Genomic DNA, 144,179 nt, shown 5'->3' with positions numbered 1-144,179 from the left:
CTTGCTGTGTGACTCCAGGCTTTTTGCTTCCCCTCTCTGAATCTCATAGATAAGAGAGATGTACTCTGAGGATCAATGGGCCATCAGTGAATGTCCATTGCTATACTCTTACAGAGAAACAAGGGGAGATGCCTCTGTGGGCAGAAACAGCACTGAGAATAACTCCTGCACAGTTATTGCCTTTGTGGTTCAAAGCTCTCTCGCATAAGTACTGTCCTTCTGAGTCCACCAAAGACCACGCGAAGGCAGGAATTGTAACCTCCGTTGTGGCAGGTAGGGACACTGAGGCTTAGAGACGTGTGCTCGCCTGAGTTACAGCTTGTAAGGGGCACATGAGCACCAAGTCTTGTCTTTGGATGCCAGTCACATGTTCTGCTAGAGTAGAGGGGGCATAGATGACAGGGCAGACAGAGCTGACAGGGAGTCTGAGGTTGGACAAGTTTCTAGAACTTTCTATGTCCTTTCTAACTAGAAAAACTGCTTTGTATTTATTGATACAATTAGGGAAAATTTATTTAAAGTGTCGAGGCTGGGCCTTGTCTGAGGAGGGCACTTGACTACCACCTCGGATGGTATGATGACTGCCCTGCCCCCTTGGCCTCCAGCCCATCTTCATCTCAACCACCTAGGCTGGCTACGGCCAAGGGAGGCCCCTGGCTGCTCTGACGATCAGAGCACTTATCTGGTGTGATGGTGAAGTTTAGGTGTCAACTTGACTGGATTGTGGGAGGCCCAGAAAACTGGCAGAGCAGTTTCTGGGCATGTCTATGTGGTTGTTGCCAGGAGATGCCGCCTTTTGAGTCAGTGGACTGAGTAAAGATTTGCACTCAATGTGGGTGGGCACCAACCAATTCTCTGAGGGCCCAGATAGAACAAGACAGAGGAAAGGTGAATTATCTCTTTCTTTCTCCTGGACCTGAGACACCCTTCTTCTCCTGCTCTTGGACCTCAGAACCCAGATTCTCTGGACTTTGGCTTCCAGGAGTTGCCGAGTGGTCCATCAGTTTTTCTGACCTTTGGCCTCCCACTGAGGGCTACACCATCAGCTTCTCTGGCTCTGAGGCTTCCGGACTCAGACTGAGCCACATTCCCAGCCTCCTTGGCCTCCAGCTTGCAGATGGCCTGTTGCGGGACTTCTCAGCCTCCATTATAATAAATCTTTCCCCCGCTTCTCCCCCGCCCCATAAATCCTATTGTTGTGTCTGCCTGGAGAACTCTCATGAATACACCTGATCCTCCCAGCCTGAGCAGAGGGCTGACGGTGATGGACAGCATGTCCTGGGACCCCCACCTCCACACAGCTCACCCAAAGCAAGCCCTTGGCTAGATGTTGTCCTCGAAGTTCCCTGATGTGTGAGTTTCATGGCTCTTGTAGCAAAATACCACAAAATATATAAACCATGAGGATGTAAGGGCATAAGAATGACACAATAGAGTTTGGGAACTTGGGGGAAAGGGTGGAAAGGGGGTGAGGGATAAAAGACTACTAATGAGATTCAGTGTATACTGCTCGGTTGGTGGGTACGCCAAAATCTGACAAATCACCACTAAAGAACCTACTCATGTAACCAAATACCACCTGTTCCCCAAAAAACCTGTAGAAATAAAACAAAATTAATGTTGGCTTAAAATAACACAAATGCATTCTCTTGTAGATCTGGAGGTCAGAAGTCTGAAATCAAAGAGTCAGCCGACTGGTGTTCCTTCTGGGGGCTGTAAGAAAGACTCAGTTTCTTCCTTTCTTCCTTCCTTTCACTTATTTTCTTTCTTTTTCTTTTTTTTTCTTTTTGCCTTTCCCTGCTTCTGGTTGGACAATGATATTCCTTGGTTCCTGGCCCCTTCCTCAGCTTCAAAGATCATCACTTCAACCTCAGCGTCTGTTCCCACACCTCCTTCCTCCTTTCACCCCTTTCCTCCCTCTTACAAGGATGCTTATGACTACAGTTAGGGCCGAGCCAAATAATCCAGAAGCATCTCCCCATCTCAAAACCCTGCACCTAATCACACCTTCAAGGCCCCTTTGCCATGTAAATGAACATGTATAGAGACTGGGGATTACTAGGGGGATATTTTGGGGGTCATTCCTCAGCCTACCTCACCCAGCATCCTCCAGTGGCCCACACGGCCATCCTTCAACCAGTCCCTGTCAGGGCACGCATGGCCTCTGCTAACTCCATCTCCAGCTACGGTGATGCCTGCTGGAATCAGCAGGACCTCCCCCAGGCCCTGGCCCAGGGCACTTGTCAAGAGCCAACATGACCTCTCCCTCAAGGTCGTCATCACAGAGTGCTGAAGGCAGCACTGGCTTTGGCGGTGAGCCACCCAGGGTATGTTGCTGGCCGCCGTCTAAGGGAGGCAGCAGCCTGTGCCCCACAGTTTGGGCTGCCCAAGCAAGGCACAGGCGTGTGAGGGAGAAGAAGCCTCTGCAGCAGGAGGCCGTTGAGAAAATCAGCAGCAATGAAGGTGCTCTGCTTATTCAGGAATTACATAAAAAAGAAGAAAAAGAAACAAAACACTGGAGGAAGGCAAAGGAACTTGACAGAAAAAAAAAAAAAAAAACAGACTTTTATCCCATTAATATGTTAACCGGGTGACAATGACTTCTCTTCTGTCCACCACTCTTGCCTCCCTGATGCCTAGATAGGGTCGACAGATGTAGCAAATGTACATGGTGGACACCCTGATCTCTTTAGATATCAGATGAATAAGAACTTCTTTAGTGTAAGTACATCCCATGAAATATTTGGGACATACTTATACTAAAAATAATTTATTGAGTATCTAAAATTCAAATTTAACTGGGTGTCTGTATTTCATCTGGCAACCTTAAGCTAGCACAAAGCTTGGCACAATAATCACTGCTGAAGGAAGAAAGAAAAGCAGCATTGTCACATACCTGCATCAGATTCTGGGCTAAGTGCTTAGCTTACTGATAAGGAAAGGGGGCAGGGAAGTGCTGGGTAGAGGAAGGCGGGTCCCTGGGTAGGGTTTCTTCCTCAGGCCTGTGCCCATGGACCTAGGTGAGGACAGGCACTCCTGCCTTCGTGCCCAAATGTTGCATTTTCCAAGACCACCCTGGGCTGCCACACCCCCAACCTGTCTATGAAAACCCCAAGACCCAGCTGGGTGCAGTGGCTCATGCCTGTAATCCCAACACTTTGGGAGGCTGAGGCGGGTGGATCATCTGAGGGCAGGAGTTTGAGATCACCTTGGCCAACATGGTGAAACCCCGTCTCTACTAAATATGCAAAAATTAGCTGGGCATGATGGCACCTGCCTGTAATCCTAGCTACTCGGGAGGCTGAGGCAGGAGAATCACTTGAACTCGGGAGGCAGTGGTTGCAGTGAGCTGCGATTGTGCCATTGCACTCCAGCCTAGGCGACAAGAGCAAAACTCCATCTGGGAAAAAAAAAAAAACCCTGAGACCCTAGCAGACAGGGACAGAAGCTGGCTGGAGGCCATGAGGAACACATCAGCAGAAGAACACACAAGCAGCTGGACATCAAGAGGAAGTCGAGAGGAGCACACCGGCAGCCCCGGCAGGCCAGCAGGCCATCAACTGGTGGAAAAACGTGGAGTTTGGCTGGGGTGGTCAGAGAGCCCAGGACACTGAGCGGCTCAACTCCAGGGGAAAAGCATCTCCCTTCTGGCTCCCCCATCTGCTGAGAGCTACTTCCACTCAATAAAACCTTCACTCATTCTCCAAGCCCACGTGTGATCTGATTCTTGCAGTGCACCAAGACAAGAACCCGAGATACAGAAAGTCCTCTGTCTTTGTGACAAGGTAGAGGGTGTAGTTGAGTTGGACAACACAAGCCGTCCGTAGACAGCAAAACTAAAAGAGTGCATGGTAGCACACACTCACTGAGGCTTCAGAAGCTGTAAACCTCCAGCCCTAGACACTACCATGGTCAGAGCCCCACCACCTGCCCATCTGTATGCTCCCCTAGAGGTTTGAGCAGCTGGGCACTGAAGAAGCAAGCCATTTCTGCATTGCACACCCTGCGAGGGAAACAAGGGAACCTTTTTTGTTTCAATATGTTCTTCAATTTAATTCTGAAAATGACATTCTGAGGCTACCATAACTGTACCTAATTTACAGATCCAGCCACTTAATGTTAGAGAGACATTGTTCAAGGACACCCAGTCATTGTCTGATTCATTTCTGTGGGACTTCCACAAGTTCGAGAAGGGAAATAACTATTCCTGAAGAGAATTCCCACTGACTCTGACAACACGTTGGCTTTGGCATTGGTGGAACACATCTGAGGCTCCCCAACCTGTGAGGCTCTCTATGCTTGTGGTGCCCCTTCCTGCTCCCCCAATACAGGAGAGGAGCCTTCTAAGCCTGCACTGCTTGAGCTCAGCCCTTCCCAGGGGGCCTTCAAAACATGAAACCTGGGAGAGCAGGTGAGACCCCAGATCCGAGATCAGCCACTGGCATTAAAAATTTGTTCCAGGCAGAAACTAGGGCTGCCCCAGACACCCTCCACTGCTTCGTCCAAGCTGCCGGTAGCCACAGTTACATGGGGTTGGAGGACTGGCCTGGATCTGACCCTCAGCAGAGCTTCCTCTTTCTCTGGATTGACAGAAGAAGCCAGGAAATTGTGAGACCCCTGCACACACTCACCAGGAGGATTTGGGAGGCGGATGGAGCTGGATTCATCAGGGCACCATGATTTACTACTGGAATGATGTTCAGCAAGTTACTTTATTTGCTTCAGAGACTCAGGCTTGCCTCTGGTAAATGGGCAAGGTATCTTTTGAGTTTATATAAGAAATTACTGAAAAGATAACTGTAAATTACCTGGCACAAAATAGGTCTTTAGCACGTGTTAGCAAACCAACACCGTGTTTAAGTTTGAAAGATGAAATGTTCATTTATCTATCTTAAAAAGGAAAAAGGAGGAGAGAAGGGGAGAAGAGTGGAGGAGGGAGGAGAGGGAAGTGGAAGGAGAAAAGAAAGAAAATGAGCTTCTGAAGAGTCTGAGGTTGTAATGGGCACAGACAGAGGAAGGAAAGCAGAAATGCCAGGCTATTTTAGTTTCGAGGATACCTAAATTTGTAGCATCTGCATTGTTCTCCAACTCCTGATGCCTTTCCCTGGTCTCTTTCTGATTATTTCCAGAGAGGAGCAGAGCAGACCCCGAGTCTAGCTCTGGGGGTGGCCAACCCAGTCTTCCCAGGACTTCTCTCTGCTTCTCTGTGCCCCATTGGGAAGGAAATCCCAGCTTTCAACTTCCCAAGGTCAGAGTAATTGAAATTCTCTGTCTGTATCCCAATTTTCCAGCTGAGGACTCTTACAGTTGTCAAGACATAAAGAACCAAAATGGGCACTTTTCAAGATGACCATGAGTGTATAATTAGTCGATTAAAATTGTCAAGATGTTACTTTTGGTTAGTTAAACGATGTATCAAAATCATTCTGTTGTTTAAGGGTAGGCTCTGTGTGTGTGTGCACTCAAACACACTAAAAAGTGGATTCAGCAGGGATGAGTGACTGACATAGCAACTTGGTCACAAAGAAACATCTTTACTAGAGACCCAACTGGCAGAACAGCGATGCTGGGCATAGCCTGGAATGATAGAAGGTGGACAAAGCTGCCCACTGGACCCTGAGGGCCCCTGGCCCTCTCCTAATCCATCTGAGGGCCCTGCCTCCTGCAGGAAACCCATTCTGCATGGGTCTGAGCCGTGCACCAGCCTCTTCCTTCTATCCTTAATTCAGACAAGTCCCTCCATTTATCTACTGGGGAAACTGGGTGTTTGATTTAGCCTGGGTTTGCCCATCCAGGAGTTACAAATCATACTGACTACCACATGGATTTGTTCTGAAAATTAATAGGCTCCAGCGGAAAAGAAACTATCACTTTAGTGAGGGCATGAACCACGGGACAGATAGGTCATGCCTCTTCCTTGCTTCCTTCTCAGCCCTTTTTTGTGAAATGATGTTGAGAGAGTAGAAGAAGCTACATCTGGGATCTTGGGACATTTACTGCAAAGCACACAGAATTCAGCAACCTTACTATTGTTACCACACATCATAGGAGAGGGGAATAGAAATGACAAAGAAGGCTTGGTGGCCAACTGGACCTGAGTTTTAGTTTTATCTCAGCCTTAATAGATGTAAGACATGGGGTAGGTTGCTCTCTAAGCCTCAGTTTTCTCTTTTGTAAAATTGAACTAATAATACAAACATGAAAGACTATTGTGAGGCTTAGGTGCCAAAAGGGATTCACTCTTGGAGCCTGCAGAGGGAACCAACCCAATGACAACTTGATTTAGCCCCCAGAGTCTCATTTAGGAATTCTGACCTCTAGGTCGGAATTATTAAGAGAATACATTTGTGATGTTTTAAGCCACTAAGGTTGTGGTTAAGTTGTTAACAGCAGGCATAGGAAACTAATACCCTTTAGAAAACTACAGAAGGCCTCCTTCTCACTGTGGATTTCCATCATGCTTACCTGGTGACTGGTGATTTTGTTGAGAGCACCCAAGCGCCCATAAACATCTTCTTAGAACCATGGTTCCCACTCAATGCCATTTGGGCAGCAGGGAGGTTGACCTTGATACATTGAATCACCTGGGTCAGAGTTAACTGCAATGATCTCTTGTCAGCTGTCATGTGAATAAAAGTGGGTTACAGCCCTGTCAGCATTGGGGTGGTCACACAATGGCTCAGAGATGCACAGAGAGGACTGGAGACCCCCACACAGCCTACAGCTTCTCTGCTCAGGGAGGGGGCTCAAGGTAAGTGACTGGGCATGAAATTGTAGGGTTTTCATCCTAATCCGGTACCATAAAGTTATTCCTGCAAGTTAACAACTGCTGATGGGTCTATGACGGGCATCTATTGAGATGTTGAACCTCCTCAGAACCCACTAGCATTTCTGTTTTTCTAAGGAAGAAAGCAAGTGTCAGAGAAGTCTCGGTGACTTATCTAAAAGCATATAGGTGAGATTTGTACCAAAGCCCTCTGATAATAATCCACCCCTTTCTGTACAGGTGACATGATATTGTCTCTAGATGCAGACTCCCAGGGTTAGAATTCCTGTTCACCTTCTGTACAAGGCACTTTTGTTATTCAAGCCTCAATTGTGTCTCCTCTAAAACAGAGGATAGCCAGAGTGAGCCCCAAATTGACTAGTCCGTATCACAGCCAAGCATGGTATGGAGCTTGTATTAAGTGCCAGATAAACATTAGCTTTTATGAGAAAGTTACTTATTTAGGGATTAATATATATATTCCATCTCACTCCAAAAACTGATTTTAGGGAATTTTTGGAAATTGTTACCCATGATAAATTGTTTTGAAGACCCTGCAAGAACTCATGTTAGTTCTTCTCTCTCAGTAGAATCCACACTATCTTTCAATCAAATCAAGCCTTATTCTTGATTTGTCTAGCATCTAGAAATCTAGATTTCTAGATCGTCTAGAAATTGTCTTTTCCCTGTCTTGTTCTATCGCACCTGGCTCATGCCTCTGTTTAACACTCCCATCAACCCTTCTACACTCCATTGGGATTCAGGTCCATCCTTTCCATTTGGTTTCAAACTCCTTTAGATGACCAAATGGATCTTGTTCAGATTTCTGTGTTTATTTGGGAGTTGTATCATTCAACAAATGTATCATTGAGGGTTCAGAAAAGAAAACGAAAACCACACTGCGTATTTCAAATAGACAGGATTTAACATGAGAATTTGACAAACTAAAAGAGCAAACAGGAAATCAATATTACCCAGAGATAATAACCAAATCATTCACACAACAAGCAGTCACTACTGGGAGATCAGAGAACAAGAGAGAAGTGAGGATACCAGAGCTGAGACTCAAAAGAGGGCAGAGCCCTGCGAAGAAGGTCTCATCAGCTGCTGTTTGTGGGTCTAAGACGCTGTGAGAAGTCTGGTTCTGGGAATGGAGAAAGAAGGTAGAGATAGAGTCAATTGCTGCTGCTGCTGGAGCAACACTGAAAAGGAATAAGAGATACCAAGAATAAAGTTCTTTTTACTCCTCCTAACTTCCTGTCTCCTTCCTGTGACTTCCATTGGCACAACTCAACAGGAAGCCAAGGATACAGCAGCCTGGGAAATGGATTTCATAAAGGGCAACTCCAGCAACAGATAACAGAGCAGAGAAGTGTTTCCTTGGGGCTGGGAGCCAGTAAGTATGTAACCACCATAATACGATTGTACTGAACTCTTACTCTGGGCTGAGTTCTCTGCTCAACATCATGTTCATTGCCACAGGTCCTTTACCCAATATTTTCATCGATTTTATTTTTTAAACAAGGGAGTGTATCTTCCTTTTCATATTGAAAACCTGGTAGTATGTAGGGGTTGCACAGTATACTAAATGGTCAGTTTGGGCCTCCATTATACCTCGGTTCTGATTGCATCTCTGCTACGTATTAGTTGGCCAACCAAATCTAGTAATGAGACATCTCTGAGCTGCTGTCTCCTCTTGTACAAATAAAGCATTATATTCCCTCCATCACAAGTTCTCTGTGAGGAATAAATGAGCTAACCTATTGGATTTGATAAATGGCCGTGTTTTACATGGTTTTAGCTCAAGAGACTAGACAACCAGGCCCCAAAAATGATTTTAAATGGCATTCAAGTTCCATTTGGAATGAATGATCTGGCTAGAAACATCTAGCAGGTGGCAAAAAAAATAAGACTTAAGCATCTGCTGGTACTGTGTGTGGGCTTGTGGACTATCAAGGAGCCCAGGGCATCAAAGTAAAACATAACACTCTCCACTCTGAGAACAATTGCCAATAGTGTGTTTCTCCCCTGAAAGGAGAACACCAAGAGAAATAGACAAAAGCATGGTTTCCAAGTTGGCTGAGTTAGACTTGCTTTACTGGCCACACAGAGCTAAGGACTCTGAGGCAGAAACATTTACTCTGATAATCCAGAAACCACAAGATTGCAATGAAACCTACTGCCTTCTGAGAGGACCCCAGTCTGTAAACTGCCATATTTCAGATTTCCCATGTTGCCCCCAGACAGGCATTCTGCTTTTGGTTCCCAAGATTGCTGAAGATAAAATGTCATACAACAGCAATAGATAATTCCTGTTGAATAAAAGAGAACGCAAAGAGACAACCAGGTTTTTGTTGTTGTTGTTGTTGTTGTTGTTTGTTTTGTTTTGTTTTGTTTTGATGGAGTCTCGCTCTGTCACCCAGGCTGGAGTGCAGTGGCGCAGTCTCAGCTCACTGCAACCTCCGCCTCCCAGGTTCAAGTGATTCTCCTGCCTCAGCCTACCAAGTAGCTGGGACTATAGGCATGTGAAACCACGCCTGGCTAATTTTTTGTGTTTTTAGTAAAGATGGGGTTTCACCATGTTAGCCAGGATTGTCTCGATCTTCTGACCTCGTGATCCACCCTCCTTGGCCTCCCAAAGTGCTGGGATTACAGGGGTGAGCCACCGCGCCTGGCTGACAACCAGATATTTTTATGGTCTACACAGTCACCTGAAATCTGTCGTAACCATGTCATTTTGTGCCCCTGCATAAAATTTTATGCTACCTGCAGCAGATAAATGAAAATAAGGAAGTTAAAATAAAACAAACAGGCATATGGAACAGTGCCAACCAGAGTATACCAGCACCCTTACATATATTATTTTAATTAGTTCTTACAACAACGCTGTGAGGTCAATACCACCATCCCCATTTCCCAGAAGAGAAAACAGAAGTCTAGAGATGTGAAATTTTCTCCCTAAGATTCCATCTCCCTTTCAGTACCCAGATCCAGCTGAGAACTACAAGACAGATAACATTTTGTTCTAGTCTTGTCCTATACAGAAAGCAACATGTGACCCCATAGAAGTCCCTAACTTATTGGACCCTCAGTTATCTCTTTTGGGAAGTGATGACCTCTAAGGGCATTGCCATGTCAACAAGCCATCAAATCTGTGCTGATCATTGAAAATACAGGGGACCAAAAAAAATGCAGAAATGTAAATGGCATGAACACTGCTAGTGTAACCAACACGCAAAGCTTGCAAGCAGAAACATGTTTTATTTTGTCTCTTTTCCCAAGTTATAGAAACCCTTGCATATGGTTGTCTTTACTTTAATGTGCATGAATAAAATATATTCTTGTGAACTGATGTAGTCCACAGGCTTTTGAGATCAAACAGTTTTCTACTCCAGGTGAAATGTGGGAATGACAGATAATGTTGTCAATATGCTATATTTTTGTTAGGTTGAACAAACATGGCCATAGCCATTATTTTCATCATATATATGCATGTGCATTTGTGTGTGTGTATGGGAGGTGTCTTTAAAGAATAAGATTTAAGGAAAAAAATCAATAAATGCAAAATTTTCCATAAAACCTTCAGTGAGAAATATCCCTCCCTCCTCCTCATGTATATTAAAGTGAGCAGAATTTGCTGACTTGCATAATGCAATACACAGTGATTACTGGGAGGTATCAGAGGTGATTAAATAACCACAGAATTTGAGAGACCTGGAAATAAATATCCTCATTCAAAAGCCCAGGCAGAGTCAGTAACACGCCATGGAGGGGGTCTTTGGGTATTGGAAACTCCATCTCATTCCTTCCTAGTAGCAGAGATTTGTGGGTTGTTAACAATGGGTTACACATAGTATGTGAATAACATACGAAATACAAAATGTATTTATGTATAATGAGGTACCATTAGTGGAGTCAGTGCGAACACTGGAGTCAGATAGATGTTGCATTTGAATTTGGTCTTGGCTTTAGGTAAATAACCCAACTCTTATAAGCCTAAATATTCTTATCTATGTAATGGGAGTAAGCATTGTCAGCAGACTGAATATTCTTTAAATTATGGCTATTATTAATAAGTTAGTGTGACAATAACAACAATGTGTCCTTTATTGAGTGACCATAATAGAAAATCTTCTAAATTCATCAATTACTTTAATTCTCAGAACAACTCGGTGTTAGCAATTTTTCCATTTTGCAGAGACTGAAATCGAAATTCAGAAAGGGAAGATTCTGGACGTTATCAAGTTTAAGGTGAAATCCTTTGTAAGATGCATCCTTACCTTACGTACCACAAAGAGAAAAAAGTATGCCAACAATTCTAATTGTAGGATGTCATCAATTGTAAGATGCATTTCATTTCAGAGGTTAAAATATTTCTTACAATATCACCTTAGGGTCAATAAACTGTGGTAAATTGCCTAACATCACACATCTGCTAACTGGTAGAACTTGGGTGCAAACATAGGATTTTACAACAAAAAGCTGGGGGATTGTTCCCAAGCTAGGACAGTACCTAGCATAGAATGGAAGTCCTGTAAATATATACTAAGCATCAGAATATGTGTCCTATACATATACATTTTGTATTGCATATTATAGCATATGATGTCCCAAACCACACACCACATATATGCGTGTGTATGTATAATTTGCTTTCCAGGTCAATTTCTATTTTGGGACTTCTCTAAAATAATCCTGAAGCAAGAAATAGTTATTTACATATTTTTGACAAAATAAATTCTAGGAATAATTTTGTTAATGAAAGGTAGAGATAAAAGCAAATTAAGTTGTGGTAGTTGCTCTTCCTGGAAAGATTATTTTCAGCACCGAGGCTGTGAAATGTACCAGTCCTCGCATCCTGGAGGTGACCAAGCCTGATCAATGCCACCCATGCCAAGGGACTCCATTGCCTAGATTGTTATGGGCTAATATTTCCGTTCTTTAAAACGCATACAGGAATAACTTCAAGCAAAATAAAAATATCAGTTTGTAATGGCCAAATTCTCTGAGGTTTATAAAATGTTGGGACTGATTTGCTGAGTTATAGTAAAACTAAAGTAGACCATGAAAGGCACTCAAGTTGACATAAAACTTGAACAGTTTAACTAGTAAGAGAAAGACTAACAAATTAGGTTGACTAGATAATTTATATTTGGAACAAATAGCATTTTTAAAAGAACTGTTTTTGCGAGAACCCACTGTGTGTGCTGGTAATGAGGAAAGTGCCGGCCCTGCCTTCAAATATTCTCAAAGCCCCTGTGCCAGGCAGGAGCCCCAAAGGTGCTGTGCTAATTCCCTGGTTGTTAAATCTGTGCCCACTTTACTCGTCGTCACTGATACTCACTTTACCTACATTGTAGAGAGCTTTAGGGATTACCAAACACTCCCACACTGAGTCATCTTGGAGCATCCTAGAAACTTCTAGGTGGATGGCATTTGATCTTCCTATTATAGATGGAAAAAAGGCACCTGAGAGAGGTCAGCGGCTCCTCCAAAGACCCAGAAACACTGGGGAAGCAGTTACTTATTTTTCAGCCAAATTTCAGAAAATCAAGATAAAGAAAATGTCCATTTTGGTGCTTTCAAAATTACCAAAGTTATCAATAACTATACTAATTATATTCCGGAAGCACACAGAGATGAGAGTGAAGGCTGTACAGTTTGCAAACTACATTCACATGCATGGGTTTATTTTATCTTTCACACCGCACTCAGAGGTCAGTAGACAGGGATGCCTCTCCCCCTTCTCATTTTAGCATAATGGGAACTGAGGCCCAGCGGGGTAATCAACATATTAGGAGGCGCAAGGCCAGGAGACCAACACTCCTTTGCAGGCCAGGTGTCTTTCCCCACCTCCTCACACACACTCCCACTCTCAGATGCGAGAGCATGTTACCATAGCCTCGGTAATCCTCAAATCCGGCTTTGTTTGATAGGGATGAGAATAAGGATTCGGGAGATTTGACCAGCTATCTTTCACTTTAGTACCACTTGAGCTAAGAGGGAGACTTTGGGGATGACAGAAAATATGATCTCAAGTGGAATTTAACCAGAGCACATGAACTGAGAGCTCCTTAGGAGAGGAGGGGACTGTAAGGAATGTTTGTGGGAAGTCGCTCTGCACCAGGACAATTTATAAATGCCTCATGCCGCATCACCAGGAAGCAGCTGTGGTTACAGGAGCTTAAATGCCTGACCCAAAGTCATCAGCCATGCAGGGCTGAGCTACTGCTTTCAAGTTGAAGTGCTGGCCATTTACCACTCTTTATTTCATGTCAGGCTGTTCCCAAGGAGCCACCTCTCTCTAGCTGCACTTCTGGGATCCAGGGGGAGGCAGAAGTCTCTGGCTTTCTCCCCCACACTCTAATGGAGCCTCCAAGGAAGGATCTGATGGGATCTGTTCCCCAGGCCACCTGGATTTAGGCCCCAGTGTCCCTAAAGACACCCTTGAAATGTTTCAGCTTCCCTGGCCTCTCACTAAATCTTAGGTAGGAGTTTAAGGGAAAGAGAGACTTCTGGATGTGCTTGACAGAGACAATTGGCAAAACCAGCCTAAGCCAGTGAAGGGACTTCAGCCTCTGCCTCCCCATCACTAGAAAGCTTTATTTTAAAAATAACATGTTAAGTCTGTAAAGTCTGTAAAAATGGCATTTCTCTCTCTCTTTTTTCTATTCTAAAAGTGATGCTCAACAAATAAAATAGGGAGCATAAATAAAAGGAAGAGGGAAAGAAATTGGTTCCACCGCCCAGTCATACTCAGAACTCACCAGGAACAGCAACAGTAGTAAACATTCCATTTCTACCCCAGTCCAGGAGACCAGGAACCCCGGGAAAGACCGCTTGGACTGCCCAGCTCCTGGTGCCCTGAAATTCTATCTTCATGAGCCCAAGTAGACATATTCTCTGGAAGAAAAGACGAGGCAGGCCCGATCTGCCAGTGGTCAGCTGCATTCTTCCCCTGTCCTTTCTCTCCCTCTTTTCTTTGCCTTTCTCTCTCTCTCATTCTCTATTTCTGAAAACTACCTATTAAGTGGAGACCTGATTTCAGGGGCACAGCAAATATCAGGGAGCCCTTTCCAGAGGTCCTATTCAATAAGCCTGGGCAGAATTTCAACACAGCTCCTGGGTCCCACTCGTTCCTCCGTAATAACAGAATGCCAATTCAGATGCTGCCTGAAATCGGCAGGACATGGTTATACCACCCAATCTGAAGCCAGACCACAAACGCTCAGTTGAAATCATTTTGATTCCATTATGGAAGTGGTCACTGTCTCAAGGTCTCTTTCCTAATGAGTAAAAAAGAAAAAATTCTTTCATTTTGTGACATGGCCCCATTTGGCTTTTGTCCCTCAAATATAGAGAGACATGTTTGTCTTGCTGTCATCACAGAGAAATTAAATTAAGATGGGCCTGTAAATGTGGTCAGTTCTCTTCTTATTTCCTAGTCTAAAAGTTGTGCTTAACAAAATGTGGCACAGAAATAAGAAATAGAAAATAACTAGGTCTCACAACTCAATAACCCCACATTTTACTCTGTGGTTGCATTTGTCCATATTTTTTCTGAACATCAAGTCATTTGTTTATAATTCATGAATAAGTTTGTTTGTTTAAGCTGCAAGGTTTCATCCTGAATTTATTTTTTATTCTTGATGTTAAAGGCAATGCATGCTTGATGCAGAAATTGGTGAAAACAAAAGAAAACATAACGAAGAAAACTCCCAAATCACTGCCATTTTTACCACATAGTTAACCCTTGCGAAGTAATGTTCTGATACTCATTCTTCCCTTTATAAAATTCTTGGGTATAAATTAATTTGCATCAATGAACTAACTCATTGAAAACATGAGTTTTGGAGGAAGACGAGAATGTGAATCTCACCTCTGTAGCTGTGTGTCCAGGAGTGACAGACTTCCCTCTCTGAGCCTCTCTGTTTTCATGCATCAAACGGGGATGTGATCACCTACTTCCTAGATTTGGTTGAGAACTAAATGAAATTAATTCATGAAAGACTATATTCAATGAGAGCTATTATTGTTGTTGTTATTATTTTTATTTCTATAATGTTATATATAATGCCACTGGGATTATAAATATATAGTTATGTACAATTTTCCATGTATGATTACATGGAGAGAATTTCCACGTGACTAAAACATCTTTGTAATAAAAAAGTCTTTGAAAAACTAATGTTAAATTCTGCATACTCTTCCAAGAACTGGCTACACTAACAATATATTCAGCTGCTTCTATGTTCAGCTAAGTGGTTGCTGATCTTTTCCACCCTTAAATAAAAATGTGATAGGCCTGTGTATGCCCTTTCCCCTCCTCTCAGATATTTACATGGTCTCTAGACTACATCGATTCGTAGAGCAGAGGTGGGATCTTTATGTCAGACAGTATGGAGAATTTCAAGTTAGGAATATGTATTGCCGTTTCACCTTCATGAACATATTCCACCCCTACAACAGTGAGCGAGTGATTTGTTTCTCTGTAGAGCCCCCATCCATAGCTGTCCCTCTCAACCTGGAGATTGTATTCACTTTGAATCCAGAAGCTGGTCTCTCTGGGGCATCTGGAGTGACTGATTTTACCCAGTTACAGCCAATCTCTTTGTTTAGCTTAACTGGTCACATTAATCAAAATAGCAGCTCTGGTTCCATAGGCAGTCCTCCTCTGAAAGGCTCTTCCTCTCTTACATCCATAACCATCAATGGGTCCCCAATGGTAAGTTAATGCAAAAGTCAACATTGCCTAAAAACACAGTCTGCCAAGAACAGCACATCTCTGAAGGGCTCAACCATAAGCCTGCAAATGCACTATTTGCAATTGTTCTGTTTGTCAATTTTTCTTTGAATTCTCAGCCTCTCGACAATGGAAAAACATGGTAGAACTAACACTATGTGTTCACCAGACCATTCCATTTTCTTCCCTGGGCCTGCAGGAAGGCCATGCTTCTCAACCTTCTTTCTGATTACATCCAGGCTGTGTATCGAGAGTCTCACCATTCGGAATGTGAACAGAAGTGACCTTGCCTCTTATGGTCTGAGGAAGTTAGGAGCAAGTATCCATTCTTCACCTCTCTATCTCTTTCTCTCCCACATACAGAACCAAAGAATTGAGATTGGTGATTTGTCTCTTGCAGCATCTAGAGTGACTTGCCCCACTATAAACGAAATGAGAAAAAGGAGACACAAAGTCATGAAAGGAGCACAGACTCCATAGGCATCTTATAGTGAAAATATTTGTGCTTTTCAGTTTATTATTTTTTATTTTTAATTTTTGTGGGTACATTGTAAGTTTGTATATTTATGAATATTTGTATTTAAAACAGGAGTTTCTGGCTGACCCTAAAATGCAGCCAAAGACAGTTTCTCAAAAAAACTAAAAATAGAATTACCGTATAATTCAGCAATTCTATTTCTGGGTATATACCCAAAAGAATTAAAATCAGGGTCTGGAAGTGGTGTCTGTATAACCATGTCCATAGCAGCGTTATTCACAACAACTAAAGCATGGAAACCAACCAAGTGTCCATTGATAAATGAACGGATAAGCAAAATGTGATACATACATATAATAGAATTCTACTTAGCCTTTAAAAGGAAAGAAATGTTGACAAGTGCTGCAACGTGGGTAAAACTTGAGGACGTTATGCTAAGTTAAATAAGCCAGAAAAGGCAAATACTGTATGATACCACTTACATGTGGTACTTAGAGAGGTCAAATTCACACAGCTACAAAGTAGGATGGTGGTTATTGGGGTCTGGGGAGAGAGGGAAATGAGGAGTTTCTGTTCATGGGGACACACTTTCAGTTTTATAAGATGAAAAGACTTCTGTGGATGGATGGTGGTGATGGTCGCACAACAGAGTGAATGTATTTAATACCCCCGATCTGCATGCTTATGAATGATTAAGATGGCAGGGCATGCTGGCTCACGCCTGTAATCCCAACCCTTTGGGAGGGTGAGTTGGTTGGATCACCTGAGGTCAGGTGTTCAAGACCAGCCTGGCCAACATGGCAAAACCTGTCTCTACTAAAAATACAAAAATTAGTCAGGCATGGTGGCACATGCCTGTAGTCCCAGCTTCTTGAGGGGCTGAGGTGCTGAGGCAGGAGAATTGCTTATAAACCGGGAGATGGAGGTTGCAGTGAGCCGAGATTGCGCCATTGCACTCCAGCCTGGGGGATAGTGTGAGACTCTGTCTCAAAAAAAAAAAAAAAAAAAGATTAAGATGATAAATGTTATGTGCACTTTAACACAATTTAAAAAATGGGAACGAGAACAGCCAAAGAGAGACACACATGGGCTCATTCTCCCACACCCTCCCACCCACCCCTCCTGCCACAGGCATGGACATGAGTACTTACTTACTTAGGGTGAGGAATGAGGGTCTCCTCATCTCATCTCACCCACACAATGTCCTCTGTGAAGAAAGACCTCGGTTCTATTGAAGGACTATTCTGAGAAGGCACATGGATTCCATCTGCCATTTTTCTTGTGGGTCCATTGAGAGTCATCAAGGAAGAATGACAGTCCTCAGCCATGGGCTTTCTGCTGCTGAGATTGAAGCCTTCCACTGACTCCTAATTTAAAGCTCAAAAAAGTGAAGGGGGGGGACACCACAACGTCACCCACTTTATTTACCTAGACTTGGCCAGAGGTCTAGGTAAGGATAGACTGAAATGCAATGAGCATACTGAGGAACTTCCCACCGCTCCTCTCCTTCACAAGAGCAGGGTGCAAGTTCTTCTGTGGCTTCAATGCAGGAGCTAAAGAGAAGGATCCTGCTCACATGGCACACAGTGAGATGTGGCCATGGGCTGGCCCCGCTGCTCTTCTCCACTGGCCCAAGGTGTTTCTTGGAAATGCAGCAGGAGTGGGAGCCTCACAGAACAGTGGCCACGTTCATAGCACGTGGTCTCAGCAGCTGTGCATGGTCTGTGATTTGAACTGTCCCTCAGTGGACCAGAGCAGCTCCGGGCATGTTTTCTGCCCCAGAGATGATTAGGCATTAGTGAAGTGGAATATAAAAGCCAGTGGTTCTCAGACCTGAGCATGTGTATAATAATCTCGAGGGCTTATTTAAACACGGGTAACCGGACCCCACTTCAGAGTTTCTGATTCACTAGGTCTGGAAGGGGCCCAATAATTTTCATCTCTAAAAGTTCCCAGGTGCTGCTGGTCCTGCTGGCTCTGGGACATTACTTTCAGAACCATTGATACGGGGGACCTGACCATAAGAAGCAGTATGTCTATAAATGGCTGTGGGATTTGACCAGGTAACTTCTTCCTGTCTAGTTTAACATTTCTTTAATATTACATATAATTACAAATTTGCATGGATCAGATCAGTTCTGTTTGTTTTTTGTTTGTTTGTTTGTTTGTTTGTTTTCTTTCCATCTGTATCTGCCAGAGTCATGCACAAGTGCAGGAGGTGGCTTTGGGATCAACGACCAAACGAGTGAGGCTCTGGCTTCAACCCTGCTCTAGTGGAAGCATCACCTTCTCTATTTCATACATTGAAATAATGTAAGAATTGATGTGAAGGAAAAGTCCATCCACATATAAACAAATGAACAAACCAAAACACTTCGGAAATTGTTGGTGCAAATAATAACTAAGAGAATTTTGGCTTCAAAGATGCATGATCCATCCTTCAATAGGATGAATATCTTTCTTACCACCTTCAGAAAGAAGTCTAAGTGCCGAGGAGCTGCAATCTGTGAGGTGGTCCTTGTGATGTGGTTCTGAGGGTCATGGAGCAGACAGGTGAGGGATTGGGTGCCTCTGGACACAGCCAGCTTTATGGGCACATGACCTGGGCTGTCCCACAGGGTCCTGTGCTCCGACGGGCCTGCATTTGGGCACTTGGTTTCATGGTCTCTTGTCATTGTCTTCAGAGTCACAGCAATTTGATCTTTGAACTTATGTTTTGCAGGTGAAATCCGATGGTACACTGGAGCGTGTCCATGAGCAGAGGAGGGAAGTGCAATGGGTGTGTTCACCTTTCCTTGCTGCCCATTAATGCAGCATGTTCACGATGCCCCAGATGCCCCATGAACGTGGAATTGTGAGGGACCCGCCAGCATGGGAGTTCAGAGAGGCTCAAAGTGAGTCCAAGGTAAGTCATATTTTCTATCCAAACCAGGATTTGCATCAAATGAAGAAAGAAGGCACCAGCATTCTAACAGACACCAGGGCAAGGGACCCCCTCACATCCTTCCTTACTCGTGTTGCTTCCCTGCATTGGCCAACCATGCCCACTGAAAATGGTGTTTAGGAGGAAAGGGGAGGGCAGGGCCCAGATTTCCCGTTCCTCTCAGTCCCCCTCATTCCCTGTGAGAGGAAGGTAAAGAGTGCAGATGAAACGTGCACGTATCAAGAAGTGAAAGGAAAACAGGCGAGCTTGTTTCGTGCAGCATTTCCAGTGTCCTGGTAAGAACTAAATTCATGGACACATAGGAACTGCAACATATAAATGGTGAAATTTGGGTAATTTTATGTAAGAGTTAATTGCTACTATAGCCAAATTTAAAATTGTCATGGCACAACATAAACAGTAAAATCCACGCTAATAATTTAAAGCATATTTTTTAGTTAGAAAAACATGAAAAATACAAATAAAAAACACTACAAAACGAGAGAATCTGCTAAAAAAATGAAAACGGCTTATGCTTTAGTACCTTTAATAATACTTTTTTCCTGTTTTCAAGTAAGGGGTTCACAGTTTTATCTTGCACCAGGAACTAAATTATACAGTTGGTTCTGCCATTGGGTTTACAGAGGTAGCTACACACCTTCAAGAGCTACAGAGATAAGAAATGTTTGCTATTCATTCCTCAAACATCCCCTCAAGAAGTCAATTCTCCATCATGACCTCAGCCCTCAGCCTTCTCCAGTTCCTGAGATCAGCTTGGAGAATGTAGAATTGGAACTGGCCTATCACTGGGATTAGCAAGTCATCATTCCTACCAATAAGTAGGGACCAGAATTGTGGTAGCATGAATTCCAAGGAGGATCATCATATACAGTTGTGCAGGTTATGCACTGCACCACGCCAAGCACAACATGAACATTCTTATCCCTGGAATTATGCACTCACACAGCTGTACATACTGGCCCTGGAAGTTGGCTTTCCTGAATGGACCCCTAGGACTGGCCTGCTCACCAAATCCCTTCCGTCCTTCATGCCACCTTATCTGAAGTTAGGAGACTGGGCCTCAGTTTCCCTGCACAACACGCTGGTTCTATGCTAGGACTATATTCCATCCCTTTCCCTTAGGTTGATCAGACAGGTCCAAAAGAGCAGAGTTTCTACTATGAATGAACTACTTAGAACCAGCGTCTAAGGTCAGCAGAGACTAGAATGCACTCTTCATCCAGTAGCCTCCATAACCTGGGTCTGTCACCACCACCCCCATCAGTACATAACCTGGGAAGTGGATCTCATCTCCATGAGACCTTGATACCTCTAACTTCTGAACAGGCCCTGTCCCTGGGCCTCTCCACTGCAGCTTACTCATCGTCACCCACAGGAGCTGTTAGCTCCAGAATCTTTACTAAAGGCCCGCATCCTGAACACAGCCTACTACACGAGGCTGCGGCTGAGCACTCAGGACAATCGCTCAGGACAAATAACCCTCCCATTGCCCTTAAACATCCCTGGTTCCCTTTGTTCCAATCCCATCCTTGTGGGATTCTGACCTCTTGGCTCTCTCATCCAACTGGTTACCCTCCCCTTGACTCCTTTGATTTTACTTTTTGTGGGCTCTCTTCCAACTATGTGAACTCAGATCCCTCTGTGAGAGTGAGTTGCACATCTGATTCACCTGTGGGGTTGTTAAAGGTCCATGTGCCTGGCTCTCACCCTAGACTATTCTAACTCAGAGTGCCCCCCAGGGAAACAATGTAAGGTAGCAGTTAAGGACATTGACTCTGGCATCACAAGTTTGAGTCTATCCTGTCTCTGCCACTCATAATCTATGTGATCTTTGGGGATGCCTTTCCCTTTCTCTGAATCAGTTTCTCTGTCTCTAAAATGGGAATGAGAGTGTTAGTACATACCCCCCAGGATGGGCAGAAAAATTGAATAAGCTAATGCATGCAGAGGATTCGAATACGGCCTGGCACATGGCATGTGTTCAATAACAAGTTAACTGCATTGCTATTATTGTTATCCAAAAAGTGACAGATTTTACTTTGTCCTCCATGTTTGGTTCTCGGTGCCTGGTTTTGCTTACTTAAGAGTCCCTTTACCTTGGTCTCGGCCAAGCAAGACCAGCCCCGCCCCTGACTCATGGGTTTGAACATCTAGATCAGATCTAGCCACTCATCACCACCCGGGCACCCATGGCTTTAGTTTTCTACTGCCTCCTCTCCTACCAGTGCCAGGCAAACCTTTGCTTGTGATTCAAAACCCAACTGGAATGCTTGGTCTTTTCCTAAGTCTTCCTCAATGTTCCTCTGTATTCATGTGCTCCTAGAATTCTTTATTCAGCACATTTTATCCTAATTACTGGTTACTTGTCTGGCTCTTGCTTAGGCACAAAACCTGCAATTTAACTTTCCTCTAACATGGGACCTTAACATGATGCATATAATAGGTGCTCAATAAATGATGTTTCTTCCAATAAATATCTATTTCATCCCTTGGAGTCTGATTTCAAACTTACAGGGAAAATTCTGATTTGGCTTTGTTCACCAGGGACATGATTCTAACCCCTTTTTACCACAATCCCCATTTGTTCTCCTGCCCCTGGTTTTCATGTGAAATGAAAAGTGAGTGTAAAATGTGGCATGGAATGAAAGCCAAGCCAGAACTTGAGCCCCATGGATGAACTTCAAACAGGGACTTTAAACATGCAAAATAAGAACCAGCTTCTCCAGGACAGAGTAGAAGCAGCTAGGCACTTGGTGACTCTCTCAGATGTTCTGGAAATACATTTTGATTTCATATATTTTGAATTAAATTGATTGAAATTCAAAGCTAAAGCCAGCATACCACATTTCCTTTGGTCAGAAGTGAAGTGTGAAAATAATGTTTTGAATTCTCGGTTGGATGCACAGCTCCGGGTTTGAAGTGTGACAGACTGTGGCGGTTTTGGGTTACTGGAAATTTCAACATTCCATTGGCCCAGTCTTCCAAAGGAATTGGAGAAATTGAAAACAAGGAATTGTAGGGTACAGAAGTATCAGTAGAGCATCGATGAGGATTCCCCTAAGCTCTGCAAATTGTGGTAGAGTCAGAGTCATTCCCATTGTGGTTGCCGCGGAATGTTGGTAAAGTTGCCCATGAAACAGACAGCACAGTCTTTGTAACTCTTGTGCTATAAGACTTCCAGTCAGCAGAGACTAGAATGCACTCTTTTCTCACCACCGATAGAAATAAAATTAGGAATCCATGCAGGTTTATACTAACAACGTACTTAGAGTTGGATGTGATTGATAAAACGGATACCCCCTAGAGCAAGAAAATGTATCTGCTTTTTAAGGGTCCACCTTTGAAATGTATTATATCACAAAATTTCTGAATTTTTATGTTTGTAAGTATATAGCCATTAATTCTTATATTCAATATCTGCTTTGTTTTTAACAATACACTTGGAGCCTTATTTCATACAAAGGTAAGAAGCCACCTCCCTCCTCCTACTAAGAAATCACAAACACAAGATCGAGCATAACAAATAAAAGGTAAAAGTGCATAGCTTAGTTCGAAGGAAGAGAACGTTCTAGGTTTTAGAAATGAAGTGGGAACATAGAGCCAATTATAAGGTGGAGCTGAAGTTTTGGTGACTTACAAGGGCTGAACCTGCCTATAGGCCTTAGAGGCTGGACGTTTAATGCCCACATTGGGGCAAGATGTAAAGCCATAGCCTTATAAGAGATGTCAAAACATTCTTAAAATAAGGGTGTTTGAAAATATTAGAGTCACGGAAAAACTAAAGCTATGAGAAAACAATGGAGACTTGCGATAAAACAATAATATTAGAAGGTAACCATATAGGACTTACAGAAATAAAAATTTTAGTTTCTGAAGCTAGAAATCAAAACAGCTATGTTTTGGCTTTCAGTAATGGTGGAATAGCCTGATTGAGCTCTCACAATAACAATGATAAAATCTGTAAGAGAAAGAATAAGTAACCCATTTGAAGCCCCTGGAGAGCAACCAATAGCAAGCAAAAACTAGAAAGACGTCTCTTCTTGAAAGATAGAAACCGAATTGGGTGAGGTTAGTATGCTTGTGGCTTTTTGCCTGGGAAAATTCTCCAGTCTGTGAAGCACAGTCCAGGAGAAATCCATTGTCTTGCTGGCTTCATGTGTAAGAGTAAAGGCTTTAGGACTGCCAGCATGGCTTATAAATAATAAGGGGGAAAATCCTGAAAAGCAGGGAGACTGCTCAATCCTTGGCCAACTCCTGAACTGTTTATGCACATTTGAGAGTGATTCCAGGAGGTCTGGCTAAAGCAGCAGTTGAAATACAAAAGAATTGAAGGGGACATTTTAGATGCTAATCACTACGGGAAAAAAGGATTGAGAGTTTTATTCCAGCCAAATTAACTACCTGCTAGAAATGAAACTACTGCTTCTTATAAGAACATAATTAAATCTAGTGTCTCTACAATGCATCACTAAAATATCTAGGATACAATCAAAGATTACTAGATACACCAAGAGATAGGATAATGTAATTGTACTCAAGAAAAAATAAAGCAGTAAATATAAGCTGCCTCAGAAATGGCCCAGATTATCGAATCGATGAATAAGCACTTTAAACATTGATACAAAATTTGGGTCTATTAGGTGACATTTTACTTTTTAAATTGCTATTCTGAAAAGTTGTATCAGTTTGGAAAAACTGATATCATATGGCTTTTATTATCTTAGAAACCCTCTATAAAACAAAGCATTCTGAAATATTTTCATCCAATAAAACCCACTCTATCTTGCAATTAGCACAAGAGTTCATTGAAATCATTTATAAATTTAAAATATATGACAGAACATTACAGGTTCTATTTTTTATATATCTAAAGTATTTGGCTCTTCCATGGTCCTGATGGTTATTTTGTCATTATTTATCAATTATTTCCAACTATACCAATAAAGCCTAAAAAATAAGAAAATGGAAAAAAATGAGGGACTAGTATGGAAGAAGAATAGTGAAATTAATTATCACCATTCCAGACCCCTTTAGTATCAATAATTGCATTAAATAGAAATATGCTAAATACTCTGCATAAAAGAGATATCTAGACTGGACCTAAAAGCATAACTAAACTATGTGATGGCTACAAGAGATGAACTTTGAATACAAAGATAATTAGGTTGAAAGTAAAAGAACGAAAAAATAAACACCATGTAAACTCTAGCCATAAGAAAGAAGAAATGGTTATGCTAATAACAAACAAAATACACTTCAAAACAATGAACATTATCTGAGAAAAGATGAGCATTTTATATTAACAGTCAATTTATTAGGAAAACCGAAAATGCATAGGGACTTTATGAGAGAAATGCAAAATTTAAGAACTTACAAAGTAACTAGATAAAAATAACAGTAAGATATAGGAGATTTTAACAAACAAATCAACCACATTGAGCTTATTGACATTTGTAAAATATAAAACTCCCAAACTACAGAAATCATGTATTTTAAGTTCAAGGGAACCATTCACCAAAATAGATCATATACTAGGGCATTATTTCCTGAGTATAGTGAAGCTCAATTGGAGATTAATTATTATAAGATATCCAGAAAAGTCCCTAATATTTGGAAATTAAGTAACACATTTCTAAATACCTGACCAAGTAAAAAAGGAATTATAAGGAAAATTTAAAAATATTTGGAACTGAGTGATAATGAAATCATAATTTAACAAAATCTGTAGACTGCAACTTGAGCAGTGCACAGAAAGGAATGTCTAGCTATACATGCTTATATCACAGAAGAAGAAAGGTCTAAAAATTATCTGAATTTTTATTATAAGAAGTTTGAAAAAGAAGAGCAAACTAAAGTCAAAATAAGCAAAAAATGAAATAAAGAGCAGTAATTGATAAAGTATAAGACAAACATCAAATAAGGTGAACAAATACAAAAATACTTTCTTTAAAATTATTAGTGAAATCACCTTTTTATGGCTGCATAGTATTCCATGGTGTATATATGCCACATTATCTTTATCCAGTCTATCATTGATGGACATTTGGGTTGGTTCCAAATCTTTGCTGTTGTGAATAGTGCCGCAATAAACATATAAGTGCATGTGTGTTTATAGTAGACACATGCACTTATATGTTTTATAATCCTTTGGGTATATGCCCAGAAATGGGATTGCTGGGTCAAATGGTATTTCTGGTTCTAGATCCTTGAGGAATCTCCACACAGTCTTCCACAGTGGTTGAACTAATTTACACTCCTACCAACTGTGTAAAAATGTTCCTATTTCTCCACATCCTCTCCAGCATCTGTTGTTTACTAACTTTTTAATGGTCGCAATTCTAATTGGCGTGAAATGGTATCTCATTGTGGTTTTGATTTGCATGTCTCTAATGACCAATGATGATGAGCTTTTTTTCATGTTTGTTGGATGCACACATGTCTTCTTTTGAGAAGTGTCTGTTCATATCCTTTGCCCTCTTTTTGATGGGGTTGTTTTTTTCTTCTAAATTTGTTTAAGTTCCTTGTGGATTCTGGATATTAGCCCTTTGTGAGATGGATCGATTGCAGAAATGTTCTCCCATTCTGTAGGTTGCCTGTTCACTCTGGCGATAGTTTCTTTTGCTGTGCAGAAGCTTTTTAGTTTAATTAGACCCCATATGTCAATTTTGGCTTTTGTTGCCATTGCTTTTAGTGTTTTCATCCGGAAGTCTTTGCCCATGCCTATGTCCTGAATGATATTGCCTAGGTTTTCTTTTGGGGTTTTTATGGTTTTAGGTCTTATATTTAAATCTTTAGTCCATCTTGAGTTAATTTTTGTATAAGGTGTAATGAAGGGGTTCAGTTTCAGTTTTCCGCATATGGCTAGTCAGTTTTCTCAACAACATTCATTAAATAGAGAATATTTTCCTCATTGCTTGTTTTTCTCAGGTTTGTCAGTAAAGTCTTAGGAAAGTTAATTTAAAAACTAAAAAAAGAGGAAAACAAAACCAAGAACGAGTGAGAGGATAGCCTTAGAGATCATACAGACTTTGAAAGGATAATAAGAGAATATTATGGACAATCTAAATAAAATGAACAAAGTACTTAGAAAACTGACATAAGACAAAATTAAAAATCTAAATATTTATGGTGTTGACCCTTGAACAACATGAGTTTGAACTGCAGAGGTACACTTATATGGGAATTTTTTCCAATAAATATATTGGGAAATTTTTTAAGATTTGCAACAATTTGGAAAAACTGGCATAACCACACAGCCTAGGAATATCAAAAAGAAAAGAAAAAAAAAAGAAAAAGGTATGCCATGAATGCATAAAATTTATGGAGATACTAGTCTAATTTATCATTTATTACCATGAAATACACACAAATCTATTACAAAAAGTTAAAATTTATCAAAACCTATGTACACAAACACTTAGAGACCTTACATGGTGCCATTTGCAGTCAAGAGAAATGTAAAGAAATGTAAAGATGCAGTATTAAATCATAGCTGCATAAAATTAACTGTAGTACACACTGTATCACTGTAATAATTTTTTAGCCACCTCCTGTTGCTACTGAGGTAAGCACAAGTGTTCCGAGCATCCACTTACAATATCATGTAATGCTAATCATCTCCGCTTGAGCAGTTCATCTCTACAGTAAATTGCAGATAGCAGTAAAAAGTGATCTCTCTCAGTTCTCGCATATTTTTCATCTTGTTTCATGCAATACCGTAAACCTTGAATAACACGACGGGACCCATACAAAGTTCCACTAGTGATTTTGGAAATTCTCCCAAGAAGCAGAGAAAAGTCATGACATTACAAGAAAGTTGAATTGCTTGATGTGTACTTTGAGGTCTGCAGCTGTGGTTGCCCACAATTTCAAACATTGGATTCATCTTGTAAGCAGACAACATAACTTATGGTGTCAATAAATACAGTACAGTATTGTAAATGTATTTTCTTTTCCTTATAATTTTCTTAATAACATTTTCTTTTCTTTTCTAACTTACAATATTTATTGTAAAAATATAGAGTATCATACATCAAACATACAAAATATGTGTTAATAGACTGTTTTTGTTATCCGTAAGGCTTCTGGTCAACAGTAGGCTATTAGTAGTTAAGTTTTGGGGGAGTCAAAAGTTATACACACATTTTTGATTGCATATGGAGCTAGCACTCCTAACTACCACATCATTCAAAGGTCAAATATATATATATATATTTATTTATTTATTTATTTATTTATTTATTTATATGTGTGTATATGTATATTTATATGTGTGTGTATATATATATGCACATATACATACACACATATATGTGTGTGTGTGTATGTATGTATGTGTGTGTATGTATATATTCTTTGTCTTTCTTATATATAGCAAATACAAGAAGTCCAAGCCCAGATGGTTTCGCTATTGAATTATATAAAATATTTGATGACTAAATAATGTCAGACTTACACTGACTCTTTCAGAAAATAGAGGAAATCCAATCCACTTCCCAGCTTGTTTTATGAGACCAGAAAACCCTGTTACCTAAACTTTATAACAATATTAAACTATTTATAAAGTAATATTCTTTATTAATATGAATTTTAAGATTATTAACAAAAGACCAGCATTTTTAATCCAGTTACATATAAAAAATTATAAATATTATTACCAAATGAGCTTTGTCTGAGGAACAAAATGTTTAAGATCTAAAAATCAATCATAGATAGAGAAAATGCATCTGACAAAACTGTGCATCTATTCATGATTTTTAAAATATATAAATAAAACTTTTAGCAAAATAAAAATAGAATAAAACTTCTCCCATCTGATACAGGGATTGTATGAAAAACCTACTGCTGACATCATGGAGATATCAGCAATATGGAGAAACACTAAATTATTGTTTCTCTTTAACATTATGAACAAGACAAAGATGATCCTGGTCAAAAAAAAACCAAAGCAAGAAAAATGAATACAAACATAAATATTGAAAGGAAATAAGTAACACTGTCCCTTTTTTTTTCAGACAACAAGATTTTCTATTTAGAAAATACTCTGTGACCCACCAAATAAACAAATAAATAAACCAACACTTAGAACTAATATTCTCAGGATGCAAGATGAGTATACAAGATTAAATTTTATATATACTGGAAAATAAAATTCTTGAAATTTATTTAAAATAACAAAATGCTTTATGCATTTAACAAAAGCTGTATGAGAGATATAAACTAATAGCTACTATAATTGCTAAACTATAATAATTTAGGTTATTCATTAGGAAGACTTAAACGAATAGAAAGATATACCATGTTCATAGATTGAAGTCTCAGTATTATTAAGATATCAATTCTACTCAAACAGATTTATAGATTCAATGATTTCAGTTATAATTCTAGCTGGCTTTTAAAAAAGATATTGACAAATTAATTATATGGAAATGCAAAGAACCTAAAATAGCCTAAGCAATCTTGACTAATAAAACTATGTTGAAGAAATTACCAAGTCTTACTATACAGTTACATTTAATAAGGCAGCGTGGCATTTACATAAGGCTGGAGAAATAAATCAATAAAAATGAACAGAAAATATGGAAGACCCACATTTATATGGTTAACAGCTTTTCAACAAATATATCGAAGCAATTACATGAAAAAAGCAAAGTATTTTCAGTAAACCAGGTATTCTTCTGGGAACCAAATGAACCTCAACCTTTATCTGACATCATACACAAAATTCAAGTTTAATTTAAATAAAAGCTAAAACTATAAAGCTTTTAGAAAAAAATAAGATAATTTGCTCGGCTTGGGGGTAAAATTTGCTTGAACAAGACACAGAAAACAATAACCATAAAAGAAAAAATAATGTTAGAATTTCCTAAATGTATTTTAAAACCTGCTTATCCGAAAACACATTCAAGAAAATAATTGAGAAAGTCTCAAACTGGGAGAAATATTTGTAAAATATATATCTAACTAAAGACTTTTATTCAGAGTATATAACGAATTCTTATACCTCAATCTAAAAAAGAAAAAAAAAAAGTTAATTTGAAAAATAAGCAAAATAGGGGCAAGGCCAAGATGGCTGACTAGAAACAGCAGCAATCAGAGGCTCCCATCAAAAAGAACCATAATTAGCATGCTAATCCTTCACTGGCAACCAAGGTATCCAGGTTCTCTCATCAGAACTGACTAGGCAACTGACATAATCCATGGAGAGGAAGGAGAAGCAGTGTGGTTCAGTGGCCCACCTGAAAGCCACATAGGGCGGGGGAGCCCCCACCCTCCAGCAAAAGGAGGTGGTGAATGAGCATGCTACCCAGCCGAGGAAACCATGCTTTGTCCACGGAACTGTGCAACCCACAGGTCAGAAGTTCTCACTCACAAAACCATACCACTGGGGCCTAGGGTCCCAACTCTAGAGCCGCACAGATTCTCAACAGCCTCTCAGCTGGAATCTGCCTAAGCCTGCCAAGCTACTGAAGAGAGGGGCAACTAGCACCACAGCTGGGGGTGCCTGCTCTCTAAGCCGTTTGAGCTCCTTGAGAGAGAGCCAGCAGGCAGCACTGGGACTCATAACTGCCTAATACATTAAGCTCCCTGGGCGGGAGGAGGGTGACATCCAACTCTATAGCTCCAGCTCATGCTTTTCCCCTGCTGGAGCCAGGGAGGCTGGACGGCTTGGTCCCAGGAGGTGTCCCCACAGCTCAACACACCAGCTGTGGCAGACTGTGGTCGAAATGAAAGAAAAAAATGTTAACGGCAGCCAGAGAGGAATGCCAGGTCGCCTACAAAGGGAAGCCCATCAGACTAATAACAGACCTCTCAGAAGAAACTCTACAAGCCAGAAGAGATTGGGGGCCAATATTCAACATTCTTAAAGAAAAGAATTTTCAATCCAGAATTTCATATCCAGCTAAACTAGGTTTCATAAGTGATGGGGAAATAAAATCCTTTCCAGAGAATCAAATGCTGAGGGATTTCATTACCACTAGGCCTGCCTTGTAAGAGCTCCTGAGAGAAGCACTAAATATGGAAATGAAAAACGGGTACCAGCCAATGCAAAAACACACCAAAATGTAAAGACCACTGATACTATGAAGAAACTGCATCAACTAGTGTGCAAAATAACCAGCTAGCATCATGATGACAGGATTAAATTTACATATAACAATACTAACCTTAAATGTAAATGGGCTAAACGCCCCAGTTAAAAGACACAGACTGGCAAATTGGATAAAGAGTCAAGACCCATTGGTGTGCTTTATTCAGGAGACCGATTTCACGTGCAAAGACACACATAGGCTCAAAATAAAGGGAAGGAGGAAAATTTACCAAGCAAATTGAAAGCAAAAAAAGAAAAAAGGAGAGGTTGCAATCCTAGTCTCTGACAAAACACATTTTAAACGAACAAAGATCAAAAAAGACTAAGAAGGACATTACATAATTGTCAAAGCAACAATTCAACTAGAAGATCTAACTATTCTAAATATATATACGCACCCAATACAGGAGCACCCAGACTCATAAAGCAAGTTCCTAAAGACCTACAAAGAGACTTAGACTCCCACACAATAATAGTAGGAGACTTTAACACCCCACTGTCAATATTAGACAGATCAATGAGACAGAAAATTAACAAGGATATTCAGGACTTGAACTCAGCTCTGGATCAAATGGAACTAATAGACATCTGCACAACTCTCCACCACAAATCAACAGAATACACATTCTTCTCAGTGCCACATCACACTTATTCTAAAATTGACCACATAATTGGAAGTAAAACATTCCTCAGCAAATGCAAAAGAATGGAAATCATAACAGTCTCTCAGACCACAATGCAATCAAATTAGAACTCAGGATTAAGAAACTCACTCAAAACCACACAACTACATGGAAACTGAACAATCTGCTCCTGAATGACTCCTGGGTAAGTAATGAAATCAAGGCGGAAATCAAGAAGTTCTTTGAAACCCATGAGAACAAAGAGACAATATACAAAATCTCGGGGACACAGCTAAAACAGTGTTAAGACAGAAATACATAGCACTAAATACCCACATCAGAAAATTAGAAAGATCTCAAATCAATACCCTAACATCACAATTAAAAGCACTAGAAAAGCAAGAGAAAACTAATCCAAAAACTAGCAGAAGACAAGAAATAACTAAGATTAGAACAAAATTGAAGGAGATAGAGACACAGAAAAAACTCTCCAAAAAATCAATAAATCCAGGAGCTGGTTTCTTGAAAAAGTTAACAAAAGAGATAAACTGCTAGCTAGACTAATAAAGAAGAAAAGAGAGAAGAATCAAATAGACACAATAAAATAATGATAAAGGGGATATTACCACTGACCCCACAGAAATACAAACTACCATCAGAAAATACTATAAACACTTCCACACAAATAAACCAGAAAATCTGGAAGAAATTGATAAATTCCTGGACACATACACCCTCCCAAGACTAAACCAGGAAGAACTCAAATCCCTGAGTAGACCAATAACAAGTTCTGTAATTGAGGCAGTGATTAATAGCCTACCAACCAATAAATGCATAGGACCAGATAGATTCACAGCCAAATTATACCAGAGATACAAAGAGGAGCTGATACCATTCATTCTGAAACTATTTCAAACAATTGAAAAGGAGAGATGCCTCCCTAACTCATTTCATGAAGACAGCATCATTCTGGTACCAAAACGGGACAGAGACACAACAAAAAAAGAAAACTGCAGGCCAATATTCATGGTGAACATCAATTTGAAAATCTTCAATAAAATACTGGTAAACAGAATCCAGCACCACATCAAAAAGTTTATCCAACACGATGAAGTCAGCTTCATCCTTGGGATGCAAGGCTGGTTCAACATACACAAATCAATAAATGTAATCCATCACATAAACAGAACCAAAGACAAAAACCACATGATTATCTCAATCAATGCAGAAAAGGCCTTCGATATAATTCAACAACCCTTCATGTTAAAAACTCTCAGTAAACTAGGTATTGATGGAACATACCTCAAAATAATAAGAGCTATTTATGACAAACTCGCAGCCCATATCATATTGAATGGGCAAAAGCTGGAAGCATTCCCTTTGAAAGCTGTTACAAGACAAGGATGTCCTCTCTCACCACTCCTATTCAACATAGTATTGGAAGTTCTGGCTAGGGCAATCAGGGAAGAGAAAGAAATAAAGCTTATTCAAATAGGAAGAGAGTAAGTCAAATTGTCTCTTTTTGTAGACAACTTCATTTCATATTTAGAAAACCTCATCATCTCAGCCCAAAAACTCCTTAAGCTGATAAGCAACTTCAGCAAAGTCTCAGGATAAAAAAATCACTGTGCAAATATCACAAGCATTCCTTTAAACCAACAATAGACAAGCAGAGAGCCAAATAATGAATGATCTCCCATTGACAATCACTAGAAAGGGAAAAAAATACCTAGGAATACAGTTAACAAGGGATGTGAAGGACCTTTTCAAGTAGAACTACAAACCACTGCTCAAGAAAGTAAGAGAGGACACAAACAAATAGAAAAACATTCCATCCTCATGGATAGGAAGAATCAATATCGTGAAAATAGCTATACTGCCCAAAGTAATGTATAGATTCAGTGCTATTCCCATCAAACTACCATTGACATTCTTTATTGAATTAGAAAAAAACGACTTTAAATTGCAAATGGAATCAAAGAAGACTCCGTATAGCCAAGACAATCCTAAGCAAAAGAACAAAGCTGGAGGCATCACACTACCTGACTTCGAACTGTGCTACAGGGCTACCGTAACCAAAACAACGTGGTAGTGATATCAAAACAGACAACCAAAACAGCATGGTACTGGTACCAAAACAGATACATAGACCAATGTAACAGAAAAGAGACCTCAGAAATAACACAACACATCTACAATCATCTGATCTTCGACAAACCTGACATAAACAGGCAATGGGGAAAGGATCTCCTATTCAATAAATGGTGCTGGGAAAACTGGCTAGCCATATGCAGAAAACTAATACTGGACCCCTTCCTTACACCGTATACAAAAATTAACTCAAGATGGATTAAAGACTTAAATGTAAAACCCGAAACCATACAAACCCTAGAAGAAAACGTAGGCAATACCATTCAGGATACAGACACGGGCAAAGACTTAATGACAAAAATGCCAAAAGAAATTGCAACAAAAGCCAAAATTGACAAATGGGATCTAATTAAACTAAAGAGCTTCTGCACAGCAAAAGAAACTATCATTAGAGTGAACAGGCAACATACGGTATGGGAGAAAATTTTTGCAATCTACGCATCTGACAAAGGTCTAATATCCAGAATTTACAAGTAACTTAAACAAATTTACAAGAAAACAAACAACCCCATCAAAAAGTGAGTAAAGGATATGAACAGGCTCTTCTCAAAAGAAGACATTTATGCAACCAACAAACATGTAAAAAAAAATTCAACATCACTGATCATTAGAGGAACGAAAATCAAAACCACAATGAGATACTATCTCATGCCAGTCCGAATGGCAATTATTAAAAAGTCAAGAAACAATAGATGCTGATGAGGCTCTGGAGAAATAGGAACACTTTTACACATTGGTGGGAATATAAATTAGTTCAACCACTATGAAAGACAGCATGGCAATTTCTCAAGGATCTAGAACCAGAAATACAATTTGACCCAGCAATCTCATTACTGGGTATATACCCAAAGGAATATAAATCATTCTACAATAAAGACACATGCACATGTATGTTTATTGCAGCACTATTTACAATAGCAAAGTCTTGGAACCAACCCAAATGCCCATCAATGATGGACTGGGTAAAGAAAATGTGGTATATATACACCATGGAATACTAAGCAGCCATAAGAATGAATGAGATTATGTCGTTTGCAGGGACATGGATGAAGCTGGAAGCCATCATCCTCAGCAAACTAACACAGGAACAGAAAACCAAACACCACATGTTGTCACTCATAAGTGGAGCTTGAAAAATGAGAACACATGGACACTGGGAGGGGAACAACACACACCAGGGCCTGTTGGAATGTGGGGGATGAGGGAAGGGAACATAGAGGAAGGGTCAACAGCTGCAGCAAACCACCATGACACACGAATATCTATGTAACAAACCTGCACGTTCTGCACATATATCCCAGAACCTAAAGTAAAATTTTTTTAAAAAAGCAAAAACTAAGCAAAATATATGAACAAATATTTCACAAAGGAAGACATGAAAATGGCCAATAAGTACCTGAAAATTTCTCTGCATCATTGGTCATCAGAGAAACACAATTAAAACCACAATGAAATGCCACTACATACACACTAGAAAGGATAAAGTATCTGTTAAAGTAAAACGGTGTGATGATGTGGAACATATATCTCTCTTATGTTGCTAGTGGGAAAGAAAAATGGCATAACTTCTTTGAGAAAGTTTGGCAGTTTGTATTTTTAATTATAGACCTATCTTTGACCTCATAATTCCAATTCAAGGAATTTGCTCAGTGGAAATAAAAACACATATCTTTACACAAATTTGTACCAAAATGTTTATGACAACTTTACTTATAACAGCTAAAACCTGAAACAACTCAAATGTCCATCAACAGGAAAACAGATATGAAAAGTATAATATAATAAAATATTACTTAGCAATCAAATTGAGTGAAATATTGATATATGCAACTGCATAAGCCACACAAACATGCTAAGAAGCTGTACAAAAAACAAGGCAGATTATTTTATTGATGTGAAATTCTAAAACAGACAAAACGATGGTGAAAAATTAGAACAGTGGATGCCTCCGGTTGGAAGCAAGGAAGGGAGATTAACTGGGGACTACTGCAAGGAACTTTCTGGGGCGATGGGTACGTTTGTATCTCAACAGCGGTGTGGTTTACAGGGGTTTGCTCATTTGTCAAAACTCATTGGATTGTACACTAAAGATTCTCCATTTCCAAGTATGTAAATTGCATGTAAATAATTGTAAATAAATATCAAACTTTAGTTAGTAGATTTGATTTTTCCAGTGGTATGGGTTAGCAATTCTGAAATTGCTTTCTATGTATTCTAGACTAGAGTAAATGAGTAAATATATTGAGGATAATAGAATACAGATTTCTCTCACTATTGTGAAAGGAGTTTCAAATATGAAAAGGAAGAAACAAGATTCTAACCTGTAGTGTTGTGCTTGGTTGGAATCAGAGAATTAAATCAGTGATTTTTTAAATAAAGATAAATAAAAAGAAATACATATTTTTATACATGTCATAGGTGAATATACATATCACTATAATACATACATGTATACACCAAAATCCCTCTAAATATATAATTCAAAACACAGATTAGACATAGCTGAAAAAGAATGGATAAAAGGAGAGACTGTTGGGAGGCCATGGCGGGTGGATCACAAGGTCAGGAGATCAAGACCATCCTGGCCAACATGGTGAAACCTCATCTCTACCAAAACACAAAAAATTAGCGGGGCATGGTGGTGTGCTCCTGTAGTCCCAGCTACTAGGGAGGGAGCCTGAGGCAGGGGAATCGCTGGAACCCAGGAGGCAGAGAGTGCAGTGAGCTGAGATCGTGTCACTGCACTCCAGCCTGGTGACAGAGCGAGACTCCATCTAAAAAAAAAAACAGGAAAGACTGACCAGAGAGTATTACCATATTACTGTAAATGCATCACAGTGTGAAAAAATAAATATTATGAAAGAAGTAGAATTAGAATGTCCAACATATATTTAACAAAATTTCCAGAGGAAGAAAACAGAATTACCAAAAAGATAATAGATGAAAATAACTGCAAATTAATAAAATATCCTGTTTGATGGAACACATGGAATTTGTTACGATGAGTAACAAATCTATACCGAGACAACTTTGCAAGAGAATAATATATGGATTCTGTATGAGGAATATCAACTAGTTTGGACTGGAAGAAGAAGGAGGAAGAAGGAGAAGAATCCTTCAAAGCTGTGAGAAAATGAAACTGTCTAACAGAATTCTATACTCAACCAAATTATTTTTCAGTATTGTTAAATTAATAATAATAATTGCAGCAGACTAAACTAGTATTCTGTTCATAGATCATTTTTTGAAAGAATCTAGAAAAAAATTAATAAATGTAAGTATACTGAAAATAAAGACTTCGGTGATTTAAAAAATACTGTAGACAAACTTACAAGATGAACTATAGATTGATATATGTATTTGCAAAGCATATAACCAAAAGGATTGGATAGGTAGATAGACAGATAGATAAAGGTAGATAGACAGATATAGGTAGATGGACAGATAAGCAATTAGATAAAATATATAATTTCATCAAGAATATAGAAGTAGAAATACATAATACAAAATTGGCAATTAATTTAAAAGACAATTCATAAAGAAGAAAATTCAAAGGCTAATAAGTATGGGAAAGATATTTCCACTAACTAGTCATCAGGGAAATGCAAATTAAAACAATGTAATACCTTTAAAGAATGTGTTGCTACAACATTAAGAAGCTTTAATTTAAAAAAAATCTAATAATATCAAGTGTTAGTGAGAAAATAAAGAAAAGAGAAATCTCCTATACACTAATAGATATGTAAGCTGTTATGACCACTTTGAAGAACAATTTTGCAAAATCTGGTAACTTTGAGATGTGTTTACTCAGTGACCTACCATTCCCCTTTGGATGTATTCACACCCGAATTAAATACTGACAGAAATATGCAAGAAGACATGTGTAAGGATGTTTGTTATAGTGTTGTTTGTAATAGGAAAAATAAAATAAGACAACTATGTACGTGTCCGTCACAATAAGAATGAACAAATAAATGATATGTTAAATCAAAGTTAAGATGAATAAAGTGTCATCTATCAACATGGACGATTCTAAAAGTTAATTTAAACAAAAAGGCAACTAAGGAATAGATTGATACAGAGCTAGAGGTAAGAATACCAGGTATATAAATCTTAAAGAACACATCACACACTATTCTGTATAACTTAAGGCTACTTTAATATGGTACAAGCATAAAACAGAAAAGAATCACAGTTATTCTTGTGTTAATCTTAGAAAAGATTCTCTTAGAAAAAGGAAAAAGGAATAAAATTGTATGGGGAGTAGGAGGTGGTATGCTAGGGGATGGTCCATTAGCCAAATCCGTAATGTTTGTTTGTGTTTTTGTTTCTGTTTTGAAATGGAGTCTTGTTCTGTTGCCCAGGCTGGAGTGCAGTGGCACAATCTCGGCTCACTGCATCCTCCACCTCCCAGGTTCAAGTGATTCTCCTGCCTCAGCCTCCCAAGTAGCTGGGATTACAGGCACCCGCCACCACTCCTGGCTAATTTTTTTGTTTTTAGTAGAGATGGGGTTTCACCATGTTGGCCAGGCTTGTCTCGAACGCCTGACCTCAGGTGATATGCCCACCTTGGCCTCCCAAAGTGTTGGGATTAGTGGTTTTTTTAAAAAAAAAAAAATCTGAAGAAAGTAAAACAGTATTTGCACATGTCAATTTTGTGTTACTTAAATATGTGTGTCTATTATACTATCTGTACATTTTTATATCTGACAAATTTTGTAAATATAGATCACTTTAAAAGTTTTTTTGGAAATTAGTATCATGCCAGTTAATTCTACAGCTAGGCTACAAAGTGTTGTAGACAAATGCCTGCATAACAAAAGTATAAAATATAAAAGAGAAGGGTGCAGATCAATTATAAAATCCTGGAGATTTCTGGAGATGGAAAAAGAGAAACAGGGTCACAAAAGAATATAAGGGATTTTGACTCCCTCCAGAGTGATTAATTTAAAAAATCAAAGTGAAAAGTAGCAAAAGGTTTACATTTGTGAATTCTAGATATTGGGTAAATATGGTAATTATGTTTTGTCATAACATTTTTGTGTCTGTTAGTTTGACTTACAATTTATTAAAATTATTTTTAAGTGAGTCAGAAAAAAACTTCCCAAAAGTTTCCCAAAATTTTAGCACACGTTTTTAATTCCTGGTGACTTGGGTTCCTTGCTTTGCAAACTTTTTGTTTAATTAGATGTGTAGTGAAAAAAGAGGGGGAATTCAACATCTCCATAGGAGCGTAATGGCATGCACACACATAGCAACACAGAGTTGTAGCAGAAAGGAATTGAGAGTGTATAAGCACAGAACCTGTTAAAAAGAACTCACTATATATTAAGTGTAATTAAACACACACACACATAGACATTATATATATATATATATATATATATATAATTTGAGCTTCAGTTTGCTCAACTCTAAAATGAATGGATGATGTTGATCATGACAACGATGACGATAGAGTTTTAGGATGTTAATGTCTGACTTTAGCTCAAGAGCTGAGAGTATGGTGTGGTACCCAGTAATCATTTATGAATACTTGTACTTTACTTGTATCTATTTCTTTCATTAAGCAACAGTGCCTATGCTGTACAATGTCAAATCATTTCTTCTGGGGGCCATTTTAAACACCCTAAAATGTATAATATATTGGAATTATATAGTCAAGGCACTTGGCTATGGCTGCCCTGGCTGCCCCTGGTCCCCAGGTATCACCCAGGAGTACCACACACCAGATAGTGGTTGCCATGACTACTCCTAGCTCAGCCACTCACTTTTTGTACAGCCTTGAGTGAGTCTTGTCTTCTTCCTAAGTCTCAGCTTTCTCTACTGTAAAAGGAAGACGGTACAGTTAACTACTAAACAACAGGGGTTTGAACTGTGCAGGTGCACTTATACGCAAATTTTTTTTCAATAAACACATTGGAACATTTCTTTAGAGATTTGAGACAGTTTGAAAAACCTCAGACAAACACATGGCCTAGAAATATTTTTAAAAGGAGGAAACAGGTATGTCATGGATGCATAAAATATACCTAAATATCAGCCTATCTATGTGTTAATCAACTGTTTATGTTACCAGTAAGGCTTCTGGTTAGCAGTAGCCTGTTAGTGTTTTTGGTTTTGGAGAGTCAAAAGTCGTATGTGGAATTTTGACAACACAACGAATTGGGGCCCCTAACCTCCACATTGTATAAGGATCAACTGTAATTCCTACCTGATTGTGTGAAGTTTAGGGACACCCAAATAAGAAGAGCCATATGAATGTTCCTAATGATCTCCTGAGAACTGCAGGCCTATTCCTCATCAGTATTATGGAGTAAGGCAGATCTCTAAAGAAGCATGCCACAGTTGTGTTCAAGTTTTCAGAATTTTGTAAACCTTGCAGCAAGCCTGTGGTTCAGTTCTAAGACCCTGAGCTACGGGGCCTCCAGCATTTTTTAATAGAATGACTGCCTTGTTTAGGAAGAATCTAATTCTTATGATTTAAAGTGCTGTTGGCAGCTGACACATTGAGAAAATTATCAAAATATAATTTAACTGCCATTTTGGTAGGGAAAAACACACTTGCTGTTCATAAGAGTAACACAAAGAAACGTTTTTCATCTGAAAAAAACAACACTGAGAAATTGTGCTTTATCTCAAGACCTTTACTCTGTGAATGTGTGTAATGCTTCCTAATTATCAACTTACATTAGGTGAAAAATGACAAGAGTACAAGAATTCCTAACAAAGTATCACCCTGATAAGATCCTCACCAAATATGAGAAGGTTCTGGTTTGATCTGTTTGGAGGGCAGACAGGAGCACACCAATCTCACATTCCCCTACCTCCTGGACAGTTCCCCTAGGATGTCACCTCAGGCTTCACCTATCACTGCTCCACCTGCGTGTCACCTGCCCTCCCCAAACAAACCCTCCCTCTTGACTTCTCAACTCCTCGCCCGTCTCAGAGGCACTACACTTGAAACAGTATTGTTTCTCACTACTTCCTCTCAGGCTGAACCAGAGGCACGCAGATGAATGGACCAGAATCCATAAAGGGCCGGCTGCCTCTAGCTGTGCTACCTTGGGAGAGTCACTTGACAGAGCCTTCAACCCAACCAAACACTGCAGACCTTGTAGTTGCCTCTTGCTTTACTGAAATGTGGGCCTCAGGTCCACCGTGATAGAAAGTAGGTGTTTGACCAAAAGTTGTGGACTGCATGCTGAAAATGACAGTAGCCAGGTGGTCTTTGCAGATGCCTGCCAGAAGCCTGGGGGAGGGGATGCTATTAAGCTGGTGTTACGAGTTAAACTGTGTTCCTCCCAAACTCATATGTTGAAGTCCTAATCCTCAGTACCTCACAATGTAACCTTGTTTGGAAATGGGGTCACTGCAGATGTAATTAGTGAAGATGAGGTTATTAGGGTGGACCCTAATTCAATACTAGTGTCCTTATGAAAAGGGAATTTGAACACAGAGACAAGCACACACGGAGGACACCCCATGAGTAGAAAGACAGAGGTCAGGGTGATGCTTCTACAAGCCAAGGAATGCTAGAGATTTCAGCAACCCCAGAAGCCAGGACACAGGCATGGAACAGATCCTCTCAAATCCCTCAAAGGAACCAGTTCTACGGACTCCTTCATCTTGGACTTCTAGCCTTCTGAACTGTGACACAATACATTTCTGCTGTTTAAGCCACCCAGTATGTGGTACTCTGTTATGAAAGCCCTAACAGACCAGTCCAACTAGAGGGTGGGATAAGAGACACCCAGCTTCAGCTAATGGTCACTGCTGGACAGCTGGCTGTTGGACTTTCAGACTTTTCAAGAGATGTTAAAAGTTTCCCACTATGTGAAGTATTCCAGTTCAAAATGGGCAAGTAAGTCAAAAATTTGAAACAATGCTACTAACCCTCCACAACACAAATGTAAACAAAAAAACTTGATTTATGGACTAAATGACCTTAAATTCTTCTTGATAACATACTGGGAAACTGCGACTTTCAAACTTCTTACCTGGGAACATTCTTAAATCAATAAATCCCAAATCATATGGATGACAGTGTGGCAATTCCTCAAGGATCTAGAACTAGAAATACCATTTGACCCAGCAATCCCATTACTGGGTATATACCCAAAGGATTATAAATCATTCTACTATAAAGACACATGCACACATATATTTATTGTAGCACTGTTCACAATAGCAAAGTCTTGGAACCAACCCAAATGCCCATCAACGATAGACTGGATAAATAAAATGTGGCACATATACACCATGAAATACTATGCAGCCATAAAAAAGGATGAGTTCATGTCCTTTTCAGGGACATGGATGGAACTGGAAACCATCATTCTCAGCAAAGTAATACAAGAAGAGAAAACCAACCACTGCATGTTCTCACTCATAAGTGGGAGTTGAACAATGAGAACACATGGATACAGGGAGGGGAATGTCACACACCAGGGCCTGTTGCGGGGTGGAGGGCTGGGGGAGGGATAGCATCAGGAGAAATACCTAATGTAAATGATGAGTTGATGGGTGCAGCAAACCAACATGGCATATATATTACTTATGTAACAAACCTGCACATTGTGCACATATACCACAGAACTTAAAGATTATGCTTATAATAAAAAATAAAAATTAAAAAAAAATCTCAAATCAAAGAGGTTTAGCCAGAGGTCCAGGTTACATGCAAAAGGAAAAATATAGGTGAATAAATATGTATGAACACTTTGTATTGCCATAAATGATTATATGCATTTTACACATAAATTCTCACATAATCTTTATAATAATGCTAAATGGTAGCCATTGTTTATCTCTTTGTAGAGATGAGAAACTGTGATTCCAAAAAGGGAATTACAACAAAAAAATCAACATCACCTTGCTGTTTCCTAGAAAACCATCTTGTCTGGCTCCAAAACTTCTGCCTGTGTTACGCTACCAGGTGCCTCCAAGGGTGTGTGGAGGCGGCAACTGAAATCACTGACGGCACCCAGGTCTTCTCAGCTTTTTGGGAAGATTGTTAGAGCTCACAGCTGACAAGCAGCAGGGACTGCTGGAGCCCTGTGCACTCTTCCTGCAGGAAGTCCTGGGAGCAACTCATAGATGTGCACACCTTCCTTTCTGCTTTTCTGGATGCAAGCTCCTTACCTCCTCCCTCAGCACAAGCTCCTTAAGTCATTCCTCTGCTGCTTGGTGTGGTCATTGCCTGGACGACCCTCTGCCCATCAGTGACCTCTGGATAGGCCTTCCTGTATGTGGTTCTTTCCTCTTTCCATTTTCTCCATCCACCATTGCTACTTGCATTCCTCAAATCCCACCAATTCCTCAAAAGACCACCAATGTGCAGGAGCTGAAATCCAAAGCTCTTTTCTGGATGGCCAAGGCCTGCCCACCACTAGGCTCCCCACCCCTACCTTGGAGTCTTCCTGCCAGGCCTCATTTTGTGATTTTCCTTGCATCTCATCTGCTGACTCCTGCTCCTGGATTTTTTTTCTCAGATATTCTACCTACATTTTAACCTCCTTGCTTTCTATTCAGATCTTCTCTACACCAAAAATATCATCTTAGAAAATCTGCTTGGAAAATCCTCGATCTAAAGTAACTAACTGATTTAGCACTTTTGGTGTATGCTGATGCATTTGCTTTTCATTGTCAAAAGAAGAAAAAAGGCCACTGCTGTTAGGAAGCTGGACTCCTGGACCAGTTCTTGCATGTACTCAGGGTGTGATCTTGGGTGCATGACTTGGCTTTGTTGGACACAGATTCACTGTCTATGGAATAAGCATAGTGAATTCAAATCAATCTCTCCAATATTTTACAGCCTCTAAGATGCCTTGACTCTACATATTTATTTTAAGCTCTCCCCATACTCAGCCCATTCAATCATTCACAAAGGCATTAATTCAGCAAATAGCCCCAGTGGGCTACACCACTTTCCAGATGCAATTTCATTTTAACAGGAACAGAGACGTAAACCAAAAAAAAAGTGCATCATTTCCACTAGTGTAGAGTGAAGCTTATTTGAGGAAAGTAAACTAAAGAGTAAGCAAGTAGGGGGCTGGGCACGGTAGCTCACACCTGTAATCCCAGCACTCTGGAAGGCTGAGACGGGCGGATCGCGAGATCAAGAGATCGAGACCATCCTGGCCAACATGGTGAAGCCTCGTCTCTACTAAAAATACAAAAATTAGCTGGGTGTGGTGGCATGTGCCTGTAGTCCCAGCTACTCAGGAGGCTGAGACCAAGAGAATCGCTTGAACCCAGGAGGCAGAGGTTGCAGTGGGCCGACATCGCGCCACTGCACTCCAGCCTGGCAACAGAGCGAGACTCCGTCAAAAAAAAAAAAAAGTAAGCAAGTGGGTAAATACGGTAATTTTCTTCTTGAAAGGCACTATGAAGAAATAAAATGATACAGTGACTCAGACAGTGGCTGAGGGGAAAAGAAACATATTAGATAGAAAGCTCCAGAAATCCTGGTTGATTTGACACAAAGACCTACAGAACAGGTAGGAGCCAGCCCTGCACAGATCTGGGAAAAGAGCAGTCCAGGAAGAGGGAACAGCAGTTGCAAAGCCTCTAAGTCAGGACAAGTTTGCAGAAGTTCAAGGAGTAAAGCAAATGCCAGTTTGACTGGGGAAGAGAGAGTGAGTGGACAGAACTGTAAGATGAGCTGGGGCCAAGTGCACAGGCCGCAACATATCTGGCTCTGCTGGTAAGAAGGAGGAGTTCAAATCTTATTTCAGATGTAATGGGGAACTATTGGAGAATCACCTTTATGTCAAGAATGCAACAGCTCCCCTACAACTTCCTGGCAAGGATTTTAGGGTACAGTGTCAACTACACTGAAAACCATTTGAAAACAAAATCCAGCCCCTGATTCCATAGTAGAAGTGCCATCTGTGTAGACCTGACTTAGCTCCAGGGCACAACTTTACCCAAAGACTACAGAAGCCGTGTTCTTTCCATGACTGACTATACAAACTCAGAATGTCTGCCCATGGAAGAAAAGACTTCAGGGACACACAGTAATGCTCACAGATTCCAGAAGGGCACTTTTGGGAAGGGAAGACCAGAGAAGGGCTTTTGAGACCACTTAGGTTCAGAGGGGCCTAGAGGGGTTCCAGAGAAAGACACTTATCTATGAGAGACAATTTTCCAACAGCCAGAGTGTGTCAGGTTCTAAGAGAAAGGAATTCCCAAGAGCAGAGGCTTCTGTGTCTTGGGAGTGATGGAGTGATGACCCAGGGAAAGTGGCAGGGTTGCAGGCCAGGTGGGGAGTTGGGCTGGAGGCTCTTCCAACCCCAGCATTTCATTATTCTTTTGTTTTCTGTCACTGGGAACTGAAAATTGGTGCCAGGGTTTTACCTACAGAGAAATTTTGAATTATAGTTAAAAATTAACTTTTCAAATAAAATCATACAAATCTTCTTAAATAAAGCCTATCAGATTTTAAGAAGAGTTTGTCTTCATCAGATTTCAACTGATGAAGGAAGAAAGAAAAAAAGGAAAACTTCAGTGAGAGTAAAAATGTAGAATCTGCCCTTTGACTGATTGATCTGATCAACAGCAATGTGTCGTTTAGAGTTCCTCAGAGAATTATTAGCACTGGCTAGAGTCAGCCTGACCAATCACACACACACACACATGCTGATGGAAAGCAGTGGGGCTGGAGGTAACACTTACCAAAAGCATAAAGTTAAGCCTTTCCATAAGCAATATCTCCACTGGCTTTTTTATATACTGCCTGCAACTCAAGATTGAAGAACTGGAGATTTTCATTCCTGTTCTTCCTCTTTCGACGGGCAATGTTGAAGCCCATGGGTTTTGGAAGAAATCTGGCTTTATTTCCCAGCTCCTCCAGGTAGCATCTAATCATGCTGGGCAAGAATTCAATTTCTCTGAACTTTAATTTTCATCAGGCAAAGAAAAAGATATAGAAGTAGCAATTGTTTTCCGGGGAAAATGTAAACATTAAATGGAATGACATACATAAACTGCTTAGTTAGAGCACATAGTGCTCTGACATTTTAGCTGGAAATAATATGCAGCATTTATTGAGTGCATGTATTGTATTTGCCATGCACACTCTTTAAGTGTTTTGCAGTGGTTTTCTTTTGTATTTAAAATTCATGTCGGCCAGGTGCGGTGGCTTACGCCTGTAATCCCAGCACTTCAGGAGGCCGAGGTGGGCAGGTCAGGGGTCCAAGACCAGCCTGGCCAACATGGGGAAACCTCGTCTCTACTAAAAATACAAAAATTAGCTGGGCGTCGTGGTGGGCGCCTGTAATCCCAGCTACTCAGGAGGTTGAGGCAGGAGAATCGCTTGAACCCAGGAGGCGGGGTTGCAGTGAGCCAAGATCGCACCAGTGCACTCCAGCCTGGACAACAGAGCAAGACTTCGTCTCAAAAAAAAATAATAGTTCATGTAATCCTCACAGTATCTATATTGGCAATAAACATTATTGCCATTCACATTTTATAAATAGGGTCACTGAGGCACAGCGAGTGTAACTGCCTTGTTCCCGATTCCACAGTTGGTCCATGACAGAGCTGAGATCAGAACCCAGAGTCCTAACTCTTGACCATTGCAGGCAGTGTCCTTTGCTGCCGCAGTGAATTCAGTAATGCATGCACAGTACTGAGAAGCATTATCTGCCCTTATGCTTTCTAACTTCTTTTCTTCTTCCCACCATTGCAGTGGATCCATCCTGCTGCAAATGGTCATTTTTTTTTCCAGAGCACAATCTAAACATACATGGTTCTCTACTTAGAATCCTAAAGCTCTCCCACGGCCGGCAAAAGGAAACTTAAACTCCTCAGAGTGGCTCACAACCTGACCTCTTGTTCTGCCAGCTTCATTTCCTGTTGCTCTATCTCTGAACTAAACACCCAGTCACTTCAGACTTCTCCCCAAGCAATGCTGTTTCCTCATGCCCGTGTGCTGGGGTGCCCACCGCCCTCCCGGCTAGAATACTCCTCTTAATTCCCTCTCCTTGGCAAAACTGCACTTTCTACTCTCTTCTGGGCATGCTCCGTCCTGCTGACCTGGTCCTAATCTGTTTACTCTCACACCAGTTCTGTAGGGCAGACGCTGTTGGTTTTCAAACGGGGAAGCCAATTCGGAGAAAATGGTGTTCAAATCATACCGCAGGAAAGTGACTAAGCTAAGATTTAAGTCCACACTTTTTAGTTTCAAGACTCTTTCACCTCCCTTGCACAATCTCCCAAGAAGAACTGGGGGCATTATTTTCTAGCTTCAGAGAGACCTGGGAAAGCTGGTGTTTCTCTTGATGGGGCATAACGTATCTCTGGGAGTGCCTGAAATTCCCTCTGGCTGGTCATCCTCACTCCTGGACTGTGTCTCCTTCCGCCACATTCAATGACCTCTGGGCCCATGGAGTCCAGGACACCCACAGGCAGATGTAGCCACAGCTCGAGGAAGGTCTCTCTGTCTCTCTCCCTCTGTCTGTCTCCCTCTGTCTTGCTGACTAGGAAAGGCACAGGCCAATGTAAGAAGCAAGCCTGGCTTGGGATGCAAAATAAAATGGAATAACGGGGCATGTGCATTTTATCAGAACCAAACAAATTGTGGCTATAAACATTCCGTCGCCAGTGAAATTGCAGCCTTCTTTGAAGATCAGTGTCTGTTTTTTAATGTATCTATATTAAAAAAAAAAAAAAAACTGGACCAAATTTCCATTCAACCAGTATGGGGAGGGAGCAGGGGGTGGGAATGGGGACTGAGCCCTGGGAAATGAAACAAGGGAGGGAGAGAAAGGAGACCTTATGTCCTGGATTAGCACATTGATTAAAAGCAAGTTTCTTTCTCTTGAGCAACCTGCCCCCCACAGCCCATCCGCAGCCCCACAAGCCACTAACCACAGTTATTCCACGGGGTCTCTCTTTGCCTTACTTATTTGATATCCTCAGACTCAACTGTTGTGGTTCAGACAGTTTGTCTTAGGGGTCCTGGGAGAGGGAGAAAAAAGGCAGCCTCCTAATTGTCTGCAATCGACTGTTGACATCTGGAAAGTACTCTGGCTTCTAACCCTCTCTGTGGATGGTGCATGAGTGCCCCCCACCCACTGCCCACCTCATCCACCTGGGCTTGGCAAGCGGGGCAGCTGCCACCACCATGCACAGCTGGGACTCCTGCCCTGAGCTCTGGCACCCTCCAACACACTGGGGTCACCTTGCTCCCTGTCCATTCCCCAGACCATCTTGTCCAACCTGTGGCTTCAATTACTCTCTGAAAACTGACAATACCCAAAGCCCTGCTTCCAGCTTTAATCAATCTTTGTTGCTCCAGAACCACATTTGCAACAGTATAACAGACACTCTAGTTACTTCCATTTCTTTCTGGGTAAGATAAAAGAAAAAGACAAATCCTGGACATCTCATTCTAAGTAACTGCTCCTAAAGCAAGAATCTCAACTCTGACATGATTAAATGTAGCCCCACAGCAGAACTCACACATGTCTCCTGGAGCCAAGATCCCTCCTTTGATTTTTCACCCATGCATTCTTCTGTCCTTTTGTTCTTCCAGACATTTCCACTTCTGTATGAGTTTTGAGTAAACACTCTAAACTTAAAATTTCTAAAACTGAACTCTTTCTTCTACAGTCTAGAATTACTTATATTTATTTATCAGTAATACTCCAAGACTTGATATTTCCAAGTCTTCTCTGATTACGTTCCTCTAATGCAGTACAAATTATAGTCAGCATAACACATAACAATAGCAGTCACCGATGTTTTCTAGTAACACTGTTACTATCACAATTACAGCCCCACTACTTCTTGCCAAGTGTATTCACTCATAGAATGAGTTTTTCTTCCCAGCTTACTTCCAGGAATTCAATGTCACTTTCAATCAGAAAACTAGATGCAGTTAAAATAGAAAATTAGGGAAAAAAAATGAACCCCTTCCCAAAGAAACTGGATGATACGTTTCCTTAAATTTTTATAGATTTGTATTTTTATAAATTGTGCACTTTTCTATAGGTATGCTGAACTTCAATGCAAAGTTTACTTAAAAAAAATGGAATAAAAATGCCAAGATCCCTCATAAGGCTCTGGGTGCTCCCTCTGTTGGGAACCTCACTTCCCCTGTAATTTTCCCACTATGCCTGGCTCTGATTTCTGGATGTATTGAAGGTCTGGTTCAAATCCTGCCTCCTAAATGTAGCTTTCTCATATTTTCCTCAATCAAGGTTTGTCTCTGCACTATTGAACACCCCTCCCCATCCTAATTGGCTCGATTTATTGTCTTTCCCACAAACGTGGTCTGGTTCTGTCTTCAACAGCACCACAGTCCATCCAGAGCTCCAGCCATAAACCTGGAAGATGCCTGTGATGCCACACTGCTCATATGAAATCAATCACCAGCTCCTATGGCCTTTATATCTCTACATCACTCAAGTCATCTATTTTTCTCCCTTTCTTCAGCTAATATCCTAGTTCAAGCTGCCATCATGTCTGGATTAATGTGAGGTGCTCGCAGTGAGTCTCCCACACACCGTGGCCCTCTTTCAATCAATTCTCCACATGGCAGCAAGGTGACATTGTTAAAATGGATGTTCCCTGACAGTCCTGTTGTCTGTTCCATTCTGCCCCTTCTTAAACCTCTCAGTGTCTTCCCTTCATCCTTACAATAAAGGCCAAAACCCTCACCATGGCCATGCCTCCTCACTAGCGTCAACTTGTGCAGTATCTTCCTGGATTTTTTCACTCCAGCCACACTGACTGGCCTTCATTTTTTCCTTCAAGAGTCTTCACCCTAGCATTTCCTGCTGCCTTAAACTGCTCCTTCTGCTTAATCTCCACTCACCCTCAGAAAGCAAAGGATTGGCTTTCCAAAGAAGTTTTTCTGACTCTTTCATATTAACACAGGCTCTTCCTCTGCAATGGACCGAATGTTTCTGTCCCCATCCCCCAAAGTTCATATGTTGAGATCCTAGACTCCAAAGTAATGATTTTAGGAAGTGGGTCCTTTGGGAGCATGTGGATCTCAGACTTCCAGCCTCCAGAAATATTAGGTTTCAGCTCTGAGGGAAAAAAAAGTTGAAAACATTTTACTTGTTGATTTAAAATTATATTACAAAGCTATACTAAACAAAAAAGTATGGTACTGGCATAGAAACAAACCCATAGACCAAAGGAATAGAATACAGAGCCCAGAAATACACCCAAACATATATAGTCAACTAATTTTTGACAAAGGCACCAAGAGGACATAATGAGAAAATAATAGTCTCTTCAATAAATTGTGCTGGGAAAAACTGTATTTTCATATTCAAAAGAATAAAATTAGACCCTTAGTTTACACCATGGATGAAAGGCCCAAAAGTAAAATCAGAAACTATAAAATTTCTAGAATAGAACATAAAGGGAAAGCTCCTAGACATTGGCCTTGGCAATGATTTTTTGGATATCACACCAAAAGCTCAGGCCGTAAAAGCAAAAATAAATAAATGAGACTATAACAGACTAAAAGCTTCTGCACAGAAAAAAAAAAAATGAAATGGCAAACTACATGTCAAAAAATAATATTTGCAAACCATATATCTGATAAGAGGTTAATATCATACAACTCAATAATAGAAAGCCAAATAACCCAATTTTTAAAAAAAATGTGCAAAAGACCTAAATAGACATTTCTCTAAAGAAGGTATAAAAATGAACAATAGATAAATTAAGAAGTGCTAAACATCATTAATCATCAGGGAAATGTAAATAAAAGCCACTATGAGATACAACTTCATGTGCATTAGGATTATTGACTGTTATCAAGATTTCAAAAGATAACAAATGTTGGAGAAAGTGTGAGAGAAAAGGAAACAAATTCTTGTAGACTGTTGGTGAAAGTGTAGATAAGTTTAGCCATTATGGAAAACAGTATGGAGGTTTCTAATGAAATTAAAAATCGAACTGCCATATGATCCAGCTACTACTCTTCCAGGCATAAAGCAAAATGTTACAAAATGACCACCTTCCAAAGGTAAAGAGACCTGCACTCCCATGTTTATTGTAGCTTTATTAACAATAGCCAAGCTATGGAAACAACCTAAGTGTTTGTCAACAGAGGAATGGATAAAGAAACTATATATATATATATATATATATATATATATATATACACACACACACACACACAAACACACATTTATATGTGTGTGTGCACATATAAAATGGAATACTATTCAGTCTTAAAAACAAATAAATAACAGAAATGAGATCTTGCCATTTTCCCCAACATACATCAGCCTGGAGGACATTATTCTAAATGAGATAAGACAGACATTGAAAAAAAAAAAAAAAAACAGAAGAAGAATGCATGATCTCACTTATATGTGAAATCTAAAAAAAAAAAAAAAATCAAAGATACAGAGACGGAGAACAAAACAGTGGTTACCAAGAGTGGGGGTGGGAGGGGATGATGGGGAGGAAATGGAGAGATGTAGATCAGAAGATACAAAGTAGCAGATGTGTAAGATGAACATATGTAGATATCTAATGTACAACATAAGGACTATAGGTAATAAAATTGTGCTTTTTTGCGAATTCATGCTAAATGAGTAGATTTTAACTGCTTTTGCCACTAAAACAAAAGAAAATGGTAATGGTGAGATGATGGATATATTAACTTGTTTCACTATAGTAACCTTTTTACTATCCATGTGTATTCTATAACATCATGTTGTATACCTTAAATACACACAATAAAATTTATTTTAAAATAAGTTTTTAAAAAAAGATTTCATGGAGCTTTACTTACTAGGTTTTAGATTTCTTTGAAACCCACCACTTTTTTTTTTTTTTCTATTTCTCCCTTTTGGAATGAAAATGTCTGTCTACACCTGTTTACCATCGTATTTTGCAAGCACATAACTTGTTTAATTTCACTGGTTCACAGATGGAGATAAATTTTACCTCAGGATAAATTGTACCTGGAGTCTCACCCATATCTTATTTAGACAATATTTTGATGAGACTGGACTTCAGACTTTGAGTTGACAAGAGAATGAATTAAGAATTTTAGGGCTATTAGGATGGAATGAAAGTATTTTACCTATGAGAGGAATATGAAGTTGGGAGACCCAGGGGCAGAATGCAATGGACTGAATATTTTCATGTCTCTAAAATCAGTATATTGAAATCTCAACCTCCACTGTGAAGTATGAGGAGGTGGGGCTTTTGGTAGAGAATTAGGACTTGAGGTTGAAGCCCTAATGAGTAGGATAAATGCCCTTATGAAAGGGACTGCAGAGAGCTCTCTTCTGCCATGTGAAGATACAGTGAGAAGCTGGCTGTCTGCAACCTGGAGGAGCTCCCTCAACCAGAACCCAATCCTGCTGGCACTCTGACCTCAGACTTCTAATTTCCAAATTGTGAGACATAAATGTCTGTTGTTTATAAGCCATCCAGTCTCTGATACTTTGTTTCAGCAAAGTCTCTTCTAAGAATTCAGATTTGTCACAGTAAAATGCTAGCTTTGAAGTTCCAAGATTAAACAGGAAGAAAAACTGCAGAGAAACTATCCAAGAGGTAAGTAAACCCAATTTGTTTGTCTTGTCTCCATTCGAGATCATTGACTCAGAGAAATCTTGGATTAGCCTCCACCCCACCAGGCATGCATTAAGCCACCCTGTTCTCTGACCCACAGTGTCCTGTACTTCCCAATAACATTGTGTCTCATGCTTCTATTTCTAGTTCAACTCTAACCTCTGTGAAGACATGGCTTGTGCTTACTCTGCATCTATAGTGTGTAGCATTCAAATATATTTGTAGAAGAAAGAAAGGAGAGGAGAAAAAGTGAGATCTCCTGGCCTCTCCTCAGGTGGGTGGGATGGGAGTCAACTAATAGTGAAAGACAGAAAAAGGCAATATCTGAGAGAAAAGAGAAAGTGTGAAAGCAGTTCAGGGGCCCATCAGCAGAGAGGGAAAGGGCACTCCCTGGCCATATGTGAATATTTTCATAGGCTTTTGAATTGGAGATCATGACCCTAGAGATTACAAAGTGTGTAAGATTTGGGAAAATGTGAAATGCATATATGCAATCATTTTGCAACTCTCGCAGATGGTCTACCTGTTTGTGTTCACATTGCTACTTATTAGAGATAACTCAGTGTATTAAAATCTATCTAGACACTGTATATCATGATGTTATCATTCATAGTGTCCCTTTATGATGTCTAAAATTTGATTTTCATGTTTATATGTCTTCAATCAAGTCCTCCAACAAGGGAACAAGGGGGATGCAGTTGGATGGAACAAAATAGATGGTTGTCTTCCTGGATTAGTATTATTTCTTTAACCAATATATTTTGGATACGAAAATTCAATCATCTGAAATCCACTTATCTTTATTGTATATTTCACAACTTTGATGATAAAGAGAAAAATCAAATTATTACAAAAGGAAAACATAAAATGTATTACCTATCAAAAAATAAAATTTGACAACCATGAATAGAAATGACAGAGAACCGGGAAACAAGGTCTTCCAAGTGTTTTGTAGAAATAACTCAAGTGTGAAGATATAATAATGCCTTTTTACCTTTGGTTTATTTTTTCTTTTTACTTTCAAAGACACAAAATTTTACCTCCCAAATCCCCCATCTCAGAAAGTTTCTGGAAAACACACTGTAACCAAATAAGTGAATCATAGAGAGAAAAAAAAAAGAGAAAATGTAGAAGAGAAAAAGGATCCGCTCCAGGGTACCATTGTACAAAAATACAAATCAAGATGGTAGCTCTATAGCATGTCCAACTGAGTCTAGGAGGAAATCAGAGAGCCTGAAGAATATATGTAAGGAGATGTTTTATAACAAAGTAAGTATATAAGTATATGTATTGGTTTTAACTTGTAAAGTCAACCAAAAAAAAAAAAAAAACAAGAAAGAGATATGTGAGGTGAAAGAACAGAAAGCCAGTGGGATCCACCTGATAAAATTATAGGGATATTACAAACAACAGAAAAGTGGAGGCAAGAGTAGGGGTAGATGGGGGAAGATGACAGGAAAGCACTGCTAAATTTATAAAATAGGAATACATGATAAATATTTCATTAAAATGACACTGGTACTCCTAGAATTAATAAGTAATTACAGCAAAGTTGTAGGATATCAAGTTAATTTACAAAAATCAATTACTTCCCTATATGCCAGCAATGAACAGTTGAAATTTGAAATTTAAAGCATAATAACATTTACATTAGCACTTCCCAAATGAAATACTTAGATAGCTAACAAAATATGTACAAGATCTATGAGAAAAATATATAAAATCTAATGAAAGAAATCAAATAACTGAATAAATGGAGAGAGAGTTCATGTTCGTAGGTAAGAAGACTCAATATTGTCAAGATGTCAGTTTTTCACAACTTGATCTATACTTTTAAAAAATATCTATAAAAATCCCAGCAAGTTGGTTGGGGACAGTGGCTCACGCCTGTAATCCCAGCACTTTGGGAGGCCGAGGTGGGCAGATCACCTGAGGTCTGCCTGACCAGATTTCAAGACGAGCCTGACCAATATGGTGAAACCCCGTTTCTACGAAAAATACAGAAAATTAGCTGGGCATGGTGCTGTGTGCCTGTAATCCCAGTTAGTCAGGAGGCTGAGGCAGGAGAATCACTTGAACCCGGGAGGCAGATGTTGCAGTGAGCCAAGATCGCGCCATTGCACTCTAGCGCTGGCAACAAGAGCAAAACTCCACCTCAAAAAAAAACAGCAAGTTATTTTGTGAATGTTGACAAACTGATTCTGAAGTGTATATAGTGAGGCAAAAGACACAGTAGAGTAAACACAGTATTGAAGAAAAATAAATTTGCAAGACTGACATTACCTAACTTCAAGACATGCTGTAATGATACAGTAATCAAACCAGTGTGGTATTAGTGGAAGAATAGTCAAATAGATTGATGAAACAGAATAGAAAGCCCAAAACTAGACATGTACAATTATAGTCAACTGATCTATAACAGAGAAGCAAAGGAAATGCAATGGAGAGGAGATAGTTTTTCAACACATGGTCCTGGAAAAACTGAACATCTATTTGCCAAAAATATGTACATATATATGAGACATAGTTCTTGCACTCTTCACAGAAATCAACTCAAAATGCACCTAAAATATTTATCTAAATATAAAACATGAAATTGTGGAACTACTAGAGGAAAACATAGGAGAAAATGTGGATTACCTCCAGTTTGAAGATGACTCTTCAGATACAACATCAAAGGCATAATCCATAGAAAGAATAACTGATACATTGATCTTTATTACATTAAAAACTTGTTATCTGCAAAAGATATTATCAACATAATGAGAAGACAAGCCGTAGATTAGAGGAAAATATTTAGAAAATACTTATCTGATAAAATATGTTGTCCAAAATATCCAAAGAGCTCTTAAAAGTCAACAATCAGAAAATGAACAACCACATTAGAAGACAGGCAAAAGACCTAAACAGGTACTTTATCCAAAAAAAATTCAAATAGCAAATAAGCATATGAAAAGATTTTTCACATGTTATGTCATCGGGAAAACGCATATTAAAACAACAAGGAGATAACATAGCACACCTATTAAAATGGCCAAAATCCATAACACACTAACAACACTGAATGCTGGTGAGGATGTGAAGCAACAGGAACTCTCATTCATTGCTGATAGAATTGCAAAGAAGTGCAACCACTTTGGAAGACAGTTTGGCAGTTTCTGACAAAATGAAACATACTCCTAACATATTAATAATAGCCAGCAGCTGTATTCTTAGATATTTACCCAAATGAGTTGAAAACTAAAAGCCACACAAAAATGTACACATGAATATTTTTAGTAGCTTTATTTATAAGTTGGAAACAACCCAGATGTCTTTCAATAGAAAAAGGCAAACAAGTAACTAAATTGTAGTATATCCAGGCAATGGAATATGATTCAGTACTGAAAAGAAATGAGAGATGAAACTATGCAAAGACATTAAGGATTTAAGTGCATTTTACTTAAAAAGCCAATTTGAGACAATATGTACTGTTTAATTCTAACTATATGACATTCTGGAAAAGGCAAAACTACATAAATAATAAAAAGATTGGTTGCCATCAGGAGTTAGAGAAAGAGAAGGGTGACTAGGCAGAGTCAAGGATTTTTTCTTCTTCTTTTTTTTTTTTTTTAGACGGAGTCTTGGTCTGTTGCCCATGCTGGAGTGCAGTGGCGTGATCCCGGCTCACTGCAACCTCCGCCTCCCTGGTTCAAGCGATTCTCCTGCCTCAGCCTCCTGAGTAGTTGAGATTACAGGCATGTGCCACCATGCCCGGCTAATTTTTGTATTTTTAATAGAGACCGGGTTTCACCATGTTGGCCAGGCTGGTCTCGAACACCTGACCTTGTGATTCGCCTGCCTCAATCTCCCAAAGTGCTGTGATTACAGGTGGTGAGCAACCACACCCGGCCAAGCAGAGGATTTTTAGGACAGTGAAACTATTATGTATAACACTGTAATGATGGGTCAATGTCATTCTTCATACCTTTATCAAAATTCATTGAATTTACAACACAAAGAAGGAACCCTAATGTTCACTCCTACGAACTTTGGGTGATAATGGTATGTCATTCAGGTTCATTGGTTGTTAACGGACGTACCATTCTGTGGGGATGTTGATAGTGGGGCAGACAGTGCATGTGTTGGGACAGGGGCTATGAAGGAGCACTCTGTATTTTTTGCACATATTTGTTGTGAACCTAAAACTTCTCTAAAAAAAAAAAACAGAGTCCACTTTAAAAAATTACAATGGGAAACAATAGATAAGCTAAAATAGTAAAATAAAATTAACCAATAAAATTAACTGAGTTAAAATCATTGAGTTTTAAAACAATGTAATGTAATATGTAATGTAATGTAATGTAAGTACATTGGAACTAATGTAAGTGACCTAAATTGTGTTTTATTGTGGTATGAAATCAATAAATATCTGATATTGGTAAAGTGAGAAATAAGAGTATAATAATCCCATTACTTTAACAATTCAACAATAAAAAGCAGTAAAAGTGATTTATTTAGAGGATTAGGGTACGAGTAGAGCCTGGAGACTGATGATTTGTATCATAAATTCTTATATTCTTTGACTTTTTAAGCACATGTAAGGAATAGTTTTACTCGACACATTTTAAGGGAAAAAGCTATTATAAATATCTGAGCCTATTAGAGAGCTACTTATGCAGCTTTCTTGTTTCTTTCTCTCTCTCTCTCTCTCCCTCTCTCTCTCTGTCTCTCTCTCTCCCTTGCTCTCTCTTTCTCCCTCTTTCTTCTTTCTGATAGGACCTCACTCTGTCACCTAGCCTAAAGTGCAGTGGCATGATCATGGCTCACTGCAGCCTTGACCTCCTGGGCTCAGGTGATCCTCCCACCTCAGCCTCCTGAGTAGTTGAGACTACAGGTGTGCAGCACCATGCCTGGCTAATTTTTGTATTTTGTTTTTGTAAAGACGGGATTTAATCGTATTGCCCAGGCTGTTCTCAAACTCCTAGGCTCAAGCGATTCACCCACTTCAGCCCCCAAAAGTGCTGGGATTACAGGCTTGAGCCAACATGCCCAGCCATTTCTTGTTTCTTTAAACACTGATCAACTCTATTTTTTGTTGCAATTATCTGTAATTGAGTAGCCAGATTTCTATTTTTTAGACCACAGCTTTACGCTTATTCTTTTCTGCCTAGGAGTTGAAAATGAAATTATACACATTCTTTTTATGGAATTGTTTGAAATGGTTAAATTTCAAAAATGTATTTTAAAATGCAGAAAAATTTTATGCTGATCCCTAGAAGCATTCTGGCAGCATTGTGGATCATGCTTTTTCTTCACTTACTGAGAGTCAGCACCTCCTGGCCCATCTATCTTGAATTTGCATTGCTGAAGTTACTTTGAGCTTTATAGGTATTGGATATTCCAGATATAGCAATCATGATAGTAGCAATAATACTAAATAATTGTTTATGTTAATCAAATGACTCTATGGGCAATATATTGTTCTAAGAAGTTTTAAGCATCATATTATTTTAGCCAGACACCAGTCCTGTGGGGGCAGCTACTAAAAACAATGGTGCAGTTGAGTGTAGACTACAAGACCTATTACCGGGATTTCAAACCAAGCTCAGACACATTCTATTTTTTACCTGTAGGACACTTACTTTTAATGTCGATTGTGACTCAGCTTCCTTATGTGTAAAATGGGAATAATAATCACACTATGTACTTCCTAGAGTTTTGGTGAGGAGTAAATGAGTCAGAACACGTAAGCACTTAGAACAGCACCTGACACATGACAGGCAATGCAGCGTAATGGTGATGTCATCCCAATTTTATAGATAGGAACTGAGTCACAGAGAGAGTAAATGGTGGAGCTAGGATCCAACCTGGAGGTATGACTCATTCATTAGTCTTTTTACCACTGGGTCCCAACTTTGAGCTAAGAGTCCCACCTTATGTTTGCTTTATTAACCTATTGGGGGAAGACACAGGCTTTGAAGACAGATACACTTGAGTTCTAAACCCAGCTATATCCCCTTCCTTAGCTCCATGGCTTTGGTCAAGTTTGAAACTTTTCTGATTTTGTTTTCTCCTTAGTTGGGGGTATGAAAACCTCCCTTGCTCGGTGGTTCAGAGGGTGAGCTAAGTTAATGTGTAGAAAGTACCCAGAATCTCATTTGAACACAGCTGTGATGAAAGAACTCTATCATCTTCCTTTCCTGATAAATCATGTCCAGAAATGTCTCTGCCTTCCAGAACCTTGTAGTCTGAAGGGACATTTAGATTAATAAATGTTCAGATTCAACTTTCCTTGCTATTTCTTAAGCACCCACTATGCCCCCAACATTGCTTGGCAATTCCACATAAATTACATCACTTAAATTACAAAGGATACTGTTTCCTTTTAACAGGTAAAAGAGATGAAAGTTTTGAGCCATGATGAAGCTTAAGTATGAAAGATACTAGCACATAATACAAAGCCCTTTGACTGAAAAGCAAAAAGAAAAAAATGCATAGAAACAGGCTGATAGTTGCTTCTCTGTTGTCTACTGACTTCCCTTTGCTTGTGAATTACTAAATTCCTCATAAGAAGGTGAACTTACACTTCAAGAGAGTGCTCTGTGGTCTCAGCCTTTACCAATCATGTTTGCCAATTATTTGGTTTGAAAATAGTGAGTATAGAGATGTGTGATTAGAAACAGGGTCCTCACAGCCCACCCTGATGGCACTGAGGCCCCACAAAAAGGCAGCAAAGAGGGTCATATGGTGGATGTTAGCAGACCAGGAGACCATGGCTCCACAGAGACAAAGATGCTTCCCACACCCTATTCTGCCTGTCTGCAGAGTCTATTTCTGGAACCCTAGGGATACCTGCCACAGATGCTGTTGGAGCCCAGGTCAGGACACACATGTGCCCAGTGTGTGTCACAGCCACTCACATGACATGATGAAAGAACCATCACTCTGCTCCTTATATAAGGGGCTTCTGATAATAAGCAGCCTCAGAGATCTAATTATTTATCTGGAGGGAAAAAGTGATTGTGTTGGTTTTGCCTAAATGCTCAAAGTTTCATGGGGAAAATATTAACAAGGACCTGCTTCCGGGTTGCGGCATCTCACGGGGGTTGACAATCCTTCCCCCAAACTGCGGAGGGGAGGCAACAGGAAGGACCTGGGCATCCACTGGGAATAATCACATTTTGGGCCACTGTTTATGCATGTTGTCAGCAGAGAGAAGAGAAAAGCAACAAAATCTGCTTTTCATGGGCAGAAAGCAAATCTAATGTTCCGGTATTTACAACTTCAATATTGATAGAGTCTCTTGCCTCTGTAGAACTGAATCACAGGAAAACATGTAATCTTTCCTGGCCCTTGTTTGTATAGGGCAGAGATAAATTAAAAAGTTACTTTTTCCTCCCTTTACATCAAGCAGTACAACTTATTTCTGTAATCAACATCAGTGAGATTCACCTTTCGGGAAATCAGAATTTTCTCTTCAGCCACAAATCCATTTTAGGTAAACATCATTGACCACCCACATGTAGAGACGCTTTGTTGGGAAAATCACTTTCCCTTTTTTCCTTTTCTTTGTGATTTTGTAGCAATGTATGGGAGGGTGCATTCCACTAAGAAAGTCTATTGTTCTCTAGACTTATTCCACGTAGGACAATGGAATCGAGGTTTGTTTTGCTGAACATACATTATAATTTCCATAAATACAATTACATTCCAGTGGAAAATATTCTGCAATAGAAGTGCAGTCGCCTGCATAACTGTAGTGTTGGACATAGAAAATGAAGACCGTATCATTCCCTGAGACGATCAAACGATTACTAAATTTTTTCAAGTTTTCATATTGAGGGGATACTCAGTCATTTGTTTAATAACTGCTCACCAAGTGGCTGTTACATGACAGTCATCGTTCTAAGTACTAAAGGTACAAAGGAGACATCACTCCTGCCTGCGTAAGGTTTTCTGTCTGCAGAAGGAAATCAGATTTGGACTCATAGCTCTCACACCTGATTAGCACTATGAATATCATGTAGGTGGGATTTGGAATGCATAGGGATCAAAGGAATGTGATTTAATCTTTACAATCACCTGGAGAGGGTTGCAATATTACTCACATTTTATAGTTTTATGGCTGAGAAAGGAAATGCTTAGAGAGGTCAAGCAGCAGCCCAAGGCTACAGCTAGAAAGTAGCAGATTCTGAACCTATATCTGTGTGCTTAGAGCCTAGGTACTTTCTTCCTTCAGGAGGACAAAAACAAGGATTGCTATGGTGTTTGCAGCTGTCCCTAAAATTGTCTTCATATAATACAATTTTGATGTTGGTGATACCAAGACTGGGTTTGAGTATTTGTAAATGTACTGGGGTAGGTTAACCACAATCTCCTGTTATTCTTAATGGTATGAACATGTGTCTATTCAAAATCATTACCATTTGGAAACAACAGAAATATCCAATGCAGAGCAAAGAGTAGGTAAATCATGTATCATCCATATAAAATCATAATATGCAGATATCTGAAATATTATTACAAAAGTATACAAAGTTTTTAAATGAATATCAAACAATGAAATGGAATTGAAAGGTACAAAATTGTGTGTGTGTGTGTGTGCATTCACAATCCTTTGTAAAATGACTGTATGAAAAGAAATGAGAAGAAAAATACCTAAAATATTAACATGAGAAGTACATTTTAAAATTCATTTTATTTTTCCAAATGTTATCCAATATATATTCATTGAAGTAATAAATTAAAATACAAGTCATTTTATCAAAGCCATCTGTACTCACTAAGAATAGTCAATAAATCAGAGCATTTTTAGACCTAATATCAGTCAAGAAGAGTCACTGTCAGCTTTTCTCCTTCTTGGTTTCCCCCTCAGGTGGTCTACAACTGATATTTTATGTCATATAAACACACTGAATTTTGCAATGAAAGAAATGTGTAGAATTGCAGTTGCATTGGAATATGATGGAGAGATGTATTTTTAAATATATCAATGTTTATCTCTCTCTATCTAGCTATCTTTGTCCTGTCTATCTATCTATCAATCATTTCTCTTTTTCTTAATTTCAAGGAACAAATAATTTACACTTCCTGAGCACTAACAGTGTCCCCAGCACTGAACTTGAATTATTGCACTGAATCCTCCTGACAGCCCTATGAGGAAATTATTATAGACGCCCCCATCTAATGTGACATATGCAAGCCCACATTGTCAGCAAGGGGCAGAGCCAGGATGTGCATCCGGGCAGCCTCTGTCCACCCCTCCCCTCGCAGTCCCCATCAGTTGGTTTTGTTACTGTGCCTTTCTCTTGAACGCAGCCCTTGGCGCTGTCCCTGGCTCGTGGCAGACACTCAACACTCAGCCATGGTTGTTGCTGCTACTATTACTATTCACTTCTTATTTATTCTTACATCACCTTTTGCGGGTTGTTATACCCAGTGCTTTTTCTCCTGTTTATACCTGTTTGAAAAAATATAAAGAATCATTCAATTTGAAGATTTTTGGTTTATCAAATGCAGAAGAAGGAAGAGGATATTTATATAAGTTTTTCAAGAGGAATCTTTTAGAAAACCTACAAATCAAATAATCATTCCAGCTAGGGCAATAGAAAATATCTATACTGTTCTACAGTGAACTTCCCTTTTCTCCAGGAATGTCTGCTATGGAATGGGACCATCACTGGCAACTTCTACAGGAGGGCCTGCTTAACAACCTTTACCAAGGTCCAGCCCACACTCTTTAAACTGGCCTAGAAGGTCCTTCCTACTCTGCCCCTAACTTCCCTTCCAGCCTCTCTTCCTGCCCTAACCCGTTCTTAATCCATCATTTCCCCCATACAGCCAAACCAAGCCATGCTCACTGACTCGTGCCTTCCTATTTCGCACCTCTGGGTCTGCACAGATTCTTTGAGCTGACAGTGGACACATCCTCTAAGACGCAGTGGAAGCATGACGTCTGGGAGGGGCCTCCAGACTCTGGCCCAGCTCAAGATTCACTCTTCTCTTCCTAGAGGTCTTCCAGGAGAGTATCCTTTCCCCATATGCTAACTAATGTCCCTGAACAGCATCACCTTCTCTAGACTAGGAAGCTTTGGGAGAAAGATCTGAGTTCTGGGCATTCTCAGTGCCCAGCATGCCAGTGGCATATGGGTGGGGATTAATGAGGACTTGTTAGGGTAGAACTTTGGTGGTCAGGTCAATGAAGCAGCATTGATAACTCCACTTAGATAAATGAAGCAAAAAGGGACGTTTATCCTGAAGAAAATGAGACGTCACAGGGAGCTTAAGAAAGGAACACTGGTAGTCTTCACGAATGGATAGAAAAAAAGATCCTCATGTCAGGCGCTTTCAGGCCCTCTCAGCTTTTGTCCATGTCCCTTATTTCCTCTCCCTCTCTCTCTCTCTCCTTCCCTCCCACCATCCTTTCATGCGCCCTTCCCTCTCTCCTTTTGTTTTTCATGTCTACTTGATAAGAAATGTGGTAGCCAACACTTCAGCCAAAGTCTTCAAATATCCCTTCTCTCTTCCAGACTTCCTCAACAAAACTGTACCCCATTTCCCAGTTTCTGTCTCAAAATTTCCTAGATAAGCCTTAGATTGGCTTATTTGGGGTTGGATGACCAACACGAGACCAATAAAACAGCCAGGGGACAGAGTAACATTCTACCACTAAAGTGGATTTTAAAATAACAGTAAAGATATGGACAGTCAAGATGGGCAGTTACTAGAAAAAACATGATGACAAGCAAATTATAAAGATGTCCTGTGCAGGTGTGCATGCACACACACACACACACACACACACACTACCCAAAACATAGTAGGCCTGCCAAAATATTTGTTGAATTACTAATTGTATATGTACATACACCTATTTATTAATACAGATTTCATTATTGAGGAATACATATTCATAATGGTGGCTTTAGTCCTGGAAAAATTCTCTGCTTCCTGTACCCTCAGAGAAGGAAAATGAATTTTCACTGCAGTTCAAATGCTTGCTGGGGTCAAAACACTCTGTTATCTTGAACATATGTCTAATGATATTTGCTTTAATGAAGAGCCACGGCTTACCTCCTTCTCCACAGCACTTGATCTTGCATTTGGGGTGTGGAAGGTCACCCAGCGTGTTCTTGCCCTCGGCTTTGGCTCACCCTGCTGGTGACGAGACCGCAGAAGGATAATAAAGAATGGGACCCAGCCTTCCATTAATAGTTTGGCTGGGTTTCCATTGCTGCCCTCTCTCGGCTTGTGGTCCTGCAATGAGTTTCAGTCAAAAGCAAAAGGGAAGTGGTTAGTTTTAAAAGGAGTATCTGCACTTTAACAGCCACTGGAGTCTCTGCAGTTTGCCCATTGAGTTGCAGTGGGGTAGAAACAAAGAGCACAGACAGGCACCAGGGCATCGCAGTTACAACGACAAGCTGCAGAGCCAACCCGGCTGGGTTCATTTCTGCCTTTTTTCACTTATTAACTTGGTCCATTTTCTTCATCTCTCTGTGTCTCTGTTTACTGTAAAATAGGCATAACAACAGTACCATGCCTACAGGTTCATTCTAGGGCATAAATGAATGACTGAGAGGGTTGACATTGTGCCTGGAACATAGCAGCATGCTCAGGTCTCATAAGCATGGAGTCATAAACTCACTCCCGAGCTGTCCTTGTGCCATCTTCCGTCATATCCCCATGTTAATAACCTAAATCTTCATGCCACAGGATTCACTGAAACCCATCCTTCTGCCTTCTCAGACACTCTGGTTGTTTGCCTCTCTCATACCTTGACCTCGAGGTTGGAGAGGCTTGACCTTCTCCATCCTTCTTCCCTGGTTCTCTTGTGACTTCTCTGTACTACCATGGCCATCTCCCACTCACTTCAATGTTCACACACATGTACACATTCACAGACTGGGCTCTGCTCCTTCCCTCATGGGTCTGCTGTGGTTGCAGATCCCACTGAGGGAGTGGGAAGGGTAGAATGAATTTACAACCCAAAGAGGAAGCACCTCAACCTCAATAGTGACTTAGCACTGTTCTTTCTACCCAGAAACCTCCTGCCCTCACAAAGGTCCCTATGCTCCTCCTCCTTCATTCTCAGCCTACCATGGCCTGGGGAGCTGTGGTCATCTCCCTGTGAAGAGCCAGCTATGCCCTGATGCCAAGCCTCAGCCAGACCCCACGTGGTCCTTAGAGACCTAGGAAGGCAGACTTTCACTTCACTCAGTAGATGTTAAACATCCTAGTGGGAACATTAAGCACTCGAATAATTTCATAGATTCTGGATTTTTCCCAAGGTTACATGTCTTCCCCCATACACAACTTTGGTAGATATTCACCTTATGCAATGCATGTTTAACTGGATCTCCAGTGTGACTTCACCTGGAACAAACACTCTCCACCCAAAAGAAATATATGCTTCCATGTTTCAGATCCCCGAAATTCAGAAATATTGGGGCCCTGCCTCAGAGCACCCCACTACAGCAATATGCTATATATGGAATGTCCTTAGAAAAAGGAGGCTAGGATCAGTTGAGCTCACAGCACTGGTCATAAGCTTCATATAAGCCACTCCATTTATTTAAGTCTTCCAACAATGCTGCTGAGCAGACATTTCATTTATTAGGGACTGAGACTGAGCAGGAAGTGATGACCTGAACAGTGAAGCCAGCCTCTGAGGGTTAGAATCCACTTCTGTGGCATTCCAGCCTCCCTGCTTTTTCCCAGACACCTCCCTGCTTTTTCCCAGACACCTCACCTGCCTTCACAACTCCAGGGTTAATGGTTGCTCCATCGTGCCTGGTGTTTGCCCAACCCAATCTCCTCCTAGACCACAGACATGAGTGGAAAGTCCTACTGTACAGGAACTCAATTCTGTCTGAGAGCTCTGGGCTGGTGACAGGAGGCTCATTCTGCTGTACACTGGCTGTGCACTCTTGGTTAGGGTTTCAACACCAGTGTTTTCACACTATGGTCATGACCTGCTGGAGTTTCATGAAATCAGCTGAGTACAACTGGCATTTTAAAACAACAAAACAGAATATTATAAAATAGAAAATATCAGATTTAAACACCCACATTTGGAAGGAATGTTGTTTTGGGCAACTTTTGTTTAGTTTATCTGTCACATAGCTAGCTAGCTGTAAATATGTTTTGTAAAACTTCTGTTTCTCACTTTGCCTATATATGTATCTGGCTATTTCTCTATCTGTTTATGCGTCTGTATCTAGTTTGTCTGTCTGTCTATCATTCCATGCATATATTTGGACTGGATTGTAGTTAAATGCATATCTTACTATGCATTGAGGTTGAAAAAGTTTAAATTCACTTCTCTGAATCTCTCTGAAAGTTTAGGTTTCTTTCTATCTTTTCTTTCTATAAAAAAGGTTATATAAAGATATAACCTAATGGGTTGTTGTGAGGTTCAAGTGAGATGTATATTAAAGGACTTTGTAAAGTCTGATTTCTCACAAACAGGCTGTTTACTACCAAGAAAAGATTGGCATCGCATGCCACTCAGAGTTCCAGATTTGAACCCCTACTTCTCTGTTCCTCAGAGAAGGCCTCCATTTCCTCATGACTGTCTGATAAACATGGAGCTGCTCTGGGGAGATGCAATTGTGAGGAAATGGATACAAGGCAGAAAACAAATTCCAAGGCTGTTGGAGACCCCAGTGCTAAGGACTGGAGTGAGATCCACTCAATGGGGTAACACTGAGACCCACGACTGTGGAAATGTAATAAGATGACTCAGCAGAATGCAGGCTGACATCTCCATGGACAAATCATACATTTTCTTATAAGTTGGGCCTTCAGAAGTAATATTCTTTTCAAAAAGTTAATAATAAGCGAGGCTCTTCTATTCTAGCCAGAATCCAGTGTGAATATTTGAAACAAATGACTTTCACAGATATATAGAGGGAAGAAAGAATTCAAAGCTAGCATCTTATCTTGGAGATGAAAAAAGTGGGGGTGGGAGGAGAGAGCCACTGTCACACAATGGCTCTGTGAGAGCAGTTAGATTAGAATCCAGGTCTATCCCAGGACTGGAAAAAATACACACTCAGTGGTTCTCACTGGTGATGGATTTATGGGTAACTGATTTTCTTCTTTGTTTTTTCAAATTTCAAAAGGGAATGTAAATTATTTTTACAGTCTGATTTTTTTTAAATTTTCAAGTCATTAAAAAATAGAATGCATCAGAGGAGAGTAACCAGGATGAAAGGGGAATTCCAAACTGTTTTACACAAGAAATAGTTAAGAAAATTGGAATATTTATTATGGAGATGTAAACTCTTACCAGAGTGTAAACAGGAAGAGGCATTCACAATCACTCACTGTCTGCAAAAGCAAAAGATCTCTGAAAGCAAAGGGGCTGGGTTTTTCTTCTTTGTGGCTCCAGGGACAGAATCAAAGAGCCTAAGCCGGTTTCAGAGAGATCTTTTCCATATCTAGAAAGAATTTCTTACAGGTAAAGCTGAACTTAGGAAACCTGGGGATTGTCATCACTGGAGGAGCTTGGCAGAGACTGAAGAACAAATGGCGGTGGAGTTTTCAGAGGGATTTTCATGGGTTGGTGCTTGAAGGAAAAGATCTGAGTGTATTCTAATTTAGGACACCCTATGAGGATGCAGGAAGCTCTTACAGTGCCCTGTGGCTCCACATCTCTCTTAGATGTGGCTTAAATTATTGTAGCGAACATGTTTCATGTTCCACCATCATCTTCTTAGCCATGGCTTTAGGACATGCTTTTATGGCGGCATCTTCTGGACCTTCCTTCGTAATAGACTCAGTAATGACCCCCAAAGATGCTCACATTCTAATGACTGGAACCTGTGAATACGTCACCTTACCTGGCAAAAGATAATTTTGCATATGTTATTAGATTAAGGGTCTTGGGATGGGAGATTATCCTGGATTATCTGAATGAGCCCAGTGTAATCACAAGGGTCCTTATAAGAGGAAAGCAGGAGGGTCAGAGTCAGAGAAGAAGACGTGACCACAGAAGCAGAGGATGAAGTGATGTACTTTGAAGATAAAGGAAGTGGCCATGAGCCAAGGAATGCAAGCAGCCTCTAGAAGGTAGAAAAGAGAAGGAAACAATCTCTCCTCTAGAGCTTCCAGAAGGAACGCCAGCCTGTTGGCATCCTGATTTGGGGCTTCTAACTTCCAGACTGCAAGATCATAAATTTGTGTTATTTTAAGCTTCTAAGTTCGTGCTAACTTGTTACAGCAGCAATGGGAAACAAATCATGGAGCCAATTAAATAAACACAGGGAGGGAAAGAAAGATGATCTAACTTATTGTGAGGCCTGATACACCTGGGGCAGACTACACACTTTGCTTTATGTGCTTATCACTTGAACCTTAGATGTGGGTATCAGAAACCCTATTTTATAGGTGAGGAATCTAAAGCTTTATAGACATTAAGTCAGTTGCATAAGAGAATTTTTACAGTCTGAGAAATCAAGCTGGAATCTAGACCAAGAGCTGCCTAGCTTTTCCCACTGAACTTTGCTGCTTCCTAGCAGGTCTCCCAGGAACCAGATCTAATCACTGCTGCCCTGTGCCTTCCCTTTCTATCCACCGTCTGAACTCTAAGCCCTGCAGTTCCAGGAGGCCTGGGCATGGGGAGGCCCTCTCCCCACAGGAGCATGCGCATGGTTGGCTGTGAATATTCAACACCCTGATATTCGGTAAGGCTCCCACTGTGGTCAGAGCCCAGGTGGTAGGGGAGGGGATAACTAATGTGGTTTCAGATGCCGGAGATGTGTTGAAACAAGGCTGGACCAAGAGAGGTCACCTGAACAACCCGATAAAGGGTTGTTGATCTCCGGTCTGAAACCAGAGCTGACATCGGCTGCTTTTTCTCGTGGGTAAATTTTTAGAAAGATCACTTCCCTTCTGAGATGGAAACTCGACCCATTTCTGCAAATGCCTGTAACTCTATCTTTGCAGCATCATAGAGTGCCCATACTGGGCATGCCGCACAGGTAGTCCTTTCAGTTGTTTTCGTTTTTTAAGTTAGTACTTTCTTGTTCCTGTAAGTTACTTCACTAAACCTCGGGTTTTTTTGTTTTTTTTTTAATGTGATAGACTAGAATAACAATACAGAATTCAGGAGGCTGCTATGAGGGTCACAGGAAAGAAAATTATGCCTGCACAAGCACCTTGAAACTGCAATATGCTGTGCAAATTTCATATACTAATTAATTAATTGATAAGTTCATAGCCTGCATTGTTTACAAAAACAACTTGATTTAAAATGAAAATAACAAATTATAAGTAAGCATACACACACATCTGTTGAAAGGAACAATGATAAAAAAAAAGATAAGATAGAACAAGGAAGAATTAAATGATAAAAGGGCTTACCATGAGGGGAGGTATCTAAATTTGTCGTCTATTTACCCCCTGTATCTGAATCACCTGCTGTCTGGCCAAAACGTAGATTCTTAGCCCCTTTCTAGACCTGCTAAATGGCCATAGTTGAGGGCAGATATGCAAACAGCATATTTTAATGTTTCAATTTCCAGACAATTTACACTATGGTTTGAGAAACATTGTCCAAAGTTTTAGAAAATTACTAAAAGAAAACTGCAAATTTAACCTGTGGCCTTCTCAGGGGCCCAAACAAGCATAATCAGTTAAATAAGAGTTTACCAGCTAAGAACAGACTAAATCAGGAAAAGCAGATACTTTTTTTCTCTTTTTGAGACCTGAGAGAAATCCCTCTTAGGAGCAACCTCTGAAAATCAGGTAGACATCGACAAAGTTACTGGTCTACAGATGGATGCATAGCCAGGGCCACAGCAAATGGCCAGGCAGGCTGGACGCTCTGCATCTTCAGGGGCCTGACTTTGCAGGACTGTGATGAAACTGAGCCACTCAAGTTGCACAGTGTGCAACCTGCGTGCAGATTCACAGCAGCCTGTTCGAGATCTGCCAGGAATCTCTCTGTAATGTGATTAAGAAGAAAAGTTACTCAGGAGACCTGGTCACACAGGATGGATCATATGAAGACTTTGGCCACTGTGAGTCATCCCAGAAGCAGCAAATAATCTATGGCAAGCCTTCTGGTCTATGTACCTGGCACCATCAACCTTCAGATGTCCTGGAGACCTGGGCACCTCTGCAAATATTTCCTTTTCCTTTTTCTCAACACCCCTTTTATATTTAGGTAGGCATTGCCATTGCTTCTGCTACAATTTCTCTAATATGTCTTAATTTAGCGATGAGTAATTTTTTAAAAGATTTATTAACATATAATTTATTTACCACATAACTCGTCTTATTTAAAGCACGCAATTCAGTGTTTTTTTAGTATGTTCACAAGTTTGTGTAATCATTGCCACAGTCTAATTTTAGAATGTTTTCCCCTACTAAAAGAAGTACTCCCAAATGTATTAGCCGTCAATTCTCATTTCCCCCATTTCTCCACCCTCACCCCAGCCCTACACACCACTGTTCTACCTTCTAGCTCTATAAATTTGCCAATTCTGATCATTTCACATAAACAGAATCACGAGATATGTAGCTTCTTTTACTTAGCGTGATGTTTTCAAAGTTCATCCATATCATATCATATTTCATTCCTTTTTATTGCCAAATAATTTTCCACTTGGTTGACTATATAACATTTAATATATCCATTTATTAGTTAATGGATATTTGTGTTGTTTCCATTTGGGGGCTATTATGGGTAATGCTGCTATGAACATTCTCATATAAGATTTTCTGTGGACATTTGTTTTTACTTATCTTGGGAATACCTAGGAGTGGAGTTGCAGACTCATGGTAACTCTATGTTTACCTGTTTGAGGAACTGCCAAACTATGTCCTAAAGTAGCCGTGACATTTTGCATTCGCACCAGCAATGTCTGCATACTCTTGCCAACACAGGTTACTGTCTTTTTTATTCTAGCCATCCTAATGGGTGCGAAGTGGTATTTATGGTTTTAATTTGCGTTTTCCTAAAGACTAGTGGTGTTGAACAGCTTTTCTGTGCTTATTGGCTATTGATCGATCTCCTTAGGAGAAATATCTATTTAAATATTCTGCCCACTTTTTTAAACTGGGGTATTTGTCTGTCTTTCTATTGTTGACTTGTAAGAGTTCTTTATATATTGTGGATGTAAGACCCTTGTCAATATCTTCAAGTATCTCTTAGCAAATAGTTTCTCTCATTCTGTGGGTTAATCTTTCACTTTTTTCATCTTCACTTAGTGGCACAAAAGTTTTCCATTTGAATGAGACCAGTTTATCTTTTTTTTCTTTGCTCACTTGTGCTTTCCATACCATGTTGACGGCACTGTTGCCCTATGTATGGTCATGAGGAACTATGCTTATGTTTTCTTCTAAGCGTTTTATAGTGTTACTCATCCATTTATGTTTATTTCCATTTTGAGTTAATATTTGTGTAAAACATGTGACTGAGTCCAACTTCATTCTTTTGCATGCAGATGGCCCATTGTCCCAGCACTATTTGTTAAAAAGAGTATTCTTTCCCCATTGGCTGGTCTTGATGCCAATAATCAATTGACCACAAATGCAAGGGTCCATTTCTGGATTTTCATCTCAGTTCTATGGATCTCTATGCCTACCTTCATGCTGGTGCTTAATAAATTCTTCACATGCCTACTAACTCTGTTTAGACCAAGGGTTGGTGAATTGCAGCCCTGGGAATCCAGAGGCAGATGAGTTCTCTGGGTCTACTTAGGCAAGTAGTAGTCTTTTTCACAACAACAGAAGAGTACCCAGGGAGCAACTTCCAAATCGTGTACATCTTGATGTCTGTCATTCCTCGTTAAAAATACTTAACAAATTTTCCTTTTATCCTGAATGAAAATCCAAACTTTAGTAGACTTCATAAATCTTCTCATAATATGGTTGTGGATTGCTTCTCCAGGCTTACTCCCCAAAGAAGATTGCATAAAGATGGCCGTTCTGCATGGAATGGAATTCTCTGCAGAAGACACACAGAAAATATGGGCACACAGCCAATATTTTCTACTTGGAACCTGGGATACTTGCTTTGCCCAGTACAATGTAGCAAAACTTGGTGCTGGACAGATTCTGAGTTCTGACCTCAAAAAAAAACATATAGGCTCTGATTTCTCTTTTACAACCCTGATAAGTCAGAAAATAAAAAAGCCTGAGATAAACTGCTGGATGATTGGTTGCCATGTTGAGAAGATAAGAGGCACTGCATCTGACAGCAGCCAGTTTCCAGAAAACCTAGCACCTGTCTTCAGATGCATGAGTGAGGCCCAGCCAAGATCAGCTAAGTCTGGCTTAAATTAGCAGAACTACCCATTCCAAATCTGAGCTCATCTCAGGTTGCTGACCTGCAAAACTGTGATCCAAGTAAGTGGTTTTTGTTTTTTACATCATAAGTGTCGGGTGACTTGTTACTCAGCAAAAGCTAACTGATATATCCTCTTAACCTCACACCATTTTTTTTCTCACTGTTAAACTTTTGCACATAGTGTCTTCTTTTCTTAGAAGACCTTTTCCAATCTCCTTATCTTTCTACTCATCCTTTAAGCCTCTTCTCTGAGGAGTCTTTCGTGGTGCCCATACCTGGGTAAATCACCCTTTCCCTGAGCTCCCAAAGCTCCCTAGGATCCTTCTAGCACTGCCTTGTTACCCTGTGTTTGACCTTCTCATTTACTGGTCATAACTCCTCCCCTGCAGACAGTAGAATGTACCAGCATGCATAGCTGAACTTCATTACTGCAGGCCAAGTGTCGAGATTCATACTTGAATATCATAGGAAGGTAGATGTAGACATATCACTGAAGCTTGAGAGGTCAGGGTAAACAGCCTGGAGGATATTACCTCTGGAGAAATGTTGAAGTTGGTACAACCAAGTGTTTTCCAGGTAAAAAGGCCCATGTGAAGAGCTTCAGGAAGGAGAGAGAGAATGCCATATTTGAGGACTGGAATGCATTCAGGTTTTTGTCTGATGGGGTAGAGCACAGGTAAAGGCCAGGAATCGTCAGGAGTCACCGGCAGACTAGGATCAGCCACCTGGATCAAGTCAGCCAAACCTCTCCTTCCTTTCAGTTCTGTCTATTTTCTTTATGCTCGTTCTTTGGACAGAATACAGTTGTTTTGAAAACCTCAGTCTGATTCCACTAGGCTAGGAAGAACTAAAAAGTGGATTCAGTTTTCAAGTGGCTTCAGCAAGTTCTTCCTTTCCTGGTATCCAGGCCAGTGGCAAAGATTTTCTTCCCAGATTAACAGCAGGGAGAGGAGAGGTGTGGCCCAGAAGTGTGTAAATAGAGCACTAAGGCTAACAAAACCTGGGGAGCTGACTCTCTGCATTTGCTCCGGTGTCTGGTGGGGCGCAGGCTCCTCTCCAGGTGGTACTAATAAAATGAGGCTGGGATAATGGGATAAAAGCCCAGAAACATAAAAGCTGCCTGGAGGGGAAAGGGAAGAAGCAGTGGGGGGATACTTTCCTCCCAATGTTAACTGTTCCCGCATTAATCAGATTCAGGTATCACAAATTGGTCTTGTCTGCTCTTCCAGGAACATTAAGGGAAGCTGCAACTCCAGAGTTATGGGTCTTTAAAGCAGGAACAACCCCTTTAATCAAGTGGCCTAGCCTCTCCTGAGAGAGGCAGAAAATGTAAGGCTCAGAGAGGGGCAGTGCCTTGGGACAGTTTGCACAGTGAACAGATGCCCTTTGCTTTCCTTAACTAGACTATAAGACGGCTGAGGGCAGGGACCTGATTTCTGGACTAACTTCATATCACCATGCCTCACACACTAGTGGTGTAGATGGAAATACAATCCAACAAAATGGCAAATGACAAGGTCATCTCATGGGAAGGTAAGGGTTGTAAATGAAAAGAGTGAGAGCACTGTGAAGGTGACTGGACAGGGAAGCACATTGTGTGGTGTTTAGAATGGGAAGGACAGGGTAGGGTCAAGCTTAAAGGATGAATGGGAGCTCAGGGAATTCTTAGGTCTTACCAGCAGGAAAGGAGAACCCTAATACCACATCAGAGGAGCCAGTGTTAAGCTCTGGGGAGTGGGGGTTGGAGCCAAAACAAGAAGAGAAACCAGGAGGAAATGGCTGCTCAGAAGTGTGACGAGCTAGTAGACCAGATGGACCAGACATCTCAGCTGGGAAAGCCCCAAAGATGAGTTCAGCATCAATACTAGGATGGTGTGAGTTTAAGATTAGGAAAGGTTTTGGACTGAGGGGACTCAGCCCTCACACCACTTTTACAAGAGCCAAGGTCCAACAGCACCAGGACAATTAGTTAAGACTGAAGAGGACCTTTGGGGGACAGAAGCCACCACCAGCACAAACAAGGAGCAAGCAAGGAAGAGAGGAGTGGATGCAGATGGAGCCCTGATGGATTCCCAGGAATGACTTTTGTTTGCATGGATGCCTCTTTGGAAGAGGAGAGCTCCACGTGCCCGCGCCTCTTGAGGCCTATAAGAAGGTGAGTAGGAGCCCATCTGGACCTACTCCTGGGCGCACTTCCCAGGTCATGGAGCCTCTCCATACCTTAGAGTCCTAATTCACATCAGGTAGATGATGGCAGGACCTTTCTCATAAGGCCATTGTTGTAGCTAAAGCAGGTAGAATAGGACCCAGCCCAAGCATGGGTGATGTGTGTGCTGATCATCTGACACTCAACAGTGTATAATTCTGAGAACTAAACTTCACTCACATCTTACTTTGCATTATTGCCAAGCACTTAAAACATATTCTCATTCAATCTCTATTACAGCCAATGAAATTTGAGACATTTCCCTTTGTCTATTTGTCAGCTGAGTGCCAAGGTCAAGAAAAACAGTGAACTGTGCCCTCATATTCTAAAGTAGCCATACCTGGTTCTGCCCTCATCAGCCCATCAAATACTCTTGGCAGCCTAGGAATTTTTTGGAAAGAAGGCTGAAGAATGAAAGCCTCTTTGGAAACAGTCACTGGCATGCAGCTCTCTGGTAACCCTTAGCAACTGAAGAAGCCTCAAGAGAATAATTAGGGGGAGTTGACGTGTGTTCCCCACCTTTGGGGGTGATAGGGACCATCATATGACTTTTACCTGTAGGAGTCTAAAGGTGGTAGACTGGCTGAAATAGTGTAGTGTGGCACAGCAAATCCTGGTAGCAGCCATCAGAGCCACCTCTTCTTCTAGAAACTCTTGGTATCAGCCAGAATAGCCAATATGAAGATTCTGGCTTTGGGATGCTCAAGGGAATGTCCTACAAGGGTGAGAGGATTTCAGCATGGTGAGTATGGAGAGACCTCTTAGAAATTAAGGGCTGACTAGACTCATATAAGGCCCATTAGAGAGGCCATCATCCTACCATGGGACTACCAAGGGGGTCCCCAGTAAGATCTCTGAGGAACCCACAAAAGCATCTCAAGAAGAAAGAATTACTTTTGAATACAAATACCAATGTTTGGCTGCAACTGTACCAGATATACCAGGCTCTATGGGTACTACCATCTCTTCTGTACCCACCCTTCAATGTGGCCCCTTTCTTAAAGGACCACACATCCCAGGGAGAGGGAGGAAGACATGGAGCAGAAGGGGTTAGAGACAGGAGAACTCATGCCTTCTCCACTGCTGGCATTTCCGTTCATCCAACCCAAATTTTAAACAGGATAAGGATTTTATTCAACTGGACTACACATCTTAACAATTCCAAGACAGGAATAGAGAAGAGGGACCTGGCATAACACAGAGGCAAGAAAATTACATGAAAGAATAAAGTTGCTTCCTGCCTGCTCCCAACCTAATAGAACCCATTCATGAATTTTGGTATACAAATCAAGTAGGCTGTGCTAGCGCCACGGTCCAGAGAAGAAGGCCAAGGCTTGGACAGGTCAGGTGATTTCCCCAAGATTGCACAGCTCAGAGTTGCAGCTCCGTATGCAGATCTATCTGCCTCCAGGGACTGTGCTGGTAATGCCCAGATGTATACCTACAGCAGTTAATGTGGAGTTAGCAAGAATGGAAGGGTTGAAGCTACAAAAGGCAGTGTGTACACAGCAGAGCAGCTTCAGTTTTGTAACGCAGAGCACAGCCTGTTTATTGATGATCCTCTTCCTAAGTACTTCCCTCATGTTTATGAAATGATGTGTGGGTCCTGCCCCATTTTTAATGACTCCTTATTTACATGGAGCACATTATTTATGGAAGCAGAGATAGCGCCATTGCAAACCCATTAGAAAGCAGAGATAGGAGGAAGGCATTGTTCACTCCCCAGCTAGGACAGGATTCTAATTACTCAAGAGCTCACCCTCCTCACTGTGGTACCAGGCTCAATAAATAACACCCCGTATGGAAATGGTGCTTGATGTAAATTGTGACTCAGTCCACATAAATTGATATTTGGCTGGTGGAGAGCTTCCAGCATTTGGCAAGAAAGTGAGTAGCAGCCTGGGAATTTGAAGACCCGGTTCCTCAGAGATGGCAGCCCCCATTCCTCACTGCACACTTCTCAGAAACAATTAACATTTTTTATTTAAGTAATAAGCTCCAAAGAAGAGATGTAGCTGGAAGATAATAGCCCTTGTGAAATCACAAGGTGTTTGGAGGTGAATCTATGGGCACTTCGCATAATGAGACGACCATCCATGGATGCCAATTTTCATAGAGCTTTTCAGTGCTAATCGTTTTTCCAAGAAATAATTCTGAGAGTCCAAGGTGGAAGCTGAGCTTCAAAGGCTAAATTGCTCAAATAACTTTGGAATTCATGAACTCTCAGGAAATGCTAGCTGTGGGACCAAAGAGGCTGTCATTTGGGTTTGTTAAGAAAATACGATTTGCTTTCTTCAAGGAGAGATGGGTGGTCCTTCTGATGTGGGACTCAGGGCTACAGGACCATTCTGTGCTTCTGGGAAAATCAGCAGCAAAGGTGATGATTCAACAGCCCATTCCCCTTGCTCAGAAGGCAGCAACTGGTCCTGTCCAAACCAGTAGCAGAATAATTTCGGGAAGAGGTGAAAATTTGTAAGACTCGGTATTATGAGGAAAAGGGAAGTCCTCTAAAAAAACAACAACATGTAAGTGAAAACCCAGAAATGGACCCCACACACCCCGAGTACAGGCTATGGGGACTGCCCCAAGTGTTGCTGTCTGCTGCTCTTCCCAGAGGAGGCAAGGGAAGCAGAAGAAAAACTTCAAGTTTTGCAGTCCACAGAAAACTGGACTTGACTTCTGTTTCTGCTACTCATATGCTCTGTGACCATGAGCATGTGATATAGCTTGTTGTTGTTGTTTTTTGAGATGGAGTTTCCCCCTTGTTGCCTAGGCTGAAATGCAATGGTGCGGTCTCCGCTCACAGCAACCTCCACCTCCTGGGTTCAAGCGATTCTCCTGCCACAACCTCCCAGATACCCAGGATTTCAGGCACCTGCCACCATGCCTGGCTAGTTTTTGTATTTTTAGTAGAGATGGGGTTTCACCATGTTGGCCAGGCTGGTCTCAAACTCCTTACCACAGGTGATCTGCCCGCCTCGGCCTCTCAAAGTGCTGGGATTACAGGGGTGAGCCACCTGGCCCAGCCAGCCTTCATCACATTATTTGATTCCTTTCAATGAGCCAATTTTGATGCCAGCACTGGAGATACAGGTGTCCTGGGCTCAAGAAGTTCAGTGTGTGTCCTAAGGTCTCACTCAAGTCACAGACCCTTTCCTATTTGATCTCCTGCCCAAGAGGCTTGGACTTTTCTCCAGAGGCTTGGTGCAACTCACACATATTGTGCTAGTCTAGGGCTAGGGGGCTTCACCCTGTTTTCTCATGTATATTTCAGGACAAGGCTTCGAGGGAAGTATTATTAATTCAATTTAATTAAGCCCACTAATCAAAGCTGTGGAGTAGCTTGAACAAGGCCCATGCTAGTTGGCAGTAGAGTAGGTCTCTGGCTTCCCATTGAGTGTTCTTTCCTTGATACCCCATGAGTCCTGGGCAGAGCACCAAGCAGCAGCAGCTACTCACACATGCTCGGGCCAAAGCCCCTCATCACCCTGTGAGCAGAGTAGGGATGGTAGTGCAGAGGCTGAGAGCCAAAGTTCATCGTGCTGTCCACTCGGTGCTACCTACTTGGTGGCTAAGGCAGTTCCTAGCTGGGCCTCAGTTTCCTGCTCTTTAAATTGGGCTTGGGGAGACCAATGGCTGCTGTGTTCAGTTGTACACATGAACCCCTGGCCAAAGGGAAAGTGGTGGACAGAATCTAGCCCACTTTCTGCTTGCAATGCTGGGCATCCTCACGTGGAACCGAGCCTGTCCAGAGGAAGGAGCAGTCTTTCTGTAATTACTCAAAAGCTCTATATGTGCTACTGGGTTCCCTCGAGAGGCAAAAGCATCTCCACATTTCCTCCCAACACCTTTCGATATCTCCAGTGTGCACAATCCTGAGAGAGAGAGAGAGAGAAATACAAAAGCAGGAGTCCCTCCCCACCCCCCGCCAGGGTTAAACTGAATTTCGCCATGATGTGCATTTATGTGCCTGTTGAGGCAAAGCTGCTCTGTAGAAAGAGCGCAGGCTTCAGGATCAGTGAGCTCCAGCTTCACTCCCAGGACCCCACCTCCTAGCCACTGGAACTCAGACATCAGAATGAATGCTGTCCTCTGTCACAGCTATGTGCCAGAGTCTACTATGTGCCAGACCTGCAGGACGTTGGTGCACGTAGTGACACTCCAGCATCACCAACCCTCTTCTCCCCTCATCTTGCAGAGCAATGAAGGTACTTGGCTACCATGATAGAGTTGAGAAGGAGTTGCTTGCACCTGGATGAGGATTCAGGTGTCTCCAACCCAAAAGCACTTGCTCTTGGTTGCCTTGCTCTGCCTCACCCAAGTGAGAATAACCCTGCTTTTCCCCATTGGTTTCTTGTAATGGTCACAGTGGTTCACCATCTCAGGTCAGACCTGGGTTTAAATCCTGGCTTCTTTAAGTTCTAACCTTTTGACCTTAAGAAATCACTAAGCCTCAACTTTCTCACCTTTGAAATGAAGACTACAATAAAGGTCCCTAACTGAAAAGCTTATTGTGAGTATTAAATAAAAATTATGTAGATATACACAGATCATAGGCGCATGGTAAGAGCTCAATAAGTGTGAGATATTATTTAGCAGGGGTTGAAGTGACGCCGGTATTATTTAAGTTCCCAGTCCAGCTCCTCACGTAATGTGGGTGCTCCATGATTGATTATCAGCTTTCTTTCATTGTGGAAGAGTAGAGAGGGATAGAACAATGTTCCAGTGGAAAGTGGAGAAGAGAGACGGCACTTGGGAGTCAGCAGGTTATGTCTTCAGGAACTCAGTGTTGACCTCCACTGTCATTTAAACTTTCTTATTTGTCCTTAAAGAATGTCAATGCCTAGATTTTGAAGTGTTAACAAAGTGTTCCAAAGTGTGTCTCCCCAAGTTCCGTGAATTACAGGTTAGAGAACACTCTTCTAGCAAGCTCCCCATTCCCTTACTCAGGCTCAAGATCTATCACCTGTACCTGGGAACCTGGGTGAAGAGGCCTGTCCAGGTGGTTCTTTGTACCTGGGGGTATCTGGCCCTCCCTGATTCCTTTCCACCTTCCATATGCTCCCCTCTGACTCACTTCTGTTGTAGCCAAGAGGGCAAGTGTGGAGAGGTTGTTTAAAACAACCTCTCACACACACCAAACCCTATAATCATCCAAAGTGGTCATTTGATCTACGTGGGAAGGCATGCACTCCCGTCGGCTTCCAGGCACCAGGAAGTGACACCAGCAAGCAAGGAAGCCACACCACTAATAGGAATAACTGCCATCTGTCACAGGATGCCTGCTGGTCACCAGGCATTTCACATGCACCGTATCATTAGTCTTCACAGCAAACCCTGAGGGAGGCCTTACAGGCTGTGTGTTACAGATGAAGGAACGAGGGTCAGCAGGGTGAAGGAACTTGCCCACATCCTCCACAGCTACTAGGTGGCAGCGCTGGGATTCTAGCCAGGTATGTCTGACTTGGGAGCCTGGGCCCTGGCCATTCAGCCAGGCTGACATCCAATTTGATATGGTCATTTGAAGAACCCAGAAAGTAACAACAGTGAATTTTCAGTCATAAAGACTGAAGGACCCCCATTCAATAGCGACTTTGTTCAGGGCCTCAGAAGCCCTGTAGATGTTTTTGAATAGTAGGTTATTCTCTTTTCTCTGGCAAAATTCAGCAAGTGTGCAAGGTTCCTAGCACAAGCGGACCTGTTATGTGCTAGGAAATGTGCTGGGTTCCTAAAACACACAATAATATTCAATATGGTTCTTCAGAACTCCAAGTCTCACTACCACTTATAACGTTGACTGTGTGACCCTGGGAAAGTTAGTTACCAATCTTGTACCCTCACTTTCTTATCTGTGTTCTGTATGTCATAAATAGCTGAGATAAATGTATCAAACAACTAGCCCAGCGCATGACCTAGGATAGGTGTGTGATCTCTGGTATCAGAAGCAGTTGCAATTACCATGATTGTTTTCCTTGCTTGGTCCACACAATCCCTTCCCCATGGTCTTTCCTTTATCCCCATCAGCCTAAGGATCCAGCCCACTTGCTTCTCCTCTCCCCAGTAAGCCACCTGAGGTTCCCTGGGCTTCCTTTCATCCCCCGTGGTATGTGAAAAACAGGATGTAGAATTCCTTTCTTTCTCCTGTTTTGGTGTCCCCACAGATAAACCTAAAGACTTTCTCACTTCAAGGATTTTACTAACAATTTATCCCAGGGTACAGGAAGGTGCCACAAATGGTCCCAGGCAGAGGCACATCATCTGTGTGTGGCTCCTGAATCCTTCTTTGAGATGGTCCCAGGACATTCTCCTCCACTGTGCCTCTAACTGACCAACTGCTCTTGTTTTTGTTATCTAACCCTAATCAAAGCAATCATCTCTTTCTGATACTTTTTCAATTTATTCATTTTTATTTTTATTTTTATTTTCATTTTGAGACAGTGTCTCGCTCTATCATCCAGGCTGGAGTGCAGTGGCGCAATCTTGACTCACTGCAACCTCCGCCTCCCAGGTTCAAGTGATTCTCATGTCTCAGTCTCCTAAGTAGCTGAGATTGCAAGTGTGCCTCACCACATCTGGCTAATTTTTGTATTTCCAGTAAAGACAGGGTTTCACCATGTTGGCCAGGCTGGTCTTGAACTCCTGGCCTCAAGTGATCCACTTGTCTTGGCCTCCCAAAGTGCTGGGATTACAGGCGTGAGCCACCATGACTGGCCAATTTTTAAATTTAAATTTAAACAGAGGTACACAGATTTTTCTATCATGCGGAATGTACGCATGCTTTATGTAACCACGGTTAACATACTAACATTGTGGGGTTCTGGGATCTGGAGTGACTTCTAGGAGGATATGGTCTGAGCCCTTATCCTTGAAGAATGAGCCTAGACTTGTGAGGTAGATAGACAGAGTGATTAAGGATACTCCAGACAGGGGAAGCAGAACAAAGGGGCAAAGAGGGTGACAATGTGTTCAAAATGGAGCAAGGCTGTGCAACTGGTGTGCCAGGTTCATGGTTGAGGGTGGGAGGCGAGTGATAGGAAATGGAGCTGGAAAATTCACTTCAGCCTATTGCAATGGTCTTTATAAGCTTCCAATTTATTAGATATTGCTATGGGGTGAAGCGTGTCCTCCCAAGAAAGATATCCACAAATGACAACCCCCAGTACCTCAAAATGTGACCTAACTTGTAAACAGGGTCCTAAAAGAGGTAATCAAGTTAAAATGAGGTTATTTGGTTAGACCCTAATCCAGTATGTTGGGTGTCCTTATAAAAAGGGAGAATGTGGACACAGGAATAGACACACACAGAGAGAGCACAATGAAAAGGCATGGGATTGGAGTGACACAATGACAAGCAAAGACATGTCTGAGACTACCAGAAGCTAGGAGAAAGACCTGGAACAGGTCCTTTTCTAAAACCGCCAAAGGAAGCAACACCCTGCTGACAACACCTCGATCTTGGACTCTGGCCTCCACAACTGTAAGACAATGAATTTCTGGGGGGTTTTTGTTTCGTTTTGAGATGGAGTCTCACTCTGTCGTCAGGCTGGAGTGCAATGGCATAATCTCAGCTCACTGCAATCTCCACCTGCCAAGTTCAAGAGATTCTCCTGTCTCAGCCTCCTGAGTAGCTGGGATTACAGGCCTGCAACACCACACCCAGCTAATTTTTGTATTTTTAGTGGAGATGGGGTTTCACCATGTTGGCCAGGATGGCCTCGATCTTCTGACCTCATGATTCGCTCACCTTGGCCTCCCAAAGTGCTGGGATTACAGGTGTGAGCCACCACGCCTGGCCATTTCTGTTTTTTTTAAGCCACCCAGTTTGTGAAACTCTGTATGACATCCTTAGCAAAGTGATATAGTCATATACTGAATGATTAACTGCCAGCAGGGAAGGCCTTCATTGGGTTGGGAATCCCCAACATGAACATGACAGGTAGTGAAAGCTCCCTCTTTAAAAGGACCAGGGGAGAGTAGAGCTTATTGATCAGGAGCTGAGCTTTTGAAACCAGACTGCCTGCTTTGTCTTCCTTCTCTGCCTCTTCCTTTCTATGTGTCTGGTGCCTCAGTTTCCTGATCTATTCAATGGGGGACATGCTAATATCTAAAGGGTTGCAGGGAAGAGTAAATTATGTCTCACAAGTACCCACATAATGCGTGGCACTAGTAAGCGGTCAATAAATGCTAGCTCTCATTACCAAGCTTGTCTTCCTTTGAGTTTTTGCAGTGAAAACTGTTCTCTGCTTGGTAGAATTTGCCCGCAGGCCCCCATGTGACAGGGGCTCTTACAAAAGAGTTTGTTTACATGCATCAAGTTACCAACATTTTCCAAGAAAAGCGTTCTCTTTCACTTGGGTATTTACTTACAGAATCTAGTCCTAGCCCAGAGAAAAGTGATGCTTGTGGCTGGTGAGCTGCTTCTTGACCCTAAACCCCTCCCTCGTGGTTCTGCTCAGCATTTCTAGAATATATCCCAAAGTAATCAAAAGCACAGGCAAGCATGTAAAGAGAGACATGCGGTTTCATAGGAAAAATTAAAGAGTGTAGGCTGGGACCAGGATTTGAATTCCTTCTTGGCTACCAAATAGCAGTATGAACTTTGACTTGTGACCCAGGTCTTTGAGTCTCAATTTCCTCACATGCAAAAAGGAACTACTGCTTTCTTGGGAAAAAATGCCTGGAAATTTAATGAGGCAAAGCCCGTGGTGTACCTAGCACATTGCTGACGCATGCCAGGCCTTGGTGCGGACCGTTCTCTGCACCCTTGCCCCACCTGGCAAGGTCAAGGCTATGGCAATGAGGGAGCCAGTGCAATAAAACAAGATCAGTTGCTCCATGAGATTTGGAAGCGCTCATGTCTCCAGATGTCAGGCTGCGAATATTTAGATGCCACAAATATTTGCTCAACTCCCATAAGCTAAAGAATGCACTCCTCACGAATCTCATTTTAGCATTATTTTTATTAAAATCACATTTCAACCTTGAACCATCAGGACCTTTCCCACTAGCCGGAAATGATTGGTGAGCCAGATGCTGGGTATAGAGTGTCACGAGGTTTCGAATTTGATGAGAGTGACTCCTCTCTGGAAGAATCGAGGGTGACTCACAGGCTGGGAGGACTGCGGGAGCTGGGGAAGTGGGGGTCATGCTACCAGGCTGGGTCCCAAGAGCAGCAGAACCCTAGCACCGAGGAAACACAAAGGGCCAATCTCAGCATTACTGTTGTTAAGAGACATAATTCAAGTATTTTACACAAATCCAAAACAACTTTTTGAAACTTAGACTTTTTAATCTCACAGTGATTCAGTTTAGGACATGTAGCCTCATTGCAGAATCTTTTGGACCACAGGGGACATTATGACACAGGCTCGTGTGTCCATAAGGGAGTGTGGTGTGCTGATCAACTTGAGGAGTGACAGTCTTGTGGCAGTGATGCAATCTTGGGCATGGTGGCTCATGTCTGTAATCCTAGCATGTGGAGAGGCTGAGATGGGAGGATTGCTTGAAGCCAGGAGTTCAAGACCAACCTAGGCAACCTAGGCAACAAAGAAGACCTCTGTCTCTACAAAAATTATACAACAATAATTAGCTGGTCATGGTGGTGCATGCCTGTGTCCCAGCTACTCAGGAGATCTAGGTGGGAGGACTACTTAAGCCCAGAAGTTTGAGGCTGCATTTAGCTATGATCATGCCACTTCACTCCAGTCTGAGCCATAGAATGAGACTCCATCTCTTAAAAACAAAAACCAAACAAAACATGTGAGTAGTGTGGGCGCTACTAACTCTTTCTACACAGGTGACCTCTTCACTAACAATGTCCTTATCCCCAAGTGAAATTAGGGTGATTTTGAGACGGAGTCTCACTCTGTCATCAGGCTGGAGTGCAGTGGTGCAACCTTGGCTCACTGCAATCTCCGCCTCCCAAGTTCAAGCGATTCTCCTGTCTCAGCCTCCTGAGTAGCTGGGATTACAGGCCTGCAACACCACACCCAGCTAATTTTTGTATTTTTAGTGGAGATGGGGTTTCACCATGTTGGCCAGGATGGCCTCGATCTTCTGACCTCATGATTCGCTCACCTTGGCCTCCCAAAGTGCTGGGATTACAGGTGTGAGCCACCACGCCCGGCCATTTCTGTTTTTTTAACGCCACCCAGTTTGTGAAACTCTGTATGACATCCTTAGCAAAGGGATATAGGCATATACTGAATGATTAACTGCTAACAGGGAAGGCCTTCATTGGGTTGGGAATCCCCAACATGAACATGACAGGTAGTGAAAGCTCCCTCTTTAAAAGGACCAGGGGAGAGTAGAGCTTATTGATCAGGAGCTGAGCTTTTGAAACCAGACTGCCTGCTTTGTCTTCCTTCTCTGCCTCTTCCTTTCTATGTGTCTGGTGCCTCAGTTTCCTGATCTATTCAATGGGGGACATGCTAATATCTAAAGGGTTGCAGGGAAGAGTAAATTATGTCTCACAAGTACCCGCATAATGCGTGGCACTAGTAAGCGGTCAATAAATGCTAGCTCTCATTACCAAGCTTGTCTTCCTTTGAGTTTTTGCAGTGAAAACTGTTCTCTGCTTGGTAGAATTTGCCCGCAGGCCCCCATGTGACAGGGGCTCTTACAAAAGAGTTTGTTTACATGCATCAAGTTACCAACATTTTCCAAGAAATTAGGGTGTTGACCAATACAATCTCATTGAGATGGGGTTATGAGAGTGGTCCCTAATTCAGTATGACTGTATTCTTATAGAAAGACCCTTCTTTCTATAAGAATTTGAAGGCAGACACACACAGGAAGGGGAACACATTTAGAAGATAGAGATACAGATTAGATTTGTGCAATGGCAAGCCAAGAAATACCAACGGTTGATGACACTATGGTGTGAAGATTTGTCTCCTCCAAAACTCATGTTGAAATGTAATCCCCAAGGTAGCAGTATGGAGAGGTAGAGCCTTGAAGAGGTGATTGGTCTGCCCTCATGAATGGATTAATCCATTGATGGATCAATGGGTTAATGGATTATCATAGGAGGGGAACGGGTGGCTTTATATTAGGAGGAAGAGATACCTGGGCTAACATGCTCCACTTCCTCATCATGTGATGTCCTGTGCTACCATGAGACTCTACAGAGTTCCCAGCAGCAAGAAGGCCCTGAGCAGATATGGCCCTCTGACCTTGGACTTCTCAGCCTCCGTGACTGTAAGAAATACATGCCTTTTCTTTTTAAATTACCCAGTTTCAGGTATCCTGTTGCAAGCAACAGAAAAACGACTAAGATATCTGGTAACAACTGAAAGTAAAGAGAGAAAGCACGGCCCTGCCAAGACCTTGCCTTCTGACTTCCACCCTCTAGAACTATGGGAGAAGAAATTGCTGTCGTTTTGAGCCACCCAGTTTATGACCTACTTTGTTATGGCTGCCCTAGGAAGCTAATGCATTCTCAAACTTCTGTCTCCTTTGACTAGCAGGTAAACCAAATTCCTAACAAAAGGCCACGGGGAAGCCTGCATCTAGCAGTTTTATAAGAACAACAGGGGCAGGATCCAAACTGGAAGGTAACAAAGGGGTAGCTGAGGAGGAAGTGGCTACAGAGTAGACTCTTGTTTTAAGGTCCTTAGGAAAAATATTTAATTTCTGTAAGTCTCAGTTTTCTCATCCCTAGCATGGAGATAACAACAGCACATAGGTTTGTGGTTAAGCAAAATGAATGAGTGATTGCCTGTTAAGTGCTAAGTACCAGGCAGGAAAACAAATAAGCAGTCTCACATTAAATAAATGGAAACAATATTTTAAAGATGTAAATGCTTAATATACATTGTAGATTTAAATGGCTTCTATTAATATGTTCAGTAATTCACCCCTTCTTAGTCCTTAGTACTAGGGGTGTGTTCTGGAAGAAAAGGACACCATTCCTGCTATTCAGAAGTTAATAGATGAACGCAGTCACTGCTTCTGCTACTAATAACAATCCTACCTCCCTAAGTATGGAAAAGGCAACCCAGAGAGCTGACTTAGGATGAGAACATCAATTGGCCACCTATCAAAAAGGCGGACAGCCCAACTTCTGAGCTGTGAATCTGACTATTCTGTGATGAAAACAGAATAGAAATAGACAATAAGAACCTGAAATTAAGATATTTTTCAAATCAAAAGTGAAAAAAGAGATAAGGAAAGTATTTTTTAATTGGAAAGCATTATTATTTAAAAGCATTGTCAGAAAGAATTAGGGAGTGGAGAAGCTGTTCAGCCAAGATCAAGGGTTTGCACACATGACTCTTTGATCACACAGGTTTTGAGAGAGTCATAAAATATTTACAGTGCAGAAGCCACTGGACAATGCCTAAGACAAAATCTAATTGTATCCTCAAGCCAAAGGGTCACTACCTGATGATGGGACCCCGCAGGGCCCAGAAACAGGGCTCCGATGCCCATGTTAGTGTGTGCCCATTGTGTCCTGTTGCCCCTAGGTCCAGGGCTCACCAAATTCCTCAAGAAAGGTCCAGGTTCAGGGAATCCACTTTCCCCATGGCATCCAACTCTCCCACCTTCCAGCTGGCCCTAGAATCTGCCATCTTTCTTGTCTATATACTACATCATGATTTTTCAGAGTTGCTTGCAAAGTGTATATAAATATCACATAGCACACAGTTCAGAGGGTTTGGCTGGTGACTGAGCTGTACCTGAAGAGACCCACAATCTGGGGAGGTAGGACATGCCCCTCTCATGTTGTGCTCTCAGGCTTTGTGACCTCACCCATCTCCCCACTGATACTCTGAGCCCTTTAAAGGATAGCCTCTCACCTCTATATCCAGCACTTTCTGCAGGTCTGGTTCAATGAATATTCATAAATGAATGCACAGAATTTGAATGAATATGTAAGTGGTGGGGGTAAAAAATACCTAGAGAGGGAAGACTAGTTTGGGATATAGAAGACGTCATTCATAGGGTGACACATGAGTGGATCCTGAGGATGCTGAAGAGTTCCCTAAGCAAGGGAAGTGGGGCAGCCTTGGAGACAGAAAAGCATTGTATGCAGGGCTGCTCCTCGCTCCGCTGAAGAAGGGTGAGAAGTTCAGGCTCCTGAGGAGTAAGGGGCAGGCATGGATTTGCCTGAGACAAGCCTGGATATTAGATCTGCCTGGACCAGGAATGAAAGGGCCTCCCTGTTGGAGAACCTGGGATCTCTCTGGAGGGAGGCTGAGCATGAAGGATGAATCTGGGGAACAGGATGACAGTAACGGATTTGAGGTCTAGAAAAACCACGAGTGGGTTACCAATAGATGGAGGACAGCAGGCCAGGAAATCAAGAGACTAGGTGAAAAACAAGAGTCTTGACCCAAGAGGGTGAACTTTGGACAGAAAGGGGAAGGGGTCTAAAAGGCATTTTCCAGACACAATTTTTGACTCACATGGGAAGTGAGGAAAAGGTTTTAGCCTCACAGTCTGGGCAGATAATGATGCTCATTTTTGAGACAGGTGGTACTAAAGACGACAAAGCAGAGAGGGGAGCTGAGGGTTCAGTCTGGATTTGTCAAGTTCAAGTCACCGGAGGGACATCTCAGTGAGAATATCCTACTCAAGGGCTATAAATTATAAAGTTAGAGCCTTAGGATTCAACAATACCTGTAAAGAAGATCTGCAGGTCATCATGGAACCATGACTATATTTCAATATTGCTTTGAATAAAGCAAGGCTGACGTCGTGCACTGGAGCTTACCATGTGAAAATCAATTTTCCACACTTTGGAGTTCACAACGCACATTCACAACCTTCCCCTCATTAACATCCCTACCGCCACCACCATCCCTGCTTATGGCATAGACGACCAAGATTAGAAACATGATTTAGCCAATCTGAGAATGACCAAAGTAGGCAGGTTGTTCTAGGATCATGTAACTAAAAGCAGTGCCTCTTGGACTGATGGTCTCAAGTCCAGTTTCAATCTCTTCCCATCCTAGTGTTTTGACCATTGAATCTACTATATGCTAAGCTTTAAAACTCCCATGAGATGTGTTGGTGGAGTCCCTAATGCAAAGGGCATTGGATACCTTGCCTGAGCACAGCTCAGAAGAGAAGCTGGAGATTGTAGGTGTGGGGCTCTCAAAGCCATCTCTGCAGAGGGAAGGCTGAGTGAGAGTATCTTCAGGGGCAACACAAGATTTCTGTGCATCTGAATAAGGTGAAGCAGGGACTAGAGGCATCTGAAAGCTGAACGCATGTGCATTAGAACTAGACTTGAGTTCAAGTCCTGGCTTCAGCACTTATTTATTTATTTATTTATTTTATTTTATTTTATTTTTCTTTTTTTGAGACGGAGTTTTGCTCTTGTTGCCAGGCTGGAGGGCAATGGCGCCATCTCTGCTCACTGCACCTCCGCCTTCCGGGTTCAAGCAATTCTCCTGCCTCAGCCTCCTGAGTAGCTGGAGTTACGGGCACCTGCCACCACACCTGGCTAATTTTTGTATTGTTGGCCAGGCTGGTCTCAAACTCCTGACCTCAGGTGATCCACCCACCTCGGTCTTGGTTAAGTGGGAGGATTGGTGGATCTTGACTGCTGGGCTGTTACACAAACAAAGTGCAATTCTGCACATGGAGACTGCACAATACTGACTGGCATTGGTAAGTGTTTAGTAAATTCATGTGGTCAGATGGGGAAAGCCAGTTTGTCCATGTTCTTTGTCATAGAATTGCTTTCTCATGGGTCTTGCCCTTTTCTGTGCCCTTGAAGACACAGGGCTTTGCGCCAGATGCCTGACAGCTAGTAAATGTTCAAGAAAAGAAAAACAATCCCAGGCAGTAAATCAAAGGATAGTTTCTAATAAGAGAAACAACAGAACAAAGAATACAGGAAACATTTGAAAGATCCGGAACCATAACATAAAATAACAGTGTGTCTGGACCTATAAATAATAACGTGTGCTATGGGGGAGAAATGGTTCCCTTTTGATAGGTTTGTAAAACCAGATGAAGGAAGCAGAGGAACACGTGAACTTCCATCTCTTGAAACTGGCACTCACCAAAGGAATGCAGATGAGCTCAGTTACCCAACTATAACGTGGATTGAGAAACAGCCTAAATGTAATAAAATTGATGGTGCCTAATTGTCCAGGGGTTTAGTCCACAGGGTACAAAGTGGGAAGGGTGTGGTCTGATTCTGCAGGACCATTAATTAATTGAGAGCAGGTTAATGAGGTTTGCCAAGAATATCCTAAATCATCATGGCCTGGGAGCACGATCAAAGTGAAAAGCATAATACAGGGAACTCATCAAAACTAGAATTATGAGTTAAAAATGAGATGCAGCTTGGAAATAATGCAAACAAAAGTATCTGGAGAAAAATGATCAGAAACAACCAGAGAATGCAGTAGGGGGCTCCAGCAAGAAAAGCAATGGAAATTCAAAGACAGTAACAGATTAAATATAGGAAGAAAAGAATGGACTGCATAAGCTGGAAAAGGTTAAAGGAATGAGTAGTCTGCTGCCAAGTATAACTGTTATGAACCCAGGAAGGTGTGGCTCTGCCTTTCTAGCTGGTTGCATCTCAGAGGAAGATGGAGGTGATGGTTGTGGATATGAAGAGGTCCTAATACATAGGACCTGTGTTAGCTCCAGCAACCTTGAACTTGCTACCTGCACTCCTCATGCCTCAGTGTCTTTGCCTGCAAAGCGCAAATAAAAATAACAACCACCTCCATCCTACAGGGTTCTTGTGAGGAATAGATGACTAAAGATGGGAAAAAATTGAAAATTGTAATTGAAAATTGTAAAGGTTTTGCAAACAACAGTCATGGGTTCAAACAAACCAAACTAATAAAAAAAGTTCTATAGATGCATTGACTTCATTGATTTACCTGTCAAAGTGAGATTTTTTTAGTCCTCTGGAGTCTTCCTGTGGAGTGAGAATTAAATTTGTTGATACCTGTGAAATATGTATAATATATCATACATACATATGTATACAAGAAATATACAAAATGACATTTCACATATATACATGAAATAATAACATATATTTCACATGACATGTATAGAAAAGTATCTGGCAATAGAAAATGTTTGAGACATGTTAATGACTTTTCCACAATGTGTCAGTTCTTCTTTGTAAATCAGTTTCTCTCACTAGAATGCACTAGAATGTGCACTCCTTGAGGGTCAAAGCCACCTTATCTATGCTTTATATTTCAGCACAAAACACTGTGTTTGACACCCAGAGATATCTGTGATTGAAAGGGCAACAATGATAATGACACTTAATATTTATTAATGCTGACTTTGCATGAGGGATTATGTTAGCTGCTTTACCTTTCTTAATTATCATGAAATCATTTGAATTAGGTATTATCATGTGTCTTATTTTACTTATGAAGAAGCAGGTACAGAGAAGTGACATGAAATTCCTAAATTACACAGTAAGAGGTGGAGCAGAGATGGAGTCCATGCCAGGCTTTGTACCACACCAGTCTGGTCTTCTCACTCTAAAAAGGAAGGAATAGAAGCATGGATGAACAAGTGAATGAAGGAATGAAAGCATGAGTGAATGAGTGAGTGGCAGGACAATTATCTAACATATTGTAGCGATGGATAATGTTGACATATGCACAGAACTCAACTCCCAGGAAGCTAGCTGGGAAAGTGTGCTCCTTGGATCCTCTCACAGTTTTCTTGGGCCTCATTTGAATTTCTTTCTATATATGTATATATTTTAAGTTCTGGGATACATGTGCAGAACACGTAGGTTTGTTACATAGGTATGGATGTGCCATGGTGGTTTGATGCACCCATCAACCTGTCATCTTCATTAGGTATTTCTCCTAACGTTATCCCTTCCCTAGCCCCCTACTCCCTGACAGGCCCCAATGTGTGATGTTCCCCTCCCTGTGTCCATGTGTTCTCATTGTTCAACTCCCACTTATGAGTGAGAACATGTGGTGTTTGGTCTTTTGTTCCTGTGTTAGTTTGTTGAGAATGATCATTTCCACTTTCACCCATGTCCCTGCAAAGGACAGAAGCTCATCCTTTTTATGGCTGCATAGTGTTCCATAGTGTATATGTGCCACATTTTCTTTACCTCGTCTATCATCGGTAGGCATTTGGGTTGTTTCCTAGTCTTTGCTATTGTGAATAGTGCTGCAATAGACATATGTGTGCATGTGTCTTTATAGTAGAATGATTTGTAAATCTTTGGGTATATACCCAGTAATGGGATTGCTGGGTCAAATGGTATTTCTGGTTCTAGATCCTTGAGGATTTGCCACACTGTCTTCAATAATGGTTGAACTAATTTACACTCTCACCAACAGTGTAAGTGTCGCTATTTCTCCACATCCTCTCCAGCATCTGTTGTTTCCTGACATTTTAATGATCACCATTATAACTGGCATGAGTTGGTATCTCATTGTGGTTTTGATTTGCATTTCTCTAGTGACCAGTGTTGATGAGCTTTTTTTCATATGTTTGTTGGCTGCACAAATATTTTCTTTTGAGAAGTGTCTGTTCATATCCTTTGCCCCCTTTTTGATGGGGTTGTTTTTTTTCTTGTCAATTTGTTTAAGTTCCTTATAGATTCTGGATATTAGCCCTTTGTCAAATGGATAGATTGCAAAACTTTTCTCCCATTCTGTATGTTGCCTGTTCACTCTGATGATAGTTTCCTTTGCTGTGCAGAAGCTCTTTAATTTAATTAGATCCCATTTGTCAATTTTGGCTTTTATTGCCATTGCTTTTGGTGTTTTAGTCAGGAAGTCTTTGCCCATGCCTATGTCCTGAATGGTATTGCCTAGGTTTTCTTCTAGGGTTTTTATGTTTTTATGTTTTACATTTAAGTCTTTAATCCATCTTGAGTTAATTTTTGTAAAAGATGTAAGGAAGGGGTCCAGTTTCGGTTTTCTGCATATGGCTAGCCAGTTTTCTCAACACTATGTATTAAATAGGGAATCCTTTCTGCATTGCTTGTTTTTGTCAGGTTTGTCAAAGATCAGATGGTTGTAGATGTGTGGCATTATTTCTGAGGCCTCTGTTCTGTTCCTTTGGTCTATATATCTCTTTTGGTACCAGTACCATGCTGCTTTGGTTACTGTAGCCTTGTAGCATAGTTTGAAGACAGGTAGCGTGATGCCTCCAGCTTTGTTCTTTTTGCTTAGGATTGTCTTGGCTATGCAGGCTCTTTTTTATTTCCATATGAAATTTAAAGTAGTTTTTTCCAATTCTGTGAAGAAAGTCAATGGTAGCTTGATGGGGATAGCATTAAATCTATAAATTACTTTGGGCAGTATGGCAATTTTCACAATATTGATTCTTCCTATCCATGAGGATGGAATGTTTGTCTATTTGTTTGTGTCCTCTCTTATTGAGCAGTGGTTTGTAGTTCTCCTTCAAGAGGTTCTTCACGTCCCTTTTAAGTTGTATTCCTAGGTATTTTATTCTCTTTGCAGCAATTGTGAATGGGAGTTCACTCATAATTTGGATCTCTATTATTGGTGTATAGGAATGCTTGTGATTTTTGCACATTGATTTTGTATCCTGAGACTGCTGAAGTTGCTTATCAGCTTAAGGAGATTTTAGGCTGAGATGATGGGGTTTTCTAAATATACAATCATGTCATCTGCAAACAGAGACAATTTGACTTGCTCTCTTCCTGTTTGAATACCCTTTATTTCTTTCTCTTCCCTGATTGCCCTGGCCAATACTGTGTTGAATAGGAATGGTGAGAGAAGGCATCCTTGTCTTGTGCTGGTTTTCAAAGGGAATGCTTCTCAGCTTTTGACCATTCAGTATGATATTGCCTGTGGGTTTGTCATAAATAGCTCTTATTATTTTGAGATACATTTTATCAATACCTAGTTTATTGAGAATTTTTATCATGAAGTGGTGTTGACTTTTACCGAAGGCCCTTTCTGCATCTATTAAGATAATCATTTGGTTTTTATCATTGGTTCTGTTTATGTGCTGAATTACGTTTATTGATTCATGTAAGTTGAGCCAGCCTTGCATCCCAGGGATGAAGCTGACTTGATCATGGTGGATAAGCTTTTTGATGTGCTGCTGGATTCAGTTTGCCAGTATTTTATTGAGGATTTTCACATCGATGTTCATCAGGGATATTGGCCTGAAATTATCTTTTTTTGTTGTGTCTCTGCTGTGAATCTGTCTGGTCCTGGGCTTTTGTTGGTTGGTAGGCTATTAATTACTGCCTCAATTTCAGAACTTGTTATTGGTCTATTCAGGGATTCAACTTCTTCCTGGTTTAGTCTTGGGAGAGTGTATGTGTCCAGGAGTTTTGGTATCAGGATGATGCTTGCCTCATAAAATGAGTTATGGAGGAGTCCCTCTTTTTCTATTGTTTGGAATAGTTTCAGAAGGAATGGTACCAGCTCCTCTTTGTACCTCTGGTAGAATTCGGCTGTGAATCTGTCTAGTCCTGGGCTTTTGTTGGTTGGTCAGCTATTAATTACTGCCTTAATTTCAGAACTTGTTATTGGTCTATTCAGGGATTCAAGTTCTTCCTGGTTTAGTCTTGGGAGGGTGTATGTGTCCAGGAGTTTATCCATTTCTTCTAGATTTTCTAGCTTATTTGCATATAGGTGTTCACAGTATTCTCTGATGGTAGTTTGTATTTCTGTAGGATCAGTGGTGATATCCCCTTTATCACTTTTTATTGTGTCTATTTGATTCTTCTTTCTTTTCTTCTTCATTAGTCTGGTTACCAGTCTATCTATCTTGTTTATCTTTTCAAAAAACCAGCTTCTGGATTCATTGATTTTTTTGGAGGGTTTTTCGTGTCTATCTCCTTCATTTCTGCTCTGATCTTAGTTATTTCTTGCCTTCTGCTAGCTTTTGAATTTGTTTGCTCTTGCTTGTCTAGTTCTTTTAATTGTGATGTTAGAGTGTCGATTTTAGATCTTTCCTGCTTTCTCCTGTGGGCATTTAGTGCTATAAATTTCCCTCTAAACACTGCTTTAGCTGTGCCCCAGAGTTTCTGGTACGTTGTGTCTTTGTTCTCATTGGTTTCAAAGAACTTACTTATTTCTGCCATAATTTCGTTATTTACCCAGTAGTCATTCAGGAGCAGATTGTTCAGTTTCCATGTAGTTGTGTGGTTTTGAGTGAGTTTCTTAATCCTGAGTTCTAATTTGATTGCACTGTGGTCTGAGAGACTGTTTTTTATTATTTCCATTCTTTTGCATTTGCTGAGGACTGTTTTACTTCCAATTATGTGGTCAATTTTAGAATAAGTGCAATGTGGCACTGAGAAGAATGTATGCTCTGTTGATCTGGGGTGGAGAGTTCTGCAGATGTCTATTAGTTCCATTTGATCCAGAGCTGAGTTCAAGTCCTGAATATCCTTGTTAATTTTCTGTCTCATTGATCTGTCTAATATTGACAGTGGGGTGTTAAAGTCTCCCATTAGTATTGTGTGGGAGTCTAAGTCCCTTTGTAGGTCTCTAAGAACTTGCTTTATGAATCTGGGTGCTCCTGTATTGGGTGCATATATATTTAGGATAGTTATCTCTTCTTGTTGCATGGATTCCTTTATGATTATACAATTACCTTGTTTGTCTTTTTTGATCTTTGTTAGTTTAAAGTCTGTTTTGTCAGAGACTAGGATTGCAACTCCTCATTTCTTTTCTTTTTCTTTCTTTTTTTTTTGTTTGCTTTCCATTTGCTTAGTAAAATTTCCTCTGTCTCTTTATTTTGAGTCTATGTGTGTCTTTGCATGTGAGATGGGTCTCCTGAATACAGCACACCAATGGGTCTTGATTCTTTATCCAATTTGCCAGTCTGTGTCTTTTAATTGGGGAAATTAGCCCATTTAGATTTAAGGTTAATATTGTTATGTATGAATCTGATCCTGTCATTATGATGCTAGCTGGTTATTTTGCCTGTTCGTTGATGTAGTTTCTTCATAGTATTGATAGTCTTTAGAATTTGGTATATTTTTGCAGTGGCTGGTACCAGTTTTTCCTTCCTATATTTAGTGCTTCCTTCAAGAGCTTGTAAGACAGGCCTGGTGGTGACAAAATCTCTCAGCATTTTGCTTGTCTGTAAATGATTTTATTTCTCCTTCACTTATGAAGCTTAGTTTGGCTGGATATGAAATTCTGGGTTGAAAATTCTTTTCTTTAAGAATGTTGAATATTGGCCCCCCACTCTCTTCTGGCTTATAGGGTTTCTGTAGAGAGATCTGCTGTTAGTCTGATGGGCTTCCCTTTGTGGGTAACCAGACCTTTCTTTCTGGCTGCCCTTAACATTTTTTCCTTCATTTCAACCTTGGTGAATCTGATGATTATGTGTATTGGGGTTGCTCTTCTTGAGGAGTGTCTTTGTGGTGTTCTCTGTATTTCCTGAATTTGAATGTTGAACTGTCTTGCTAGGCTGGGAAAGTTCTGGATAATATCCTGAAGAGTGTTTTCCAACTTGGTTCCGTTCTCTCCGTCACTTTCAGGTACACCAATTGTAGGTAGATTTGGTCTTATCACACAGTCCCATATTTCTTGGAGGCTTTGTTCATTCCTTTTCATTCTTCTTTCTGTAATCTTGTCTTCATGCTTTATTTCATTAAGTTGATCTTCAGTCTCTGATGTCCTTTCTTCCACTTGATTCATTTGGCTATTGGTACCTGTGTATGCTTCACGAAGTTCTCATGCTGTGTTTTTCAGCTCCATCAGGTCATTTATGTTCTCTAAACTGGTTATTCTAGGTATCAATTCGTCTAACCTTTTTTCAAGGTTCTTAGCTTCCTTGCATTGGGTTAGAACATGCTCCTTTAGCTTAGAGGAGTTTGCTATTACCCACCTTATGAAGCCTACTTCTGTCAATTCGTCAAACTCATTCTCTGTCCATTTTTGTTCCCTTGCTGGCAAGGAGTTGTGATCCATTGGAGAAGAAGAGGCATTCTGGATTTTGGAATTTTCAGCCTTTTGGCACTTTTTTTTTTCTCATCTTGAGTGGATGTCCTTTTTGTTGATGTTGATGCTATTCCTTTCTGTTTGTTAGTTTTCCTTCTAACAGTCAGGCCCCTCTGCTGCACATCTGCTGGAGTTTGCTAGAAACCTGTTTGCCTGGGTATCATCAGCGGAGGCTGCAGAACAGCTAAGATTGCTGCCTGTTCCTTTCTCTGGAAGCTTCGTCCTAGAGGGGCCTTCACAAGGTGCCAGCCAGAGCTCTCCTGTATGAGGTGTCTGTTGACCCCTGCTGGGAGGTGTCTCCCAGTCAGGAGGCATGGGGGTCAGGGACCCACTTGAGGAGGCAGTCTGTCCCTTAGCAGAGCTCAAGCACTGTGCTGTGAGATCCTCTGCTGTCTTCAGAGCCGGCAGGCAGGAATGTTTAAGTCTGCTGAACCTGTGCCCACAGCCTCCCCTTCCCCAAGGTGCTCTGCCCCAGGGAGATGGGAGTTTTATCTATAAGCTCCTGACTGGGGCTGTTGCCTTTCTTTCGGAGATGCTCTGCCCAGAGAAGAGGAATCTAGAGAGGAAGTCTGGCCTCAGCAGCTTTGCGGAGATACAGTGGGCTCTGCCCATCTCAAACTTCACTGTGGCTTTTTTTACACTGTGAGGGGAAAACGCCTACTCAAGCCTCAGTAATGGTGGATGCCCCTCCACCCCTCGACCTCACCAAGCTCGAACATCCCAGGTCGACTTCAGACAGCTGTGCTGGCAGAGAGAATTTCAAGCCAGTGTATCGTAGCTTGCTGGGCTCTGTGGGGGTGGGATCCATGGAGCAAGACTGCTTGGTCCCATGGCTTCAAACCCCTTTCCAAGGGATTGAATGGTTCTGTCTCGCTGATGTTCCAGGGACCACTAGATTATGAAAAAATAAACTCCTGCAGCTAGCTCGGTGTCTGCTTAAATGGCCGCCCTGTTTTGTGCTTGAAACCCAGGCCCTGGTGATGTAGGCACCTGAGGGAATCTCCTGGTCTGCGGGTTGCGAAGACCATGGGAAAAGCATAGTATCTGGGCTGGAGTGCACTGATCCTCATGGCACAGTCCCTCATGGCATCCCTTGGCTAGGGGAGGGAATTCCCCTACCCCTCGTGCTTCCCTGGTGAGGTGACACCCCACCCACCTTTGGCTCACCCTCTGTGGGCTGCACCCACTGTCTGGCCAGTCCCAATGAGCTGGATACCTCAGTTGGAAATGCAGAAATCACCTGCCTTCCGCATTGATCTTGCTGACAGCTACAGACCAAAGCTGTTCCTTTTCGGACATCTTGCCATCCACTCCTTCATTTGAATTTCTGACACATGAAAACCCTTTTTCCTTCTTCCTTAGAAATCAGCCCCCTGGATGCATTCCAGAAATGATACTGAAATCTCTTTAATATAGGGGTGATTTCATCAGAACGATCTGAGTCAGGCTTATTTTACCGTGAGCTGTTCCACCAAATGTTGAGTTTGGTGAAATCAAATTATTACAGAAAGTTTAATGAATGCGATAGCAAGAATCACTTTGCACAGTACAGAACACAGCCCCTCTGAGACTTCCTGGTTTCAGAAACTACTTAATGCTAGCAAAAATGTGATAACACTCACTCTGATGCCCAGTCTATGCAGCTACCATCAGTACCCACCATGGCCCAGCACTGAGCTCATTGTTTCTATTTATTATTTCCATCTGGCCACAAAACTACATTTTAAGGCTAAGAAGCCTAAGCCAAGCATTTTGTTAGCTCATATCCCAGCCTAGCATCCAGATCTAATTTCTCCTTTTCTCGGACATCCCTGCAGTCAGAGCCTTGCTCTAAGCAAGCAACCTTTTTCCATCATTTATTGTCTGTTTCAGATTAAAAGTTTGGGGCTACTGCTGTTTCTGGTTGTCAAATGTTAACACTTCTGAAACTGCGCCTCATTAAACTTTTAATATCCTGCCATGGCCTCCCCTTTGGGGCTGATCTTTAACTCTCAGAGGCTTATAGAAATGTATACATTTAATAGTCTTATCACTTTCAAAATGCAAAGGAGTTAATGCAACTTATTTTCTCTGTTATTTATGTCTGGGTTTTTTGTTTGTTTGTTTGTTTTATTACACCATATGGGTTAATGCACCATATGGTTGCCTTTTACAATGGGTCAATCATGACTCTTTACAATGTCTTTCAGAAGCCACTGAGACAGTGGTGGGGCAGCCACCTTCTCCTTCTTCTTCTTCCTGCTTTCCCTCAGAGATGGACTCTTAATAAGATATCTCAGAAGCTGGACTGGCTTAACTGGGTGAGTGCCTCTGCTCTGCTGTGCCCTAAACTCTGCCCATTTGACTTTCGTCTGCCCCCATTAGATCCTGCTGCTGATCTAGAATGATTTAAAATTCTGGGCAGAGTCTCTGGAGATCAAGCCCAAGGCTAACCTTGATGATGGCTGCCTCATGTGCTTCTGAAGGCTTCCTTTTGCATCTTCCCAAGTTGTCGCCCTTTTCCCAAATCCTGCACTGCAATCTTATAACTTCCCTCAAGCCCTGTATGGTAGCCCTTGAACTTCTTTTACTGTAGCAGGTTCCCATTGTAAGCAGGGGGTGGTCTCTTGGGTCTTGGCATCTAGGCAGGGCCTGGGGCTGCCAGAGGGAGAGCCATGTCACCTGAGAGTCTTTTTACTTATTGCCCATCTCCTTCCTGCCCCACATTCTATCATCTAACTGGAGGCCACCCACCCAGAAGCAGCTCTCCCCTCCTGAATGCCCGTCCATTTGCCTGGGTCCTGTTCATGGACTACCCACAGATCTCCCATCCTCAAGGTCTTCCTGCCAACCAAGTCCTACTCAAGACCCAACCCCTTGAGTCATGGCTATCTTCTTGTCACTGGTCTGTGCCATCTGTCACCACTTCCAGACACACAGCTGCCCATCTGGTAGAAGACTCTTCCTGATCTCCAGCTGGCTCTGCCTCCAAACACCAGCCTGCTTCTGGTGGCTATCTATCCTCAGCCCCTCTCTGTCCTGCCTCTCTCACAGCCTTCCCAGCTCCTGTTCTGATAGCTATTTGAGAAGGATACCCTCTCAAACCCTGAAGGGCACAAGCGCTCTCTTTGTGTGCCCTAAAGTCCTAAAAGAAAGACCCCTCCTATATCTCAACTGGGGGGAATGTACACTATTTGCAACCTGCCCCATCATTACATCTGATCTGGAAGCCCTGACTGCTAACAGACCTTAGGAAAAGGGAGTTACCTCAAGACTACAAGATAACAGAGTGCTATATTTCCCTATTCCACCTCTGACCATCATCACCATCTTAGAGGTTCTTTATGGCATCTTGCAAATACACTCATGATTAAAACAGAATGGTGAAACCACATCAATGTCTAATGCATGATCATTAGACCTTTGATTTTAGACTGCCGTGTCAGGTATGGAAAGGAAGGGTCGTCGTGTTTCCTCTGTGGTGTCAGAAGGGGCCTGCACTATGATAAACGTTTCCAGACACCAGATTTACTTCCACCGTGCCTGGTCCTGTGCTTGACACATCATAAGGGCTTTTGGATGTTGGCTGAAATGGGTTTCAAGTAACAGGAGGCTGGGTAAACATATTCAGAGAGAGACACACAAAGAAAGGCAGAGTGAGATGAGTTGTCCAGGCTTTGGCTAAGAGGGAGGGAATGTTGCCTCAGTGTCTTCAGGAGTTTAGAAGCAAGTCATTGAGCAGTGCTGACCTCCTAGGAAGAGGTGAACCTGGAAAGTAGTAAGAATGCCACTCAGAGACCAAAGGCCATCACTATTAGGTGGTAAGAAGGCGCATTCATTTCCTAGGATTGCTGTAACCAACAGCTACAAACTGGGTGCCTGAAAACAATCAGAATTCATTGTCTGGCAGTTGGGGAGAGAAGTCTGAAATCAAGGTGTCCACAGGATTGGTACTATTGGAGGCTGAGGGATCTGCCCCACCCCTCTCTGCTAGTAGCTGCTGGTTTTCTGGCTGTAGCATTTCCACCTTGTGGACTCATCTCCCATCTTCATACAGCATTCCCTGCATCTGTCTTTATATCACCTGCCCTCTGAACAAGCATGTCTCTGTGTCCAAATGTCCCTCTCCTTATGAGAACACCAGCCAGTGGATTAGAGCCTACCTATGCTAATCCAATAAGTCTTATCTTCATTTGTTTACACCTCAAAGATTCTATTTCCAAATCAACTCACATTCTGCAGTTCTGGTTGGACATAAACATTTGAGGAAACACTATTCAATTCAGTACAGAGGAGAGCCAAGTTTGAGTGGAGTCTTAAGGACATCTTTAGTTTCTTTTTTTTTTAGAGGAAGTCTCACTCCGTCACCCAGGCTGGAGTGCAGTGGCCTGATCTCTGCTCACTGCAAGCTCCTCCTCCCGGGTTCATGCCATTCTCCTGCCTCAGCCTCCCGAGTAGCTGAGGCTACAGGCGCCCGCCACCACGCCTGGCTCATTATTTTTGTATTTTTAGTAAAGACGCCGTTTCACTGTGTTAGCCAGGATGGTCTCAATCTCCTGACCTCTTGATCTGCCCGCCTCGGCCTCCCAAAGTGCTGGGATTACAGGCGTGAGCCACCGCGCCTGGCCAGGACATCTTCAGTTTCTAAAGGAACATCAAGGACAAGACACAGCATCAAATCCCATAGCCGACAGAGAGGATGAAAGAGGGTGTTGTCTCAAGCCCTGGGGCAGAAGAACAGGCCAGGCCGAACAGATGGGACACGTTTGAATCTAAAATTGCAAATTCCTCAATAAGTTATACAGATCACACTAATTTACCTCCATATGCAACGAACTCAGAATCAACATTTCAGGTCCTGAGGGAATCTTTGCCAACATGACGACTTTAATGAGCCAGGAGTCAGGGGTTATTTTAATGAGAATATAAAAAAAAATACGTTCGCCAATGTTTCAATGTTTTGTTCTCTAACCAAAAGCAAACAAGCACACAAGCAAAACTGAATGGAAGGTGGGAAGGTGTTACCTTAAACCGTGGGGAAGGCTGTCATAGCTGTGTTTTCCCCAGCATCCACGTCCACGCTCAGCTGTCAGCCCTGCCTCAAAAGTGGAGAGTCCAGGTTCCATTACTTCTCAGCTAGTGTCCAAAAAAGAATGTTAATTGTGAAATGAATATAATTGTTCTAAGTCACTATTCTGAGACTAACAAAAGAAATCAGGAATGGTGAGTGTGACACCAGGCTTTCCTGGAGGGATGCTGACAGATTCTAGAGACTTCTCTCTCCTCTCCCTGCAGCACACAGCACATGCGCAAAGCCGATCCCTGTGCATCGACTGCACATCCTGCTTGGCAAGAGAAGTGGAGGAGGGTGGGGCCGCGTGTCTGCAGAAATGGGAGGGCTGACAGAATCAGTGTTCTAGAGGGTCCTCAGAGCTCATCCCCTGTGCATTAATAAACACTCTCCCATCACTGAGGACAATCCCCATCCTTTTCCCTGACCTCCACCAAGATCCTGCATGTCCAGTTCCTTCCTATTACCACTTAAGGAGCTGCAGGTCATTTCTCCCAGCCGATTAGCAGTCAAGAGTGTGGATTTGATTCTGGAATCAAAACACAGCACAGGCCAGGCACTGTGGCTTACTCCTGTAACCCCAGCACTTGGAAAGGCCAAGGTTGGAGGATCACTTGAGCCCATGAGACAAGCCTGGACAACTCATAGCAAGACTCCATCTCCATAAGACATAGAACTAAAAAAAAAAAATTAGCTGAGCATGGTGACAACATACCTGTTGTCCCAGCTACTGGCGAGGCTGAGGCAAGAGGATCACTTGAACCCTGGAAGTAAAGGCTGTAGTGAGCCATGTTTGCACCACTACACTCCTGCCTGGGTGGCAATGAGAACTTGTCTCATAAAAAGAAAAAAAAAAAAAGCACACAGCACAGGTGCTCTGAGATTTAGCAGCTAAGTGACCTGGGCCTATTCACTCATACTGTTGCCTCAGTTTTCTCATGTGTAAAGTGCAAGAATAATGATGGTTTATGCCCAAATTCTGATGATAACATATTTCAGAACAAGGAAAATACTGTAATTTCAATTTTTCAGTCTAGAAAACTGAAACCCAAAGAGGTTGGATAGGTGGGCCGCTGGCCTTCTGAGGACTGATCCTTCTCACAGGACCATTTTCCTCATCCCTTAACTAGAATGGCCTCATGTCTGCAAATGTCTTTTGTATGAACATTCAAAATTAATTCTAAAAACATTGCCTCTGGCGCTGCCTTTGTGTGCTAAATTACAGCCCATCATTACTCTGCAAATAAGAACACAACACCCACCAGCTTGAGCTTCCTATAGGAACAGTTCTACAACATGACAGAAATAGTCTAAAGACTCTCTCCATACGCACAGAGGTAACGGGTGGCAGGGCTGAGATTTGAACCTACGAAGTCTGAGTCCAGGGCCCTGGCTCTAATTATTACCTCTTTGGGACTGTCAGCAGCCTGGGGATCAGAGTCACTGCATCACTCTCTCATATCTCTAATGCCTATCCTTTAAGAAGCATGGATACATACTTATTGAATGAGTGAATGCAATTGTCATAATATATTATCTCATATCATCTTACATCAGTTTTATCAGGACAGGACCATGCACAAACATGAACAATAATTTTCCTTTAGGAAAAATAAATCTTACATAATTTATCTTTTCTGCCCAAGGCCTAGCCTACCAAGGTCATAGGTATATTTGGAAGGTGGTCAGTATATGTTTGTTGAATGGCTGAATGACTGCACAGTTTGTGTTAGTTTATGTTGATGGGTAGATTAGTTTGTTAGGGCTTCCATAACAAAATACTATACAATGGGCAGCTTAAACAACAGAAATTTATTTTCTCACGTTTCTGGAGGCTAGAAGTCCAAGATTAAGGTATTGGCAGGGTTGGGAAAGCTTTCATCTTCATAAGATAGTCAAGTTTTAAACTTGGGAGGTAGGCATGTTATTCTCATTTGCTGGACATGAACACTGAGGCTCAGAGAGACGGGGGCGCTGACTTGAAGTCAGGCATCTGGGACATCAACATGAGTCTTCAGACCTTGCAGTGCGACCCTCCTCTCTCTCCAGGGACACCTATGTTCATCTTTTCCTTGGGATGCTTAATCAATAAATATTTATTGAGTACCTTGTTCATGCGATGCATAGTTTTAGGCTCCTATGATTCCACAGTGAACAAAGAAAATTCCCTGTGCCCTGGAAGGAAAGTTTGTCTGGCTAAGGCTCAGGCCCAACTATGGGTCTGACTAAGATTTGTAGGCTAAGATGCGGGAGAAAAAGAAACTGGAAATAAGTGGTGCACTTTTTCAGTTTTGCTGAAATTGCTTCATCAGATGCTTCAAACGTCATTTCTTCTCAATGGGGAGGATGAAGAGGGAATTTTAGCATCAGTTGGGAAGTAATGAGTTCAAGAAGCTGGAATTTAGGTAAGGCATTTTCAGGTACTTCTTCCTCTGCCTTACTTTTTATCTTTGGCAATGTCAAACTCATTAGAATCCCAATACCTGCTGTACTAGTTAGAATAGACTATACTAGGCTCCAGTCATAACGTAAACCTCAGCATCTCAATGGCTTAACCCAACTCTTATGCACATTGGGAGACTCTCCAAGGAAAATGTCCTCCATGCAGTGACTCAGTGATCCAGGCTGCTGTGATCTCCATATGTGGCCTCCATGAGTGGAGTAGCAGGGGGTAGAGGGTTGAGATTTTCACATCAGCTTGTAAATGCTGGAGCCTGGAAGTGAAACACAACACTTCTACTTGCAACCTATTGGCTAGAAATAGTCCCATGGCCCTGCCTACCTACAAAGGGAAGCATCTGACTTTTCAGTGACTAGTAAATACTTCTGCCATCACCCCAACCTCTGCTTCTCCCCAGTGCCTTCTCTCTTCAGTTTCCTCTCTCTGGCATATTCCCTGCATTCCTGGGCTAAATCCTAGTCATCCTGCGAGATTCAGCCTATGTAACAACTCTTCAAAGAAGTTTTCAATGAACCTCCAGATTTGCTGGGAAGCTCTTTAGGTTCCCATAATAGCCCATGTTTGTCTCTATCAACTCCAAAACACTGCTTTGCAATGCTCTATTCACATATATATCTTCCCTATCAGATTGCAACTGTTAACACTGAAATGTAACAGTATCCCGCATCAAGTAGGTATTCACTAAATGCTTGTTGAATGAATACGTGAATGCTATTGACTGCTTAGAATTGCTTATACAAGAACAAATTAAATAAGTCCCAAACTTAAGGCTGGATTGTGGATTCAATTGAGAAAGCAGTCACCTTACTGGTAGTTTCACATCCTAATCACATTTCCAGGTAAAAAAATCATCATTGCTCTTTATTAAAAATACAGAAAAACACGTGCTGCTTAACTGGTGCATAATTTTTCCAGGACTAGGTTGCAACTTAATTTTCTAAAACTTACTCATGCCATACAAACATGTACACACATGTACTTGGACAAGCATACCTACACACATGCAGAGACATCCTAACACCGTGCATACAGGCAACACTCTAGCTAAACAGGTAATGTGCTCACCTCCAAAATAGACCAAGAGAGCTCTACCCCTATACCTTGGTCTGTTTTGCCACCTCTGCCAGGAAGGCCATTCTATCTGTCCCTTTTGGGTTCAAATCTGTCTGTCTGTCCCTTGGGTTCAAATACTTTGAAACCAAGGTTTTTTTCTGATTCATTATGCAGAGTTCTTTTCTTTCATGGAGAGATGGAAATAGCCTGATGTGAAACAAAGGACACAGGATTGGAATTAGGCAACTCGTGGTGTATGTCTAAGTTCCACACCCAATTATGACCTTACTATGACCTTCTAAAACAAGTCACTGCATCCTCTAAATGTCCTCAATGTATAAGCTTCATTTTCCTTATACATAAAATGGAATCTCATGGCCTGTCATGCAATATTATTGGCTAAGTACCTGATGCTTAGTGGACATGCAATAAAGCATGGGGTGCTTGCTACACATCGGCTTAGCAGGTGCATGTTTTGTACTGGTGGATGCACGACACAGTGGCGTTTAACAGATTCTGAAACCGTAGAAGCAGGATGAAGAGACAGCTTTAAGGTCAGCAACTAAAGGGAACTTACATACCTTGTACAAATTCCTTTAAGACTAGCTTTCTTGCTGGCTTGAATGGGGAGTCAGCAATGCAGAACGAAACCTAAATTTTCTCTCTCCTGTATTAGTCAGGGTTCTCTAGAGGGAAAGACCTAATAAGATAGATGTATAATATATATGAAAGAGAGTATATTAGGGAGTATTGACTCACACGATCACAAGGTGAAATTCTACAATAGACCGTCTGCAAGCTGAGGAGGAAGGAAGCCAGCCCAAGTTCCAAAACCTCAAAAGTAAGGAAGCCGACAGTGCAGCCTTCAGTCTGTGTGCAAAGGCCTGAGAGCCCATGGTAAATCACTGGTGTCAGTCCAAGAGTCCAAAAGCTGAAGAACTTGGAGTCCAATGTTCAAGGGCAGGAAGCATCCAGCATGGGAGAAACATGAAGGCCAGAAAACTCAACGAGTCTGCTCACTCTACTTTCTTCTGCGTGCTTCATCCTAGCCACGCTGGCAGCTGATTACATGGTGCCCACCCAGATGGTGGGTGGGTCTGCCTTTCCCAGTCCACTGACTCAAATGTTAATCTCTTTTGGTAACTTCCTCACAGACACACCTAAGAAGAATAGTTTGCATCCTTCAATCCAATTAAGTTGCCACTCCGTATTAACCATCACATCTCCTGAACTGAAATAAGCAAATAGGGCCGAAATACACTACTTTTCTCAAAACTGGAAAGGTAGGTGTAGGTTTTACCATGAGTCAGGCGGTAGTTAGTAACCAGAATCAGGCTGATGTCCATAGGCTTCAAATTTCCTTTAGTGGCACTTATGGAGGAGGAAGAGTGTTAACAACAACCAAAGCAAAAATGGTAAGAAAGACTAAAGAAATAAACCAGCATCATATGAACGAACCCACTTGGTCCTGATTTCTAGCTGTCTCAGAAAGGGCCAAAGTAAGCACCGACAGAGTGTAAGAAAAGTGAATAAACTCTGGAATCCAGATAATGCTGGTTCTAGCATGGACTGAGTATGTGGCCTTGTGAAAAAAATGACTTAAGTCCTGTTTCTTCATCTTCAAGGTAAAGAGCTCTCCTGTCCGTGGGCTGTTGCACCTGGAAGTGTTTTGTGGATGCTTCACACACACTAGGGTGTCAGCATGCATGCATACTCCCCAGTTCAGTGAGTGCTGGTGCACAGGACAGTGGAAGTGGCCTTAGAATGACTTCAGGAATTTGTTCTAACTGAAAGGTTCCACTTTAGTCCACAGTGCATTAGGAAAAAGCTCCTTCTGTCATACTGGTGGGTGCCTTGGCAGTGACAATATTCTCCTACAAATAGGGTGGCCATTAAATGTATTGTTCATACAGGGACAGTTTAGATAATAAAAGTGAGGAGGAGGACAGGTTACTAATGATCGCACTGACACAAAAAGCAAATGGCTGTGTGGTCATCCTCACTAAAGAGATGTAAAATGATCAATGCAGAGTCTTCCCCCAAACTCACACTGCCACCGCATCTCCTGCCCCAAGAACCTTCTCTGTTGCAGCTGATTCACCTTATCAAAGCCACAGTAGGTACCCCTGAGCCAAGCCTGCCAGCACCCACCATGACCTTCATTAGAGTCCTTTCCCATTCTGTTATGACTGGCTGTTCCTCTGCCTTGCCCACTAGGCTCTAAGCTCCATAAGGTCACTTCTTGTGTCCCTGAACACTCTTGTCCTTAGCACAGGGTTTAGGAGCTGGTACACAGGGATATTCCCAAATTGGGAGGATTTGCCATTTATGCTCTTTACTCTGCCTTTACCAAACACATATGAGAAAGGACTGAAGGTAAATTGAAATGTTTTATGACTTTCAAATAGTCTCAAAGGTGCACAAGTAGTCATGTATCCAAGCAGTTCTGATCAGTGCTGGGGACACTATGATGACTGTGTCACCATTCCTGCTGGTAAGGAATCCAGAGTCCTATAAAGGAAATACCTACAGGAAGTCGACAAGAGCAGATAGAAGCCTGGGATAGGGTGGTAGAGTAGGGTGGTGACACATAAACAGATTGGGGTGTGCTTTGAAGGTAAAACCAGCAGGACTCACTGGGGACCAGATGAGGGAGTTTACGGGAAGAGAAGAGACAAGTTTAACTTCCAGATTTGGGGCCTGATCAAACAGGCACACGGTGGAGCCAATGGGCCAAGATGGGGAAGAACTGACATGAGACAGGCTTGGGAGAAGAAGTATGGTCACGGGAGGGAATCAAGAGTTTTGTTTTGGCCATGTTAGGTTGGAGATGGTCCATCAGCCTACCAAATGCAGATGCAAGGCATGCCCATGGGATGTGTCTGGAGCTCAGAGAAGAGATCCTCCTATGTGCCAGGCCGTAGCAACATGCCTACAATGTCATCTGCTCTGGTTTAAGCCACACCTAGCTAATTTTAGTTCCCCACCATTTCATGTTATCATCTTCAGGCCTTTATACAGTCCTTGCTTTCTGAAGGCTTTTAAGTCTCAGAGGAGGCATTGCCTTTTCCAGGCAGCCTTCTCTGAGGCCCTAGGTTTAGTCATATGCCCTTACTTGGTGGCCTCACAAGACACCATGCTTGGCTTCTCTGGCATTTATCACACTAAAATGTAATTGTCTGCTTCTCTATTTTTTTCATTCCATGTCAAGTGTCTTGGGAGTAGAGCTGTCTTCTCTCCCTGTCTCTCTATAAGCAAATGTAAGACATGGCAATGTGGAGATGGTCTGAGAATGTCTGCTGAATGAATGAGCATGACCAGCACAGGGGTGAGGGATGTAGAGACAAGTCGCCACCACGTGGAATCTCTTTAAGTTAAATCACAGGTGTCAAGAACCGCTCTTGTCATGAAAAGCAGGCCTGTGTCAACCAAATTTCCAATACATATGGATTACGACTTTTCAAGTCAAAGTAATTCAGAGACCATGATAAATTAGAGGTTGATAAAAGGCTCCAGTTCAAGATTTATGGCTCTTCCAGAATTCTTTCAAGTTTTCCCAAACGTATAGAGACTGGCCTCTCTCCTGTAGCTGAAACATCTGACTCTGGTTAGGACCACTGTCCGCTGGGAGTGAGCCATATCGTGCGGTGCACTGTCCTGGCCCTGGGAAGCTGGAGCTGGCCCTGGAAGGGGGATGTTCTTAAACATTGGTCCTGCTTGTCCCCTGTGCCCTGGATTCTTGACCAGCTGGGCCTATAGCCCAGAAAGTTAGGACCTTGGCTGTGACATTTCCGGGGACTTTCTGAGATCCGCAGGAGTTTTGCCTAGCAGAAAAACAAATATGTGTGCGTGTGTGTGTGTGTGCGTGTGTGTATGTTTTGAGGTTGCTAATCCATAAGCTGCGGCTAATGTCATCTATCTTACAGAAGCAACACAAGAATTTGCAATAAAGTTTATAAAGAACCAAGGCCAGGATGATCTCTCTTCTCTGCAAGTAGTAACTATGTGAGGTTGATAAAGTTGCTTTGGGTCTGAACTTGACCTGTGATTCTAAATTCTATCAGTAGTTTATAAATCCTATCAATAGTTCTTGAGTACCTGCCATGTGTCAGGCACTGTCCTCATTTCTGGACAAACAGAAGTCAACAGGATCACCATACTTGTTGCTTTGGTGTGGTTAATATACCATTGAGGGATGGGGAAACAGACAGTAAATATCAAGCACATACCACTTACGTGAATTCCTTAAGAGGGGTGAGTGCTGTGGAACATAAGCCAAGGTGTGGTGGTAGACAGTCGCAAGTGATGAGGTCACAGATGTAGGAGACAGCTTCCCGAGGGCAACTAAACATCTGAGTTGAAGCCAAATGATGAGAGGGGGCCATCCAATTGCAGACCTCAGAAAGGAGCAGCTCGAGGAGAGGGAAGAGCTAGTAGGACTGTGATGATGGTGACAATGAGAGGAAGGAGGCCTGTTTATGAGCACATACACAAATTCATCCATTCATCTATCTGTCAATCCAATCATTCCTTGAGTGTGCTCATACCAATCCTGCAACTCTCGTCCTCTGTCCCAGGCTTTCTGAGTCAGACCCATTTCATGCTCTTGAAAACTTTGTAACCTCATGAAGAAACCACAGCCAGGTAAATATTCTTCTATGTTGTTCCATTTTGCTCTTCTGTGGTCATTGGTCTGATTTTTGGCCTTAAGTGACATTCTTTTACCTCCAGCTGCTGCTGTCTTTCACATGTATGTTCCTCTCACTTCGATAGCATGCTAAGTAGCAAAACCCAAAACCCTCCTCAATCAATCTTCAATCCCTATGCAGGGACTGCTGACAAAGACACTTGTACATAACAGCCTCTAAGTAAAACATCTACATCCACTTCCATTCCAGGTCATAATTATGTGGTTCCAAGTACCTGGTTCAGCTGCACGTTTCATCTGGGCTCAGGTTCCTTCTTTATTTACCCCACACATAGGCACTGGGTTTGAAGAGGGCTGAGATTTAGACAGTGGGCTTTGTCCTTAGGAACATTTAGGCAGTGACCTTGTTACATCTTTCTGACTTAGTAGGTGCAAGTCCCTTTTGCACACTTCGCCAAGCCAAACATCTTCTAGGTCTTCCCAGGGCTTAGAACCATATATCAAATCTTGTTGGTAAGGCCCTCAAATTCTTCCTGGGTCATGGGAAAGATGGAATCACATCTCAAATTATCCCCTCTTTTTATAAAGTGCTCTCACATACAGCATGTCATCTGACCTTCACTGCATTCTTGAAGATAGATCAATGCATCCCCATTTTATTCCGAAGACCACTAAATTTCCAGGAGGCAGAAGCCGGAGTGGGAAGTGGACAGAGATGTAAAACACTTGAGATAACTTGAGTACCTGTGCTCATCTGGCTGGGTGCCACAGGATTTCATCCAGAGACTTTGTAAAACAGTGATCATGAAGCCCATTTTCCAAGTATTTATTAATTGTCCAAGATTTCAAGGAGTAGAGTCAAGACATTAAACAAAGACTTTAGGCTTTAGTCGAGGGCATTTTCTGCTACAAGATGTGGCTCGCGTCCTTCTAAGGTAAGCCCGATGGGCCATTCCAGATGTGGTGGTGGGTGGGAGGCCAGCAGGGGATGGTGAGGAATGTTTCCCCACCCCTCAGTGGAATATCAACCACACCAAAGCAGCTTCCCTTCTGTGGCCCGGGCACTCACGGACACTCTTGCAGATGTACTAAAGAGAGAAAAGCCCTCAGTTTATTTTAGAATCATAGATCAAGTTCAGACCGAAAGCATAAATGCTTCATGAAGATTCCAGGAAAACGTACCTTTGCCCCACATGTCAGAACTAAGGAAGCTTATAGATCAAATGATCTCAAGCACTTTACCAAGAGTAATACACAGAAATCAACTCAAGAAGGTTCTTCCCAAGTCCCTTCCATCACCTGGCTATCTCCCACTCATCTTTTAGGACTCAGCTTACCCATAGCCTCCTCTATGAAACCCTGCCCCATATGAGTCAAATGTCCTCTGCTGGATGACTTCAAAACATTATCACACTGCATTTTTAAAAATTGCTTATATGTTGGTCTCTTCCATTAGACCTGAAACTCTTCTGAAACAGAATGTATGTGAATATCTTTGGAGCCCAACTCAGTGCCTGGCATCAAGCAGATTCAACAGAGGCCGAAATACCGTGAAATGAGTGTTTAAATAAAGCAGCATTTGCCACAGTAGGTTCTGTGACTTGTTAGAAGGTGTCAAGTGACAAACGCGGTTCCATATTCCAAGATCTTTGGAAAAGCTCAGATGAAACCCAGGTTCTTTGAGAACTTCTCAGAGCCTCTATTTTGTAAATGGGTATGAGAATATCGGAGAGGAGCAAGTCAGTGGTATTGCCCACTTAAATGCAAGTTACTTTTCATTTAAAGAACAAGTTTAATAGAACAAATTTTGGAAAATGCTGCAATAGATTAATTTATCTGGAATCCAGGATTCCTGAATCTCAGCATTGCATGGTGTTCCTCATTGACATCAGCACCTGTGCCCAACAGTAAATCAGCAGCTTCACTCATTCTCACCCCTGTTTCCCAAGGTAAATGGTTAGGAGCTTCAGGAAGAGTCCTAGGCCATCCTTCTAAGTACAAAATGGGCTGCTGCCTTTGAGTCTTGATCTCTTTATCAGGAGAGCTCTTTAAAGAGAGCTTGGGGCCAGTGGAGCAGAGAATACAAAGTTCAGGTGGACAGGCCTCCAGGCCAGCAGCTTTCACTTAAAGCAGCTTCTTTTCAACTGTGTGCCTTTGAACAAATCACTTACCCTCTCTGAGCTTTAGTTCTCATGGGAATCATCTGATGAAGGAGATGCAGAGAAAAGTGCATGCCACAGATCTTAGGGAGCCCAGGCTAACTGTAGTTCCAGAAAATAGCACTCGGTGAAGACTCATCAGGTTCCAGGTTCTGTTAGACTTTTTCCTATCCCTTTTCTCCTTTAATTCCAGGATTATCAACTGGGCCAAGTGTTGATATCCCCATTTTACAGACAAAGAAATCAATATGCCCATAGGCTAATTTCTCCCATTCTAAGCTAATAAATGACTGAGCAAAGAAACTGAAATAGAAGACTGATTTTGTAAGATGGTCAAACTACCCCCAACTGCAAGTCACATGTCAGTCTGTATCCTGCCTGACCTTTCACCTCTTCCCACCTGTTTAGCCTCCCTACAACTCACTCCATCTTCCCATATCTGAGGCAAGTTTTCCAAGCAAGTATTTTTTTTCTTTTCTTTTCTTTCCTTTTTTTTTTTTTTGAGACGGAGTCTCGCTCTATCACCCAGGCTGGAGTGCAGTGGCACGATCTCGGCTCACTGCAAGCTCCGCCTCCCAGGTTCATGCCATTTTCCTGCCTCAGCCTCCCAAGTAGCTGGGACTACAGGCGACGGCCACCACGCCCAGCTAATTTTTTGTATATTTAGTAGAGACGGTGTTTCACTGTATTAGCCAGGATGGTCTCGATCTCCTGACCTCCTGATCTGCCCATCTCGGCCTCCCAAAGTGCAGGGATTACAGGCATGAGCCACCGCGCCTGGCCCAAGACTTTTTCTTTTAGATAGAGTCTGGTTCTATTGCCCAGGTTGGAGTGAAGTGGTGTGATCTAGGCTCATTGCAAACCTCTGCCTCCCAGGCTCAAGCCATCCTCACACCTCCGCCTCCTCAGTAGCTGGGACTACAGGCACGTGCCACCACACCTAGCTATTTTGTGTATTTTTTTCTAAGAGACTGGGTTTCTCCATGTTGCCCAGGCTGGTCTCAGACTCCTGTGCTCAAAGGATCCACCTGCCTCTGCCACACAAAATGCTGGGATTACAGATGTGAGCCACTGCACTCAGCCACAAATCCACTCTTCAGAAAGCTTCCACAATGCCTTGTCTTGATAAAAAAACGAACTGGCTGTGCGAGTGACAGATCACAGGTTTCATGCTCACTTCCTCACACAGCCTCGGCCCAGTTCCAGTGGAGGCTGCAGAAGTCATTTCTCCTCCTCCAGGGAGGTCCCGGATACATGACAAGTATTGCTGAACCCGTTTGGTGCCAGAGCAGTGAGCCCCTCTTTCCTTTACCACCATCTCCCTGCATCTCTGACTCCAACATTCAAGTGTTTCTTTAGAAGGGAAGAACACATCTGACTGCCTTTAGAATAAGAAGCTCCCTTTGCTGGCTGTTAAGGGAATAACATTTTCATGGCAATTCCTTAGCCCCTGAGATATACAGAAGCAGGAAACTTCTCTCGGGGAGGCAATCTGAGAATCTTGATCCCATTAGCAACCCAATATCCACCTCAATCGTCTCCTATGTAAATCAGGAAGCACCTTGCATCTCTCTGTTGAAAGGGTGTTCATCACCTGGTAGACAGCCTCTTTGATCTTGATACAAAATCCAGATTATGGGAAAATCTTGCCTTCCTTGCCCTTTAATCCTCCCAGTGTGCTCAGTTCTGCCACTCTTGGCTGCTTACCATAAGGCGAATCTTCCAGAAAGAGGCTGTTTAGGAGGCTTTGCCCTCCATCCTCCCTTCCCTTCCATCTCACAGGACATGGCCTGATGCATCCTCTCTGATTGTAGACAGGCTCCTCTGAGGTCTTCTCATATTTTGCTTCTACTCCTGTTCAAGGGCATAGCCCTGAAGCAAAGATAAACCTCAGAGCTGTTTAACCAGCACTGCTCAGGGATTCACCTGTCTTGGCTTTGACCTCATTTTTTTATTAACGCAAACTACAGCCACTCTGGAGTTTTTAGTGAGTCACATCTCACCTTCCCAATTGGGAAGAGAATGTTAAATAATATTATATCAGTTCATGATAACAACATCATGCAGTTTGTAAATAGCAACCATCAGGACCAAGCCTCAATCTAGGGCTTGCTCGCTCCACAACCTCCCTTCTCTTCTTTGCTTTCAACAGTAAGCCTGTGTCCTTCTCCTGTTAGATATGCTTCCTCAAGGGCCTTTCTCTGATCTCAGGACAACTCAGGCCTTTGTAACAACAGTTTCTCTTTGATCCGTTTTCCATCCCAAGGGAAGGCCTTTCAGCTTGAAGGATTTCACTGCTGAACATGAGGAAATCTTTCAGGCCACCAGGTGACAAAGGAGAAGGGCAAATACCATGACCTCTTGCCCCCTCATCCTCTGCACTGGATCCTACCCAAATTTCCCTGCACACTTGCAGGGGAGCAAGCACTGTTCTAAGCTATGTGCCTGCGTCATTAGCATATTTGTCCTTGGTACGGCTCCATGAGTGTAACTACTGTTTTTTTTGGCTCTGTGTTTGCAAAAACTCAGACCCAAGTAAACAACCTTGTTCATGGTCCCACATCTGGGAAATGAAATTGCCTGATTTGAACTCATGCAGTCTAGATCCTGAACTAGTGTTCTTTCTTTGAAAAGACAAACTTCTAGAAGCTTCTGAAGTCCACAAGCCCTCATCACTGAGTCCTGGCACTCTCACTGGGTGGTACCCTGAAGGCCTGTCACTCCTCGTCTTTGCCCTCCTAAGAACTTAGCCCAGTAAACCCCTTCCCTTCCAGTGCCTTCCAAGGTTGTGCAGACACCTTCTTCCCCTACTGTTAGCAAGGCTATTCTCCTGGTCTAGCCTGACCTGGACCCCAAAATCCTGTCTATAGATAAGGTAGGATGGATCAGGCCAGGGAGCATGAACTCGTTAACTCAGGACTTGATGACAATGACAGAGGTTATATGCTGAGAAACTAAGACCGCCCTCAGGAAGGAAAACTCAGTGCAGTCATTGTACATCAAAGCCTTGAGGATGCCCTGGGCCCTGAATTCTGTCTTTGGGGGTCCATGTCTAAGAATATAAGCCAGGGTCCATTAAGGTGTTACTCACTTCTGGGACATCCATCCCTGTGTCTGTCCCCTGCTCTGAAAGCCGTCCTTCCTTCTTCTGACTTAGCCACTCCTCCCAATAAAGGCAAAATACTCCCTTAGAGACTAATCTCAGCAACATGAAGCCACACAAAAAATAACCATTTAAACTCGTCTAGGACTCCTGTAGGAAGCAGCTCCCAGCCTCTTGAAATTTGGATTCAAGCTGCTATCATTTCCAACATGTATGCTCATGTTGGAACACAGAAAGGTGGACATGATTGAAATTTGCATTTAAATGGAAATGGTTAAAGGTAAAGGCCCAATGTTTAGAGAAATGAGAGTATCCATTTTTCTAAGAGGGACGCCGAGTGTTATTGTATACCATTAAGGTGTCACTGAGCCGAAATATGTTTAGAAATATTAGATGCTGGTACTGCACACAGAGTGGAGACTGGCATTTGGAAATGACTCCACGCCACGAATGAATCTAAGTGAACCCTGCATCAAGCACAATTGCTTATAATGTGCCTGCCACCATTACCTAATTCCAGCCCTGTTCACTAAACAATAGAAGTTTTATTAGACAGCTTTCTGCTACTTTTCAATTGTAATAAATGCCAGTACTGGTTCATCAGCATACAACTTGGCAACACAGGCCATCTTCCATAGGATACACACAGAAAGACCTGAAAATATTTGGTTGAGGTTTTACCAAAAATGTCACATGGATTTCATTCACAGTACATGAACAGTTAATGTGTCATCATAATGAGCCAAAAGGAAATAGAGCTTAAGGATGTAGAAAATGTTGTCGGCCCTTAGCAGTCTGGACAATTGTATCCACTCTGCAGCGGTATTAGGAAACTCCCAGATATTAATCACTAATAGCATCTGATCATTATTCCTTTCTCATGCCCTAAGTCCATCATGAGGTCAATGGGGTTCTATTCCTTGACTTCTCACTCCAAAACTCAGCCTGATGACTATTCTTATCACCAGGTCAGAAGGCTACAGAGAACTGAAGGGTCTTCACATGCAAACAAATGCTTTACCTGGAAGTGAGCCATATTTCCTTAGTTCACAACACATTGGCCAAAGCTGTTACAGAGTTCCTGAAACAGACTTACCCTGTGTCCAGAAGTTGGAGACTAGGAAATAATAGGTGAGCAGCACTTGCAGCTACACATCACCTTTCTGCAGCTGCTGTCAAGTGAGGAGAAACTGGGGAGGTTCCCTACAAGGGAAGGCAAATGTTATCTAGAAAGTTATGCTTGGGATTGTCTTAGTCCATTCAGGCTGCTATAACAGAATACCATAGACTGGGAGGTCTATAACCGGAGGTCTATAAAGGACAGCAATCTATTGCTCACAGTTCTGCAGCCTGAGAAGTTCAAGATCAAAGTACTGGCACTTTCAGTGTCTGATGGGGGCCTGTTTCCTGGTTCATAGATGGCCGTCTTCTAACTGTATCCTCACATGGCAAATTGGGCAAACAAGCTCTCTGAGGTCTCTTTGATAATCTCATTCTTGAAGGCTCCGCCCTCATGACTTAATCTCCTCCCAAAGGCCCCCCTCCCTCCGAATATTCTCTCATTGGGGGTTAGGATTTCAACATATGAACTTGCAGGAACACAAACATTTGGTTTATAGCAAGGAAGAAGGGCTGAGATAGAGAAACAAAAACACAACCAAAAAAGAAATTGAGCCTATGTCAGCTTGGAAGTATTGAGAAAGAGTACAGGCTGGAGACAAGGTTCATAGCTGAGACAACTCGGAGAGCAGAGGGAGAGTAGTGAACAACTGAGGTTGAAACATTTGGAATCTAACTCCGGCAGACTCCATGTGGAGACTTTTAACATTACAAAGAGGCATGATCCCTGATGAGTCAGAGATAGCCCCTTAGGGGAGTTAAGTTGAACCAGACAGCAGTCCAGAAGACCATGCTATCAGGTGTGGTGGTTGTAATTTTAGGAAAGTATTTATTGGTTTAAACAAATAAACATTACGCAAAATACACAAAACATGACAGAGATCACGTGCAGAGTTCATGCATCCCAAGTGCTTGGTCTGTTTTCTGGCTATCACACCACTATTTGTAAAGTGAATAATTATTAGCTCATTCATTCCACATATATTTTTAAGAGCTTTATTATTAGAGCTTAGAACAATTGCTAATGTATACTAGGTGTTTAACAAATGTTTGTGGATGGGCTTAATGAACGACTCTGTCCTTTGAGCCAAATGCCGTACTCTCTGCAGAGAAAGAAATGAAGCTGACAGCAGGCATCATTTCAGCCTCCAGGAGCTTACATGCAGACCCACACCACAATGAACCAAATTACAGTGGGATCAAGGCTGACACTGTGGCGTGATAATGGTCAAATCTGCTTACTTTATGCTAGATACTCTTCTAAGTGCCTTACCCATATTAATGCATTTAATCCTTAAAATAGTTATCTGAGATGAGAATGAGATACAGATCCACAATATAAATGAAGGTACTGAGGCTCGGTGTACCTAATTATCTTGCCTAAGGCCACAGAAGTAGCAAAAGGATGTGCCAGGGTTTAAACCAAGGTGCCTGGCTCCAGTGCCCACGACTATAATAAAAACATTATAGAGGTGCCAAGGAAGAAGTTGTTATTTCTGCAGAGAATGAGAGATGATGCACTATCTGGGAAAATATCTCTTTGGAGATGTTATTTAACCTGGGTCTTGAAGGATAAGTAAATGTGCATCAATATGGAAGGGATAGTCCAAGGAAATCATACCTAGAGGACCTGGGGGCTGATATCATTTTAGCAGATTCTGAGTCCTTACAGCAAGGGCTATCTCTGTTCTTCGGTGTCTCTGATCCCAGTATGGTCTGTGATTAGCACACAACCATATTTTATTGAATCTAAGATATCATCAATTGTAAGATGAAACAATATCTTCAGTACTACCAATAAAAAAGTAAGAAAAAAATAACATTGATAATAAAACCACAGCACAATTCTTTATTATTACTTAGAAATTGTATTTTACACTTACAAAAGAAATCCTTTAGATTTAAGTAGACGTAGAGTTTCATTATATATAATTCTTGTGATCAAAAGGAAGGTAGGTCTTAATAGTCTTAAAACTCGTTCACAGGTTGCAACTTTCTTGAGTCACTTTGGCAGTTGGAGTCTGTGTTGGTTCCATAGAGTGTTTGTTTTTCTGCCATCAAGAATGATGAGGATGCAGTGTTGCTTAAAAGAATGCACCAAAGAACAAAGGTTATTGAAGCCAGACAATTAAGTTGGCTTTGCAATTACGGACAGCGGGCCTATTTTTGACTCCTATTTGGGAATGTTGATAAACCCAACTGGTTCACCACTTCCCACAACTGTTTGAGTCCAGGGGGTTAAAAAACATTCTGTGCCCTTAAATCTTGGTTACCATTACGTTCAGGTTACCATTATGTCTGAGAATCTGCAAGTTGCAATGTAGGTCCTCTGATGTACACATGCATGCAGGCTGTGTCCACTGTGTCATCAGTGCTCCTTGGCATACAGTGTTGAGAATGTGTCCTGGAAGTATGCCATTGATTTTAAGGTACATCCCAATTTCAGAGATGCTAGATCCTGTGCTTTGTAAAATTATTGAAAGATAGAAATAAAAACTGATAAATTTCTGTTGTATAAATAGAAGAATGAGAGTTTGAAAGATCCTGAATGTCAGGGGAAAAAAAACAGTTTGAGATTTGAACTTGTTCTAAAGATCATGAAATCTCCAGAAATTATTAGGATGTGAGCACTTGGAATATGGGATGGTAGGATCTGATCTTGATTTTAAAATCAAGAACTACTGGAAAGAAAAGAAAATCCTCAAAACTTGAGAATCCCATTGTCTAAAATAATTAGGGATGTTCATAAAACAAGATGGAGTCTGCTGAGCTGATCATATGAGTCTTCCTCAGGATGAGACACCTGAGGGACTGGCTGCGCACGCACCCAGAATGCTGGTGGGAGTGATTTGCATGTCGCCCTCCTCGAAGGCAGGGGTCAGGTGAGATTCGCCTCCAGGTCCCTTGGAGCCCATCGAATCTGCATTCAATCAGCAGTGCTGTTGTTGCTTATGTTTCCAGACCCAACAGAGTCTGGGACAACATGCGCACTCCTGGGGCTTTTCCAGGGGCTGTCTAAAAACGTCCTCAGGACTTTTCCCTGCTGTTTACAATATCATAATATTTATGAATTTATAAATGGAGGGACTATGGCCTCATTTGCCAAATCCTGATACAAAGAACAGATTCAGAGGAATCAAAGTCAGACTGAGGGAATTTCGAAGCAAAGAATATACTGTACTAATAGCTCCACATTCAAATGTGTTTGAAAAGACTTAGGACAATTTATAGTTAATGGTAGTATTAACCAATATTTATTGGTCACTAGTTATGAGCCATAAGTTTGATTATTTCTCAATCTCACGTTAGAAAGTAGATTCAATGATTGTTCTGTCTCACAGAGGAGGAATGTGAGGCTCAGAGTTTAGGAAGCTGGTTCCTGGAGCTGGCAAGGGGTGAAGGCCTGATAGGAACCCAGACAATTTGACCCCTGAGTTCTGGGTCTGTACTTCTACATGGCACTTTCCAAATTCCCAGCTCTAGTGTTTTCTGGATCTATCACTTATCAGCTCTGTGCCCTCTCGCAAGTTAGTTTACTCCCCTGGCCTGTTTCCCCATTTGCAGTGTTGTGGTAGAAAAAACACCTATATCTTTCCATTGACGTAAAGCTTAAAGAATTGGAAGGATGTGTAGAACAGTGCCTGGCTTTGGGTAAGTGCTCAGTAAATGTTGGCTCAGTAAGATAACATACTACGTTATTATTGTTAACCCATCACTCCCTCTGATAACATTTCTAGCTAACAAATGAGCCACAGCCTCTCTCCTCCCCTATGCAGCCTAATTGTCCCAACAGTAGTCCTGCTGATGCTTTCTCTTGGAACTCCAATACTTAAGGTGCTGTCACAATTCACACCTTGCACTATCTAAATCACTTCTTCAGTAGTGAACCTGACCACCTTATGGTGGTATTGAGGTATCACCTTGATCAGTGTTTGGCTGATCTATCACCAAGAGGCTAAATCTGGCCACTGTATCTCTGTGTATCATCTGTGAGTTAAGAGTGGTTTTTATATGTTTTAATGATTGGGAAAAATGCATAATATTTTCTGACATGTAAAAAATTCAAATCTCAATGTCCATAAAGAAAATTTTATTGGAATGCAGTCATGCCCATTCGTTTACATATTGTCCACGGTGGCTTTCATACTACAGCAGCAGACTTGAGTAGTTGCAAGAGGCACCATACGGTCTGCAAAGCCTGAAATATTTACTATCTAGTCCTTCACAGAAAAAGTTTACTGACCTTTGTCTTGGTCATTTGTAGCAAAGCTAGCAATAGAACCTACACCTCCTCCCTTCACTCTGGAACATACTCTTTATATTAGTTCATTTTCATACTGCTATAAAGAAATACCTGAGACTGGGTAATTTATAAAGAAAAGAGGCTTAATTGACTCACAGTTCCACATGGCTTGGGAGGCCTCAGGAAACTTACAATCATGGCAGAAGGTGAAGGGGTAGCAAGGCACATCTTACATGGCGGCAGGGCAGAGAATGAGGGCAGGGGATGCATAAGACATTTATCAACCACCAGATCTCATGAGAACTCACTCACTATCACAAGAACAGCAAGGGGGAAATCTGCCCCCATGATCCAATCACCTCCCACCAGGTCCCTCCCTAGACATGTGGAAATTACAGTTCAAGATGAGAGTTGGGTGGGAACACAGAGCCAAGCCATATCACTCCTTTATCACATCTCCATCCTTACCCCCCAAGGATTATACAGCACAATGCTGTGGACATACAAATTACTCATTAGTGTTTCCTTGATGGCTGACATAAATCTCACTCTTTATAATTGCCTTATTTTTACTTTGGAACCTAGTTTATATATTTTTTGCATTTAATTGTATTGATTGATTGGTTGATTGGTCTATTTATTACTTGATTCCTGATTTAGTCTATAATTTGGCATGAAGCACTAGGTCTTATTCATTGGGTTCTACTAAGCTGTTTCAATAAGAGTTACTCACATGGGTAGCAGGGTCTAATCTGAATACTGGCTTCTTTCTTTCTGCCTGCTTTGTTGTGATAAACCCAGTCCTGATCTCAGTGCCTCAAAAGGATTTTGATAACGAGATATTCAGACAGTTCCTAACTCCCTTTCCTGGATCTCCTCCCCCAACCTCTTTAGCTATAATTTCTTAAGTATCAGGGGTGGGTTAGCAGATATTCTAATGGGGTTCAGTGAATAAAAAAACCCTGTGAGAAAGAATTCACCAGGGTAATGCATCCATTGCCCTTCTGACTTTTGTAAATTTCATATCTCTTTCAAAATATTGTTCATGTCATTTCTCCCCTACATGAAAAGTAGCCCATATCACATGTAGAACATACCCATTAAAGATTTCTTTAACGTCCACCTACTGAAATGGCTTTTTTTTTTTTTTTTTTTTTTTTACTTGGAAAGACTTCAACGGATTGCACTGCCGGGGACCAAAAATAAGATTTTAATTGAAATACAGATAAGATAGGAGCCTTTAATTTACCTTCTCCCTAAGCAACAGGACTTTTCTGGCTGCATCTGATAGATGGCTTTTCCCCCTTCTTTCTTTTTCAGCCTAAGCTAGAGCAAAATTATCTTATCTTCAGATGAAATATTTTAGGGATTTGGGGATTTTGTGTGCCTCAGGACAAAGGACAGTGTTTGTGAAAAGATCACTGTCCTCTTTTGGAGGCAAATTTCATCCTTATTGAAATTCTGATGTTAGAAAAAATCTGCCATCTCATTACAACCCTGCATGCCACACATTTTATGTGCTCTTATAGATGGGTGCAAGAATATTAGGGGCAAGGGAGAGAAAGAACACAAGGAGAGTTCCCCTGCAATCATGTCAGATGAGACATTTTTCTTCACCAACAAAAGAGTTTGTATAAAATGTGATGCTATAAAAGTGAATTATGTTATTCTTACTGGGGGCTCCAAGGGACAATGCATTCTGGACCACGAGATCATTGTCATCACTTTCAGAGTAAATAACACAGATTCTTCTTCTTAGCCTCCTGTCCATGTACACACCAGTGCTCTCCCTCCTCCATCCAGCCCAGGGCCACCACCCTCAGGTCTGACGGAACAACAGGGACTGATAGAGAAAGGCACATAAACCACATGACACAGACTTCCAAGGCCAAAGATAATTGAATTACCTGGTTGTCTGCGGTGATGAATATAAGTCGTAGAAACAGGATGCATAGTCTCTTTTTACTGCATTCCTGGCTGCAGTTCCAGCTTTTAGTTGCCATGCCGGCACGAAATGGCCACAACTCCACTATATTGGCCATTTCTGGCCCCAAATGATCTCTCAAAGGCCCCTTGAAATACAGCTTTGAAATCACCCTTGCACTTCATAGATACTAGATGATAGGTCATCACTTCCATATGTGATGCAATTTTGCAAAATGTTTCATTTTATGATTGTATGAATTATGCAAACTTTATTAGTTCTGAATTGGGCTTGAAGTCAAATAATATCTGTTAATAATCTACATACTTGTATTTGTCTTTTGCCCTCCCTGGTCAGGCAAATCCTGCCTACTTTTATTTGGTAGTTCCAACTCCCACTTTCCTGGCTAATATGTGAACACCATGCAAAGAACCGTCAGCATCAAAAACATATTTGGTCCTTAATTCAACAGAGTAGACACTGGGTAAGGCAGAAAGCACACTGGGGAAAATCATGATATATTGGAAAATACATAAGAATTAGTGTCAGAGCTCAATGGGATTTGAGCCCTAGGTCTTCAGAAGATGCTAAAACTCCCCAGTCCCTCACTTCCAAAATGAAAGATGTAAAGCTCACCCCAGGGCTTGTAGCTGGACTGAATGGACTTAATGGTTATATAAACACCTGGCATAGGCACTGGTGCAAGTGACCCACCAACATGAATTATCTCCTTTTTCTCTGTTTTCAGTGGTTGGATTAGCTGAGCCAGAAATTACACCATTTCATTGTCATCCTCCTTTGTTTGTCTATTTGTTCTTCTTCCTAGGAGAATTGAGAGGTTGGGAGGACTATAATCTGTAAGCTCTGGAAACACAAGAACTACTTGTGTTTACTCATCATTGAGTTTCCAGCACCAGGCCAAGCCTGGTGCAAGGTTCTTTTCTATTGAGAGAATGTGAAGATGTACCTTAATGACAAATACTCTCCTATCTCATCAACAAGCCAAAGGAAGAGGCAAGTTCTACAGTCAGTTCTGCCACACTGTGACATCTGTTTTCCTAAAAATCACTCACAATCCCAGGGATTAGAGAGGAAATTAGGCTAGGGCACAACATTCAAAAACTTCATCAGGGATACATTTTTAAAAATATGTGACCTTATAGAAGAGATACTGCCGTTTTGCACCAGTTAAGTAGTTAATAAATATATGCATGCTACAATACATGCAACACTAACTTTGAGAAAGGGCTGAAGCTTGCTTGTGGAAGGGGGCCTGGGAAGTGGGGAGGCTTGTGAGTTATTGTGAAGTGACGGAGGAAGGGTGACCTGAGATGGGAGGGTAAGTTGTCTCACATTTCTATGTGGCTCCATCTAGCTAGGTGTAGTTTTGTAATGTTGCATTGTTCCTTATGACATCAATCACATTAAACAAAAGTGCACTTTCAAAACAAAGGTTATGGAGGAACTGGCTATATTTTCAATTATTTAAGGGGATTTTCTATAGGAAAACAAGCAGGCTGTTGGTTCTCAGAGGGTGGAGCCCTGGTGAATGGCTAGGCATTAGAGAAGGCAGCTCTGATCTTGTCATGAAGCCCACATTGTAACACTTAGAGCTGTCTTGGCCAGGAATTTTCATGGGAGACAGTGGGCACCATATCAGAGGAGAGGTTCAAGCAGTGGGTGGTCAACTGCAAGACAGCTATAAAAGGGAAATTCTCAATTGGCCTCTGAAGGTCTCTCCAAGTATAAATTTTTGAATTCTTGATACTATCAAGAATTTTTAAAATTCCATAAAACATTCACTGTATCCACAAAAATGTTAAATTTCTGGTGTGTGTGTGTGTCTTTGTGTGTGCACACGTTGCTGTGTATGTAAATGTGTGAGCTATTTCTAAGTGAATGAACCACGTTGCATGGGTAAGTACTGGATAAGGTAACACTAGCCACTATAACAGGTAAACTCCCAACTATCAATGATTGGCCAGATCTGAAGTTTATTGCTTGCTGAAGTTCATTCTTAATGTGTGTTCCTGAAGGAAAAGAACCATCCTTTTAAATTCACCATCATTTTCTTCATCATATCCAGAGCCACACAGCAATGCCTAACTGCAAAGGAGGCCAGTTAATGTGGTCTGCCATGTTCTCAGGAAGAAGGAGAGTCAGGTTTGCCGACCTCCTGCAACCCCTGCTTCACCAGACCTCACATTTTCCATATATGCCTATCAACATCAATGTGTTCAAGCAAAGTGAACTCATTCCAGAGAAGGGAGAAATTGGGATAGCACTTATTAAGCATCTATTATATGCTTAATTCTGATCCTCATACATTTGCACACATTGTTTTATTTAATACTTATAATCATGCTGCTAGGTGGATATTGTTCTTCCTGTCTACCTATGGGAAAATTAGGGTCAAAAAGAAGTAGCAATTTGGACAAGATCACATGGTTAATGCATGTCAGGGGAAGGACCTGAATTTCAAATAGGAGATGCCCACTCTGCTTTCTTGCACTGTGGCCCTTGGGAAACACTCAACTGGTCACTTTGGACTGAGGCTTGGAATGACGTAGTCAATTCTCAAAATCTGGGCATACCTTCCTGGGGCTTTAAAGATGGGGAGGACTGAGAAGAGAGGGGACCTAGGTATTGGGACAGGGCTATCTTCAATTTGGTTGTTCAGTACGTACAATTTAGACACCATCTTTTTAATCACAGGGAAGTGCACAGCCTTGGTTCCTTCCTCAGTTCTCAGACCTGCCTCAACCACTTGTAGCCACCTGAGCTTGATTAAGCCAGCCCACCTCCCTGAGCTTCAATTCATTCAACTGAAAAACAGTTTGTCAATAAAACTCCTTTCTTCTCAGGAGTGAGCTAAGAGCATGTTCATAGACAGCCTGAAAGTGAGTGTGTTTTTAAGCCCTTAGGTGCTATATAATTATCGTCATCATGGAAAATCGCCATTTGTTTTGAGGGAAAAAAGAACAGGAAAATCAGATTCTGAATGTTTATGGGGAAAATACAAAACCTTGGTTCTGAATGCAGAGGGAGAGAATAGACAGTCTATTTTTTCTCCCGCTGATTCAATGATAGCTATTAATGTTTTTAAGTCTTACAAATTAGTCTTAAAAATTCACTTTTCTGAGGTTTTGTTGCAGTTGAAAAGCCCGTGGGAGTGATTTCTAGTAATCTAAGTTAATAAACTGTAAATTAACTTTATTTTCAAAGATTAATTTAAAAAAAACTACAAAAAAACCCTATGACCTTTGACAAAATAATTGTACCTGTTGGAAAACAGCTAAATGCTGATTAACAGACATATCCAGAAATTAGTGTACAAAATAAAAAGATACATAGAACGAGAGAACTTATTTTGTAACTACTTCTTTCCTTTTAAGTAATTTTCTTTCTCTGAATTATAATTCCTTTCTAAACCATAAAATGTTTGACCAGTGTCTGATGATGCTTATCCATAGAGATAAAACTTGAATTAAAAGAAGAGGCAAGAACTGGCGCTTCATTCATCTCTCCCATCAACTCTCTCTTTGTGGTCCTGATTTGTCAGAGAGAATGTACTGGAGTTTGCAAAGGAGAAAAAAAAACCACAGAGCTTTTCTCCCAATTGTCTGCTTTCAGAATGAAGAAGGAGAAGTCAACATTTGGGAAGTGTTTACCATGGACCAGGAGGTAATATAACACTTCATTTAACTCTCCCAACTAGCCTGGAGCACAGATTCCACTACCTCCCCATAACAATGAGAAAAGCAAGGCTCAGAGAGGCTTAGACACTCATGCTGTATGTATTAGTCGATTTTCACACTGATATAAAGAAATACCCGAGATTGAGTATTTTATAAAGAAAGGAGGTTTAATTGACTCACAGTTTTACATGGCCAGGGAGGCCTCAGAAAACTTACAATCATGGCAGAAGTGACGGAGAAGCAAGGACCTTCTTCACAACTCATCAATGACATGTTCTTCTTCCCTTATGAATGGCATTTCCTTTGAACAAGTAAATCCATAACTTAGAGGCCATACAAACTATTGACCTGCTGCAAAGTGGAACCTCTGCATTGTTGCTGTCTTCTCATCATAGGACTAGCAAATATTTCCTGACCTCTCATTGTGGGCCACATCATGGGGGGCTTCTACCAGTCCTACTACAGTTACCTGCACAACTCTCCCTATCAATCTCACAGTTCTTATCCTCCCAATTTGGTATTGTCATTGGTGATTTGCAGTTGGGGAAACTGAGTCTCAAAGAGATGAGATGCATTTTCTAGGGACTCACAGGTTGTGGATGCCAGCTCCAGGTTTTGGATTTGTCTCTGTGCTAACGCCTATGCTCATGTCCACTGCCTTTTTCATAATCTTATTCTTTTATTTTATTTTGACACAGGGTGTCACCCTGTCACCCAGGCTGGAATGCAGCACAGTGATCATAGCTCCCTGCAGCCTCAAACTCCTGGGATCAAGGATCTTCCTGCCTCAGCCTCCCGAGTAGCTGGGACTATAGGTGTGTGCCGCCACACCTGGCTGATAATCTTTTTAGAATTTATTTTTCTTTTGGTCTCTGTAATTTTATTTTCCTTTGTTTATTTATAAGGTACACTGCTTTGAGGTTTAAAACAATTCACTGGCACGGTGGCTCACGCCCGTAATCCCAGCACTTTGGGAGGCCAAGGCAGGTGGATCACGAGGTCAGGAGTTCAAGACCATCCTGGCTAACACAGTGAAACTCTGTCTCTACTAAAAATACAAAAAAATTAGCTGGGTGTGGTGGTGGGCGCCTGTAGTCCCAGCTACTCAGGAGGCTGAGGCAGGAGAACAGCATGAACCCAGAAGGCGAGGCTTGCAGTGAGCCGAGATGGCGCCACTGCACTCCAGCCTGGGTGACAGAGCCAGACTCCGTCTCACAAAAAAAATATAATAATAAAATAAATAAAGTGTCCACATTTGGGGTACTGAATATCCTGTGTCTTGATCTAGTTGGTGGTCACATAAGTGTGCTTATATATAAAAATTCACCAACCTGTATGCTGAAGGTTAATGAGCTTTATGAAGGTATATCCTACGTGAATACAATAATTTAAAACTACAGAAATTGAAATTTAAAAATAAGCAACCAAAGACAAAACAAAGCAAAAGAACAAAACAATGAAATCAGAATCACAGGATCATAGAACACCTGCACAGAAAGAGACCCACAGAAACTTGTTTTCTTTGTTCTGACACTTTTTTCACACTGCACTGTCATGGCTTGTGTATGAGTGCTCTGGTCATCTCGCCAGACCATGAGCTCACCACAGGCAGAACCTGGCACATTTTGTCCTTTGACACAGGCTTGCAGGGTGATTAAAAGATTTTTCTGCTGTGATACTTTTTATTTGCACAAGTTATCTGGTTTGAGTCAAAAAACCTAATTGTATTGAAAAACAGGCCCTTGGCAAAGATGTTTATTGCACACCTTAAATTTGCAAGGTTATCTCTTCTCATCTTATTGAGCTCTCACCTTAATCTTCCTGATCATCTCCTTCTTACCCCGTTAAGTGCCCACTCACCTAAAACACACTGGATAATGATGTTTATTACCCAACAATGAAAATATTGTTATTTATGGTTATAATCAGGATGTCATCAAATATGAATGCTCACATTTGGTGAGGGCCTTTCAACTGATTGTTTATGTAAATGAAAGCGTTCACTCATCATCACATCCATTTTGGGAAGAAACAATCAGCCAGGCGGGTTGTTTCTCTCTATAATATCTTTTTAGTATTCAGTTCACTGAAAACCAATCTGCAACAAAAGAAAAAAAAACTACAAATTTAAGGTTAGATGTAAACCTATAGCAAATGTTAGTGTGCCCTGGAATGACACAGGCAGAAGCTCAATTGCAATTCCTCTTCACTGGGAAACTTAGAATGGGCCTCCAATCTGGATGCAGTTTCCAATAGAGAACTAGCCTTTCCATCCCAGTTTCTCCCACTTAGCAAGAAGTGGACAAGGCCATTATGCAGTGGATGTAAGCACCCCAGCCCTGGAATTGGGCCATCTATATGATCTCAAGTTTGTCACGTTTACAAGCAAGTCTTAGTTAACTTATCTGTGTATTAGTCTGTTCTCATACTGCTAATAAAGACATACCTGAGACTGGTTTATGAATAAAAGAGGTTTAATGGACTCACATTTCCACATGGCTGGGGAGGCCTCACAATCATGGTGGAAAGCAAGGAGGAGTAAGTCATATCTTACATGGATGGCAGCAGCCAAAGAGAAAGAGAGTGTGTAGGGGAACTCTCCTTTATGAAACCATCAGATCTTGTGAGACTAATTCACCATCACAAGAACAGCGTGGGAAGGACCCGTCCCATGATTCAGTTACCTCCCATTGGGTCCCTCCCGTGAAACATGGGAATTGTGGGAGCTACAATTCAGGATGAGATTTGGGTGGGGACATAGCCAAACCATATCATCTGTGAATGGATGCTTAGATGGACTGTAAGTGAAAACTCTAAGCATGTGTCCATAACAACCATCTCAGTGGATAGACTCCATTGTACTGTTAGGAAGGAGGGAAAATGTTCTGTCTCCAACATTTATGGTAACTAATGCTGAGGCTCTAAGTTACAATAAAAAGTACAAGGAGCCCATAGTACTATTCTCTAAAGGGGATACACACTTCTTTTCTAAAGAACCGGGTAGTAAATATTGACTCTGTGGGCCACTTAGTCTCTGCATTCCAAGTGTGTCTGTGCAGCAATAAAACTTTATTTGCAAGACATATTTGATCTGTGGACCATAATTTGTTGACCAGTGGTCTAAAGCATCCTTACTTGAAGTATTATCCACAGATCGTTAGTACTGCAAGATATTCTTTGCAAAAAAAAAAAAAAAAAAAAGTCTCTACACAAATAAGTTGGGAAATACTTCATAGCTTGTCCCTCTAGGGTATTCACATAGTGCACATGATCCTTCTAAATCTGCTGCAAAGAAATGATTGAAAACAGAATTTTTCCAAACTTCTTTGACCTTCCTTTGCACCCAGCCCCTGTGCCTGCCCACATGACTCTTGCTTTGGGGAATGCAGCTCTGAGCATGTTTTTGTCATCAGGCCCTGAGATGCTGAAAAAAGAAAGACTCTTTAAGCCATTTTGCTAACCTTCTGTGATCCATCTTATGGGGGGTAGGATTGAGGTCTGGGGAGGCTAATAGATTCGGCAGGTAAGGCAGTAAACCCCTGATTGGTGAGTTACTTTGTCCTAATGTTCGGAAGATCGCCAAGTAGCAGCCTTGCGACACAATGGAAAGATCACTTTGAGAAGAATAAAGAGACCTGAGTCTTCGTCCTCATGTTGCCCTCGGTTCGCTTTGTGGTTCTGGAAAGCTGCTTCATCTTTCTGAGTTTCACCTGCAAAATCGTTTTCCCCATCTGAAAAAGAAAGACATTTATTTAGAAAATTCCTGAAAGTTTTGCAGTGTTGTTGTTATTGTTTCAAGCCTTCTTTTTTTTCTTGTCTTTAAGGGCAGATTGAATGAATGTAGAGGTAAAATCCTAGGATGAGGAAACTCAGAAAGGAGGGTTAGCACTTCTTTTCTTTCTTTCTTCTTTTTTTTTTTTTTTTTTGAGACAAAGTCTCAGTCTGTCATCCAGGCTGTAGCGCAGTGGCGTGATCTAGGCTCACTGCAAACTCCGCCTCCTGGATTCAAGGGATTCTCCCACCCCAGCCTCCCAAGTCGCTGGGAGGATTACAAGCCCATGCCACCACGCCCGGCTAATTTTTGTATTTTTAGAACAGATGGGGTTTCACCATGTTGGCCAGACTTCAAGTGATCCACCCACCTCAGTCTCACAAAGTGCAGAGATTGCAGGCATAAGCCACTGCACCCGGCCGGATTAGCACTTCTTTAACCATGCACTTGACTTTCTGACTTTTAATTTTGTGTAAACAAAGCTGACCAGATTTTGGCTTCCCAAGTCAGAATCACGAGGGTCAAAGCCCCAAGGGAAAGACAAACACAGCAGCAGCAGCAGCAGCACACACTCACAAAGACAGACGGCGGACTTGCCATCAGGAGCACAAGTCCTGAGCTGAACTAGGGTTCCTCATTCATTCCTCATGGGAACTTGCACAAATTACCCACTTTTTTTCTTCTGACCTCAGTCCCCCAATGTATCACTAGAGAGTGGTACTTTATAAACTGTTGTAATAAGCAAAGAATAGTTTTATTAATACCATAACTGCTACCATCACTATGGCTACTCTACACCAAGTATAAGAGGTGAAAGAAAATTGTGTGATGAATATTAAAACACCTCATAGAGCTGGAAGGGCCATTGAGAAATCAGCGATCCACTTCCTAGCACTTTCTATTGTTGTACAGCCTCCTCCCTTGCAAAATGGGAAGGCTTTAAAGCCCCTTTAACTCAGAGACATTTAGAGAGAGTGATTTGTAATGTCTCAGACACTGTTAAATGTGTTTGACATATCATTATATTTATTCTACTAAGATGATGATGGTACTAATGGGACAAGCCTCACATAGGAACACGGAGACAACCTCGGTTTCTGTAGGAAACAAAAAATATGTTACAAATGGCAGGGCACTCTCTCTCATGGAGGGATAGGAAGAAATTGGCCTTGAATCCAAAAGTTTGTATGGATGTTTAAAAGAAAATACATGACTTTGCTTTCTTGAAAATTTATCCAATTGAATTTCCTTTCAAATGAGAACTGAATGAATCCTTCTTTTTAGCTAGACCTGGGTTTCATAAATACCATCTCTGCACAGTATATTACGCACATCATTTATTCAGCAGATATCATAATGTATTCAGGGCTGCTCTTAGGAAGAGAAATTTCAATATTAGATAAAAATAGTGAGATGGCGACGGTAACAGTGTTTGTCTGGTACACAGGGTAAATAGGATTGTTAGCGATTGCTAAAGGCTTCAGGAAAAGATAGGGAAACAAAGATAGCTCGTGCCAGATTCTGAGCTGAGCAGTTGCAGAGGTTCAAGGAAGCTTGATTACCTTCTGCCACCGCGTACTTCTAAGCAGGCCCAGAGATGAGTTCCTCCTTTCTTATATTTTCTTGTAAGAATCACTGAATGTTATCCTAATTAGAAATCTGCTCAGATTGGGAAACAGGCTGGCGTTGTCTTCTCTCCCTAACCCTCCATCCTCCCACCTCTCTGTATGTCTCTCTCTCTCTCTCTCTCTCACACACACACACACACACACACACGATAATGTCCACTGTCCACAAAGAGTCAGAGTCTTGTCTGAGCCTGTCACCAAACTGGCTTGACACAGGCTCTGGGCCTCTCTGAACTTGAGTTCCTGGACCTGCATGGGCAGCAATTGGACTGATGAATCTCTCCAAGCCTCTCTGCCCATGTCCTCTAAATCCAAAGTGCTGGCCTGTAATAAACACTAACAATGCCTGGGCCTGGTTCTGTATTTTATATGTATCAACTCATTTAACCCTCACAACACCCAGGGAGATATGTAGCGTTAGTCTCTTCATTTGGTGAGGAATCTCTCCACTTGACAGGTGAGGAAACAGGTGGGGTACCAAGAATTTAAGGAATTCATCCAAGGTCACAACCAGGAAGTGGCCGAGCCAGAATTCCAACCTAAGCCACGTGGTTTCAAAAGCACAAGGCAGAAAGCCTAGCACAGAGCCCAGCCTTGAAGGCACAGAGCTGCAGTGAATGCCCCTCTGGTAGACACTCCAGAGCAGTGGCTCCTGTATGTCCACTCATATGTGCGTGAACATTCATGAATGTACCCGACACTCTGCTTGGCACACGCAGAACTGAGACTTGCAGAAGTGTGCTAGTGTCATCAGAACCAACCCAGGGTTGGTCCGGGGGAGACTGTCCCGGGGAAGAAAGAACTGCAATTTAGAAGAAGAAGTCAGTGCAGCAGAGGAGGCCCTGCAGATCCCAGGCAGCGGGGAGGCAGCCTAGGGCTAAAGGAGTCCAGGGGCTCCCAGTGAAAGATACATTCACAATGTGAAGGATGGGTCAGACACGGAAATGGGAAAGGCAAGCCAAGGGGATACACAGGACAGAGAAGTGCAAAGTGAGAGGTGGGCAGGCTCTCACAACAATGGGGCTGGGCTCAGGGCTATTTTGTGTGAGGGAAGGGAGGCAAGAAGGCTGTAATAGCAAACTTGAACTACTTTTTTGATTGTTTTGTTTTCAACAAAGCTGAATGCCAGTGAAGCATTTGCAGGGGCTTTGGAAAGTCTGGTTGTGTTTTTGCACAAGGGTTCTTGGGCAACCTTGTCGATGCCTGGCAAGGTTGCAGCAGAGCCTGTAATTCTTTTTTTTTTTTTTTTTTTTTTGAGACGGAGTCTCACTCTTTCGCCCAGGCTGGACTGCAGTGGCGCTATCCCGGCTCACTGCAAGCTCCGCCTCCTGGGTTCATGCCATTCTCCTGCCTCAGCCTCCCGAGTAGCTGGGATTACAGGCGCCCACCACCACGCCCGGCTAATTTTTTGTATTTTTAGTAGAGACGGGGTTTCACCATGTTAGCCGGGATGGTCTCAATCTCCTGACCTCGTGATCCACCCGCCTCGGCCTCCCAAAGTGCTGGGATTACAGGCGTGAGCCACCGCGCCCGGCCCAGAGCCTGTAATTCTTACACTTCCCAAATCCTCCCAAAAGCCTATGCAACAGTAGACCATGCATTTCTTTATTATTTTCTACACAGGGACCACCTGGATCCTTATCTGGGAACATAGACTTGAAGTTATTACAGTTAACTGACCTCCTATTCATTCTTCTCATTTTTTTTTCTGAGGCTACGGATAAGATGCTTCCATAGATACACTATGCATTTCATGGTTCTATTTCTTTCCTTTTTGCTTTTACACGTGAGGCCCAGGGGGCCCACTGCACAGCAGGAGCCCGGGAATGCGTGGGGACCATTAGTGCTCTGTGGGACCAGAGCTTGCTCTAGCAGCCATTGTTTTTGCCTCATTAAGAACTTTCTCGTTTCTTCGCCCACCAGTAATAGTTGTTTGTTGTTGTTTTCTCAAGCATTCTGACAGTTTCAAAACCAGGAAGCATGACTCAATCCTAGTGGGGGCTCAGTTTAATTCTCTGAATGAACAGAATGAAATTACATATGTAGGAAGATTTTGTAATCTTTCTTTATCTACTCTGTTCACCCACCTTAAGAACCAAGCTCCAAATGGAAGTACAGCAGGTGATGTGTGTCTTTCTCTCACTTTCACCTCCTGGAGAGTCAACTCCTCTAGTGAGGGCTTCCAGGTACACGCTCCCACTTAGCCCCCATTATTTCTTCAGGGTCAGCTTCCTTATTTCCTTTGACAGCTGAGAAAGTTGAAGTTTAGCGTCATTACTAGTGCTGAGAAACACAGAAAGTGGTTTAAAAAAAAAAAAAAAATGCACCTGATTCTAAAGTTTGTGTTCTTTCCATCACACTCAGTTTGCTTCCCCTAAATGAAAAAAAAAAAGGTACACATGTAGGAAGCTTCAAGTTCAGTCTCACTGTCTGTAAAATGAGATAGTGAAAATTACTCAAAAACTAATTGGAAGTATTGAATTATTCCTGGCTTATACATTGTAGGGGATAAGGTAGGTAAATTCAGTGCTAGTTGAATTTTGTGTTAGGCTATTCTTGTACTGCTATAAAGAGATACCTAAGACTGGGTAATTTATAAAGAAAAGAGGTTTAATTGGCTCATGGTTCCCCAGGGTGTACAGGAAGCATGGCTGGGGAAGCCTCAGGAAACTTACAATCATGGTGGAAGGTGAAGAAGCAGGCATATTTTACGTAGCTGAAGCAGGAGAAAGAGAGAGAAGGGGGAAGGTGCTACACATTTTTAAACAACCAGATCTCCTGAGAACTCACTCACTATCACAACAACAGCAAGGGGGAAGTCCACCCCCGTGATCCAAGCACCTCCCACCAGGCCCCTCCTCCAACACTGGGGATTACAATTCAACACGAGATTTGGTGGGGGCACAAATCCAAACAATATCAAATTTCAATCTGGATCTTTTAAAGGAAGAATCGAAAGAATGCTCTAATGTGTTGCTGGGTGGATAAGGGATACGGAAGTGGGAGAATTCAAATGGCTTGTTCAATTTCATATGGCTCATTACTTGGTCCTTTAATTCTAAATCCAGCAAGTGGGGTTTAGCCAATGGATTGCTTGGAAAGAACAATTGAACTAGATCCTCTGATTTCTCTTCTTCCGTCTCATCTCCTGATTTAATTTCTTCTTCTTTCCCTTTCCATTTCTATTAGTATAGAATGGAGAAAACAAACAAACATCAAGAAACATAGGTTTGGATTTTTCTCCTCTTTTTTGTTCTGTGAGTCTGCGAAAGTTCTCTTGAACTCTCTGAGATTGATTTCTTCCTACATAAAAGGAAGGAATTGGTCTAAACTATTTTAAGATTTTAAATCTTAATGTCTCCCTTCCTCTCCCTTGCCACATTCACCTCCTCTTCTTGTGATCTAGTCTCCGGAAACTCGAAGATTACAAGCAGAAAACTAGCCTGATACACTTAGCATATGCAAATGCTGTGCCAGAGAGACCACCAAAGCTTGGATTCCTCCTTCTGACTCTCCAGAGATATTTAGGGCCAAGCCTTTCAGCCAGGGCAGAAGGATTGTAGGTATCTAAGCATCTCGAGTACATAAAACCTAACTAGCATTCTGCTCCAAGCCAGTTCGACCTCATCAAAACACCCCTGGGGTGAGCTGTGATTCCTGGGAGCCCGTCCTCCCTCAAGACAACAGAAAGTGCTTCCTCCTGTGCCTCTCAGGAGTGCCATGTCCATTGCTCCGCCTTACCAAGAACAAGCAAAGCCTGAGAACAGGATTTGCAAATAAGGGAGGGGGAATGGAGGCCTAAGGAAAGTGGAAAGAGAGTTAAGAAAGGAAGATGGAAGATGCAGGGGCTGGAGGATAGGAACTGAAGACTGAGCAGCAAACAGGAAGAAAGAGAAGGGAGGCAGGGAACCCAGCAGAGGGACAGGCAGACAATAAGCCCGAGGCAGGAGGAAAAGGGAAAAGCCCGTGGTGCTAGTTTGAGGCACTGCACCTTGTTTGAATTCCTAAATTTATCATTTGTACTAAATGTAACTGGAACTTACAGTACATTTACCAGACAAGCCACTGTACTTTGCAGTATCCTTGAGAGATGGAGGTGGACGGAGGGACTGTTACTTTTTGCCATCATGAGGAGGACACGGACTCTTGGGCAAGATAACCCTCCTGAAGCTACTTGACAGTGACGTACAGACCTAGGGCCCTGGATTCTAGAGCCCAGAACCGCCAGAGTGACGTACAGACCTAGGGCCCTGGATTCTAGAGCCCAGAACCGCCAGCTGGCCTGGACTTCCAACCTCCAAATTCAGGCCTGTTCTCACCCAGCTCAGGCACATAGTCAAACTCAAAGGCGTGAAAATCAATTAGAACACGTGAGAGAAGATGGTTCTCAGTCTGAACCAGACACACCAATGAATGGACTTGGAGGCCAGGCCAGGTCCCAAATGCCTCCCCTCCGCCCGCCGATATTTCTTTTGTATATTACAGGCCAGCAGAATTAACGTCTGCTTGGAAATCACACAGAGGAGGCTGGTGTGACTGCAACTCTAGCAATGAATGCACTTAGCAATTCTGTAATTTATCATTTGACCTCTAATATATGGCTAGCAGGAGGGAACAAGTGCTGGGGACTGGACACAGTTAAAGCAGAACAAGCGTCCATCCTTCAGAAGCTTACCACGTGATAAAAGACTTAACGTATGTGTTCAAGTATCTTTTTATTTATTTATTTTTTTTCTGAGACATGGTCTCACTCTCTCACCCAGACTGGACTGTAGTGGCTTGATCTCCACTCACCGCAACCTCAGCTTCCCAGGCTCAAGCGAATCTCCTGCCTCAGCCTCCTGAGTAGCTGGGATTACAGGCACACACCAGCACTCCTGGCAAATTTTTATATTTTTAGTAGAGATGAGGTTTCACCATGTTTGCCAGGCTGATCTTGAACTCCTGACTTCAAATGATCCACCTGCCTTGGCCTCCCAAAGTGCTGGAATTACAGGCAAGAGCCACTACTCCCAGCTGGTTCCAATATCTCTTTAAAAAGATTTTTTTTTTTTTTTTTATACTTTAAGTTTTAGGGTACATGTGCACATTGTGCAGGTTAGTTACATATGTATACATGTGCCATGCTGGTGCGCTGCACCCACTAACTCGTCATCTAGCATTAGGTATATCTCCCAATGCTATCCCTCCCCCCTCCCCCCTCCCCACCACAGTCCCCCGAGTATGATATTCCCCTTCCTGTGTCCATGTGATCTCATTGTTCAATTCCCACCTATGAGTGAGAATATGCGGTGTTTGGTTTTTTGTTCTTGCGATAGTTTACTGAGAATGATGGTTTCCAATTTCATCCATGTCCCTACAAAGGATATGAACTCATCATTTTTTATGGCTGCATAGTATTCCATGGTGTATATGTGCCACATTTTCTTAATCCAGTCTATCATTGTTGGACATTTGGGTTGGTTCCAAGTCTTTGCTATTGTGAATAATGCCGCAATAAACATACGTGTGCATGTGTCTTTATAGCAGCATGATTTAAAGATTTTTAAAAAGGAATGAGAAAGGGAAGTCTGTGTGGTTTTGTTAATGAAGCATAAGCTTCAGTGCTGGCCTGGCATCTTTAACAGATCAGCTTTGAAGTCGAATCAACCTTGTAGATCCTCAGTTTTCTCATCTATAAAATGGAGCAAGCAAGAGTCATGACACTCAGATGCTGTGCAGACTCCAGGTGATCCTGCGGTATACTCGATATGCCTGGCATATCATCAGGGGTCCCACACATGCACAAGTTTCCCTTTCATTCCAAACAGGGAATGTTCTTTCCAGTTTTAAGTTAATGCTATTTCGTCATCTGCATTTTTTTTTCTCTTCCATTCTTAATAAGTTGAGTAAGAGGGACAGTGAACTGGAAAGGGAAAACATGTGAAAATGCCGAGAATTCTGAAAATACATCTTTCCAAATTGTGCAGCTTGGTGTTGGCAAGATGACAAGGGCCCCGGAAACCGGGTGCAAACACAGCACAGCAAAATCACGCAGCTTGCGTGTGCAATATATGTATGTTACATGCCAACTGCTGAACAAGTGCTTTTAAACAAATGACAAATATGATACGATGCTCTGAGGATCAGGCCAAGTGAATGCAAGGGTTTTCAAGATTCAGATGTGGACACGAGGTTCCTCTCGTTCCCGCCCACCAGCCCTTGCCAAGCCCGAAACCCCAACATAACACTCCTTTTGCCTCAACCTCTCTATCTGCGGCACCACACACATGCACACACCATCAAGCAATCACAACTCCATCCCTCATGTTAAGCCTGTAGGCTGTAGAATATCGGACAGCACATTATTTTCCCAATCAATTTACAAACTTAACTAATAATTTAATTCGCCGCATGACAAATCCACTAGCTCATGCCGAAAGCAACTTAAATGGAACGGTCATAAAATTCCCTTCTACGCCTTTGCTTGATGCCATCGTTAAAAAAGAGAAGGGATGACAAAGTGAAAGGGAAAGTGCAGTGATTCTTTTATGTGAAGATTACATTTAAAAATAACCGACTAACCGTCTGCACTTTTCGGGGGCCTGACGTCTCGAAACGCATTTAGATTGATGCAGGCTGGGGCTGAAGTTCTCGTGCTGAGTAAACAGTCAAGTGTTCTTAATAGGAATTGCAGTTTCTCGACATCTGTTAGGGAAAAGGGAATGGCGAAACAACAATTTAGAGTGAGATTGGTTTTGTTAAATGCATTTAAATTCCAAGATTAGTGGTGTTCTTTCTTTTTCAATTAGCATTTACTTGTAGAAAGGTTACAGATGAAAGGGCTGGGGAAGAGATCGGGTGGATTTTTTTCCTTACTGAGAGGACACTACAAAGCATAGTAAAGCTAAAATAGGAAGAGAACGTAAGACTTAAAGGAACTTAAAACTGATGCCAAATTGAGATTGCAAATCTTGAAGGGAAAGCATTTAAAATAAAATAAAATAAAAATAAAGTGAAGTTGAGTCTGGATTTGATGATCCTGTCCTCTGGACAGAAAAATCATAAATTGCTTTGAGAAAATACAGGGATTTCTATTTTCCAAGCCAGTTACTAAGCAAAATTTGTGTTATTTCTCAAATATATGCCACGGTTCTGTGTGAGTGTGTAAAGAGCTGTAACTAGCTCACTTTTTTTTTTTTTTTTGATAGAAACATAAACAGAGACGAAAAATGTAGGGAATGTTTCACCTGTTTTACTGCCATTAAATAAACCTCATCTGCTACCAAGCTGTTTTGGGTGACATTTGCTAAATAAATACATTTTGTGGGAGACTTGAACACTGAAGCACAGAGACATGCAACTGATGTTCTCAGATGAATCCTGTTTGCTTCTCAGTGCCTATACCCCTACCCCAGGGGGAGAGTGAAGTGGTAAATTCAGGTTTATGTTTTCACATTGGTATTTTATTTTCAAACTTACACAGCTACAACAAAAAGTACATGCTTTTGTTACTAGCGTTTCTTGTAATTCTCTCTTTCTGCTCCCTAACCCAATTTTCCCCTCTCCCTCGCTACCTTCCTCCCTCCCTCCACAAATATCTTTATTGCTTTTTTTTTAACTGGGGAGTATTCACTATTTCTTTACACTTCTATATGGATTTCACTTTTAAAAAATCTATCAGCATGTATATTTCGTGCATGTCTGAAACCTTTAAAATATTGTTTGATCTTCATGATTATTTAAAAATATGTATATTGAGTATTTGCTTAAGGTAAAGCCATTGCTGCCATTTCCAATTAAAAAACTAATAAATGTATTTTAAAAGAATGTCTGCCAAGACTGTTCTCTGACAAAGTATCTCTGTGGATATTTAAATGGCACCAAGATGGATTACTGTTTCTGATTATTTCTCATGTAGGGTCTCAGTGATTTTGCAGAAATCGTAATTGAAGAAAATGATGGAAAGGAAGCTTTGAATATGGAGTGTTGTTATTGCACTCACTGGACAACCAGATGGAGCTATTCCCAGTCCCCAGCACACAGATAGAGAATCTATTCGACAATAACTAAAGAGGTATACAGTTCTAGAACATTCTGCAACCAGACTTCAGGCACCAGGAGGCCTCCGTAGGCAGGGTTCCTCGGGCTTCTCAGCTGGCTTCCTTGGAGAAATTTCATATGCTGATTCCTTTCAATTATCTGTCAATTTTCAAAATGCAAATAGAAACATGCAGTCATCACTTTGGTACTCACCAACTGATTTCTTCCAAGCACCCAGACCATAAGTGAATGCAGTTCAATATGTTCTCTTCCTTTTTTTAAGTGGAGTTAATATTACTGAGCAGATTTTGGTCAGCTTCCAGGAACCCAGTGTGTGGAGAGGCAGAATTTTATTTTAGAAGCACAAGTTGGTTTGAAAAATGTGAACTTACCCCAACTCTTTCTTTGTTTCATCTTTCTTACTAGACGTATTTTATTTTCCTAAAGAAAACATAAATAAAAACAAAAAAAAATTCTTCATTGATACACACACACACACACACACACACACACACACACACAATTTAGGTCAAATTATTTTTACTACTTAGGATGTCTTTAGTTATTTTACATATTTATAACACAGAAAAAAAGTAAGAAGAAAAGGAAAAATGGTGTATAATCTTAAGACCAGGAGATAACCAATAATAAATATTTTGCTATAATTTCTTTTCATATTCTATGCATATACATTTTATGGAATTGAGTTCACACTGTTCACATAATTTTGCTTTCTCTATTTTGCCTTTACCTTTATCAATAAGCATTTTCTTTATATGCTTAAAATTTCTTTATTAACGTAACCTAATACATATGCACAAAATGTTACCTAATCATTCGCCTGTTTAAGGGCATTTGGTAATTTCCAATATTTTTTCCTTTACGATTTCGGGTAATGTTTAAATAAACCAATTTATGGAAAAGAGCTACCTATGTTGGATTACTTGCTTAGAATGAATTCCTGGAAATAGAATTACTGGGTCAAAGGGTACCAACATATTTAATGTCCCCAAAGGCATATTGGCAAATTGCCTTCCATACAAATTATACCAATTCCCCCCCGTAACTAGTATATAAAAGTGCCTGTTTCACAGTATCTCCCCTTCTCCAAGATCTTTTAAAATCTCTGCAAATTTGAAAAATGAAAAAAATGATAACTGTTGCCTGGAACAATTTGTTAAAAGATGCACCGAGCAATACATTTATTTTTAAAATTTTTCATCTCACAAAGAAATATAAAAGCTTATACACAGGATGTTTTCTGACCAATAAATGCTAAAAAGCCATAATGTTTCATCATACATAGTAGATTATTTTGTTCGAAAACCTATTACATTTTGCATGCTGCTATAGCAGTCTTTCTAGTCCAGAAAACACTTCACTAAAACAGCAACAATATCAGTTTACTGCATAAGATTGCAGGCAGCTCACACTAGATTCTAAACACGATTGAATAGGCATCTTTAAGAGTGGAATATCCATGACTTATCTTGCCAGGCTTGGTACTATGTCAGTGGAGAAGGTGGATGGTGCCATTGTTATTTGGGCAGCCATGCCAATCTCAAGGAGGAAAGCTGAAATTGTTTGAAAACCTGGTTTAAGACAGTCTTTTTGAGATTTAGCCCTAGAGAACACTCAACTAAACGACCAAGAGAGGCAGAGCGAAGACTGTTAAAAGGTGCAGAAAAACTCGACAACAAAATGAAAAGACATAGGAAGAACCTTGTCATGCAAATGAACTTACCATAGAGAACCCAGAGGTCACTGAAAAGCACCTTTGTGCTCTAAGAGTACAAGGTTCAAAAAGGGAAGATTCAGTCAATAATTGCTGTGTTTGTCTAAATCTGTATTCCCCCAAGCTATTGTGTTTTCCAAGTTAGTAAAGTCAATCCTGTTCCTTGAAGTTTTCTGCTAGGCATTCGAGCTTCCCTCTAAGGTTCAACCTACAGCAAACCCTAAAAGATCCCAAAATAGCCCTAATAACTAGGGGTGGATTTTGAGGGTAAAAGGGAAGATCAATTACTCTTTGAATATACTCAATATGTGAATTAGCCCAAAAGTATCTCTATTTGTATGACCCTAATCATGTATTCTTCATCAGAAGTTGCCAGCAATAGTGAGTAGACACTTTAACACCACTGATTATTCAAAACCAAAAAAAAAAAAAAAACCCAAGAAAGAAAAGGAAAGAAATTAAAAATCTACCAACTTAAAGAAGCATGCTCTACCTCCCCAAATCCTCAATTCCCTTAACTGTCAGATTTTTTTTTTTTTTTTAACTGAGCCAGTCTTCGGAGATGATGGCATTTTTTATTGTAAGAATATTCCTTCTAGTGATCAATTCCCGCTTAATGAAGTGTTCCCTAAATTAAATCTACCCTTTCTGAAAGGTTACTCCCCAAACAAAATGAACAGGAAAATGCCTCCAGTCCATATAAATGTCATCCTGCCCTCCAGTAAATCTGTTTTAATCACTATTTTTAAGGAAGCAGCCCGATTGAATAGGAGAGAAACTAAATTACCTTGTGAACCAAGACAACTGTCACAGGGGGTCACAAACAGTGCCTTTCAGAGGAGCCTTCCTCTGGAGAGATGCAAGACACACTTTGTCCTGCAAATGATTTGTCAGAGAACCATGTCCCACTGGTGAAAAGAAGAGAAGAAAACTGGTATCAATTGAAGACATACTATGCCAAGGCTCTTTCACTAATTCCTTACCACAAGATTATTAAAGAACTATTTTTCTTTCTTTCTATGGAAATAAAAATGATGTCCCAGTGGGGTAAGTTCACCCTTAAGGGGTGTGGCCACAGGGCTGGAGAGAGGAGAGGTGACACTTGCACTCTATTCTGTGCAATTACAAGGGTACCTCTGCTAATAAACCAGTTGCTGACCCCAAATCAGCATTGAAAAGTCAACCAAGTAAGGACACTCCAGAGAACATTGGGTGGAAAATGACAAGCAGCAGGTACCTCCTGACACGTATTCCAAACAGCCGTGTGCCTTGGATTGGGTTTCTGCAAAGGCATTCATATGCTTTGCAAAGCTAATGTACGGAGGCAGCCTTCAGTGCTTATGTTTTTTGGAATTAAGTTGCATGACTGTGCCTTGCTCTCTAAAATGTGTAAATGTGTAAATTATGCTGAAACAGATTGCCAATGCAAGTTGAAGAAATGAAAAATATGGTGTACTCTCACGGCAAGGGTGCAAGGGCACAGGGGTGTGGCTTGCCACCTGATGTTAAAGGCAGCCTCCAAACTCTCCACGCTTGGGGCTTCTAGAGAGGATGATGGTGAAAAAAGGGATAGTGAAATGTAAAGAAGCTAGATGTCTTTTCCAAGAGCCCAGTTACACCTAAACACAATCTGTTACTGGCACAAAAGAGGCTATGTAAATTATCATGTTACCTAAGTCCTATTTTCAATTCATATTTCATTTCCCCAATTCACCGCATCCTAATAGAAATGCCACAGTAACATGCCAAATTTTGATCTCGAAGATACTGAAGAAGAAAAAGATAGGAAAAATGCCCCCACCAAATACCTCACCATATCTCCCTAACTCCATAGCTGCCAAATTTCCAGTGGAGTGTGCGTGTGTCTGTGTGTGTGTACTCACACGCATGTGTTAGTGCCTTCCTGTTATTTTAATGTTGCTTCAGTTTACTGTGATGAGGAGACTAATTTCATGTATAAAAACATCACAAAGAAAAAAGACAGCGCCTGTCTTCAAGGAAATACTTAGAGACACCAGTATTTTATAAGTTGAAAAGGAAGAGTGAATGCCAATCATTTCTGTAGGCTTAAATGCTCTCATAAAATAAAGAAATGATACAAAAATTATACTGGGTCAACGATGACTTACTTTATGAGACATCAGGGTCAAAATGTTGTCTGTAATTGCTGAGTAAATTGCTGAAAGATATCTAGGGTTCAATCCACTCATTCTGTGGACAAGGAAACTAAAAATGTCTGGTAACTTCCTTGGATCACACAGCCAGAGTCATTTAGGATACAACCTATGTCCCTGCTAACTCCTTGCCCTATGTTCTTCTCAGCACAGGTCATCAACTGAAAATTAAACAAAATCATTTTGAAAATTTAGCCAGACTATATTTCTCCAGTGCCCAAAAATGTTTCAAGGATAAGACTGGTTTGAAAATAAATGGATAATGAACATTGTGAATTTTCCTAAAGGTCACAAGTTGGACAATGAAAAGGAAGAAATTTAGATATTACATATCAAGGTAGGTCTTGCAAGGTGGCAGAACCACGTTTCTGTAGAAACTCATTGACACAGGCAGACCAATTAAATTGGGAGGGAGGACTGGGCTAGGAATGCTAAAAATAGTGATATCTAATTGTAGACAAAGGTTTCAGTAGGTGTGAGGGAGCCTTCCATATTTGCAGTTGTTATTCTCTTGTTCCTCTTCCCTTTCCTTTTCTATTGTTCCCTCTCATTTCTTTTTATTGGCTACCATGAGAAAGAGGTAAGATGCTGGAGGTGACAGCTCTGATTTGGCAGTGCCCTGAAGATTTTGTTTTCCTCTAGTCTTAATACAGAGCACTGTCTATATTGCAAAGTATAATAATGAATTTTAAAAATTGGCCGGAAGTGGTGGCTCACGCCTGTAATCCTAACACTTTGGGAGGCCGAGGCAGGTGGATCACCTGAGGTCAGGAGTTCAAGACCAGCCTGGCCAACATGGCGAAACCTCATCTCTACTAAAAATACAAAAAAAAAAAAAAAAAAAAAAATTAGCCGGGAATCGTGGCACGTTCCTGCAGTCCCAGCTACATGGGGGAGCTGAGGAAGGAGAATCACTTGAACCCAGGAGGTTGCAGTGAGCCGAGATCCCGTCATTGCACTCCAGCCTGGGCGACAGAGCAAGACTCCATCTCAAAAAAAAAAAAACAAAAAAAAATTAATGAACGTTTCTGATTGAATTAATAAAAGTTGGGTCTTACAAAAGAAGGGAAACAAGTTCGTTTGCATCCGCCACTCTGGCCTCGCATGGTATTGATGACTTGATGCCAGATGTCCCATTTGTTTCTCAGAGACATCTTGTGAAATGAGACCTGGAATCAAAATATTTATATATTAGAAAACAGCATTGCCCTTTTTTTAATGAGTTTTTTTTATTTTTTATTTTTTGAGACAGAGTCTCGCTCTGTCACCAGGCTGCAGTGCAGTGGCGCGATCTCAGCATTGCCCTTTTATATACAAGAATCCTACTAGCCAACATAAAGGGTCCCCAGATGGAGGCAAGAGGAAGACCTATGACATCTGAGTGGACCAGATCCACCACCAAGTACCATCTTTCCCCTTTACAGCAAATGATTCATAACCGAAGATTCGTGATGCTTCCAAACACTAGAGATTACTGAGAAACCATAAAGGAGTCTCCAAGTGAATTTGATCTTAAGTTACCATCACTGCTAAATAAATACAATTATTATATGAAAATAACTTGTCTCCACATCTGATTAGCAGCTATTCTGACTCTCTTGAGATTAAAAAAAAACACACTTTTTATCTTTATTTCTCTTTTGAAGTTTTACATTCTCATCAGCTAGCACATTGCCTGTTATTTAATAGACATTTAACAAATATTAAGTAAATAAATAAATATAGCCAAAAATCAATCAAATAGAAAAATAGTTTTTATGGCGCTCAAGGGCCTTGGGCTTCTGATAATCTGAAACAGTTCTCTGCTATGTTCCTGTTTCTGTGATTTTTGTATCTGCAATTCTAAATTTGGTTGAGTTCATTCAACGTTTGAATTTAAATATCCAATTAAATATCAAGAGACTATCTTGAAAATTAATATATTTATTAAGAATTATGTCCTCCAAATTCTTTTAGTGTTTTATTTTGATTGAAGGTAGGTAACTATAAATAACTTCTGGAAATGACTTTGTAAAGCTTCGGAGCACATACTTTGTGTCAGATGTCATCCTGAGCATTTTCATATATATCATTTAATCATCCACAACCATGCATATGATGTCAATCTTATTCCACCTTCTGACGACTCACTCCAGAATGAAGGACCACATCCAAGGTCATTCAAATAGTGGTGGAACTGAAATTTGAATCCATGTGTGTCATTCATGGCAACCGAATATAAATATAAAAATGAAATATTCTTTTAAAAATAACTCAAGATTCTTGAGGATCAATCATGAGTGCACCATATTTACCCAGACGCTCTGTCAAAGAATGCCATTTATCAGGAAACTACTTCACAAGAACTTTAACAATTTCGTTTCTCGAGTGATTGATTTCAGAGTTGACTCTCATTAGATTCTTGCAGGCTATGTTTAGCAAAATGGATTATGTAATCCATTTTTTTGAACTGAATTTTTATTATCAAATATATTTTCTAGTCAACTAGTCACGATTGAACTTTTTGATGGCTTCAACTTCAAAACTACTTCTTACATAATTTTAAAATCCAGCACTAAAAAGTATGTTGAGAAACATAAATTAGCATTTCTAGAGGGGAAGAATGAATGTGCGTTATTCAAATTTTCTCTGGAAAAGTGGTG

The 144,179-nt window shown here is 41.4% G+C and overlaps 1 long non-coding RNA gene across 4 annotated transcripts; it reads left to right on the top strand.

The window, feature by feature from the left end:
- Positions 1-50,719: 50,719 nt before the first annotated feature.
- On the top strand, positions 50,720-138,553 carry LOC104002158 (uncharacterized). Of its 4 annotated transcripts, XR_008539093.2 has the most exons (5): positions 60,375-67,026; positions 70,239-84,042; positions 96,938-97,048; positions 123,982-124,192; positions 137,507-138,553. It is a non-coding gene; the product is annotated as an uncharacterized LOC104002158 (long non-coding RNA). The 4 variants fall into 4 exon arrangements; XR_008539094.2 differs by lacking the exons at positions 123,982-124,192; positions 137,507-138,553 and adding an exon at positions 50,720-51,340 and having other exon boundaries at positions 66,862-67,026; positions 70,239-101,909; XR_001709319.4 differs by lacking the exons at positions 96,938-97,048; positions 137,507-138,553 and having other exon boundaries at positions 70,239-70,696; positions 123,982-128,134.
- Positions 138,554-144,179: the final 5,626 nt, after the last annotated feature.

Source organism: Pan troglodytes, chromosome 15 (genome assembly GCF_028858775.2).
Source record: "Pan troglodytes isolate AG18354 chromosome 15, NHGRI_mPanTro3-v2.0_pri, whole genome shotgun sequence".
Taxonomy (NCBI): domain Eukaryota; kingdom Metazoa; phylum Chordata; class Mammalia; order Primates; family Hominidae; genus Pan; species Pan troglodytes.
Note: the sequence above shows the minus strand (reverse complement) of the source record. Positions and strands in the feature narration are given on the sequence as shown.